At 43.6% G+C, this 144179-nt stretch overlaps 1 protein-coding gene and 1 long non-coding RNA gene across 7 annotated transcripts; both read right to left on the bottom strand.

The window, feature by feature from the left end:
- Nucleotides 1-56661: 56661 nt before the first annotated feature.
- On the bottom strand, nucleotides 56662-110821 carry ctsl.1 (cathepsin L.1). 6 transcript variants are annotated; one of them, XM_059949234.1, is made up of 10 exons: nucleotides 106961-107134; nucleotides 104839-104917; nucleotides 87029-87126; nucleotides 80216-80358; nucleotides 75220-75411; nucleotides 74354-74545; nucleotides 70160-70325; nucleotides 63699-63804; nucleotides 58953-59048; nucleotides 56662-58442 (listed from the first exon to the last, which is right to left on the bottom strand). In XM_059949234.1, exons 1-10 carry the CDS (start codon nucleotides 107058-107060, stop codon nucleotides 58436-58438), a joined length of 1179 nt encoding a protein of 392 aa, XP_059805217.1. In that variant the 5' UTR covers nucleotides 107061-107134; the 3' UTR covers nucleotides 56662-58435. The 6 variants fall into 6 exon arrangements, with proteins under 6 accessions (XP_059805217.1, XP_059805219.1, XP_059805218.1 ...); XM_059949236.1 differs by lacking the exon at nucleotides 106961-107134 and adding an exon at nucleotides 110673-110821 and having other exon boundaries at nucleotides 56664-58442; XM_059949235.1 differs by lacking the exon at nucleotides 106961-107134 and adding an exon at nucleotides 107491-107512 and having other exon boundaries at nucleotides 56664-58442.
- Nucleotides 110822-117925: 7104 nt separating this feature from the next.
- Nucleotides 117926-122862, bottom strand: LOC132380764 (uncharacterized). The gene is made up of 3 exons (XR_009507850.1): nucleotides 122713-122862; nucleotides 121691-121775; nucleotides 117926-119236 (listed from the first exon to the last, which is right to left on the bottom strand). It is a non-coding gene; the product is annotated as an uncharacterized LOC132380764 (long non-coding RNA).
- Nucleotides 122863-144179: the final 21317 nt, after the last annotated feature.

Here is a 144179-nt window from a genome sequence, read left to right as displayed (position 1 = left end):
TGGCATGTCGGATAGCAGACAACCGTGACATTCTGAGAGCAGGTCCCATCCCTGCAAAGAACCAAAGTCAGCGTGTAACTCCAGGTCAGGGTCTTCAAAAGAACCCCTAAAGGGAAAAATAGAGATATTAAAGATGATATCAGAATTGAGTTTAATATCACTGGCATGTGCCATGAAATTTGTTGTTTTGCAGCGTATACAGTGTAATAAAATACCAAATAAATTTCAATACTATATATACAGTATATAGCATTGCAATTTATTGTGTATTTAAATTAAATAATTTTGCAAAAAGAGAACGAAAAATGAAGTAGTGTTCATGGATTCATCATTCATTCTGATGGCTGGTGGGCAGAAACTGCTCCTGAACTGCGGAGTGTATCTCTTCGGGCTTGCGTACCTTCTCCTTTATGGTAGCAATGTGGGGTGGGCATGTGCTGGGTGATGGAGACCTTCGTGATGGATACCAGTTGCAAAAGTGTCTTTGATAATGGGGAGCCTAGTGTCCATGATGGAGCTGGCAGATTTTTCCAGTCTTGTGCAGTGATGCCTCCATACCAGCCAGTGAAGCATCCAGAAAGAATGTTCTCTACAGTACTTCCGTAGAAATATCTGTAGTAAATGAAAAGCTCCTGGGCATATTGCCTTTGTTGCTGCACAGCTGGATTTTCTTTTATATGATGTTAATATACTTTTGAAATTATGTTAATATAAATTTGAAATCTATGTTAAAGAAATTGTGAAATACCCTGTAATTATATGTTAATGAATATAATCTATAAATTTTCTAAATAATAATTGTACCACAACCTTTACTTTGAAACATTTTAGAGCTTGAACATATTTACATTGTCAGTGCTTCAACTTACATCACTGTTACAAATTGTAACAATAAACACAGAATGGAAGTCAGTGGCTCACTGTTAATAAACTATCAGCCTGCTGATCACCAATGCCATCTAGTCAAAACATTTTACTTCTGCCAATGAGCCTGTCAGTTGCCTGACATAATTTACCTGTGTTGTAGGTTGTTGTTTGTGTTTGTTTGAAGTACACATTACAGAAAAAAAGTATTAAAAACGCTGCAGTTTTCAGGCCATGTCAAAATTTCCTGCTCAGAGCAATGGTTGGTCAGCACAGCTGTAAAAAAATGTAGAAGAACATTGCAGAGGAAGTGGTTATGATTGGTACAGCATTTAAGATTGTAAGATTTAGGAGCTGATGTAGGCCATCTGGCTTATCAAGTTTGCTCCACCATTCAATCATGGGCTGATCCAATTCTTCCAGTCATCCCCATTCCCCTGCCTCCTCCCCATACCCTTTGATGCCCTGGACAATCAAGAACCTATCTATCTCTGCCTTACACCCAATGACTTGGCCTCCACAGCCACTCGTGGCAACAAATTCCTCAAATTTACCACCCTCTGACTAAAGTAATTTTTCCATATCTCTACCCTAAATGGAAGTCCTTCAATCCTGAAGTTGTGCCCTCTTGTCCTAGACTCCGCTACTATGGGAAATAACTTCACCATATCTAATCAGTTTAGGCCTTTTAACATTCAGAATGTTTTTATAAGATCCCCCCATCATTCTCCTGAACTCCAGGGAATACAGTCCAAGAGCTGCCAGACCTTCCTAATACAGTAACTGTTCCATTCATGGAATCATTCTTGTGAATCTTCTCTAAACCCTCTCCAATGGCAATATATCCTTTCTAAAATAAGGAGCCCAAAACTGTACATAATACTCCAAGTGTGGTCTCATGAGTGCCTTCTAGAGCCTCAACATTACATCCCTGCTCTTATATTCATTCTATACCTCTAGAAATGAATGCCAACATTGCATTCGCCTTCTTCACCACCAATTCAATCTGAAAGTTAACCTTTAGGGTGACCTGCCCAAGTCCCTTTGCATCTTAAAATGCATTTTGAGTTCTCTGCCTATCTAAATAATAGTCTGCCCAAAAGGACACTTGGGCAACTACGTGGATAGGAAAGGCTTAGAGCAGGAGATTCCAACCTGTTTCATGCCATGGAACCTTATCATTAACTGAAGAGTCCGCAGACCCCAGGTTGGGAACCTCTGGTTTAGAAAGATGTGGACATATGAGGCTTGCTTGGATATGCATCTTGATCAGTATGAGCAGTGAAGCTGGAGGGCTTGTTCCCACGCTGTACAGCTCTATGAATTTGTGCCTCTAATTTGTCACTTCAGTGTTAACAGTGACGCTGGGCAGAGAGATATCTTGGGTTCATAGCTCTTTGAAACTGGCCACATGGGTTGATAAGGTGGTTAAGAAGGCTCATGGAATACTTGCTTTTTTCAGTCAAGGCACCGAGTTCAAAAGTCAAGAGGTTATTGTTGCAACTTTATAAAACTCTGGTTAGGCCACATCTGGAGTATGGCATACAGTTCTTGTCACCCCACTATAGGAGGGATGTTGAGGCTTTGGAGAGGGTGCAGAAGAGGTTTACCAGGATGCTGCCTGGTTTAGAGGGGATGTGCTATCACAAGAGGGTAGACAAACTTGGGTTGTTTTCTCTGGAGCGGCAGAGGCAGAGTTCAGATCTGATAGAGGTTTGTAAGATTATGAGAGACATCGACAGAGTAGACGGGGAGTATGTGTTTCCTAGGGTTGAAATTTCTAATACTGGAGAGCATGCATTGAAGGTGAGAGGTGGTAGGTTCAAAGGGGAGAGCAGAGGTAAGTTTTTTTTTAACTCAGAGTGTGGTCCATGCCTGGTATGATGGCAGAGGTAAATACATTAGAGGTTTTGAAGAGACGTTTAGATAGCTACATGAATGTAAGGAAGATGGATGGATATGGGCATTGTGTAGGTTGGAGGCGTTAGTGGCTGTGTGTTTATGATTTACTTTTAACTGGTTCAGAACACCATCATGGGCCGAAGGGCCTGTTCTCGTGCTGTACTGTTCTATGTTCTATGGTCTAGGTTCTCCGACCGTTCAGTTTTTCCAGCAGGCTGTTTGATGAGAAATGATACAGCCGCAGAGAATAATGTCTCGGATTTCCTCCTTTGCTGCCAACAGACCTTGTGGGATCTTTCAGTAGAGTTTTGTCTCTAATCCAGTAACTGATCCAGCACTCCAACAACCTGCAAGTGATCTGAGGCTCTTCAAACAATCTGATGGATGTGAAATAAGTGGTTTCTGAAGTACAAAGCAAGAAATGTAAGCGACATTTAAAGCACACTCAGAGGGTTTGAAAAGTCAGATGGAATTAAAAGTGTGATAAAAAGCAGAAAGAGAGGAAGTGAAAATGGTCTTTCATAATTTCTTCTGAATAAGTGAAAACCCAAGTGTAAATTCTTATCTCCTGAGAGGGCAGTCAGCAGCAATTAACACATGATATTTTATTAAAACTCACCTGTTCCTAAATGTGTGATCACACACATCTTTAGCTGTCTTTAAGCTCAGAGATGGCTGGTAAATTGCCATGGTAGTGCAGCAGTTAGCGCGATATTAGTACAGCTCAGGGCGCCAGAGTTTGAAGTTTCTATGTTCCTTCTGGTGAGTGTGTGGGTTTCCTCTGGGTGCTCTGATTTCCTCCCACAGTCCAAAGATGTATTGCTTAGGAGGTTAATTGGTTATTGCAAAGCTAACAATCCTGACTGGTTGATGCACCATCAATAACTCTCGGAGACGTGAGTTAAGGTAGGCTTTTATTGGATGGAAGAAAGCACAAGCAGCAAGTGACCACCACACAACATCCTGGAGACTGAGGCCGGGGCTGTGCCTCCAATCGCCTTTATACCAGGGTCTGTGGGAGGAGCCACAGGAGCAGTCAGCCGGAGTGCGGCGGGGCGGGGGGGGGGGGGGCGCGTGTTCAGACAGGTATATGTGGTTCACCACACTGGTAAAGTAGTACTGTTGTGGAAACGGCAATGAAGAATCCTAAAGGGACCTTCATCAGTGCCCAAAACACCAGCAAAAAAGAGAAATAGTCCCATCATTAGACTAGTGTTAATTGGGTGGGTTGCTGGGCAGTCTGGCTCATTGGGCTTGAAGGGTCTGTTCTGTCCTTTATCTCCAGATGAATAAAGGAAATACTTTAATTAATTAATTTAATGAACTTCATTGAGGCAAAGTTATTCCAGTGGTGGGAGAATCATCAAAGACCCCTGCCATCCAGGCCATGCTACCATCACCGGGCAAGAGGTACAGGAGCCTTAGATTCTACACTCCCAGCTTCAAAGTTCAAAGTAAATTTATCACCAAAGTATGTATATGTCACCATACGCTACCTTGAGATTCATTGTCTTTTGGGCGTCCACAGCAAGGCAACAAAATACAATAAAATAACTGAAAACTACACATAAAGACTGATAACAATCTACGTGCAAAAGAAATCAAACTCTGCAAAAACAAAATAATAGTAAACATAATAATTTCTGATAGGACAATCCATGATAACCATCTGGATATAATAATACAGGATGTATAAGCAAGAACAGCTTACTTAATAGACAGAGCCATTCCAAACACCCATAACTTAACAGAAATTGGTAAGTGAAAAGCACCAGAAATATGCTGAATTCAAAGAGGAAATTGAAAGGCTATGGAACATGAATGGGTATACACTGCCTGTAAGATGTATTCACCCCCTTGGAAGTTTTCATGTTTTACAGAATTTAATCACAGTGGATTTAATTTGGCTTTTTTGATACTGATCAACGGAAAAGATTCTTTCATGTCAAAGTGAAAACAAATTTCTACAAATTGGTCTAAATTTATTGCATTTATTAAACACAAAACAATTGATTGCATGATTACTCACACACTTCAAGTCAGTATTCAGTAGATGCACCTTTGGCAGCAATTACAGCCTTGAGTCTGTGTGGATAGGTCTCTGTCACATCTGGAAACTGGAATTTTTCCCCGTTCTTCTTTACAAAACTGCTGAAGCTCTGTGAGATTGCATGGAAATCATGAGTGAACAGCCCTTTTAAGGTCCAGCCACAAATGATCAATTGGATTATGGTCTGACTCTGACTTGGCCACTGCAGGGCATTAAGTTTGTAGTTCTTAAGCCATTCTTGTGTAGCTTTGGCTTTATGCTTGGGTCATTGTCTTGCTGGAAAACAAATTTTCTCCCAAGTTGTAGTTCTCTTGTGGACTGCATCAGGTTTTCCTCTAGGATTTCCCGGTATTTCGCTGTATTTATTTTATCCTCTACCTTCACAAGCCTTCCAGGGCCTGCTGCAGTGAAGCATCCCCACAGCATGATGCAGCCACCACCATGCTTCATGGTAGGGATGGTGTGTTTTTGATGTTCTGCAGTGTTTAGTCTGATGGCCAAAAAGCTCAATTTTTGTTTCATCAGACCATAGAACCTTCTTCCAGCTGACTTCAGAGTCTCCCACACGCCTTCTGGTAAACTCGAGCTGAGATTTCATGTGAGTTTTTTTCAACAGTGGCTTTCTCTTTGCCACTCTCCCGTAAAGCTGCAACTGGTGAAGCACCCGGGCAACAGTTATTGTATGTGCAGTCTCTCCCATCTCAGCCACTGAAGCTTGTAAGTCCTCCAGAGTTGTTATAGGTCTCTTGGGGGCCTCCCTCACTCACCCCCTTCTTGCACGATCACTCAGTTTTTGAGGATGGCCTGCTCTAGACAGATTTACAGCTGTGCCATGTCCTTTTCATTTCTTGATGATTGACTTAACTGTACTCCAATGGCTATTCAGTGACTTGGAAATTTTCTTGTATCCATCTCCTGACTTGTGCTTTTCAATAACCTTTTCGCGGTTGGAGTGTTCTTTTGTCTTCATGATGTAGTTTTTGCCAAAATACTGACTCAACAGCAGTTGGACCTTCCAGATATAGGTGCAATTTACTGCAGTCAATTGAAACACTTTGACTGCATACAGGTTTCCAAAAACAGATCTCCATTTGACTAATTATGTGACTTCTAAAACCAAATAGCTGCATCAGTGATGATTTGGAGTGTCATATTAAACAGAATGAATTCTTATGCAATCAATTATTTTGTGTTTTATATTTGTAATTAATTTAAATCATCTTGTGGAGATCTGTTTGCACTTTGACACAAGAGGTTTTTCTCTATTGATCAGTGTCAAACGAGCCAATTCAAATCCACTGTGATTCAATGTTGTAAAACAGTAAAGCATAAACACTTTTGGGGGGGGGGGGTGGATATTTTTATAGGCACCGTACATTGTCCTGACAATAATAACAGCAACTGATATCACCCAAACGCCAAGACAGAGGAGCATTAAACAATTAGGCATATACGGCAATATCTATACAAATCTTCAGAAAGCTACAACACTAAACACCATTAGAATAGTCCGAAGGTTTCTAGCAATTAGGAAATGAGTGTGATTGGCTATACCATATAACCATATAACAATTACAGCACGGAAACAGGCCATCTCAGCCCTTCTAGTCCGTGCCAAACGCACTCAGCCCATAACCCTCCATTCCTTTCCTGTCCATATACCTATCCGATTTTTTTTATGACACAATTGAACCTGCCTCTGCCACTTCTACTGGAAGCTTGTTCCACACAGCTACTACTCTCTGAGTAAAGAAATTCCCCCTTGTGTTACCGCTATACTTTTGCCCCCTAACTTTCACCTCATGTCCTCTTGTTTGAATCTCCCTTACTCTCAATGGAAAAAGCCTATCCACGTCAACTCTATCTATCCCCCTCATAATTTTAAATACCTCTATCAAGACACCCCTCAACCTTCTACATGTCAAAGAATAAAGACCTAACTTGTTCAATCTTTCTCTGTAACTTAGGTGCTGAAACCCAGGTTACATTCTAGTAAATCTCCTCTGTACTCTCTCTAACTTGTTGACATCTTTCCTATAATTCAGTGACCAGAACTGTACACAATACTCCAAATAGTACAGGCTTTACCTGGATCTCAGCTTGAGCTGAAAAAATAATAAATAAATAGTTATCTAAATGAATAAATAAATAGATAAATAGCAAATACTGAGAGCATGTGCCGCAGAGTCCTTGAAAATGAGACTGTGGGTTAAGGAATCAATTCAGAGTTCAGTTGAGTGAAGTTATCAATGCTGGTTCAGGTTGATAGGTAGCAAAGTTTATTTTTGGAAATAAAATGAAGTAGTGGCTGCATTGACAAGGAAAGCAATCAGCCATCCTCTGGAGAAGTAAGGCATTTCCTTTTACATCCACTGCATCCCTGTGTTTGATGGCACTGCCAAACACCAGACGTGGTTGTCAAGTTTACGCCAGTACTAAGGTTTTGATTGCTGTTCTTACTGGAATAACAGGCTCTCACTGTTGGTGAGCTAGTTAATCCTAGGGGTACAGGAAATACAAATCCCAACAACTCAGTACATTTTTCTTTTTTGTGTGGCATGTAGAAGGAGCTGAGGTTGACAGTAGTTGAGCCAAAATCAATGCCTGGAATTTATGAACGTAATACCCAAGATTTAGGTCATGATGGAAAATGGGTGATAGTGACTTGCCAACATGAACTACACTCGCTCCTAAAGGGAAATAGAGCAGTGTTAGCTCCATTGAAGAGTCACTTACACTGATCAAAACAACACAACTCCGTATGATTTAAGTAATGTTATTTTACCTTTAAGTAACATTCAAAGTAAATTTACTATCAAAGTGCATATATGTCACCATACATAACCTTGAGATTCATTTTCTTGCTGGCATTCACAGGAAAATAAAGAAATACAACAGAGTTTATGAAAAGTGTGCTTAACAAAGACTGACAAACATCCAATGTGCAACTGGGACAAATCGTGGCTATAACATAAAAGAAAGAAAATAAATTATACTCATTAGGAGTTTGAGGAGACGTGGCTTGTCATCAAAGACACTCACAAGTTTCTACAGATGTACCATGGACAGCATTCTAACTGGCTGCATCACCGTCTGGTACGGGGAGGTGTGGGGTGGGGGGGGGGGTGGTTGCTACTGCACAGGATCGAAATAAAGCTGCAGAGAGTTAGTGCCCATGACACCTTCAAGGAGCAGTGCCTTAAAAAAGGTGGCATCCATTACTAAGGACCCCCACCACCCAGGACATGCCCTCTTCTCATTGGAGGTGCAGAAGCCTGAAGGCTCACTCTCAATGATTCAGGAACAGCCTCTTCCCTTTTACCATCCAATTTCTGAATGGACATTGAACCCATAAACACTACTTCACTTCTTTTATTTTCCCACTACTTATTCAATTTAACTATACTAAATACATAAGTAGTAAATCAGTTCTTATTATTATGCATTGCAACGACAAATTTCACGACATAGACAGGTGATAATAAACCTGCTTCAGAACTTGAGTTGCAGAGTCTTTGAAAGTAAGTCGATAGATTGCGGAATCATTTCAGTGTTGAGGTGAGTGAAGTTATCCACGCTGGTTCAGGAGCCTGACGGTTGAAGGGTAATATCTGTTCTTGAACCTGGTGGTGTGGGACGTGAGGCTCCTGAATCTCCTTCCCACTGGCAGCAGTGAGAACCATGGCTTGGATGCTGGAGGTTCTCGGTGGTGAATACTGCTTTCTTTGTAGCCACTCTCCCTGTTGATGTGCTCAGTGAAGCCCAGGTTACCACTCATTCTAATATATTTGTTTATATTCTGAAGCCTTCCACAAGAACACTATCAGATAAAATTTGCCACTGAACCTCAGAAGGAGGTATTAGAGCAGGGGGCTGAAATCTGGGTCAAAATATTTTAAGAACTACAGCCAACATGATCCACTCAGGAGGTTCCTTGCAACTTAATCAAAGGTCGAGAGTCCTGCAGCTGTTATTCTAAATAAAACTCATCAGTCCTCAATGCTGGCCAAGTTCCTCATCAGGATAAATTGCACTTATTCAGTAAAAATTTCAACACTGTGATGTAATTTTTTTTCAATACCGCTCCCCACCCACCACCCATCACCTTCCCGTGTGCACTCCAGATCACTGTGTAGGTCAGTTTTTTCTCATGCCCTTTTTGGCCCTCTTGCAGTTCTACAGTACTGTGCAAAGATCTTATAAGAGGAGTGACTGATAAGTTTGTAGCCTAAGGTAGAAGGAGGTGAGTTATACAGCTCTCGTTACATACGCGTTCAGTTCAACTCTTTGAGTGATTATGCAGAAAGTTTGAAGTTAATAACACATTGAGGTGATTGATAAGTTTGTGGCCTAAGGTAGAAGGAGATGATTATTAACTTCAAACTTTCTGCATTATCAATCACCCATCTGTGGACACTTTCTGGAGGTCCAAGATCCATATGCTCCACGACCACTGGACTAAGTGTGTAAATGTAGGAGGGGACTATGTTGAAAAATAAATGTGCTAGGTTTTCTAAAATTAATTCCTTCTACCTTAGGCCACCAACTTATCAATCACCTCTCATGTAAATAAAGCTCCAGGGAGATATTCTATAATGATCAATAAACCAATTGTTTGGTATCAAGTGACCTTGTCTGGTGTGTCAGGGCTGGGTGTGTTTGTACCCATGCCACCCCCCATCTCTGGCACTCCTCTGCCACCTATCCCACGTCCCACCTGCGGTGCTCCTCAGCATTCCCAGCATCCTTTCCTCCCGCCAGATTTACAAACTCACTCTCCACCCCATGTTGACAAATACAGTACCATGCAAAAACCTTAAGCACCCTCGCTATATCTATGTGCCTAAGACTTCATCACGTTACTGTACTTAAAATGCAATCGGGCTCTGTATTAGACCATGCTGCCATCTAGAGTATAAACTGTTTACACGGCTTCTAATAAATACACAAGTTAACGCAGATGCTGGACATCCAGAGCAACACACAGAAAATGCTGGAGGAACTCAGCAGATCAGGCTGAGTCTAGGGAGAAGAGCAAGCAGTCAACACTTCACGATGAGGCCCTTTATTAGCAACCTGCTTCAAGATGCATGGCTCCTGATGGATCAGGCTTAACAGAAAGCAGTTTCTGGAAACATAAAGTGCACCGACCTGGGCAGGACAGGAAGGTCCTGCGCTAAAGGTACTGTCTCTGTAACTGCCAGATACCAGCCATACACCTAATAATCCAGAAGATAAAACTGCCAGGGACAGGGAGGGAGAGAGCTCTTAGATCTTAGTACAGGAGACCTACCAAGAGCACCTATAGGAATCTATTGCCTGTCATGCTGCTGGCATTTACGGCAGCAGTGAAGGTCCTCGATCTCTGGTTGTCCTCAGGGTTTCCTTCATCATGTCAGCTTCCTCTCAGTTTTCACTACTGTCGTGCAAGTTCTAAGTGGTTCTCCAGGTGTGGGGGTTCCTCTCAGGGCTAACAACCCTGACTGGCAAATCAAAACAGAGACAGCAATGAAGAAAACTTCTACAGATAGGAAGAAAACACACAAAATGCGACAGGAACTCAGGAAATCTGGCAGTATCTTATGGAGGGGAAGGAGTCTTATTCTGGCCTTGCACTCGTTCCCCTCTCAACTTTCCCATTCTGTCTTCTGCCACCTTCCTATCAAGTCCTGATGAATGGTCTCAAGCGCGTCGAGCGCGCACTTTAAAAGGCAGGACTTCTTTTCAGAGCGGGCAGCGTTGAGCGGGCAGCGGAGTCCGTGGAAGCAGAGTCCTGGGCTTTGGCTAAGTGGGCTTCGGCGTAAGGGGACTTCGGTAAGCCTGTGTGATTGCTCGCTGGGTGCTTTTTAGACTTATTCTATTAATCCAGTTCAGGTATGGGGGGGACAGTCAGAGCAGTGGTGTGCTCCGTATGCAGTATGTGGGAGGTCAGGGTCAACACAGTTGTCCCTGATGACCACACCTGCAAAAGGTGCGTCTAGCTGCAGCTCCTATCAGACCGAGTTAGGGAGTTGGAGCAGGAGCTGGATGAACTACAGATCATTCGGGAGGCGGAGGCAGAGATAGGAGTTATCAGGAGGTAGTCACACCAAAAAAACCAAGAAGTAGGCAGATGGGTGACGGTCCAGAGAGGCAGGGGGAGCAGGCAGAGAGAGCAGAGCACCCCTGCGGCCATTCCCATTAACAATAAGTATACCGTACTGGATACTGTTGATGGAGATGACCTACCAGGAATGAGTTGTAGTGGTCCTGCCTCTGGCACAGAGGTTGAACCCTCAACTAGAAAGGGGAGGAGGGAAGAGAAGAGAGCGATAGTTTTAGGGGACTCTATAGTTAGGGGGGCAGATAGGAGATTTTGTGGGGCAGATCGGGAGTCTCGGATGGTATGTTGCCTCCCTGGTGCCAGGGTCCGGGACATCTCAGATCAGGTGCAGGCTATTCTTGAGAGTGAGGGCATGAACCCAGATGTAGTGGTCCATGTAGGGACCAACGATGTAGGTAAGGTGAGTGAGGGGGTCCTGCTTAGAGAGTTCAGGGAGTTAGGAGTGAAGCTGAAAGGCAGGACCTCCAGGGTGACAATCTCGGGATTGCTACCTGTGCCACGTGCGAGTGAGGCGAAGAATAGAATGATTATGCACATTAATACGAGGCTGAGAGCATGGTGCAGGAAAGAAGGGTTCAGGTTTTTGGATAATTGATCTTTGTTCCAGGGACATTGGGATCTGTTTCGAAGGGATGGTCTACATCTGAACCGGAGGGGTACTAACATTCTTGCAGGAGTATTTGCCAGTGCTGCTCGGGGGAGTTTAAACTAGATGTGCAGGAGACAGGGATCCAGATCCAGAGGGTTGGTCAGAAAGTGCATGGGGTTAAATGTGTACAAGGTTTGGGTGATCTTGAGAAGGTCATCAAAATTCAGGGTGCAATTTGCCCGATGGAAGTTCAAGGAGCTGGGTTAGGTACAGTAGACAGTGTTTTAAGCAAAGAGAGGAGGAATGGGCTAAGAATTCTATACTTGAATGCGCGTAGTGTCAGAAATAAGACAGATGAGCTTGAAGCTCAGATGAAAATGGGGAACTACGATATTGTTGGGATAACGGAGACATGGCTGCAAGGGGATCAGGCCTGGGAATTGAGTGTACCAGGGTATACGTGCTATCGTAGAGACAGAAATATGGGAAGAGGGGGTGGGGTGGCCCTGTTGGTGAGGAATGAGATTCAGTCCTTAGCAAGAGGTGACTTGGGAACAGGGGAAGTAGAGTCTGTGTGGATTGAGCTGAGGAACAGTAAGGGTAAAAAGACCCTAATGGGTGTTGTGTACAGGCCCACAAACAGTAGCGTGGATATTGGGTACAAGTTGATTAGGGAGTTAACATTGGCATGTGCTAAAGGTAATGCAGTCGTTATGGGAGATTTCAACATGCAGGTGGACTGGGAGAATCAGGTAGGTGCTGGACCCCAGGATAGGGAGTTTGTGGAGTGTCTAAGGGATGTATTTTTGGAACAGCTTGTGCTTGATCCAACCAGGAACGAGGCTATTTTGGACTTGGTGATGTGTAATGAACAGGAATTGATAAGTGATCTTGAAATAAAGGAGCCATTAGGAAGTAGTGATCATAACATGATAAGTTTTTATCTACAATTTGAGAGGGATAAGGGCAGATCAGAGGTGTCAGTGTTGCAATTAAATAAAGGAGACTACAGAGCCATGAGGGATGAGCTGGCCAAAGTTAAATGGGTGGATGCCCTGGCAGGAAAGACAGTGGATCAGCAGTGGCAGATATTCTTGGGGATAATACAAAAGATGCAAATGCAGTTCATTCCAATGAGAAGGAAGGATTCAAAGAGGGGGAAGGGGCCACAGTGGTTGACAAAGGAAGTCAGAGATTGTATAGCATTAAAGAAAAAGAAGTATGACGGGGCTAAGATGAGTGGGAATACAGATGATTGGGAAAGTTTTAAGGAACAGCAGATCTTAACTAAAAAAGCAATACGGAGAGAAAAAATCAGGTATGAGCTCAGTCTAGCCAGGAATATAAAAGGGGATAGCAAAAGCTTTTTTAGCTATGTGAAGAGAAAGAAGATAGTTAAGAACAATGTTGGCCCCTTGAAGAATGAATTGGGAGAAATTGTTATGGGAAACAGGGAAATGGCAACAGAATTTAATGCATACTTTAGATCTGTCTTCACCAGGGAGGACACAAGCAATCTCCCAGATGTATGGATGGGCCAGGGTCATAAGATATCAGAGGAATTGAGACAGATTGACATTAGGAAAGAAACTGTGATGAGTAGACTGGTAGGACTGAAGGCTAATAAATCCCCGGGTCCAGATGGTCTGCATCCGAGGGTTCTAAAAGAGGTGGCTCAGGAAATTGCGGATGCATTGGTAATCATTTTCCAATGTTCCTTAGATTCAGGATCAGTTCCTGAAGATTGGAGAGTGGCTAATGTTGTCCCACTTTTCAAGAAGGGAGGGAAGGAGAAAACGGAGAACTATCGCCCTGTTAGCCTAACATCAGTCGTGGGGAAGATGCTTGAGTCCATTATTAAGGACGAAATAGTGGCACATCTAGATGGCAGAAATAGGATTAGGCCGAGCCAGCATGGATTTACCAAGGGCAAATCATGCTTGACTAATCTGTTGGAATTTTTTGAGGGTGTAACAAGGATGTTAGACGAGGGTAAGCCAGTAGATGTTGTGTACCTAGATTTTCAGAAGGCATTCGATAAGGTGCCACATAGGAGATTGGTGAGTAAAATCAGAGCTCATGGCATTGGGGGCAGGGTTTCAACATGGATAGAAAACTGGTTGGCAGATAGAAAGCAAAGGGTAGCAGTGAATGGGTGTTTCTCGGACTGGCTGGAGGTGACTGGTGGGGTACCACAGGGCTCTGTATTGGGACCACAGCTCTTTACGATTTATGTCAATGATTTAGATGAGGGCATTGAAAACTATATCAGCAAGTTTGCTGACGATACTAAACTGGGTGGCAGTGTGACATGCCAAGAGGACGTTAGGAGAATACAGGGAGACTTGGATAGGCTGAGTGAGTGGGCAGATACTTGGCAGATGTCATTCAATGTGAATAAATGTGAAGTTATCCACTTTGGAAGCTGGAACAAGAGGGCAGAGTATTGTCTGAACGGTGTCGAGTTAGGTAAGGGAGAAATGCAAAAAGACCTAGGAGTCCTAGTTCACCAGTCAATGAAGGTGAATGAGCAAGTGCAACAGGCAGTGAAGAGGGCAAATGGAATGTTGGCCTTTGTTACAAGGGGAATTGAATACAAGAGCAAGGATGTTCTTTTGCATTTGTACAGGGCCCTGGTGAGACCACACCTGGAATATTGTGTACAGTTTTGGTCTCCAGGTTTAAGGAAGGACATTCTGGCAATTGAGGAAGTGCAGCGTAGATTCACTAGGTTGATTCCTGGGATGGCAGGGCTGTCTTACGCAGAGAGATTGGAGAGATTGGGCTTGTACACGCTGGAATTGAGGAGATTGAGAGGGGATCTGATTGAAACATTTAAGATAATTAAAGGATTTGATAGGATTGAGGCAGGAAATATGTTCCAGATGTTGGGAGAGTCCAGTACCAGAGGGCATGGATTGAGAATAAGAGGTCAGTTATTTAAAACAGAGTTAAGGAAGAGCTTCTTCTCCCAGAGAGTTGTGGAGGTGTGGAATGCACTGCCTCGGAAGATGGTGGAGGCCAGTTCTCTGGATGCTTTCAAGAAGGAGCTGGATAGATATCTGATGGATAGGGGAATCAAGGGATATGGGGACAAGGCAGGGACTGGGTATTGATAGTGAATGATCAGCCATGATCTCAGAATGGTGGTGCAGACTCGAGGGGCCGAATGGTCTACTTCTGCGCCTATTGTCTATTGTCTATTGTCTAAGCCAAGATGCCGACGGTTTATCCTTTTCACGGCTGTTGAGTTCCCAGGTTTTTGTGTGTGTTGCTGAAGTTTTCCACCATTTTTACAGATGTACCATGGGAAGCATTCGAATTGGCTACATCACCGTCCGGTCAGGGGGTTTGGGTGGGGGAGGGGGTGCTACAGCACAGGATTGAAATAAACTGCAGAGATTGATTGGATTAGGACTTTATTCCCTCGAGCATGGGAAAGTGAAGGGAGATTTGATAGAGGTATACGACTCTACCAAAGGAGGTGTAATGTGCCCCTTCCCTCTGCTAGCTTACAGGTCACCCTTGGGCAAAGTGCAGCATCTACTTAGCCTCTTAATTAAGCCACGGGAACAGTTGGTGGACGGTCGTATGAGCAGCCGGTGCACATCACAAGTCCTGATTATGTGACCACTGACGCCAGGCAGACAATCTCTGAAGAGTACTTGTTGTGCATTTAATGCTTCAATAATGTTTGAGTAATCTTGTGTGTATATTCGTTGACTAAGTATGATATCAAGATGGCGCCGGTGTACATCGGGGGCTCAATGTGGGCAGCTGGAGATTGTACCAGTTTTCCTTCTAAGTATAAACACGAGAAAGTTGCAGATGCTGGAAATCCAAACGACACACTCAAAATGCTGGAGGAATCCATCCAGCAATTTGTGTGTGCTGCTTTCTTTTAAATATACCCCTTTGGAACTACTTTTGTGGCAGTCTGCAGCATGTAAATTTACTCTTAGCAACGGACTATGAAACTACGCCAATGATCTTCGGATCTCATGTTCGATGGTTAAATGTGGAGCAGTTACGCACGATGATTTTAAGAGTCAATGTCATGGCTGAAAATACGGCAAGAAAGGCGGAGTTCAGACCAGACTGAAACATAGAGGGTTGAGGCCTACTCTACCTACGTGAATATGCAGGCGCTGGAAAGTAAGATTAATGATCTCAGGGCAAGGCTGCTCTATTTGAGGCAGATCTCAATAGTTTGCTGCACTGAGACTTGGTTAAATGCAGATACTCTGAATGCAGTGATACGACCGGAGGGTTTAATGACTTTTAGGGTGGATCAAACTGTGAGCTCTGGTAAGGAAAAAGATGGTGGTGTATGCTTTTTAGTCAATTCTCATTGGTGCACTGACGTTGAAGTTGTGCCAACTTCTTGTTGCCCTGACTTAGAACAATAACAATTAAATATAGAACCTTCTATTTGGCATGAGAGCTCCAACTGTGATCCTGACCCCAGTTTACATACCACCAGTGGCTGATTATAAGCAAGCACTCGTGTTGCTTGTAAACAAAAACCAGCTCATCCCAACGCATTGCAAATTATATTTTATGACTTTAACCAGGCCTGTTTGAAGAAAACTCTGCCCAATTATCACCAGCATGTAACACGTTGCACCAGAGGTCCCAACACACCAGACCACTGCTACACTATGATAAGGAATGCCTCTCTCTCCTTCCCGAGACCACATTTTGACAAGTCATTTGGCTGTACTCCTGCTACCTGCAGACAGACAGAGCCTGAAGATCAAGGCTCCAGAGATCAAGACAACCAAGAGTTGGTCACGGGAGGCAGAGGAACGGTTACAGGAGTTAGTGGACTGGACTATGTTTGAAGAGCTCATCTGAGGACCTGAATGACTACACCAGGGACCTGAATGACTACACCAGGGTTGTTACAAACTTTATTAAAACAGCTGTGGATGAGAGTGTCCCCACAAAATCATTCAGGGTTTTCTCCAATTGGAAGACCTGAACGAACAACGAAATCTGGAATGTGCTGAGAGCTAGAACAGAGACATTCAAGTGCAGAGATCAAGAATGCTACAAGAGGCACAGGTATGATATACAGAAGTCCATCTCTTCAGCAAAGTGGATATTCTGGACTAGACTGGAATCAATGAGGGATACTCGACAGCTGTGGCAGAGTTTGAATGCCATAACTTCTTACAAAGTTAAATCTTGTGAAATAGGCGAGAGCAGAACTTCACTCCCAGATGAGCTCAATGCATTCTATGCTCGTTTGAATCACCAAAACAGGGAGGAGCTATCGTGCACCCCCATGCCTTCTGATGATCCTTTGATCTCAATATCTGAAGATAACGTGCGGGCTGCCTGCAAGAGAATGAATCCAAGGAAAGATTCTGGCCCAGATGGAGTACCTGGCCAACTACTGAAGTCCTGTGCTGACCAACTAGCTAGAGTATTCACAGATATCTTCAACCTCTCGCTCGGGCGGTGTGTGGTACCCACCTGCTTCAAGCAGGTTTCAATCGTGCCATTGCCCAAGAAGAGCAAGGTAACCAATCTAAATGACTATCGCCCAGTGGCACTTACAGCCACAGTGATGAAGTGTTTTGAGAGGCTGGTGTTAAGAGTTTCTGTCTGAAGGCAACTTGGATCCACTCCCATTCGCCTACCAAAGCAACAGGTCTACAGCAGATACTATCTCGTTGGCTCTTCACATAACTCTGAAACATCCGGACAAGAAAGATGCAAACATCAGGATACTCTAATAATACATTTTACTTTGTACTTTGAGCTTTGATTTAGCATTCACGCTCATTTATATATTATGTAAATATATGTGAATTGCGTGTATCAATACGCTACCATGTGATACATGGGCATCTTGTTTAAAAGTAAAGACAAATACCTGCTTTTGCAGACTCACGTGTTTTCCTTTGAATTAGTTTAAAGTTTTGTAGTTACAAAATATAACAGCATTGATAGTGGCTGGGGTCACATGTCTTATAAAGACACCGTCCAGAAGAAGACAATGGTAAACCACTTTTGTAGAAAATTTGCCAAGAACAATCATAGTCTCATCATACAACATGGCACATAAGGATGGTGATGATGATACAACATTATAAAAGGTAATATAAAGGTATAGCAGGCAAATTCCATTGACTTTCAGACTACAACTAGAGGTCAGAGGTTAAAGGTACAGGGTAAAATTTTTAAGGGCAACCCGAAGGGGATCTTCTTCACTCAAAGAGTGGTGTGAGTGAGGAATGAGCTGACAGAAGAAGTGGTGGAATCAAGCTCGATTGCAACATTTGTGAGAAATTTGGGTAGGTACATGGATGGGAGGGGTATGGAGAGCTATGGTCCAGAAGTGAGTTGATGACACTGGGCAAAATAACAGTTCAGCATAGACTAGATGGGTCAAATGGCCTGTTTCTGTGTCATAATGTCCTATGACTCTGCTGATCCTCAGCGGGAGGGAGGTGGATGTGTGAAATGGTCCGTGGCTCTCAAGCCTGGAGGGTGCACAAGCTGACACAGGATCTCCTTTCCTCAAGGCCGAGTGCCACTTTCACAATTCGGGAACCTTCTTGTAGCAATGCCCATTCGCGGTGGGAGAGAGAAGCCAGGAAAATAGAGAACAGATCTTATTCCTCTGCAGTCAGCCCTCCCTGCAGTGCTAAATCTCATTAAGTGAGCTTCCTTACTGCTGCAGAACAAGATGGATCAAGCCTAAATCAAAGTCAATATTGAGTTTATTGTCAGGTGCATCATTACATATTTCACAGGTGCAAAGAAAAACTGCACATGCAGCAGCATCACAGTCACGCACTGTAGTGGCATTCACATGCACAGTACCGTGCAGAGGTCCCAGGTACATATTTATATGGGGTGCCTAAGGCTTATGCACAGGACTGTATTTGTCTATGTGGAGCAGAGAGCGAGTTTGTAAACCTGGTGGAACAAAGGTGTTGGGAATGGCGAGGGTGGAGTGCCACAGGAGGGGTGTGGGACAGGTGGCAGAGAAGGAGTGCCAGGGGCAAGGGCTGGCGTGGGTGCAGACACACCCAGCCCTGACACGCCAGGAAAGGTCATTTGACTCCAAACATTTGGGTTATTGATCATTACAAAATGTCTCTCTGGTGCTTCCCGCTCCCTCCCCTCTCCCTTCCCCTTTCCCCAACCATGATTCCCCTCTCCCTGCCACGTTCCCACTCTCAGTCCACAATAGAGACCCGTATCAGAATCAGGTTTATCATCACTCACATATGTCATGAAATTTGTTCTTTTTTGCACAGAAGTACAGTGCAATATATAAAATTACTACATTACTGTGCAAAAGTCTTAGGCACCATAGCTGTATGTGCCTAAGACTTTTCCACAAAACTGTAAGCGAAACACACATTCATTCATTCATTCATTTATTTATTTGTTTGTTTATTTAGTGATACAGTACTGAATAAGCCCTTTGTGCCCAACGGGTAGTACCATCCAGCAATCCGGGTATTTAACTCTAGGCTAATCAAAGGAGATGGAGTTTAGGAGAGACAATGGCACCGAACAGCAACTCTTGTGCTTGCATCTTCAGAAACAACTCTACTTCTATCTTCAATATCTATTTCCCTTTCAGGTTTCTTTTGAACACTCTGACCTGGGGTTAGACGCTAACTTCCGTACTTTGCAGGAATGGGACCCACTCTCGGGGTCTCCCGACTGGCTGTTATTCGATATACCAAGGTTGCAGTCCAGATATATTGTATACATTTCTCTGACGTTAAAGGTATCTTGAAACCTTTGAAGGAGCATTTACAATGAACAATTAACCTACTAAGCCATACGCCTTTGGACCATGGGAGGAAACTGGAGCAACTTGGACAAAACCCAAGTGGTCTTGGGAGGGCAACGTACAAAGTCTTTACAGTTGGTGCCAGAGATGAACTCTGATATCTGGAATGCCCCAAGCTGAAATAGCGTCACACTGTCTAGTTAGCTACCGTGGCACCCAAACTTAAGCACAAATTGAACTCAGTTTTTACAAGACAGAACAGCATTGGAACAAAAGAAATCAAAGTGCTCAGAGTGATTTAATGTTCCTATACATTTTCGTGATTAGTGTTTCAAAATTCAATAACTCATGTTCTCAGTACTATTTGCATTTTCACTTGTGAAATTTCTCTTCTTTTGCAGAATAAAGACAAAGATGACAAAGAAGAAGATGGTGCCAGCGAACATCACCACCAAGGGGCGACAATCTCAAACTGGTCACAAAACAATTCCTTTCACTTCTTTTACATCTTTGTTTTTCGGGTGTGACTCTGTTGGAGCCTGTAATTTACATTCTGGCAGCACGATTTCGGGTCAATTGGGCAATCTGTTGCTTTGCTGTCTCTGTGAGAGCTCCACGAGGCTGCAAGCAAAGTGTGTGGCATGGGGGCCAGGAAGCCAGAAGGCAGGGCCCAACCCACGATCGACTCCACCTCTCACTGAACGAAGTAGCGAGGGAGATTGAAATCATCGAGGCGGGTATGGAAGGTGAGCGAGTGTTCAGCGCCGTCTGCCAGTACCTCACTCATGGCTGCTGAGGAAGGTGTTGACATGTGACCCTATCTTTCTCCTCTCACTCAATGTTCCTGAAAGAAGGAACTTGCGTTTGAAAGATCTCTCTCCTTCCCCTTGATGCTGTCAACAGGCGGTGTAGGCGCAAGGTTTAACTGATATGAATTGTAGATTTGGATTCTAATTCAGTTCTTATGATGTGTTCTATTTCTTGTTACTGCTTTTGGGCTGTTTTTGAATTTGGCAGCCTGCAGGTAATGAAAACTGATCTGAGCTGAACCAAAATACATCTTTTGATTTTGTGGTTTATATTCGGTGTTTTTGCTCGTTTTTTTCTGCTGCTATTTTTGCAAGTTTTTTTGCACGTTGGGGGGATGGGGTTGATGTTTGATGTTTCTCTTTGAACAGGTTGGTTTCATGGTTCTTGGTTTTGTGACTGTCTGCGGGAAGATGAATCTCAGAATTGTGTACTGCATTTGATAATAAATGTACTTTGAATCTTAATTATTTGCCAGCCTTTGTTTATATAAATTCATAAATTCTATAGTATTTCTTTCTTTTCCTGTAAATGCCTTCAAGAAAATGAATTTCAAGGTTCTATATGGTAGCATTTACATACTTGGATAATAAATTTACTTTGAACTTTGCGTTTATTGAGTTTATTATCTGTAGTTATTGAATTTATTTATTTAAATCTTACATCCGTTCCACAACGTGAGAGAGTGAAAATCTTTGCGTTATGACTCCATTGCAATGCACGGACATGTGAATTTATAAGGCTAATGGCTTGTAGAAAGAAGCTGATCCATAGCCTGTTGGTCCTGGCTTAAATGCTGTGGTACTATTTGCCGGGTGGAAGCCGCTGAAACAGTTTATGGTTGGGGGTGACTGGTGATCCCAATGATCTCCCAGGCCTTCTTTATGGACTTTCTGTTGTAAATGTCCTCAGTGGAGGGAGGTTCACCTCCACAGATGCGCTGGGCTGTCCATACCACTCTCTGCAGTGCTCAGCTTGGTGCAGTTTCCGTACCGGGTGGTGATACAACCAATCAGATTGCTCACAATGGTGCCCCTGTAGAAATTCTTGAGGATTTGGGGGCTCATGCAGAACTTCTTCAGTCACCTGAAGTGGAAGAGATGCCGTTGTGCTTTTCTTGTCACACAGCCAGTGTGTACAGTCCAAGTAAGATAATCGGTGATGTGCATACTGAGGAACTTGAAACTACTCACCCTCTCAACCACAGACCCATTGATGTTGACCAAGGCAAGTCTGTCTCTGTTCCTCCTGTAATCCATGATCAGCTCTTTTGTTTTTTGGACACTGAGGGAGAGGTTGTTATCCTGGCAGCACTGTGTCAGGGTGTTAACCTCTCCTCCGTAGGCTGTCTTGTCACAGCTAGAAGTATGGCTAATCAATGCCGTGTCCTCTGCAAATCTAACTGGCAAATTGAAGCTGTGTGTGGCAGCACTGTCATAGGTGTAAAGGGAGTAGAGGAGGGGACTCAAGACACAGCCCTGGGGGGGCACCTCTGTTGAGGATCAGCGGGGCAGAGATGAGGCAGTCCATCCCTGCCACCAGTTGGCGATAAGGGTTGGTTCATTAGCTGAGTGGTTGAAGGGAAGTCGCTGCTCTTGAACCTGGTGGTGTTGGACCTCCTGCCTCCTTGAGGAAACACCTCCAGTAGATGCTAACAATGATGGGGAAGAATGCGCCCATGAAGCATTGGCCAGAGTCCTCTAACCTCTGCAGCTTCTGACATTCCTGTGCATTTGAACTGCTCTGTCAGCAATGATCATGCATACAGTTCAGATACCTCAACTGTGCTTCTATAGAAGTTTGCTGAAGTGTTCCATGACTAGCAAGCCTCCTCCACACTAACGATAGACATTTACAAAAGTGAGGCACACTGCGGGGTAAACACCTGCAGCTTGAGAAATCATCTTCTTCATCATTATGTGCCATGTTGAATTGACATGGGCAATTATAGACTATGACCATGATTGCTCTTGGCAAATTTTCTACAGAACTGGTTTGCCGTTGCCTTCTTCTGGGCCGTGTCTTTACAAGACAGGTGACCCCAGCCATATTCAATACACTTCAGAGATTGTCTGCCTGGAGTCAGTGGTTGCATAACCAGGGCTTGTGATGTGCACCAGCTGCTCATACAACCACCCACCACCTGCTCCCATGGCTTCATGTGACCCTGATCGGGGGATTGGCAGGTGCTACACCTTGCCCAATGTGATCTGCAGGCTAGCAGAGGGAAGGAGCACCTTACACCTCCTTTGGTAGAGACGTATCTCCACCCCGACTTCCAAGCTTTAGAAAAGACTATGATTTAATGAGATGATACATTTATTGCATTTCCATGGTGGGTATTCGTGTGGCTTGGTTGTGAGCATCTTAATCTATACAATAAAGATTAGCTATTCCATGTTGAACCATCCTGTTTCTCAAGACAACTTGAAGTAGGGCAATGCCCAATGCACTAACGACAGTGAATAGAAACTGTACGCCTGGATTGATATGGAACATAGAAAACAGCATGGACAAGCCTTTTAATCCACAATGTTGTTCTGACCTTTACAAAGCTCAAAGGTGCTGTACATTTGCTAATAAAGTATGCTTACATTATGAAACCTTGAGACTCCTCTTCTTGCAAGCAGCCACAAATCAAAGAAACCCCAAAAGATCCCATTAAAAATGCATACTCTAATTTTCATCCATAATATAGTAAAAGAAAGCACAGTATATTCTTCTGTTGCTAAATGTCAGAATCATGCTATTTTCACAGAGTAGGAACGATACTTCCAGTCAAGATGGGGCCGGCAAATAATGATTCTAGGGAAGATAGTCAATTATTTCACTTTCTCTACATCCTGTACTTAATCTTAATAGTGTTTCAGAATCTGTTGCAGATTTGGAGTTATCAAGTGACCCATCGCTCTTCTGTCGGCAGGAAAATTCCAGGAGAGGACAACGAGCCTGAGCTGCCTGGAGCAGAAGATCAGAGATGGGGCACGGTGCCATGATCGACTCTATTTCTCACCGATCAAAGTGTCGGGGAAGGTGGAAACATCGAGGCGAATGCGGCGGGGTCTGAGTCGGCGGTCGCTCTCCACGGAGGCCGAGGGTCAGCGATTGTTCTCTAAGGGCTGAGTTCGAGCGGTCGCTGTCCTCGGTGCTGACATTCGGAGATCTCCGTGATTATTGGTCTCCTTCAGTTTTCTGAGCTTTCTTTCTTGTTGGCGATTGACGGGTTAGGAGCTTGGGGGCTCTAATATCCGTATGGGCGATATGTTAGTTTTTGTGCGAGGGAGGGCTTGGAGATTTGGAGTCGGATGTTCTTGCTGATGTTTTTTCCATGTGGGGGACCTGTTAGTTTTTTTTTGCAAGGAAGGGAGTTGGGGGTTTAATGTTCCAGCTGCCTTTTTCCGGAGAGGCAATCAGTTAGTTTTTGTGTGAGGAAGGGGTTGGGGATGGGGGTTGGAGTTGGCGAATTTTTTTCTATTTCCTTTTTATGTATGCGTGGTGGGGGGAGTGGTTTAATGTCTTTTCATTCAACAAATTCCATGGCTTTTCTATACGTCCTGGCTATCTGGAGAAGACATATCTCAGAGTTGTAGTCTGCACATAATGTATACTTTGATAATAAAATGAACCTTTGAACCTTTGGATAAATTGCCTCCAACATGAGCTTTTGCTATTGGAATATTTACAAAGGGGGTAATTACTAAAGAGGATTCAGGCAGATGGCAAATCATCAGAAAAACTCTGATTCAAACCTCAGCTGCCTTGTGGCTATACCCACTCACAGGCAAGGTTTCAGGAATAAACCCCAAGGGAAAAATGCAAAGCTGGAGTCCCTAAGGCAGTCCCTAAGGTAGTGTTCAATTCTGACTGGCAGCTCCTGGTGCCGAACTGCATCGGTATTTGCCGATCCTTTGGATTCACCAGCTGAGCGGAGAGCGCAGCGCCCACTGCATGGCCAACCCCTTGCTCTAGCCTGCACTGGTAGACAGCTCGGACGCAACATCCATGGTCGATCCCGACCAGCGGAGGGCCTCAGCTATTAAGGATGGATACAAAAGAGCCTGCAGACACTGGAATGCGGAGTAACAAGCAATCCACTGGAGGGACTCAGCCCGGCAAGCAGCATCTGTGGAGAAGAAAGGAAAAAAACCCTGTCCTGATATTCAAAAACATGACAATTCCTCCTCTGTTTCCAACAGATGCTGCTCAACCACTGAGACCCTCCAACAGATTATTTAATGCTGAATATTAAAAGCTATTCAGAGAAGTGAGTCATTGCCATTTACATGATTATGTGTTTCATTTTCCATATTCAGGGAAGAACTAATATTACCGATAGATTACTCCTTAATGATTGCCTGTCTGATGTTCAATAAGCAATGAAAAATTATTGGACTAGAATCAGTGGTCCCCAACCACTGGGCGGTGGACTAGGTTACACCAATGACCAGCTGGTGCTTCTGTAGTTTTGTTATTGGTTTATTACTGTTACAGGTACCAAGATACTGTGAACAAATCGCCTTGCATGCTGTTCGCACAGATTAATCCATTACCCAATCCACTGAGGTAGAACAAGGTAAAATAATAACAATGCAGAATAATGCTTAAAAGCATAAGCGCGGGAAAAGTGAAAGATTATTCTCAGTATTAGACCTAGAATCAAGTTTAATATCATCGGCATATGTCATGAATTTTGGTTAATTTTGCAGCAACAGTACAATGCGGTAAACAATAACAGAGAAAAAACTGTGAATTATAGTAAATATATACACACACACACACACACACACACACACACACACACACACACACTCACACACACACACACACACACACACACACACACACACACACACACACACACACACACACACACACACACACACACACACACACACACACACACACACACACACACACCAAAAAAGCAAGGAGAGAGAAGATAATATCCTGGATGGGTGGGATCTTGGATGATGATGACTGTTTTACTGTGACAGCGAGAAGTATAGACAGAGTCGATAGAGGGAAGGCTGGTTTCTGTGATGTGCTGAGCTGTGTGCGTCAATGAAAATTCATATGGGACAATGGGAACGTGTCAGGTTTCTTTCGCCTCCAGAGCGAGTGGAGGCATAGGTGAGCTTTCTTGTTTGAGACATCAACGTGTGGGTGGGCTGCAGTCAGTGCACAGGAAATTCTGCAGATACTGGAAATCCAAAGCAACACAAACACACACACACACACACACACACACAGTGCTGGAGCAGCTCAGCAGGTCAGGCAGCATCTATGGAAATGAATAAACACACGACGTTTCTGGCCGAGACCCCTCTTCAGGACTTAATCGCCTGTCACCATGCCAGTACAGCACAGAGTGACCACACCTCCTGCTCTACCGTTAGACCAAGTTCTGTGCCTAGCAGCAGTTCCTGGTCGTACCAAGCAAAAGGGCCGAATGCGCTTTGCATTTGTGTTCACAAATTACACAAGACTGGAGAAAGCACCCTCTGTTCTCAAGTGCTTCCAAACTGCGGGATCATGCTAGTTCAGCAGAATGACCGAGACGTTAGAGAGAGTAATACCCTGAACACACCCTTCTGCACCGGCAATATTTACAACGTACTTTATGTAAAGGCTAAAGCCATTCTTCCACCGGCTGCTTTACCAAGGGAGTGAGAGGAATCGACAAAGTCCATAGAATAGAGTCTCGATTCCAGGAGGTGGTGAACTCTGTCCGTTGATAAAAATAGGCATGAGTCATCACTATTTCCCCAAATTCAAAAACAGAACAATGTTACTAATATTACCTCCTTATGTGCCATGTAGTATGACATGGGTGATCATGATCTTTCAACTGTCTTTACTCTGACTGTCGCCTGTGGGGAAGATCCCCTTCATGCTGTTCATTTTATTCTTTTCACATTCCATGACCTTGATTGCTCTTGGAAGCATTTCCTACAGAAGTGCTTTGCCATTACCATCTTCTGGGCAGTGTCTTTACAAGCCTGGTGACCCCCTCCCTCCCAACCCTTGCCGATACTCTTCAGAGATTGTCTGCCTGGAGTTAATGGTCGCATAACCAGGACTTGTGATGTGCTCCAGTTGCTCATACAACCATCCACCACCTGCTCCTGTGGTTTCACGTGACCCTGACGCAAATGGCCTAATCCTGCTCCTACGTCCTATGGTCTTATAGATACAGTAGGTGAAGACCAGAGACTCCATACAAATGAGTGGGTTGGTGTTGGATGCACCAGTTATGGTCAATGTAAAACCCAGGGGTATTGATCATTAAGTGGTAATCTATTGATAATTTACAATAAGGTAACTTAGAGAAGATGTTTATTTGGTTGTTACAGGAACATAAAGGCTAATTGGTAAACATCAGTAAGGAAGGGCAGTGGGGTGGAGATGGATCTTTAGTAAAGGTGGACTAAAGTGTTCCTTCCCTCCACTAGCCTGTAAGTCACATTGTGCAAGGTATAACACCTGTTTAGCAACACCCCTCTGATCAGGGTCATATGTACCCTTGGGTGTGGGTGGTGTATGGTCACAGGGAGAACGTACAAACTTCTTGCAAAGAGTGGTGGGAAATAGATTTAGATCTTAGCTGCTTTAAGGCACCATTAGTTAACGTATATTACATGCTTTCTTTTGCAATTGTTTTAGGAAAACATTTTCCAATCATTAGAAGCTATCTAAGAGTCCCAATTGTCTGCTATCCTATTCCATGCTTTGAGTACCTTCATCCTACAAGGCAGAATAAAGCCACCATTACCCTGGAAACCACTCGTTGTTGCCGAGCCAGCTAGCCATTATCTTTCGCACAGTTGGAATCTGAAAACAGAACTAATTATTACCCGCTAATAAGCCCTCCATAAGTGGCCACTGGGAAGAATCACATTTAGCTTTAATAATGTACTGTGTCAGCTGTGCAGGCTAATGACTCCCCCAGCCACACTCACAGCAGTTGTCTCTCATCAACCCTGTCGGCTGTCTTCTTTGATTCAGCCAGCAATTATAGATTAACTGGAGCAGTCGAATGCTGTGTGATTGATTTGACATTCAGTGGGTTTTAATTTCAGCAAACTGATAATCCGGCAGCAAGATGAGAACTGATAATATTTATAATTCGGATCAGATACTTCATAATGGCTTTTGAGCAATAGTACTATTCCTTCCCCTCGCCATGGGCAGAAACTGGCGTGCACCTGTTTAAGTTCTGGGGCAGTGCCAACTTTGCTATGCTTCCTTCAGTGTTAGCTCTTCCCTAAGCACCTGCAAAGTGAGCAGTAAGGTGCATTCACACCTGAACCCCGTCCTGTCCCTAACCCATGTGCAGTTACCATCTGGTATTGGAAGGTGCGCGTGGGTTCAATGTCCGTTCAGAAATCGGACAGCAGAGAGGAAGAAGCTTTTCCTGAATCACTGAGTGTGTGCCTAGCCTCCGTAGTATCTGGAACATCTTCAAGGAGCGGTGCCTCAAAAAGGTGGCTTCAATCAGTAAGGACCCCATCACCCAGCATGTGCCCTCTTCTCATTGATGCCATCAGTGAGGAGAAACAGGAGCCTGAAGGCACACACTCAGTGAATTGGGAACAACTTCTTCCCCTCTGCCATTAGATTTCTGAATGGACATTGAACCCATGATCTCTGCCTCACTACTTTTTTTCTCTCTTTTTGCATTACTAATTTAATTTAGCTATACTTACTGTAATTCACATTTTGCCTCTATTGTTATGTATTGCAATGTACTGCTCCTACAAAGCCAACATATTTCACAACATATGCTGGTAATATTAAAGCTGATTCTGAGGAATTGCTACATTGTAGTTCAGAGAAAATTGTTGTTTCCTGTTACCTAGTCCAGGCCACAGACACCACAACCACAAGCTACTCTTGTCCAAGCTGCACCAGACCATGTGGATCTTGGATCAGCTTCTACAGTCAACTGAGGACCCATCAATAGACAGCCCACTAAGAGGGCATCGTACTTGACTCAAGTGATTGCACTACTGCAACTGCTACAATGCTACTTAGCTCAGGAACATAAATTCGCCTTCAAAGTGAGATTCATCCATTTTTTCACACGTTCATCAAAACATATGGTAAAAATGTGTCACTTGTGTTAATAACCAACACAACCCAAGCATGTGCCCACGAGTGTCACCACACGTTCCAGGACCAACACAGCATGCCCACAGAGCTCAGCAGAACAAGCCAAGCCACAACTGCAAAACAGGCTCCCTCCCGCCCGCCCATCAACCCGCTCACACACGTACAGTCCTCCAACCCGACGACAGACCGCCTCCAAGCCCCTGGCTTCCACTGGTCTCACTGGAAAAAGCCTTCTTGATTCACCTTGTCTTACATTTCACTTTTAGGCATACTGACGTATGAGAATGTAGAAGAAAAAAAAAGAAACATTGGAAAAAGAAAGGAAAAAAAAGGGGCTGTTTATAATATCTCACAAGAATAAATATTCATCAATGCCGTCACTTCCGGTCCTCTCAACATACATAAGCTAATAGCTGGGAAATCAAATGAACTTGGCACAGGGTCATATTACATCATATGAAAATGTTTCTTTTTTCTTTCTTTCTTTTTTTTCTGTTTTTTTATATCATATATTATGAAATATTTAGACTTACCATGTTCATACATATACTGTATGGTTTACGTCTTGGTAAACTCATTTATACTGTAACTATTGTTAATGTCTTTTTTCATCTGTAATGGAATTTGTATGTTTGTAATTTCTTTATTAATATATCATTTGTATTCTGTCCATATTATTAATAATAATAAAAAGATTTAGAAAGAAAGAAAGAAAAGAGAATGTAGAACATAAGAAATAGGAGCAGGAGTAGGCATTCACTCCGTTGAACCTGCTCCACCATTCAATAAGATCATGGCTGATCTGGCCATGGGCTTATCTCCGTCTAATGCAAGCAGGTTTTTCCCACTGAGGTTGGGTAAGATGAGAACTAAGGGTCATGGGTTAAAGGTGCAAGGTGAAATATTTAAGGGGAACCTGAAGGGAATCTTCTTCACTCTGAGTGTGGTGAGATTGTGGAACAGGCTGATGGTGGAAGAGATGGGTGTGGGCTTGTTTGCAACTTTTAGGAGAATTGAATTGAATTGACTTTATTACTTACAATCTTCATATACATGAGGATTAAAAATCTTTACGTTACATCTCCGTCTAAATGTGCAATGTGCAATTTATAGAAATTTATAATAACTATGTGCAACAGGACAGTAACAAGATGGCTAAGTATGAACAGTCAATATAACATAGAAATACAGTTGTGTCAGCATGAATTAATCAGTCTGATGGCCTGGTGGAAGAAGATGTCCCGGAGCCTGTTGGTCAGCTATTATGCTGCGGTACGCTTGCTGTAGCGGCTGGAACAGCTTGGAGTAGGGATGACTCAGGTCCCCAAAGATCCTTTGGGCCCCTTTTACACACCTGTCTTTGTAAATGTCCTAAATAGTGGGAAGTTCACATCTACAGATGCGCTGGGCTGTCCGCACCACTCTCTGCAGAGTCCTGCGATTGAGGGAGGTACAGTTCCCATACCAGGCAGTGATGCAGCCAGTCAGGATGCTCTCAATTGTGCCCCTGGAGAAAGTTCTTAGGAACTGGGGGCCCAGATCTTCCTCAACTGTCTGAGGTGAAAGAGGCGCTGTTGTGCCTTTTTCACCACACAGCTGGTGTGTACAGACCACGTGAAATCCTCAGTGATGTTTATGCCAAGGAACTTAAGGTTTTTCACCCCCTCAACCCCAGATCTACTGAATCGATAGGGGCTAGCCTGTCTTCATTCCTCCTGTAATCCACAACCAGCTCCTTTGTTTTGGTGACATTGAGGGAGAGGTTGTCTTCTTGGCACCACTGTGTCAGGGTGATGATTTCTCTGAAGGCTGCCTCATTATTACTTAAGATTGGGCGAATCAGTGTAGTGTCATCAGCAAATTTAATTAGCATACTGGAGCTATGGGTGACACAGAGAGTAAAAGAGGGGGCTTAGTACACAGCCCTGAGATTTGATAGGTATATAGATGAGGGGTTTTGGACAGTTGTGGGACTAGACAATAGATGGCATCCGAGCTGTGTCTAGGCACGCAGTTGTGAGGGTAAAGATTGTAGAGCAGAAGGCAGTGATTTTATTTCCAATCCACACGGACCATGGTCTCCTGGGGAAGAAGTCAGGGGTCCAATTGCAGAGGTCCAGGTTTTGGAGCTTGTTGATTCGTGCTGAGGATACATTTGGGTAGATGCTGAGCTGTAATCGATAAACGGCCGCGGGATGTAGGTACTACTAAGTTCCAGGCGAGGCAAGGCTGAGCAGAGAGCCAATGAGATTGCACTTCCTGCAGACCTACTGTGGCGCTGGACAGATTGCAGCAGGTCCAGGTCCTTGGTTAGGCAAGAGTTGGTTCTAGCCATGACCAACCTCTCAAAGCACTTTATCACAGTAGATGTGAGTGCCACTGGGCGATAGTCATTGGGGCAGTTCACCCTGCTCTTCTTGGGCACTGGGATGACTGTTGACCTTTTAAAGCAGGTGGGAACCTCTGAATGCAGCAGTATGGGATTGAAAATGTCCTTAAGAACTCCAATCAGGTATTCAGCACAGGCTTCCAATGCCCTACCAGGCACACATCAGTTTCTGACACCTTGCAAGGGCTCACCCGTTTGATAGGTGTGCCGATGTTGGCCTCTGGGGCAGAGATCACTGTCAGCAAATACTGCAGAGATTCTCCCTTTCAAAGCATGCATGAAAGGCATTGAGCTCACCTGGGAGTGAACCATTCGTGATGATAGGTTTCACTTTGTAGAAGGTAATGGCCTGCAAACCCTGCCCGAGCTGACTTGCATCCGATTCTCTCTCTAACCTCAATTGGAATTGTCTATTGCTCTTAAGATAGTCATATGTAGGTTGTATCTGGACTTCTTGTATTTTTCTTCAACACCGGTCTTCAATGCTACATCTAGCCCTCAGCAGACAACGAATCTCCTGGTTCATCGATGGCTTTTGATTTAGGAATGTCCGGTAGGTTCTCAAAAGCTCACAGGTTTTGATGAAGTCGATGATGCATTCAACCAGACCTGAAGATGAATCCTTGGATATTGTCCAGTCCACCGATTCAAAGCAGTCCTATAAGCGCATCTCAGCCTCCCCTGAGCATACCTTCTTGGTCCTCACCACTGACGCTGCGGTCCTTAGTCTCTCCCTATGTGCTGGGAGTAGAAGTACAGCCAGGAGATCAGAACTTCCAAAGTGTGGGTATGGGATGGCATGGTCAGCGATCTCGATGGTGGTAGAACATTGGTCAATTGTGTTGGCTCCTCTGGTTCCTCAGGTGAGATGTTGGCAGTAGTTCTTCAGAGACTCGCTCAGGTTGGCCAGGTTGATATGCCCCCGCAGTGATAAGGAAACCATCAGAGTGCACGGTTCCATGCCTGATGATAACAGACTTTAGCTCCCCTAGTGCCCTGAGGTGAAACGTACACTGTTAGCAGGATGATGAATGGTAAAAAGGATGGCATTGGACTGCAAGGTGTTCCAGGTTGGGTGGACAGGACTGAGACAGAGCTGCCACATCTGTGCACCATGATGACTTAATTATAGAGCGTACTCCACCTCCTCTTTTATTTAAAGACTGCGCTGTCCTATCTTTGGTGAGAATGGTGAAGCCATAAAGCTGCAGCACTACGTCCAAAATGGTGGGGGGGGAGTAGCCATGTTTCTGTGGAGCAAAGGACACAGCAGTCCCTGATGTCCATCTGGTACAGAAGTGTTTTCCTGATGCCTTCTATTTTATTTTCCGAAGATTATACATCCACTGGCAGGATAGTCAGCAATGGAGTTTTAAGGCCTGGCTATTGCCACAACTATTGTTGGCAGAACTTTAGATGGTGACGAGGAGGGGTACAGGAGCGAGATAGATCAGCTGGTTGAGTGGTGTCGCAGCAGTGGCCTAGCGCTGAATCTCAGTAAGGCCAAGGAATTGATTGTGGACTTCAGGAAAGGTAGGTTGAGAGAATACACACTAGTCCTCATCGAGGGATCAGAAGTGAGCAGTTTCAAGTTCCTGGGCGTCAATATCTCTGTGGGTCTATCCTGGGCCAAACATGTCGCTGCAATTAGAAAGAAGGCACGACAGTGGATATATTTCGTTAGGAGTCTGAGGAGAATTGGTATGTCACCAATGACACTCGCAAATTTCAATAGCTGTAGCGTGGAGAAGATTCTAACATCACCGTCTGGTATGGGGGGTGCGAGGTGAGGCATGGCACAGGACTGGATAAAGCTGCATAAAGTTGCAAACTCAGCCAGCTCCATCACGGGCACTAGCCTCCCGGCATCACAGACACCTTCAAAAGACGATGCCTCAAAAAGGCAGCATCTCTGATTCCCACCATCAGGGAGGAGGTACACACACACTCAATGATTTAGGACAGCTTCTTCCCCTCTGCCATCAGATTTCTGATTGGACATGTGTTATTATATATATACTTACTGCAATTTCTAGTTGTTATTATTATGTATAGTAATATACTGCTGCCACAAAACAACAAATTTCATGACACATGCTGGTGATATTAAACTTGAATCTGATTCTGATAATAGTGTGGCATGGACTAGATGGGCTGAAGGGCCTGCTTCTATGCTCTAGTGCTTGATGGTATTGGAACTCCAACATCCCCAGTGGACTCACATCTAATTGTATTCTGAGTTATTTAAAAATTGTACTATTTAAAGTAAACTCATATCATTTCAAGAAAGAGGAAATGGGAAGGTAGCTGTACGGTTAACAACTCAACTACATTATGTATGATGACTGAAGAAGTCCACTGTACGTGAACCCTTGCCTAGTGTAAAGAGAAAGGGGAACTGGACCGCCATCTCAGCTGGCAAAGCTGACTGGAGATATGTGTCATTCAGTTAAGGACAGGAGTGGGAACAGAATCAGATACATGTCGCTGATACATGTGAACTGCGTCCGGTGCTCCCGGTGTGGCCTTTTATATATTGGCGAGACCCGACGCAGACTGGGAGACCGTTTCGTGGAACACCTACGCTCAGTCCGCCAGAAAAAGCAGGATCTCCCAGTGGCCACACATTTTAATTCCACGTCCCATTCCCATTCTGATATGTCTATCCATGGCCTCCTCTGTTGTCAAAATGAATCCAAACTCAGATTGGAGGAACAACACCTTATATACCAGCTGGGTAGCCTCCAACCTAATGGCATGAACATTGAATACTCCTCCTCCCCTTCTTACCCCATCCCTGACATACTTAGTTGTTTGCCTGTTCTCCATCTCCCTCTGATGCCTCCCCCCCCCCTTTCTTTCTCCTGAGGCCTCCCGTCCCATGATCCTTTCCCTTCTCCAGCTCGGTATCACTTTCGCCAATCACCTTTCCAGCTCTCAGCTTCATCCCACCCCCTCCGGTCTTCTCCTATCATTTCTCATTTCCCCCTCCCCCCACTACTTTCAAATCTCTTACTATCTTTCCTTTCGGTTAGTCCTGACGAAGGGTCTCAGCCCGAAACGTCGACATCGCTTCTCCCTATAAATGCTGCTTAGCCTGCTGTGTTCCACCAGCATTTTGTGTGTTGCTACATGTGAAATTTGTTGTCTTTGTAGCAACAGCACATTGCAATACATAATAATAGAGAGAAACAGACTTTGAATTACAGTAAAAGGAGAAATCAATATTCATGCCGTTAGCTTGGAGGCTACCCAGGCAGAACATAAGGTGTTGCTCCTCCACCCTGAAGATGGCCTCGTCTTGGCGCAAAAGGAGGCCAGGGACTGATATGTCAGAACGGGAATGGGAACTGGAATGTAAAAATTGGTCACTGGGAAGTCCTATTTGCGGCGGACCGAGTGGGAACACGCGACAAAGTGGCCAACTGATTTATGATGGGTTTCCCCAAAGCAGAGGAGGCTGCATCGGGAGCACAGGATATAAGATCCCAGCAAATTTGTAGCTGAAGTGTGCCTCACCTGGAAGGACAGTTTGGGGCAAGGTGGGGTATGAGGTGGATAGGTTGGCTGCTTGCAGGGAGAAGTGCCGGGAAGTTTTACTAAACCTGAGCTTAAGATTATTTATTTTGACATGTTAGTTAATTCCCTGTCAGGATAATTGGTCAAGAAGAAAATAGCTTCGAAAGAGATTAGCATTATTCGTCACATATACATCGAAACATAGAATCATACAGTGAAATGCGCTGATGACCAACACAATCCGAGGATGTGTTAGGAACAGTCCACACATGTTGCCATGTTTCTGGCACCAACATAGCATGCCCACAACTTGCTAATCATAACCATACATCTTTGAAAAGTGGGAGGAAACCCACGCGGTCACAGAGAGAACATACAAACTCCTTTACAGACAGGTTTGGGAATTGAACCCCAATCGGAGATCACTGATGCTGTGAAATTAACCACCTCACCACTGCGCCATCCCTCTTCATTTTCCTTTAATGTACCGATTACACTGGACAAGAAAAGATTTTGCTTCCTGAATACCTTTGGAGGTGCCTTATGGATTTTAGGCTGCTGATCATGAAAATTTTCAGATCGCACATCTTTTTTTTTGAAATCACCCATGTTTATTATTTCAATTCATAATTTAAGTCGGAATAGCTGATGCCAAGATTAAGGAAGGCATTCTTGTTTGCCCACAAATCAAACAAGTCATTGTAACAGGCAATTCAAAGAACATCCAGTTGGACCAGAGAAAATCACATGGAAAGCATTCTAGAATGTTGTTGAATATAACGTGTTTAATTGCATAAAAGTGCTGACACTTTGCAATAGTTCAACTGAGCTAAAAATGTTTTGTTGATGATTTTCCTTTGCTCTTAGTGTCTGAGGCTTCTTGTGTAAGTGTCCAACAATAACCAACTAGCATTGATGGCTTCCAATTGCCCTGATACTTTCTTGGTAACCACAGAGTACCAAACTATGTGCAGCTGGTTGACAACATGCTTCAAGCACACAAAACCATGAAGTGCAACATGTCACTAAAGATTCATTTTCTGCATTCCCATTTAGACTTCTTCCCTGCAAATCTTGGTGCTGTCAGTGACGAGCACGGTGAAAGGTTTCACTAAGACATTGCGGTCATGGAGAAAAAGTATCAGGGCAACTGGAATCCATCAATGCTGGCTGATTATTGTTGGATACTTAAACGAGAAGCCTCAGACACTGAGTCCAAATGAAAATCATCAACAGAACATTTTTATCTGAGTTGAACTATAGCAAAACATCAGCACCATGATGCAATTAAACATATATTCAATTAAAGTTAATTTCTTGTTTCTCTAAAGTGCTGCATGACACACGTAGTCTGAAATCATATTTGTGTTCAACTTCAAGTGATCTATCATAAACAAAACAAAATTTTTAAAGAAGCAACACTTACAAAAAAAAAATTGCTGACCGGTGTTTTCTCAAAAGGTGTCTTTATGTTTGAAAACGTCTGCTGACATTGATGCTTAGTAGACCATTTGTTAAATTAATGTGACATTTCTGCTCTTGAAATATCCAGTGACATTGACCCACTGTCTCATTCTTGGCTGTTTCCATGGCCAGATACAAAACCATAAATCCCACTGATTCACCACCAGCAAGTAATCTTCCCAAATTAGTACGCAACAAATGACCAGAAACTTGGCTTACTATTTCATTTTGAGCTTGCAGGTAATAAACGCTACTGTTCAGAGCACAAAGACTCTCTCGGTGTGACTCCCCCGTTGCCATTTTCACTAAGCAAACAAGCTGGAGAGCTTTGTGAATATCCGTGTAGGTGTGAATCCCTTGAGGTGCGTAGAAGGAGCCAGATCCCAGCTTTCACTGCCCGAACAACATCACAACTGAACAGGAAATCAGACATTCTGTTCAGTAGATGAAACAGAGCTTTGCCTTACCTTCATTCCACGGGGGTTTCCAACCTGGAGTCTAAGGACCACTTCTCTAATATCATTAGTCCACGGCATAAAAAAAGATTGGCAACCCCTGGTCTATTGCCTTCATTCAAAGGCATTGCAGTTCATACACCAAACACTGATACCAAGCTGTTGGTATGGATGGGTAAAATAAGTTTTTGATAGATTGGCCTTCATAAACCTGAGTATTGAATCTGTATCACTTTCGCCAATCACCTTTCCAGATCTTAGCTTCATCCCACCCCCTCCGGTCTTCTCCTATCATTTCCCCCTCCCCCCACTACTTTCAAATCTCTTTGTATCTCTCCTTTCAGTTCGTCCTGACGAAGGGTCTCGGCCTGAAATGTCCAAAGTGCTTCTCCTTACAGATGCTGCCTGGCCTGCTGTGTTCCACCAGCATTTTGTGTATTGTTGTTTGAATTTCCAGCATCTGCAGATTCCTCGTGTTTGCTCATTGAATACAAGAGTCGGAATGGTTCTATAGTTCAATTTAATATCGGAGGATGTATAATACAGCGTACAACCTGAAATTCTCATTCTTCACAAGCGTCCACAAAACAGAGAAAAGCCCCCTCAGAATAATCGACAGAAAGCATTGGAACTGCAAAACCCTCACCCCCTCGAATGCACAGGCAGCAGCAAAGCATCAATCCTCCCCCCACTTGCTCCAGCCCCTCACCAGCCTCCATGAAAGCAATAGCAAACCCCCCCCAATGACACCATGATCTAGGATCTGCACCCGCCCCGGCACCACTTCTCCACCACCCCTCCCTTGGCACTCCACCCTCGCCAATCCCAACATCCTTTGCTCCTGCCAGATTTACGTACTCACTCTCTGCTCCAGGTTCATGAGTACCGCACTGAGCAGGCGTCTTAGGCACATTTATATAGCTAGGGTACATCTACCACTTTCTAAGTTCAAAGTAAATTGTATTATCAAAGTACATATATGTCACCATATATAACCTTAAGACTCATTTTCTTGCAGGCATTTACAGGAAAATAAAAAAAGGTTTCAAAGATTTGAAAGGTACATTTAATGTCAGAGAAATGTATACAATACGCATCCTGAAATTCCTTTTATTCACAACCATCCATGAAAAACAGAGGAATGCTCCCAAACAATGAGTGACAGTTGAATGTTAGAACCCCAAAGTCCCCCCCAGCTCCCCTCCTTCCCACACGTATGTGGCAGTGAGCAATGATTCCCCTTCCCCTAGCGGTAATAAAAAAGCAGCGTCGGCACCCGCCACCGAGCACTCGAGTGTGAGCAAGGCAACATAAAGGACACCTACTTGCCGTTATTCCAAAGACGACTTGTCCACCCGATAATTGACGTACCACAAGCTATCTCTCTCCCTAATAAGGAAGAAAGAGGTGCCTCCGTTTCACGGCGAGAGGGGAGACGTAACAAACTACTTGCGGATTTACGATGTTAAACGTCCGTGTGTCACTTTTTCCAAAATCTGTGCCCAGAGATCTTGGGTCTCTGAGCACACAGCCTTAGATCTTCCATATCCCACAACATACCAATCTCCCGCCCGGACACTGACCTCTGAACTCCTGGTCTCCAGAGCCACGGAATCTTGGATCTCCGAAGGCGAGTGGAGTTCCAAAGGCCGTGTCCTTGGCGTTCTGAATAACAGCCATTTGTGAAACCCAAGAGCGGGTCCCATTCCCGCAAAGAACCGTAGTCAGTGTGTAACTGATGCACCATCAATAACTCTCGGAGACGTGAGGCGAGATATAGGCTTTCATTGGCTGGAAGAAAGAAAAAGCAGCAAGTAACCACCACACAACATCCTGGAGACTGAGGCCGGGGCTGTGCCTCCAATCGCCTTTATACCGGGGTCTGTGGGAGGAGCCACGGTCTGTGTGAGGAGCCACAGGAGCAGTCAGCGAGGAGGGGAGGGCGTGTCCAGACAGGTATATGTAGTTCACCACAGTAACTCCAGGTTGGGGTCTTCAAAAGAAAAAACAGAAATATCAAAGATGGAAATAAAGCTGTTTCCGAATTTGCAAGAAAAAGAGTTGTTGTTAGGCGCATTGATTCTCCTAAACTCTGCTTAGGGGTACAATAGAATTCAAGAAAAACTCTACATACCAAAGACTGTCAAACAACCAATGTGATAAAAAAAAGTCAAATTGCGCGAAAAATATAAAAATTAAAGAGATAGTACCGTGATCATAAGATGTAGAATCCTCGAGAGTGAGTCAATAGCTTGTGAAGTCAGTTCAACATTGAGTGAGTGAAGTGATCCACACTGGCTCAGGATCCTGCTGGCTGAAGGGTAATAATTGTTCCTGAACCCGGTCATTTGGGACCTAAGGCTCCTGCACCTCCTGCCCGATAAATTATGATAAGATTATGGAAGATATTGGAACCAAAGCTATGAGGGGGGATTGTACCCAGTTCAAATCACCAAGTCAGACTCAACCAGGTGCTCTGAAATGAAATGTCCAATTTAGAAAATCCTCAGAGTGTGAGACAGTCTTTGAGTTCAGAGAATACAGTTGATGTTTTCAGGTGATCAAACTTTAATTAGAACATAATTTTACTTCGCCTTGATTAAATGTAATCATCAAAAGTCTGACTGTTGCTTTCAGTTTGTAAGAAAGAGACATTTTCCTGAAACCTAGCTCTGTTATCCATGAGGTTTAACAGTGAAATTCTCTGAAACTAATCAAATGTTCTCCTTCAGCAAATGGCTCAACTCATGGTAATGAAATATTAACTTTTTTTTGTGGTTGAGTCAGACAAAGGCTTGCTTTTGATAACTACTAAGTCAAATATTACAAAATTATTTTAGAACTACAGACATTCACAATTAAGCATCTCTTTATTCCGGTATTGGTTACTTTGGTTCCTTCTATGCGTTGTGTGTCGCTCCAGGTTCTAACATCTACAGTCTCTCCAACAACATTTGTTCGCTTGTTAAGGCGCGTAACAGATCATTAGAACTGGAATCGATATTGATTTATTGTTGTGCCTTCTACTTGATGGGAGGGAGCAGAAGAGAGAATGACCGAGGTGGGTGGGGTCTTTATCAAATCAGGAAGAAGCATAGACAGAGTCCACGATCGAAGTTGGTGTCTGTCATGTGCTGAGCTGTGGTCACTACTCTCTGCAGTTTCTTGTAGTCACATGCGGAGAAGTTCCAATACCAAGCTATAAATACTTACTCTTATTGCTTATCTATGTATTAATTATTATTATTATTTATTTATTTATTTTCATTTTCGTACAGTTTGTTGCCTTCTGCACTCTGGTGGAACACCCAAATTGGATGGTATTTCATTGATTCTGTTATGGTTATTATTCTATAGATTTATTGAGCAGACTCACAAGGAAATGAATCTCAGGGTTGTATATGGTGACATATATATACTTTGATAATAAGGTCACTTTGAACTATGATGCATCCAATATAAAGCTTTCTATGGTGCATCGATAAAAATTCATTGAAGTTGACAAGGAGATGCCAAACTTCTTTAGCCTCCCGAAGAAGTAGACCTGCTGGTGAACTTTCTTGGTTATGGTATCAGCAGTCAGATCCAAGAATGACTTTTCCTGAGTGAAATTTCAGTCATTCTTACTCAATTACCAAGGGTTACTTTATGTACAGATACTCCTGCATCTCCTGTACCTAAAGTGTGGCTGCTGAGTGAAGTTTGTGGTCTACTGCTGTAGCCCATCCACTTCAGGGTTAAATGGGTTGTGTGTTCAGAGACGCTCTTCTGCACACCACTGTTGTTACGTGTGGTTATTTGAGTTACTGTCACCTTCCTGTCAGCTTGAACCAGTCAGGCCATTCTCCTCTGACCTCTCTCAATGACACGGCGTTTTCGCCCACAGAACTGCCGCTCACTGGGTGCTTCTTTGATTTTTGAACCATTTGCTGTAAACTCTAGAGACTGCTGAGTGTGAAAATCCCAGGAGATCAGCAGTTTCTGAGATACTCAAACCACCCTGTCTCACGCTAACAACCATTATACAGTCAAAGTCACTTAAGGTCAAAAATTTTTCCCATTCTGATGTTTGCTCTGAACAACAAATGAACCTCTTGACCATGTCTGCATGCTTTTGCTGCCATATGATAGGCTGATTGGATATTTGCATTAATGAGCAGGTGTACAGATCTACCTAATAAAGTGGCCAAAAAGCCACACCGAAACAGTTGTTCATTGTGCTCTGTAGGACTGGCTTTATGTAGTGTTCATTATACTTGTTGTGATTTTTTTATGTTGCATCGGATCTAGAGTAGCGATTATTTTCTTCCACTTTACTTTTGTGTATTGAAAAATGATAAAACACTATCTTGAATCTTTAACCTTTCTGCAAAAACTGCATTCATAACAAAATTAAAATTTCATATTTCCTTAAAAAGGATTTATGCAACCAAGGAAAACAAGCTAGCAATTCCCAACAGCAGCATACAGAGTACCTCATTGTTAACTAATTTGATATATTCATTTATATTATTTAGTTGTTGCAAAAATCCATTTAAAAATTAACCTCATCTCACTTCAGTTTCTGAAGGTTCAGCTGTGCTGACATCAGCTAATGGAAGGCATTAACATTCTATAATGCAGCAAAAAAAACTGACCATGTCTGGCAGATCCAGTGGGAACATTTTCCTTTCAGCTCTTTCGAGCGCACTGGTGTGGTTGTGGAACGCATCTCCTCCTCTTCAACTTTACGAGGCTTGGAATCCATGTATATTCTGCGCATATCTCAACTCAAATACTAGGAAGAAAAAGGCCATTTCAATGATAGGACCTGGCACAGCACAGTATAGGAACATGTTCTTTGGATCACAAAATCTACACCGAACACCATGCAAGTTAATTAGAACTCTTCAAAGTTCAAAAGTCCAAGGCAAGTTTATTATCAAAGTAAATAAAGTTTTGAATAAAGTTGAAAGAGTACATTGAAAATTTACAAGGATGTTGCCAGGGACTGGAGGACCTGAGTTATATGGAATTATATGGGACTCTCAAACAGGAGAAAATCTGCAGATGCTGAAAATCAAAGCAATGCACACAAAATGTTGGAGGAACTCAGCAGACAAGGCAGCATCTATGGAAAAGAGTAAATGGTCAATGTTTCAGCCCGAGACCCTTCACCAGGACTGGAAAGGAAGGTGGAAGATGTCAGAATAAAAAGGAAGGGTCTCGGCCCAAAACGTTGACTGTTTACTCTTTTCTACAGATGCTGCCTGGCCTGCTGAGTTCCTCCAGCGCTTTGCTTGGAGGTTAGGACTCTATTCCTTGGAATGTAGAGGACTGAGAGGAGACTTGATAAAAGTATATAAAATTAAGAGGGGTACAGATAGAGTAAATGCAAGCAGGCTTTTTCCACTGAGGTTGGGTAGGACAACAACTAGAGGCCATGGGCTAAGGGTGAGATGTTTAAAGGGAACATAAGGAGAAATGTCTTCACTCAGAGGGTCATGAGAGTGTGGAACGAACTGCCAGTGTAAGTGGAGCATATGAGCTTGACTTCGACATTTAAGGGAAGTTTGGATAGGTACAGGATTGGAAGGATATGGAGGGCTATGGTTCCGGTACAGGTCAATGGGAGTAGGCAGTTTAAAAGGATCAGCACAGGGCTAAAGGGGCTTTTTTTGTCCTGTGACTCTATGTAAAAAAAATTAAACAAGTCATACAAAAAGAAAACAGAAGTAGTGAAGTAGTGTTCATGGGTTCATTGTCCGTTCAGAATCTGATAGCAGAGGGGAAGAAGCTGTTCCTGAATCGTTGAGTGTGTGCCTTCAGGCTTCTGTACCTCCTCCCTGATGGTAGCAATAAGAAGAGGGAATGTCCTGGATGCTAAGGGTCCTTAATGACGGATGCCACCTTCTTTAGGCATCATCTGTTGAAGATGTCCGCGATGCTGGGGAGGTTAGTGCACATAATGGAGACAGCCTGAGTTTACAACATTATGCAGCTTATTTCAATTCTGTGGAGTGCCCCCCTCCATACCAGGTGGTGTTGCAGCCAGTTAGAATGCTCTCCACTGTACATCTGGTAACATACCAAATCTCCTCAAATTCCTCATGAAGTATGATGGGGGGGGCATGGATTCTTAACAGTTGCATCAAAATGTTTGGCCCTCTACCTCCTACTTGATGGTAGCTATGAGAAGAGAGCAAAGAATGAGAAAAATACACTCAGTGGGCCAAGTTATTGGGCAGACCTGTACAACTGTACTGTACAGTGCAAATATCTAATCAGCCAACCATGTGACAGCAACTCAATGCATAAGAGCATGCAGACAGGGTCAAGAGGTTCAGTTATCATTCAGACCAAACATCAGAATTGAAAAGAAATGTGATATGAGTGACTTTGACTGTGGATGCCAGATGGGGTCGTTTGAGTATCTCAGAAGCTGCCAATCTCCTGGGATTTTCACGCACAACATTCTCGAGAGTTTAGAGAGAATTGTTCGAAAGAAAGCAAACTATGAGCAGCTGTCCTATGGGTGAAAGCACCTTGTTAATGAGAGAGGTTAACAAGTTAACAGGAGGGTGACTGTAACTCAAATAACCTTGCGTTAAAAAAGTATTGTGAAGAAAAACATCTCTGAATCTACAATATGTTAAACCTTGAAGTGGATGGGCTATAGCAGCAAAAGACCACAAACCTGCACTCTATTATTTTTTACCTGTTGCGCCGCTGGTGTTTAGGGCAGCAATGAAGGTCTTCCATCCCTGGCGGTGTTCAGGGCTTCCTTCATTGTGTCAGTAGCCTCCTCTCGGTTCTCACTACTGTCAGTCACGCAAGTCCCGGGTGAAATAATGTCACACTCAGATGTATTCATTGGCTATATTTAAGAGTGAGTTAGATATGGCCCTTGTGGCTAAAGGGATCATGGTGTATGGAGAGAAGGCAGGTACAGGGTTCTAAGTTGGATGATCAGCCATGATCATACTGAATGGCAGTGCTGGCTCGAAGGACCGAATGGCCTACTCCTGCACCTATTTTCTAAGTTTAGAAGGATTCTTTATTGCTGTTTGCGTAAAAATTTCATTTGACCAGTCAAGGTTGTTAGCCCTGGGCTGAGCCCCTGAACCTGGAGGTCTGATGGGACCACTCTTAGTCCGATCTCTACCCTTTGACCTGTTGGCATGGGTGACCCTACCAAAAGCCAAAGCATAAAGCTCTGACTCCAGCCAACATAGCTCTCTGTTAGGGTCACTGAGGCACACAAGCCTCCAAACCCTATGACAGGATTGAGGTCCTCTGGAAGGAAACTTACACACGTTCTTACTCCACAACAGGGTTAGGTCATGATGAATATTAGCAGCAGATGGCAGAATAGAGCAGCAACAGGCTGAGATTTATCAAGTGACAGCAGCTAATGCATTCATAAAGAAACCAAGGCAGCCAACTCTCCCGATCTGACTCAGGAGGACAAGGTCACAAAAGCCTCAGATTTTTTATTATATTGCAAGATTGCTTGCACAAACTGAATGAATTAAACCCTCAATGCACCAATAGACTCATTATTCAAAGCTGTTGACTTGTCAGCGGTACACAGAGATCTAAACTAACTTGCTGACTTTATTGTCAATCTTGGACATGTCACACAATATAATAAAGCTGACACTTTAAGTTGCATTGCTCAGGAACTACCTTTGAAACTGCAGACATCGGTTGATCATGAGGCTCTGGGTTGCACTCTGTAATACCAAGATACTGGAGTAGAATTAGGCCATTTGGTCCATTGAGTTTACTTTGCCATTTCATCATGGCTGATCCATTTTCCCTCTCAGCCCCAGTCTCTTGGCTTCTCCCCACATCCCTTCATGCCCTGAATCTATCAACCTGTGTCTTATATATACATAAAGATTAGGCTTCCACATCCACCTGTGGCAAAGAATTCCACGGATTCACCACTCTTAGGCTAAAGAAATTACTCCTCATCGTCATTCTAAAAGGACAATGTGAGGTTGTGTCCTCTGGCCCCAGACTCTCCCTCCATAGGAAACATCCTCTCCACAAATCCTTCCTCCATTTGATACATTTCAATTAGGTGACCCCTCATTCTTCTGAATTCCAGAAAGTACAGGCCCAAAGCCATCTAACGCTCATCATACGACAAGCCATTCAATACTGGGATCATTTTTGTGCACCTCCTTTGAATCCTCTCTAGTTTCAGCACATTTTTTTCAAAGATAAGGGGCTCAAAACTGCGATTGAAGGAAGTACAGTTCCTATACCAGGCGGTGAAGCAGCCAGTCAGGATGCTCTCAATTGTGCCCCTGTAGAAAGCTCTTAGGGTTTGGGGGCCCATACCAAACTTCCTCAACCGCCTGAGATGAAATAGGTGCTGTTGTGTCTTTTTCACCACACAGCTGGTGTGCACAGACCTTGTGAGGTCCAAGGTGATGTGGATGCCAAGGAAATTGAAGTTGTTTACCCTCTCACCCCAGATCCATTGATGTCAATAGGGGTTAGCCCATTTCCACTCCTCCTGTAATCTCGCAACCAGCTCCTTTGGTTTTGTGACATTGAGGGAGAGGTTGTTTTCTTGACACCACTGTGCCAGAGAGATGACCTCTTCCCTGTAGGCCACCTTGTTATTATTTGAGATATTGCCAATCAATGCAGGGTCGTCGGCAAACTTAATTAGCAGATTGGAGCTGTAGGTGGCGATACAGTCATGCCATTTGGCATGCATTTTTTACCTCTATAACACTGCCCTTTGGCATGCATTTTCTAATCTCACTGGAATTTAGAAGAGTGAGGGGGTGATCTCATTGAAACGTTGAATGGCCTCAATATAGTGGATGTGGCAGGGATGGTTTCCACGGTGAGGCAGTCTGGGACCAGAGGACACAGCCTCAGAATAGAAGGACATCCATGTAGAATGCAGCTGAGGAGAATTTCTTTTGCCAGAAGGTGGCAAATCCATGGAATTCATTGCCACAGGCAGCTGTGGAGCCCAAGTCACTGGATGCATTTAAGGTAAAGGTTGTGATTAGTCAGGGCATGAAAGGTTATGGGATGGGAAGCAGGAGACTGGTGTTGAGAGGGAAATGGATCAGCCATGATGAAATGGTGGAACAGACTTGAGCCGAACAGCCTAATTCTGCTCCTATGTCTTGTGGTCTCAAGCCTGAAAATTGGATCTGTTACTGGCTATTTTTCATGCATGTGTTGAGCGCAAATAACTATTAATTCTCGGGATGGCTGAGACTGTGACGATTTCTGGGTAAAATCACACCATCAGGAAGATAACAGCATCTGTTAGTCATAAGCTGGAACAATTTGATTCATACTGGGAAAAATGGTTTAACTATATAATGCCTCATAGGCCTGATTTTATTCTCGCAAATCAATGAATATGTTTAAAATCAAAAGATCACTCCCTACTTGTACATAGTTTTTTCCTTTTGCTTGTTTTTTCTTTCCACTCTTTTCTATAAGTGTATAACTCAGATAAATACTATGTGGCAATTTGCGACATATATGATTATATGATATATATGTACAATGTCTGAAATATATCTTAAGGAAATGTTTGTTTGATGATGAACTTCAATAAAAAAATAAACCTCAAAAAATTTACAGAAGTCATAGAAAAGTACAGTATAGAAACAGGCCCTTCAGCCCATCTAGTCCATTCCAAGCCATTTAAGCTCCCTGATCTCATCAACCACCACCTGCACCATAGCCGTCCATTCCCCTCCCATCCTTGTACCTTTCCAAGCTTCTCTTATACATCAAAAACTTCCCTTTTAGTTCAATGGATGTTTTCCTAGTGAGAGACTAATATTTAATTAAATCACAGTCACTTCCTTTACATTTCTCGATAGTTGGTGTTAATTACAATATTAAGTTCAAGTTTATTGTCAGCTGACTGTAAATATCTACAACCAAAGAAAACAACGATCTTCTGGACCACGGTGCACCCACACAACACCATATCACACACAGCACATCACACAAAATATTACCATAAACAAGTGAATAAAATGACATTCCAACAGCATGTGAAGTGTGAATCACTGGTAAACAGTTAGGATCATGTTGAATGCTGAAGCATGCTAGAGAGGCCTAATCTGTGTGTTGGCACGGAAGGAAAACAAGCCCCTGAAGGAGCTCAACAGTTCAGGCACCATTGGTGGTGGGAAGCGGGCAGTCGACATTTCAGGTTGAATTGAATTGAATTGACATTTTTTCTAACATCCTTCAGATACATGAGGAGTAGGAATCTTCACATTACATCTCCGACTAAATAGGCAATGTGCAATTTAGTCATTTGCAATAAGTAGTACGTACAACAGGACAGTCAACATAGCATAGAAATACAATTATATCAGTGGGAATTAATCAGTTTGATGGCCTGGTGGAAGAAACTGTCCCGGAGCCTGTTGGTCCTGGCTTTTATGCTGCAGTTCAGTTTCCTGGATGGTAGCAGTTGGAACAGTTTGTGGTTGGGGTGACTCAGGTCCCCAGTGACCCTACGGGCTCTTTTTACACACCTGTCCTTGTAGATATCCTGAATAGTGGGAAGTTCACATCTACAGATGCGCTGGGCTGTCCGCACCACTCTCCGCAGAGTCCTGCGATTTGAGGGAAGTACAGTTCCCATACCAGGCAGTGATGCAGCCAGTCAGGATGCTCTCAATTGTGCCCCTGTAGGAAGTCCTTAGGATTTGGGGGCCCATACCAAGGTTGAGACCTTCAACAAGACCAGTCTCGACCCCAAACGTCAACACTCTGTTTCCCTCCACAGATGCTGCTTGATCCACTGAGTTCCTCCAATAGTTCTAATTTTTGGTTCCAAACCCAAACTGTCTGCTCCCTCTTCTTTCTTGTCTGTTCATATTCTGTGGTGGGGATACCTTGGAATATGAGCTCTGGTCACTGAAGATGTTCAGCACATCAAGAAAGAATAAAATCCAGGTCCTAGGCTTTGGTGTCAATACAGAAATAAAAAGTACAAAGTACCAAACAAATCTATTATCAAAGTATGTACATATATGTATATACTGGGCACCCACAGCAGAACAAAATAATCAATGAAAAATGACACACCAAGACTGATAAATAATCAATGTGCAAAAGAAGACAAACTGTGCAATAGATAGACAGATAAATAACTAAAGAAATAAATTCTAAGAACTTGAGTTGTAAAGACCTTTAAAGTGAGTCCATAGGTTGTAGAAACGGATCAAAGATGCAGTGAGTGAAATTATCCACGCTAGTCCCGAAGCCTGATGGCTGAAGGATAATAAATGTTCCTAAACATGGTGAGAGACATAAGATGCCTGGGGGTGGGTGGGAGGGGGGCTAACGCACAGGATCAAAATAAGCCGCAAAGAGTTGTAAACTCAGTCCGCTCTATCATGGGCTTTAACCTCCGTAGCATCCAAGACATCTTCAAAGAGCGATGCGTCAAAAAGGCAGTGTCCATCATTAAGGACCCGAATCACGCAGGTCACACCTTGTTCTCATTGCTACCATCAGGGAGGGGGTACAGGAGCCCGAAGACCCCTCTTCTCATTGCTACCATCAGGGAGGAGGTACAGGAGTCTGAAGACCCCTCTTCTCATTGCTACCATCAGGGAGGAGGTACAGGAGCCCGAAGACCCCTCTTCTCATTGCTACCATCAGGGAGGAGGTACAGGAGCCTGAAGACCCCGCTTCTCATTATTACCATCAGGGAGGAAGTACAGGAGCCTGAAGACCCCTCTTCTCACAACTACCATCAGGGAGGAGGTACAGGAGCCTGAAGGCACACACTCAATGATTCAGGAACAGCTTCTTCTCCTCTGCCATCTGATTTCTGAATGGACGTTGAACCCATGAACAAGATCTCACTACTTTTATATTTCTGTTTTTTTGTACTATTTTTATATATATATATATATATATATACTTAATGTAATTCACAGCTTTATTCTATTATTATAGGAAGAGGACAGCGAGGCTTGAGAGGAAGTGCGGCGGCGGCCATTTTCAAATTGTCCAATTGCTTCTCAGATCGGAGTTCTGAGAGGCGGGACTGCACAGGCGCGTAAAGGAGGCCCGGGAAGGAGGGAAGATATATAAAGGAGATACTGAGTGAGGTGGTTCTCTTTTGGAAGAGGACAGCGAGGCTTGAGAGGAAGTGCGGCGGCGGCCATTTTCAAATTGTCCAATTGCTTCTCAGATCGGAGTTCTGAGAGGCGGGACTGCGCAGGCGCGTGAAGGAGGCCCGGGAAGGAGGGAAGAAATATAAAGAACGCCGCCTTAAGAAGCGGGCAGCTTCGTTTGCGGCCAGCGGAGTGAGCCGGGCGCAGAGTGTAGGTCTTGGGCTCAGAGGGCTTAGGCGGAAGAGGGCACAGTAGGCTTATCTTTTAGTTCTTGTATTTTCAGTTATTTGGGAGGTATGAGTGTGAGGGCAGCTTGTTGTTCTCGGTGTCAGATGTGGGAGATCCTGGAGTCTCCGAGCCTCCCAGACATCCACATCTGCGCCAGGTGCGCCGAACTGCAGCTCCTGAGGGACCGAGTTAGGGAACTGGAGCTGCAGCTCGATGACCTTCGCCTGGTCAGGGAGAGTGAGGAGGTGATAGAGAGGAGTTACAGGCAGGTGGTCACTCCGGGACCACAGGAGGCAGATAGGTGGGTTACAGTCAGGAAGGGGAAGAGGCAGGTACTAGAGAGTACCCCAGTGGCTGTACCACTTGACAATAAGTACTCATGTTTGAGTACTGTTGGGGGGGACAGCCTACCTGGTGGGAGTGACAGTGGCCGAGCCTCCGGCACAGAGGACGGCCCTGTAGCTCAGAAGGGTAGGGTTAGAAGAAAGAGGTCCATAGTAATAGGGGACTCAATAGTCAGGGGCTCAGACAGGTGTTTCTGTGGAGGTGACCGGGACCGGGATGGTAATTTGCCTCCCTGGTGCCAGGGTTCGGGACGTTTCCGATCGCGTCCAAGATATCCTGAAGTGGGAGGGTGAAGAGCCAGAGGTCGTGGTACATGTAGGTACCAATGACATAGGAAGGAAAGGGGAAGAGGTCCTGAAACGAGAGTATAGGGAGTTAGGAAGGCAGTTAAGAAGAAGGACTGCAAAGGTAGTAACCTCGGGATTACTGCCTGTGCCACGCGACAGTGAGAGTAGGAATAGAATTAGGTGGAGGATGAATGCGTGGCTGTGGGATTGGAGCAGGGGGCAGGGATTCAAGTTTCTGGATCATTGGGACCTCTTCTGGGGCAGGAGTGACCTGTTCAAGAAGAACAGGTTACACTTGAATCGTGGGGGGACCAATATCCTAGCGGGGAGGTTTGCTAGGGCTACAGGGCGGACTTTAAACTAGTAAGATGGGGGGGGCGGGAGACTATTTGAGGAGACTATGGGAGAGGAGGTTAGTTCACCAGTGGAGCAAGTAAATAGACAGTGTGTGAGGCAGGTGATGGAGAAGGGATGCGCTCAGCCTGAAGATGTAGGGGAGAAGAAAGAAAAGGATAATAAATTTGAATGCATTGTTAGGGATGGAAAGAGAGGAGGAGATGGAGAGTATCTTAAATGTATCTATTTTAATGCTAGGAGCATTGTAAGAAAGGTGGATGAGCTTAAAGTGTGGATTGATACCTGGAATTATGATGTTGTAGCTATTAGTGAAACATGGTTGCAGGAAGGGTGTGATTGGCAACTAAATATTCCTGGATTTAGTTGCTTCAGGTGTGATAGAGTAGGAGGGGCCAGAGGAGGAGGTGTTGCATTGCTTGTCCGAGAAAATCTTATGGCGGTGCTTTGGACGGATAGATTAGAGAGCTCCTCTAGGGAGGCCATTTGGGTGGAATTGAAGAATGGGAAAGGTGCAGTAACACTGATAGGAGTGTATTATAGGCCACCTAATGGGGCGCGTGAGTTGGAAGAGCAAATGTGTAAGGAGATAGCAGATATTTGTAGTAAACACAAGGTGGTGATTGTGGGAGATTTTAATTTTCCACACGTAGACTGGGAAGCTCATTCTGTAAAAGGGCTGGATGGTTTAGAGTTTGTGAAATGTGTGCAGGATAGTTTTTTGCAACAATACATAGAAGTACCGACTAGAGATGGGGCAGTGTTGGATCTCCTGTTAGGGAATGCGATAGGTCAGCTGACAGATGTATGTGTTGGGGAGCACTTCGGGTCCAGTGATCACAATAGCATTAGCTTCAATATAATTATGGAGAAGGACAGGACTGGACCTAGAGTTGAGATTTTTGACTGGAGAAAGGCTAACTTTGAGGGGATGCGAAGGGATTTAGAGAGAGTGGATTGGGTCAAGTTGTTTTATGGGAAGGATGTAATAGAGAAATGGAGGTCATTTAAGCGTGAAATTATGAGGGTACAGAATCTTTATGTTCCTGTTAGGGTGAAAGGAAAGGTTAAAGGTTTGAGAGCACCATGGTTTTCAAGGGATATTAGAAATTTGGTTCAGAAGAAGAGGGATGTCTACAATAGATATAGGCAGCATGGAGTAAAGGAATTGCTCGAGGAATATAAAGAATGTAAAAGGAATCTTAAGAAAGAGATTAGAAAAGCTAAAAGAAGATACGAGGTTGGTTTGGCAAATAAGGTGAAAGTAAATCCGAAAGGTTTCTACAGTTATATTAAAAGCAAGAGGATAGTGAGGGATAAAATTGGCCCCTTAGAGAATCAGAGTGGTCAGCTATGTGTGGAACCGAAGGAGATGGGAGAGATTTTGAATGATTTCTTCTCTTCGGTATTCACTAAGGAGAAGGATATTGAATTGTCTAAGGTGTGGGAAACAAGTAAGGAAGTTATGGAACCTATGACAATTAAAGAGGTGGAAGTACTGGCGCTTTTAAGAAATTTAAAAGTGGATAAATCTCCAGATCCTGACGGGATATTCCCCAGGACCTTGAGGGGAGTTTGTGTAGAAATAGCAGGAGCTTTGACAGAGATCTTTAATATGTCATTAGAAACGGGGATTGTGCCGGAGGATTGGCGTATTGCTCATGTGGTTCCATTGTTTAAAAAGGGTTCTAGAAGGAAGCCTAGCAATTATAGACCTGTCAGTTTGACATCAATGGTGGGTAAATTAATGGGAAGTATTCTTAGAGATAGTATTTATAATTATCTGGATAGACGGGATCTGATTAGAAGTAGCCAGCATGGATTTGTGCGTGGAAGGTCATGTTTGACAAACCTTATTGAATTTTTTGAAGAAGTTACGAGGAATGTTGACGAGGGTAAGGCAGTGGATGTAGTCTATATGGACTTCAGCAAAGCCTTTGACAAAGTTCCACATGGAAGGTTAGTTAAGAAGGTTCAGTCATTAGGTATTAATGCTGGAGTAATAAAATGGATTCAACAGTGGCTAGATGGGAGATGCCAGAGAGTAGTGGTGGATAATTGTTTGTCGGGATGGAGGCCGGTGACTAGCGGGGTGCCTCAGGGATCTGTTTTGGGCCCAATGTTGTTTGTAATATACATAAATGATCTGGATGATGGGGTGGTAAATTGGATTAGTAAGTATGCCGATGATACTAAGGTAGGAGGTGTTGTGGATAATGAGGTGGATTTTCAAAGCTTGCAGGGAGATTTATGCCGGTTAGAAGAATGGGCTGAACGTTGGCAGATGGAGTTTAATGCTGAGAAGTGTGAGGTTCTACATTTTGGCAGGAATAATCCAAATTGAACATACAGAGTAAATGGTAGGGCATTGAGGAATGCAGAGGAACAGAGAGATCTAGGAATAACTGTGCATAGTTCCCTGAAAGTGGAGTCTCATGTTGATAGGGTGGTGAAGAGGGCTTTTGGAACGCTGGCCTTTATAAATCAAAGCATTGAGTACAGAAGTTGGGATGTAATGCTAAAGTTGTACAAGGCATTGGTAAGGCCAAATTTGGAATATTGTGTGCAGTTCTGGTCACCGAATTATAGGAAAGATATCAATAAATTAGAGAGAGTGCAGAGACGATTTACTAGGATGTTACCTGGGTTTCAGCAATTAAGTTACAGAGAAAGGTTGAACAAGTTAGGTCTCTATTCATTGGAGCGTAGAAGGTTGAGGGGGGATTTGATCGAGGTATTTAAAATTTTGAGAGGGATAGATAGAGTTGACGTGAACAGGCTGTTTCCATTGAGAGTAGGGGAGATTCAAACTAGAGGACATGATTTGAGAGTTAGGGGGCAGAAGTTTAAGGGAAACACGAGGGGGTATTTCTTTACTCAAAGAGTGATAGCTGTGTGGAATGAGCTTCCTGTAGAAGTAGTAGAGGCCAGTTCAGTTGTGTCATTTAAGGTAAAATTGGATAGGTATATGGACAGGAAAGGAGTGGAGGGTTATGGGTTGAGTGCGGGTAGGTGGGACTAGGTGAGATTAAGGGTTCGGCACGGACTAGGAGGGCCAAGATGGCCTGTTTCCGTGCTGTGATTGTTATATGGTTATATGGTTACATTATGTATTGCATTGAAAAGGACAATACGTTTCACAATAATGTTGACATTAAACCTGTTTCTGATTCTGTATCTCCTTTCTGATGGCAAAAGTGTGAAGAGAACAGGGCCTGGAAGGTGGGGTCCTTGATGATGGATGCTGCTTTCTTGTGGCAGTGCTCCTTGTAGATGTTCTCAATGGTGGGGCGGGCTTTGCCCGTGATGGACAGGGCTGTGTCTATCACAGTTTGAAGGCTTTTCCATTCAAGGGCGTTGCTGTTTCTATACAAGGCCATAATGCAACTAGTCAAGGTTCTCTGTTTGACAAATATAACGTGATAACAAAATAGGGTAACATGAGTCCAAATACTTCAAAGACAACTTTGGAAATTTTACTTCTACTCCCAATAGTTAATCGAAGGTCAGCAAGTTAAAATTTACTATAATCTAACTGTCTTCCCTGAGTCCCTGAAATAATTTAGAGAGGACAATTCAGGAAGCTTAAATTTCCTTCCACAATAATGAGTAGTTCCCATCAAAATCTTAAAATGAAGATTAGAAAGTTTTCTAGTTTCCTGTTTATAAATATTTGCCGATGTATACTTCTTTCAGAACACTCTATTCAGCCAAAAGAAAAGCTCTTCAGAGCTGCAGCGCCTTGACATAGTCAAGGAAATGGTGCATCAGCAAGATCTCTCAACCAGAGATAAAATGATTAGGTAATCAGTTTTATGGTTGAAGGTTAGATATTGGGAAGGCAACCAGTGATGAATCTACCTCGATAATACCCACATTATCAGGCCAACAGAGACTTGGTTTATGTGAAACCCTGACCAGTGCAGAATATAACAACATCCACAACTTTGTGTTCAATGCTCGAGCCCACAAATGTCTCACTCGGGCAGGAACAGCGTGAAAACTGATTAAACCCACATTAACTGATAAAGGGTTGGCATTACTCAAAGCCTGAAGTTTTTTGCTTTATATTCTGTGGTTTCGCCCGTTCGTTCTTGTTATTTGCGTGATTTGTTTGCCATTTTGCTGCACAGGGGATTTGAGGTTTGGGGTTTGTTGTTATTCTTGCCACTTGCCTGATTTGCTTTCTTTTTTTTGCACACGGGAGGGAGACAGGGTCTGAGGTTTGGGGTCTGATGTCCTCGTTGCCGCTTGCATGATTTATTTGTGCTTTGTGCGTGTGTGGTGGGGGGGTGCAGTTGGGGTTTGGGATTTGATGTTCCTGGTGTCTTATGCATGATTTGACTCTTTTATTAACACGAGGGGGCAGTTTGGGGTTTGGGGTCTGATGTTCTTGTTGCTGTTTGCATGATTTGGGGGGGTTTGCTGATGCTACTCGGGAGAGTTTTTTTCAATTAATTTTTTTAATTAATTTTTTTACAACAGAAAAAAGACCCCGCCAACAAAATGGAGATTTATACAGTGCGAAAACAGACGAGTCTAATATACAAGTCATAACAATACAGAAAAACCACCCAAAATGAAATCATATAAAATTAGAATCCTCCCCACGCTCCCACTACAAAACTCCAAGCCAACCATTACAATGTAAAGAAAAGTTAATCAGAGCTTTCGTCACCACAGAGCTGTAAATACAAAAAAAGTATACTTACTACCTAAACTATAATGTATTTCATAACAAAAAAAAAGAAAAAAAAGCTGAAAGTAAGGGATTGTAGTACAAAAAAAACGGATAAACCATTAATTTAAAGAGGAATTATGAAAATACTCAAGAAAAGGTCCTCACACCTTATGAAACTTTCTGTCCAAATTAAGAAGTGAATAATGAATCTTTTCAAGGTCTAAACAGGATATAAAATCCCTAAGCCATTGAGCATGAGTGGGTGGGGCAACATCTCTCCACCTGAGAAGAACTGACCATCTAGCCAAAAGAGATGCAAAAGATACTGTTCGATGTTTAGTCAGACTCAAATGCATGTTAACTTCACTCAAGGTGCCAAAAAGAGCAATCAGAGGGTTCGGTTCTAAATGGCGATTAAGAATATGGGATAAAGTTTAAAAAAACATCTCAGGAATTTCTCCAAACTAGGACAGGCCCAATAAATATGAATAAGAGAAGACTCGCCCCCTTTACACTTATCACAAAAGGGACTAATATCAGGATAGAACCGTGATAATTTAATTTTAGACATTGGGAGAGTTTAAACTAGTTTTGCAAGGGGTTGGGAACCATATCTCCATGTCAGTAAGGGAAGGACCATGGGCGATTAACGTAACAAGTTTTCGAAGTTTTAGAAAAGACAGAGAAGGAAGTAAAAGTGAATGGAGTTGTACAACTAATCAGGGACAATATCACAGCTACACTCAGGAGAGACGTAATGGAAGGGTCAGGTATGGAGTCCATTTGGGTAGAACTCAGGGTGCAATCACTCTGAGGAGAATATTCTACAGACCCCTAATAACAACTGGGACATTGGGGAAGAAATAAGTTATCAGCTTGAGGAAATATATAAAAATAACAGGGTTCTTTTCATGTGGGATTTCAACCTCCCTAATATAAACTGGGCCCTTCTTAGGGCAAAGGGTTTAAATGGAGCATAATTCATTAAGTGTATCCAGGAAGGTTTCTTAAATCAATATGTGGATGGTCCAACAAGAGGAGGGGCCTTACTGAACCTGGTGTTGGGTAATGACCCTGGCCCAGTGACTGACCTTTCAGTGTGTGAACAATTAGGGAGCAATGATCACAGCTCCTCAACTTTCAGGAGAGCTATAAATAAATAATGGTACAGTCCTTGTGGGAGAGTTTTAAATAGGGGTTGGGCAACTTACGAGGGCATGAGGCAGGAACTAAGAAGCGCTAATTGGGAACACCTTTTTTTCTGGCATGTCCACAGTGTTTAAAGATCAATTGCACAGAGTACAGGAAAGGTATTGCTCCTGTTAGAAGGAAGGTCAGGGGCAAGGTGGAAAGATCAGAGAACTTTCAGATAAGAGAGGTGATGAATTTAGTCAAGAAGAAAAAGGAAAAGTATGTAAAGCTCCAGAAGTCAGAATCAAACAGAGCATATGAGGAGCATAAAGAAGGCAGAAAAGAACCAAAGAGGGAATTAGGAAAGCTGGGGGGGGGGGGGGGGCATGAAAAGTCCTTGGTAAGTAGGATTAAGATGAATCCCAATGCCTTCTATGCATACATAAAGAGCAAGAAGGTAACTAAGGAGAGGGTGGGACCCCTCAAAGATAAAGTGGGGAGCATTGGCTTGCATGAAGAATGTGAGTGAGGTACTTAATTAGTATTTTGCTTCAGTATCTACCAAGAAAAAGGATATGGAGGACCAGGAGATAAGTGCTGAATGTATAAATACGTTAGGGCATTTAGAGGTCAAGGAGGAGGAAGTGTTGGGCCTCTGAAGGAGTATTAAGCTGGATAGGTCCTGAGGGCCTGATGAGATTTACCCCAGATTATTGAAGGAGGCAAGAGATGAGATTGATGGGCCGTTGACCAGTATCTTCATGTCCTTTCTAGCCACAGGCAAGTTTCTAGAGGACTGGTGACTGCCTAATATTGTGCCTCTATTTAAGATGGAAACAAGGGAAAAATCTTGGGAACTATAGAACAGTCAGCCTCAACTGCCATTTGCCCATTTTTTTTGTGCAGGTGGGGGGTGTGGGTTGAGGTTTGGTGTTCTTGTTGCCGTTTGTACAATTTGTTTTATTTTCTTGCATGGGGGGGAGGTAGTTGATGATTTTCTTTGAGTGCCCGCCATGGTTTTCTGGAGAAGATGAATCTCTGAGTTGTATACCACAGACATGCAGACATACTTTGAGGAACAACACCTTATATTCTGTTTGGGTAGCCTCCAACCTGATGGCATGAACGTTGATTTCTCTAACTTCCGTTAATGCCCCTCCTCACCTTCTTACCCCATCCCTGATTTATTTATTTCCCCCTCCCCCTTTTTTTCTCTCTCTGCCCATCTCTCTTTGCCCATTCTCCATCTCCCTCTGGTGCTCCCCTTCCCCTTTCTTTCTCCCTAGGCCTCCCGTCCCATGATCCTTTCCCTTCTCCAGCTCTGTATCCCTTTTGCCAATCACCTTTCCAGCTCTTAGCTTCACCCCACCCCCTCCTGTGTCCTCCTATCATTTTGGATTTCCCCTTCCTCCTCCTACTTTCAAATCTCTTACAATTTCTTTCTTTCAGTTAGTCCTGACAAAGGGTCTCGGCCCGAAATGTCGACAGCGCTTCTTCCTATAGATGCTGCCTGGCCTGCGGCGTTCCACCAGCATTTTGTGTGTGTTGCTCGACAATAAATGAACTTTGAATCTTTGCATCTTGAATTTATTATTAAAGTGCATATGTGATATCACATACCGTATGTTAAAATTGATCAACTTTCTGCCAAGCAATTACAGAAAGAAAGAAATCCCCCAGAATTTTACAAAAACCTATACATAACCAGACAAGCTCTGACAAACAACCAGTGCAGTGATGTCAACAAGTTCCACTGATCTCAGCTGCAAATAAATCGTTTATAAGGTAAAGTTTAGATGTTTAGAACATTATGAAAGGAGTAAATAAGGTGGACAATCAGTAACTTTTACCCAGGATCAAAATAAGTAATACTAGAGTACATTTACAGTACTGTGCAAAATTTTTTGGAACACATGTATAGCAAGGGTACCTAAAACATTGGCACAGTACTGTAGTAATTTTATGTATTACACTGTACTGATGCTACAAAAACAGACAAATTTTATGATGTATGTGAGTGATGATAAGCTTGATTCTGATATGGGTCTCTATTGTGGAGTGAGAGTGGGAAGGGGGCAGGAATCATGGTTGGGAAAAGAGCAAGGGAGTGGGCAGCGCCAGACAAACTTTCTATAATTGTTTGGAATTGAATAACCTTGCCTGGTGTCTCAGGGTGTCTGCACTCACCCTTGACACCTCTTCTCTGCCACCTGTCCCACAACTCTCCCGCCAGGTAACCTTCGCTCCCTCCAGATTTGCAAACTCGCTCTCCGCTCCACCATGACAAATACAGTACTGTGCAAAAGTCTTAAGTACCCTAGCAATATACATGTGCCTAAGACTCTTGCACAGTTCTGTATTTAAGGTGATAGAGGGGGAAATGCTTAATACCTTTAAGGTGAGAGGAGATGTTCGAGGTAAGGGGGGATAAGTTCAAATTGTTTGGGGCAATTTATTTTTACGGAGTGGTGGATACCAGGAATGTGCTGACAGAGGCAAATATGATAAAAGGCTTTTAAGGTATTCTTAAATGTTCATACAAATGTGCGTGGAATTGAAGAATATGGACTGTTTGTAAGCAGAAGAGATGACTTACATGTTTAATTTTGGTTCAGCACGACATTGTGGGACAAAGGCTCTGTTCTATTCTATTGCTCTGTACTACGTTCTATGGAAAAATTTTGAGATTTTTAACATTGTCAACAATATCTGGACAAGCAGCACAAATAAAATACTGGAGGAGCTCAGCAGGCCAGGCACCATCTATGGAAAAGAAGTGCAGTCAACAGTTCAGGTTGAAACTCTTCGGCGGGTCATTATCATTTATGGGAAGGGTTTCAGCCTGAAACGTTGACTGTACTTATTTCCATAGATGCTGCCTGGCCTGCTGAGTTCCTCCAGCATTTTGTGTGTGTTGCTCGGATTTCCAGCATCTGCAGATTTTCTCTTGTCAGGACAAGCAAATTCCAAATGCCTACACAGAAAATGTCAGATTGTGAGGAGCATCTTAAACATCACAGAAAATTCAATTATATGTCAACATAGAAAAACATTCCGGAAAAAAGTACATATAGTTCAAAATTCAACTGGTCAGGATCACAATCACATATTACAATCCAGCATAAAAGTGTGCAACAAATTAAGCTTGCAAAATCTATTCATAAAATGACTATATATCGTCCCATTATGTTATAAATTGTTTTAATAGTGCACCAAGATATGTGACTTCTTTAGAAGATCTCAGGCCAATTACTTCAAGTTGTTCAGAATTTCAATATCTGAAAAAAAAACAAAGCACTTTAGAAATGGTGGAACTAATGCGTTGAAAATGACAAGAAGAAATAGAAATTCCTGGTTCAATCTGGAATAGAAATATAATTTATGTATATAAGCTATCTTATGTATTTATATTTATGGTTGCAATGACTCCTTAATTTCATTAGACAGAATTCACCCAATCTGTCAAGGGTTAAGTTCACTGTGTATGGTACCTGGTATGTTGTACGTTATTATGTTTTGGGCCGGGGCTTTTTTTATATAAAGTGACAGTAACTCAAATAACTACACGTTACAACAGTGGTGTTCAGAAGAGCATCTCTGAATGCAGAACATGTCGAACCTTGAAGTGGATGGGCTACAACAGCAGGAGACCATGAGCATACACGCAGTGGCCGCTTTATTAGATACCTCCTTTTCCTAATAATATTTCACTTAATTGCTACAAAAATGTTTTCTCAAAGTGCACGTAAAAGGATTTTGAAGATGTAAGTAAAGACATTTCAACATACACTGTAGGGTAGCTGGCATCTGTCGCAATTCCACACTGATTATGCTTGTTTCTTGACATATAGATGTATCCGCCATCACCCCAAGTTGTGCCCCAGCTAGGAAAAACAAAACATTCGTTAAAGAAGAGTTAAAATCCAATTTTCGGTTAATCATACTTGTCAGAGTTTAACTTTATTTATCTCATATCTATTTATCTCATTTATTTATCTTTATTTATCTCATTTGCAATTGTTACGATACAGCAACAATTGAATATAGAATTGAGACAGGTTTTTTATAAACAAATTAAACATTTATTTAAACTCAGCTCAACAACAAATGAAAAGTAAACAAACAACTAACTTAACCGTAAGTTAACTGCTATACAGCAACTCAAACAGATCTTAAAGCAATAAATGCAAACACAATTCTTAAAGCGATAAATTTAAAAGTCCAAGTGATTTAGACAGTCAGTTTGGAGAGACTTTCACAGCAAGGTTTTCCCGTTTTATACCTTTTTAACGTTTTTCTAACAGGTCATCATATGACCTCTCACCGTCAGGAAAATTACATCATGTGACCTCACACTGGTGGGAAATTACATCACCATCACAAGACCATTACATCATGCTCACCAGATACTCAATTACATCATGGTCATAAGTCAGTCACAAGATACCCACAGGGTATGGAACACAGTACTGTACAAAAGTTCAGGCACGTATAAATTCGGACTATTTTCTAAATGGGGAGAAAGTCCTGGAATGTGAGATGCAGAGGGACTTAGAGGTTAACTTTCAGGTTGAGACAGTGGTGAGGAAGGCAAATGCAATGTTCGCATTCATTCCAAGAGGCCTAGAATGCAAGAGCAAGGATGTGATGCTGAGGCTTTGTAAGGAGTTTATAGGGGTGTACTACAGGAGGAGAAGCAGGAGAGGAAAAGGTATTGTTCAAAAATTCAGGACTGGAATGACCCAATGAATTTGAAATATTATATTATTATATGGGCATCCAGAGGCATTTTATAACGTTCCTTGCAAAAGGCAATTGGTTAGAGTTGAAGTCGTGGAATCAAAAGGGAGTTTTTGAACTGAAAGAGTAATTGGTTGATCACAGGAAGCAAAGGACAGGGAGAAAACATGTATTTAAAATTGTCAGGGTGCGGACCCACAAGGATCAGTGTTGGCCACAACCAACGACTGCTTTTTTTTAAACAATGTAGATAATGGAATACTTGCTGGTGTCATGCCAACCATTCTATCAGTAACTGAGACAGAAGAATTGAAGAGACATTATAAGGGGAAGGAAGAAGGCCAAACGGTGTCAAGTGTGTGCAAATGCAAAGCCATCTACTTGAAAATGAATACATGTTCGAAGTACATTTATTATCAAACTACGTACACTTTATACAACCCTGAGACTCGACTCCTTGCCGGCAACCACGAAACAAAAAAATCCAAAAGAGCCCATTAAAAACAAAAGAAGACTGTCTCAGAGACAGAGAGAGAGAGAGAGAGAGAGAGACAGAGAGAGAGAGAGAGAGGGGGAGAGGGAGAGGGAGAGAGAGAGAGAGAGAGAGAGAGAGAGAGGGGGAGAGGGAGAGGGAGAGAGAGAGAGAGAGAGAGAGGGGGAGAGGGAGAGAGAGAGAGGGAGAGAGAGAGAGACAGAGAGAGAGAGAGGGAGAGGGAGAGGGAGAGAGAGAGAGAGGGAGGGAGAGGGAGAGGGAGAGGGAGAGAGAGAGAGGGAGAGGGAGAGGGAGAGGGAGAGGGAGAGAGAGAGAGAGAGAGAGAGAGAGAGAGAGCCAATTGAGCGAACAAAAAAACAAACAGCATTCAGAACTGAAGTTCACAAAGCCAACTATCGCTGCTGCCAATCTAGACGTCCACTAGCTGCAGGCCAGCCTGGCACAGATTCAAGCAAACCCTGCCGTGCAGGTGGTTAGCTAGAAACAATAGAAATCCCAAGAGCCCTGGGAGTCCATGGATGCAAAAGTGTCACAGGCAAGTAAAATAATAAGGACGTTTGCAAAATAAACTCATGCTAATTTCCCTGGATACAGAGGAGAGGAATATATGAGGGCAGATGTTATGCAACACACACAAAATGCTACAGGAACTCAGCAGGCCAGGCAGCATCTGTGGAAAACAGTACAGTCAATGTTTCTGGCTGAGACCCTTTGGCAGGACTGGAGGAGAAAGCTGAGGGGTGGATTTAAAAGGTGTGGGGGGGAGAGAAACACCAGGTGATAGGTGAAACTTGGAGGAGGAGGGGAGATGTAAAGAGATGGGAAGTTGATTGGTGGAAGAGATATGAGGCTGGAGAAGGGGGAATCTGATAGAAGAGGACAGAAGGCAGTGGAAGAAAGAAAAGAGGGGAGGAGCACCAGAGGGAAGAGATGGGCAGGCAAGGAGACAAGGTGAGAGGGAAAAGGGGTTGGGGAATGGTGAAGGGAGGGAAGGGAGGGAATTACCAGCAGTTCGGGAAATTGATGTTCATGCTATAAGGTTGGAGGCTACCCAGACAGAATATAAGGTGTTGTTCCTCCAGCCTAAGCATAACCTCATCATGACAGAGGAAGAGACCATAGATGGACATATCAGAATGGGAATGGGGAGTGGAATTAAAATGGGTGGCACTGAGAAATCCTGTTTTTTTTCTGGCAGATAGGGTAGGTGCTCAATGAGGTGGTCTCCCAACTTATATCGGGACTCATCGATACACAGGAAGCCAGACCGCGTCCACCAGACCGAATATATGACCCCAATAGACTCACAGATGGTTGCTTCACCTGGAAGGATTGTTTGGGGCCCTGAATGGTAGTGAGGGAGGAGCTGTAGGGGCAGGTGCTGCACTTGTTCCACTTGCAAGGGTACGTGCCAGGAGGGAGACCAGTGGACAAGGGAGTTGCATAGGGAGTGATCTCTGTGGGGTGGGGGGTGGAGAGAAAGATTTGCTTGGTGGTGGTGGGATCTCATTGGAAATGGCAGAAGTGCAGAGAATTATATGCTGGACACGAAGGCTGGTGGGGTGGTAGGTGAGGACAACAGAAGCCCTGGTTGGGTGGTAGGAGGATAGGGTGAGATGAGACGTGCATGAAATAGAAGAGAAGCAGTTGAAGGCAGCATTGATTGGTGGAGGAAGGGAAGCCCCTTTTGTTGAAGAAGGGGGACAGCTCCTTCGTCCTGATATGAAAAGCTTCATTCTGAGAGCAGATGCGGTGGAGATGGAGGAAATGAGAGATGATGTTTTTATGAGTAACAGGGTGGGAAGAGGTATAATCCAGGGTAGATTTGGTGTTGGATCTATACAAAGCTAAATTCTGCATTCCATGCTTCAGGATGGATATGTTCACTTTGAATGAAGTGCTGAACATAGCTGCAGAAATCTGATCTCAACTCCAAGAGTTGAAGATTTTTAGAACACTGGTGAGGCCTCACTTGGAGTATTGTAAACAGCTTCGGGTCCCTTATCTAAGAAAGGATGTGCTGACATTGGAGAGGGTTCAAAGGGGGTTCACAAAAATGATTCTGCATTGAAAGTCTCATCATACGAGGAGCGTTTGATGGCTCTAGGCCTGTACTCACTTAATTCAGAAGAATGAGGTGTGACCTTGTTGAAACCTATCGAATGGTAAAAGGATGCGGAGAGGATGTTTCCTATGATGGGAGAGTCTAAGATCAGAGGGCGTGCCTCAGTATAGAGGGGAGTCCTTTCAAAACGGAGATGAGGAGGAATTTCTTTAGCCAGGGAGAGGTGAATCTGTGGAATTCATTGCCACAGCAGGCTGTAGAGGCCAAGCCATTGGGTACATTTAACGCAGAGGTTGATAGATTCTTGATTAGTCGGGCATGAAGGGATATAGAGAGAAGGCAGGAGATTGGGGCAGAGGGGGAAAATGGACCTGCCATGATGAAATGGTGGAGAAGACTCAATGGGCTGAATGGCCTAATTCTGTTCCAGTGTCTTCTGGTCTCATGATCTAAAAAATGGAGGGTTATGAGCTGTGCAGGAAGAAAGTGTTAGTTTGTTTGTGGAGTGTGTTTGTGTATGTGGGTCAGCACGATATTGTGGGCCGAAGACGCTGCACTGTGCTGAACTGTTCTAGTTCTGTGTTGTTCTACATTTATCTATAATGCTAGGGCCAACGTGTCTGTTGCTGAACTTTTGGAAATGTTTCAGACAAATGCAGTTTAAATATCTCTTTGTGGTTTCTTAGATCCTTATCACCTAGTGCATTCAAGATGGAAAGTCTTACCTTAATTTCCGCAACTGAAGTTCTGAAGTTTAAAAGAAAATTTTATGTAGTTAGGTCATTTTTAATAGGATGGAAATTGGTGTGTTGATGATTAATCACAAGAGTTCACGACCATGATTGATCCTGGCAAATTTTTCTACAGAAGTGGCTTGCCATTGCCTCCTTCTAGGCAGAGTATTTGCAAGACAGTGACCCCAGCCTTTACCAATACTCTTCAGAGATTGTCTGCCTGGTGTCAGTGGTCACATAACCAGGACTTGTGATGTGCATCGGCTGTTCATACGGCCATCCACCACCACTCCCAGGGCTCCATGTAACCCTGATTGGTGGGGTTTAAATAGGTGCTACACCTTGCCCAAGGAGACCTTCAGGCAAGTGGAGGGAAAGAACACCTTACATTTCCTTTGCCACCCCATGCATCAGAGATATTCACAATAAAATAACAGTGAACATCCTGACATCAACAGGATTCAATAGATTTTAAGGATTGTATACAATGTTTACATGATACCTGTTCTTAACCAGCCAGTAGTCTGTTCCTTCTAATGTCCCATATCCGACAGCGAGAACACCATGGTCGAGAAAATAACTACTGCACATTTGTTCGTCGTAAATTCCTGAAAGCAATGGGGCAGAAAGGCAAATATTATTCCTTAAGGAAAGAGATTAAACATAGGAGTTAAAACACAGCAGTTTAGTTGGAGACACAAGAGATTCTGCAGATGCTGAAAACCTGGAGCAACAACCACAAAACACTGGAAGAACTCAGCAGGTCATGTAGAGGCTATGGAGGGAAGCAATGGCTAGTTTGAGTTCAAGTCAAGTCAAGTCACTTTTTATTGTCATTTTGACCATAACTGCTGGTACAGTACGCAATAAAAACGAGACATTTTTCTGGACCATGGTGCTACATGAAACAGTACAAAAACTACACTGAACTACATAAAAACAACACAGAAAAAACTACACTAGACTGCAGACCTACCCAGGACTGCATAAAGTGCACAAAACAGTGCAGGCATTACAATAAATAATAAACAAGACAATAGGCACAGTAGAGGGCAGTAAGTTGGTATCAGTCCAGGCTCTGGGTATTGAGGAGTCTGATGGCTTTGGGGAAGAAACTGTTGTTACGTACCCGTGACACGTGACAGTGGTGTACTTGTCACGTGACAGGGGTTGAAGCTATACTGGACTTGAGGTAATGGTCTTGTGATGGTGGAGTGATGTCGTTTTCCCACCAGTAGAGGTCATGTGACAGTTTTTTTTTTACAGGGTATAAAAGGAGGACCCCTCCCTGTGAGGAGGGGCAGTTCGTGGCTGGATTTGCCATGTTGACTTCATGCGACTGCGTGATTTAACGTTATGACACAGTTTAGTTGAAAGATGAAGTTTTATTTAATGCCTAAAGTTTAAAAGGTCATTGCCAGCAGTTTCTTTATAACCCGGCTAGCTGAGAATCAGTGGAGAGTGAAGATCAGAGTTCAGGAGTTAAAAGATCGAGGGAAGTCAATTTCGACGGTGAAACAGATTCGACCTTGTTTGATCCTCATTCGGAAGGAATTCGTTAATTGTTCTCGTGTTAATCCCTGTGAAATAGCAGTAAGGATTGGGAACAGTTTTGTAAAGGAAAGGTCAGTGCCTTTAAGCCGTTTCCTTTGTCCATCTATGTAAATTCTTCATGGGAAAAGTTCGATTTTTGGGAACCGAAACAACACGACGTGAAAGAGAATTTAAATCATCTTGAAAAGCCTCTCCCTTAAATGGACTGTGGGCATTTTGAAAAGTTACTTTGAAGAACTGTTTGTGCAACATCGCTTTAAGAACTGTTTAAGCTTCCTTGCTTTAAGAACTGTTTAAGCTGTTGCACAGCAGCTGATTTCCGGTTACGTGAGTGGTTTGTTTACTTTTGGGGGGTTTGTTTTCAGTGTTTAATAAACGTGTTATTTGTTATAAAAACCCCTGCCTAACTCATATATTTATTGTTGCTTGAATCCGTAACACTGTTACGTAGTCCAGTTGTGAGAGCCTGAATACTTCGGTGTCTTTTCCCAGATGGCAGGAGGGAGAAGAGTTTGTATGAGGGGTGCGTGGGGTCCTTCATAATGCTGTTTGCTTTGCGGATGCAGCATGTGGTGTAAATGTCCGTGATGGCGGGAAGAGAGACCCGGATGATCTTCTCAGCTGACCTCACTATCCGCTGCAGGGTCTTGCGATCCGAGATGGTGCAATTTCCAAACCAGGCAGTGATGCAGCTGCTCAGGATGCTCTCAATACAACCCCTGTAGAATGTGATGAGGATGGGGGGTGGGAGATGGACTTTCCTCAGTTGTTTATACATCAGCGATAATGAGCTTGTACTTCGTGACAGTTATTTCAATTTTTGCTTTAATTTCCTCATGGAATTTAGATTTCACTGACAAAGTCAGCATATGTTGTTCATTCAAGGTCAAGATACATTTATTATCAAAATATGTATGTGGTAAACAGCTTTAAGATATGTCTTCCCCAGTCAGCCATGAAACAAAGAAAACTATGGAAGCCATTCAAAGAAAAACATTAAACCCCTCCCCCAAAGCATTGAAAAAAACACAAGTCGTGCCTCCTCTCTATGTTTCTGGGCCTCGAGGTCACTTGTCTCCTGGAATCTTCACGGAGACAGCCAAGTGCCAGATTGCTCAATCGATCACGGTAGATAAACTAAAGATCACAGGCTCTAACAGTACTAGAAACACATTTAGAATAAGAAGAAGACATTAAAGAAGTGAAGCTAACAGTTTTGTGGTCTATCTGGAAGATGTCACCCGAGGTAGCACTGTTCGCTGGTTCCATCTTGACCAGAAGAGGTTAAGGTCAAGATTCCTAATCACCTCTGGATGGGCGGTTTGCCGAGATATTTTAAAGATGTTAAAATTAAGCAGCATTTGCTTCAGCAACATTTGAATCTGAATTCTCAAGCAGCCAGCCAAAGTAAGGACCACATATCTTAACCTCCAATGGACATTTGTGAATCAAGTGGGTTGTTATAACACCTGGTATGTTATGGTTCTCATCACTGACCCCTCTTTTAATTCTAATGATTCCAAATTTCCCAGGTACCATGGCAAAATATCCCTTAGTTCAAAATCCAGGTCTCTGGATAATGTGCTATAACACCAGGCTAAACAAACCTGGATTGTTTTCTACGGAGCAGTGGTGGCTGAGGGACGGTCTGGAAGAGGTTTTGTTAGATTATGAGAGGCATTGTTTACTTCGGTCATTCGAGACACACTGCCCAGCATTTCCTCCGATTTAATCCTAGCCTAATCATGGGACAATGTACAATGACCAATTAACCTACCAAATGGTAAGTCTTTGGCATGCGGTAGGAAACCGGAACACCCGGAGCAAACCCATGTGGTCACGGGGAGAGCATAAAAACTTCTTAAAGGAGTCATGTGTTGAATTTTGTGTTGCGCCTTATGGTCATTTGTCATGGGATTGGGTTGTGGTAGAATGAATATAGTCACATATTTACTCTTTGTGTCATTGGTTTTAGTTACAGAGAGGCTTAGTAGGGAATATGGGTGTTTTTGTTGACCATTAACCTTGCTTGTTTCACTATTGCTTTGTTAGTTTTGTTAGCTTTTTTAGTGCTATAGAAGATCGTTTGTCTTTGCTGGTTTCATTATAAAGGGTTGATCATACTTTTTGCAACTTGGAACTCAGGTATTTGGAAGAGTGCCACACGGTGTCAATTCCCTCACTCAGTCTCTCAGCGGCTTTGACTTGTTCTTCAAGTAACCATGACAGAGAGCATGGTCTGGATGGTGGGGGTCCTTGCTGTTGGATGCTGGTTTCTTGGGGCAGTGCTCCTTGTAGATGTGCTTAATGTTGCGGAGGGATTTTCCTGTGATGGACTGGGCTGTACCTAGTTGGTACCAATCGGCTTACAGCAGACATTGCCGAATGATCTAGAGATTGATATCTGATCTTGTTCTCATCCATACACACCATGTGTCAGAACACCTACTAGATTTCCTACATCAGTACATCAGGTTGGACGCAGTAAAGCGCATCATAATGAGTCGAGTCTCTCACTCAGTCTCTCAGTGGTTTCGGTTTGTTTCTCAAGTAACCACTGCAGGCAGAGATAGAGTAGACATGTGAATGTAGGAATGTGAAGGGTAAGCTTTTGTTACTCAGGTGGATGCCTGATTCTGCTGCCTAGGATGACGAGACAGCAGATCCATTGGGCACTTTCAAGAGGTGTTTAGTTAGGCAACTGAATGTGGGGAAGATGGAGGGATATGGACGTTGTGTAGGCAGAAGAGATTAGTTGGCCATTAATTGTCTTGGCACAACATTGTGAGCTGAATGGCCTGCTGTACTGTTTTATGTTCTATATTCTATAATAAATGATTTGAACTGTTCCTACAACCAACTTTCAAGGACTCTTTATTTCATTTTCTCATGTTCTCGTTATTTGTTGCTATTTGTTAATGCTTACATTTGCACAAGTTTGTTGTCTTCTGCACTCTGGTTGATCTTTCATTGATCCTGTTACAGCTACTATTCTATGGATTTGCTGAGTCTGCCCGCAGGAAAATGAATTCCAGGATTGTATATGGTGACATATATGTACTCTGATAGTAAAATTGACTTGGAATGTTGAACGTGAGGGAAGCGGCTGGATATGGTCATTGTATAGGTAGAAGAGATTAGTTCTCTTTTTGATTACTAATTTATTTAGGTTAGCAGAATATTGTGGACCAAAGAGCTTGTTCCTGTGCTGTACTAGATTATGTTCTATGTTCTATAATGACTTCATGACCTTAATAACTGTGTTTCAGTACAATACACAAATCTATGATATTTGATCTGTAATATACAAATCAATCCATTTCAAAAGAAGGTGAATAAGAGTTAAAATTAGCACCTCTTTGAGAGATGAGAGAGGAAGAATTTATGTGTTAGTGAGGGTGTTTAGGAAATCCCTTTGGAAGCACCACAACAGACCAAGTCATAGAAACTGTTTCAAAGTTCAAAGTACATTTTAGTATCAAAGTTCATGTACTTTATACAACGGTGAGATTCAAATAGCAGAGATGGAAAGCCACAGGAGGGGTGTGGGACAGGTGGCAGAGAAGCAGTGTCAAGGGTGAGGGGGGTGTGTGGCTTGGGGGCAGACAACATCCACTGCCTTGCCTACGTTCACTTTCCTGGTAACCTGCTCAAAAACCCTGTGTGATTGATTACACATGAGATACCACACATGAAGCCAAGCTGACTGTCCTTATCAGCCCTATCTAAATATATCTGATTTCTTAGAACAACTTCCAATACCATTCCTACAACTGATGTCAACCACACAGCCTATAATTTCCTGGTTTCTGCTTAGGGCCTTTTTTTAAATAGCGGAATAACATTGGCTATCCTCCAATCCTATGGTACATCTCCTGTCGCTGAGGATGTTTTAATATTTCTGCTAGGGCCTCAGCAATTTCTGCACTTGCCTCCTGTAGGCTCCAAGGGAACACATAGTCAGGCCCTGGGAATTTATCGACCCTAATTTGCCTCAGGGTGGCAAACACTTCCTACTCTATAGTCTGTTCAGGATCCACGAAGTTGATGTCCCTTTGTCACACTTCTATGGTCTTTCTATCCATCTCCCGAGTAAATACAGATGTAAAGAATGTATTTAAGATCTCCCCCATTTGACTTTGCTCCATACATGGATTACCATTCTGGTCCTCCAGAGGACCAATTTTGCCCCTTGCTCTTAACATACCTGTAGAATCCCTTGGGATTCTCCTTCACTTGGTCTGCAGGAGTAACCTCATGCCTTCTTTTAGCCTTCCTGATTTCTTTCTTAGGTGTTTTCTTGCATTTTGTATACTCCATAAGCACCTCATTCATTCCTTTCTGCTTTCTTTCTCTTAACCAGGGCCTCAATATCTTCTGAAAACCAAGCTTATCTTTACCTTTTATTCTGACAGGCACAAACAAGCTTTGTACTCTCAAAATTTTGTTTTTGAAGGCCTACCGCTTTTCAAGTGCACCTTTGCCAGAAAACAGCCGGCCCCAATCCACACTTGCCAGATCATTTCTAATACCATCAAAATCGGCCTTTCTCTGAGTTAGAATCTCAGCCCGTGGACCAGACCTACCTTTTTGCATAGTTACTTTGAAGCTAATGGCATTGTGGTCACTGGGTGTAAAATGTTCCCCCACACAAACTCCTGTCACCTGCCCAGTCTCATTCCCTAATATCTGATCCAGTATCACCCACTCTCTCGTTGGGATTTCTTTGTACTGATGAAGGAAACTTGGTGATGATGACTGTGCAAAACCCCTGGGTGCCTTAGCTATATATATGTGCCGAAGACTTTTACATAGTTTTGTACAAACTCCTTACAGACAACAGCAGTAATGAACCATTCTGCTGGTGTCATATTAGCATTGTGCTATCTGCTACACTAACATGGTGCAATTTTTGGCACTGTATATCATAAAATTTACCACATGAATGACTAGAATTAGATTTAGACTCAGGTTCCTTTAATATCAGAGAATGTATACAGTATAAAGCCTGAAATTCTTACTCCCCACAGACATCCTCGAAATAAGAACCCCCATATTACGAATAATAGAACACCAGAGCCCCCCAACCCCCCAACTCTGCACACTTCACAGAAGCAGAAGGAAAGGAATTAACAGCCCTCCCTCCCTCCCACTCAAATCAGCAAAAGCACCAACCCTCCCCACCCACCCTTGTATAAGAAGCTACAAAAGCCCCCAAAGAGACCTTCATTCAGATTCCATCAAAACAACAGTCCATCACCCAGCTCTTCGGTGTTTCAGTCAAGCTCTCTCTCACTTGTGAGGGAGAGAGAGATTGCTCTTGCAAAAATGAGAGTGGAGACCAGTAACTCCCTGTTCCAGTGTTCTGATATGAGAATATAACGCACACAATTCTAACCAGCCACCTACCTGAGGAATAGAGCATGAACGACGGTAGACTTGCATCAATAGCAACAGACACTGGTCCATTCATAGCCACGGCGTACTTCAGTGATCGCTCACTTCCTTTTTTGATCTGAACAAATCCATTGCAAGTAGCACCAACGTATCTTGGATTGTATCTACAAGGTCCATCCTAAACAAATGAAACAAGAGGAACTGTATATCTATAGATATAGATAAATAGTTAGGGTGCCTGTGAATTTTGCACAGTACTGTATTTGTCAAGCCAGAGCGGAGAGCGAGTTTGTAAATCCGGCGGGAGTAGAAGATGTTGGGAATGGTGAGGGTGGAGCGCTTTTGGAGGGGTGTGGAACAGGTGGCAGACATGGAGTGCTGAGTAGGGGTGATGCCACTGTGGTGTAGGTACAGACACGCAAAAACTTGCAATTAAAGTTGTTGTTCAAGTTCAAGTCTGTTGCGAGTGGCACATTTAGACAGAGCTGTAACGTAAAGATTTTTACTCCTCATGTATATGAAGGTTACAAGAAATAAAGTCAATTCAATTCAATTCGACTCAGTCCAATTATACATATATATCACCGAACGAAATAACGCTCTGCCAGACTACGCTGCATCCACAAAACATATTACACGCAGCTCTCTAACCAAAATAGTGAAGTTCAATGTTCGAAGTAAACTTGTTATCATCAAAGTACATACAAGTCACCATGTATGGTGATTGGGCACGATAGAGACAGGAAACATATTCCCGTTGCTGAGGAAGTCCAGAACCAGAGGCCACAGTTTAAGAATAAGGGGTAGGCCATTCAGAACAGAGTTGCGGAAAAACTTTTTCACCCAGAGAGTTGTGGATCTATGGAATGCTCTGCCTCAGAAGGCAGTGGAAGCCAATTCTCTGGATGCTTTCAAGAAAGAGTTAGATAGAGCTCTTAAAGATAGTGGAGTCAAGGGATATGGGGAGAAGGCAGGAATGGGGTACTGATTGTGGATGATCAGCCATGATCACATTGAATGGCGGTGCTGGCTCAAAGGGCCAAATGGCCTACTCCTGCACCTATTGTCCATACAACCCTGAGATTCATCTTCTTGTGGGTATACACAGCAAATCTATAGAATAATAACAGGATCAATGAAAGGTCAACCAGAGTGCAGAAGACAACAAACTGAGCAAATGCAAATACAAATAAACAACGAGAACTTGAGATAAAGAGTCCTTAAAGTGAGATCATTGGTTGTAGGAACATCTCAATGATGGGGCAAGTGAATGTGGTTATCTCCTTTTGTCCAAGAGCCTGATTGTTGCGGGGCAGTTACTGTTCTTGAACCTGGTTGTGCACGTCCTGAGGCTCTTGTACCTTCAAGTTGATGGCAGCAGCGAGAAAAGAGCATGACCTGGGTGGTGGGGATCTCTGATGATGGACGCTGCTTTCTTATGACAGCCTTTCATGTAGATGTGCTCAATGGTCGGGAGGGCTTTACACATGATGCACTGGGCCGAACCCACTATCCTTTCTTGAATCTTCTATTCAAAGGCATGGTTGTTTCCATACCAGACCAAGATGCAGCCAGTCAATACATTCTCCACCACGCAGCTATAGAAGTTAATAAAATACAATTCAAATGAGTTAACAAAATATAATTCAAAATTGATGTCGTGGAGTGTAGTGCAGGCAACCAGCTCGCTGTCCTAGTGATGAGACCTTGGGGGTGGCAGGGTATTCATTGGTCTCACAGCCTGAGGGAAGAAGCTGTTACCCAGTCTGGCAGTCCGAGTCCTGATGCTCCTGTACTTCCTTCCTGATGGTGGAGGGTCAAAGGGCGGAGTGCAGGGATTCTCAACAATGCTTCACGCCCTTCGTCTAACCACTCCTAGTAAATGTCTCAAATGGCGGGGGGAGACCCAGATGATCATCTCAGCACTTTTTACTGTCCTCTGTGGGGTGTTTTGGCGCGATGCCTTGCAGCTTCCATACCACACAGTGATTCAGCCTGACAGGACACTCTCAGTGATGCTCCTATAGGACGTGATCAGGGGCCCACACACGCCTCAGAGAATGTAGACACTGCTGTGCCTTCTTGACTAAGGAGGAGCTCTTATGGGTCCAGGTTAGGTCGTCTCTTTTGTGCACACCAAGGAACTTCACGTTCCTCACTTTCTCCACAGCAGAACCACTGATAGTCAATGGAGATTGGCCGGCCTGGGCCTTCCGGAAGTCCATAATCCTCCCTGTTGTCTTCTCCATGTTGGGACTCGGGCTGTTGTTCTCAGACCATTTCACAGGCCTCTCTATCTCCTTTCTGAATGCCAACTCATCTTGGTTGCTGATGAGGCCAACCACTGTTGTATCATCAGAGAACTTAATGATGGGGTTTGAGCTGGATCTGGCAGTACAGTCATGAGTCAGCAGCGTGAACAACAGCTCCCTGAGCATGCTTTAGTATTTTCTCTTTCAAGACTTAATGCAATGTTAATAATTCATGCATTTATATAGGTTTATAGATTCTAGTTAAGCACAATACACACTTACACTCTGCATTGACCTTACATGTTATGTAGGCAGCAGCAATGTCAGAGAGTAGTATGTGACATTGAAACAACCAACTACCTGGCATAACATAGAACGTAGACAGTACAGCACAATACAGACCTTTTGGCCCACAAAGTTCTGCAGGCCTATTAACTTACATAACATCAATATAATCCTTTCATCCTACTTAGCTCTCCATTTCTTTATTTTCCGTGCACCCATTTAAGATTTTCTTAAATGCCTCTAAAATATATGCTCCTACCTGTACCTCTGGCAGGGTGTTCCAAGCACTCTCTGTGTTAAACAAAAAACTATTTCTGACATCTCCCCTATACTTTCTTCCAATCACCTTAAAATGATGTCCCCTAGTCTTAGCCATGTATGGTTGAGGGGTAGTAACTGTTTTTGAACCTGGTGGTGTGAGTCCTGAGGCTCTTGAGCCTTAGAACCATAGAACCATAGAACACTACAGCACAGTACAGGCCCTTCAGCCCTCCATGTTGTGCTGTCCCATATGATCATTTAAAAAAAAGTACTAAACCCACACTACCCCATAACCCTCTATTTTTCATTCATCCATGTGCCTGTCCAAGAGGCTCTTAAATACCCCTAATGTTTTAGCCTCCACCACCATCCCTGGCAATTCATTCCAGGCACTCACAACCCTCTGTGTAAAAAAACTTACCCCTGATGTCTCCCCTAAACTTCCCTCCCCTAATTTTGTACATATGCCCTGTGCCCTGGGAAACAGGTACTGACTATCCACTCTATCTATGCCTTTCATAATCTTGTAGACCTCTATCAAGTCCCCTCTCATTCTTCTATGCTCCAAAGAGAGAAGTCCCAGCTCTGCTAACCTTGCTTCATATGACTTGTTCTCCAAACCAGGCAACATCCTGGTAAATCTCCTCTGCACCCTCTCCATAGCTTCCACATCCTTCCTATAATGAGGTGACCAGAATTGAACACAATACTCTAAGTGAGGTCTCATCAGAGATTTGTAGAGTTGCAACATGACCTCTCTACTCTTGAACTCAATCCCTCTGTTAATGAAGCCTAGCATCCCATAGGCCTTCTTAACTACCCTATCAACCTGAGCAGTGACCTTGAGGGATGTATGAATATGAACCCCCCCCCTTGTTCATCCACACTCTTAAGTAACTGACCATTAACCCTGTACTCATTCTTCTGGTTTGTCCCTCCAAAATGCATCACCTCACACTTATCCAGATTGAACTCCATCTGCCATTTTTCTGCCCAACTCTGCAGCCTGTCTTCTACCTAATGGCAGCAACGAGGAAAGAGCATGGCTTGAGTGGTGAGCATCTCTGATGATGGATGCTGCTTTCCTGCAACAGCGTTTCAAGTAGCTACGCTCAAAGGTCAGGAGGGCGCCCACCTTGGTACCAGGCTGAATCCACTACCACTATCATGCATGGAGTCTAGGGAGAATTGGTCATGTCACTTTACAACCAGTGGCAAAATGTCCACAAGAAAATTGCCAAGATCGGAGAACAAGTCAACCCAACCATCAACCGCCTGAGCTACACAATTTCTGAACACTTTCCATCCTCAGAGATGTTGACACCCAGGGTGTACATTAATGTCTCGTTAATTCACATTGAGTTATTATCTTACTATGGGAAACACGAGCAAGATTATTTTGGCCTACCTCTGCCTCATAGGGGTATGACCACTCTGTGTTGATTCCTCCGTTGTCTATTATATATCGAAATGCATTATTCATAAGCCCTCCGTTACAGCCATAATTTCCATATTCAGAGGAACAATCCACCAGCTGCTGCTCACTCAGAGAAATTAATTGTCCGGTTTTTCTGTAGTGCTGTCCTTCCAAAGCCCCTGTCTGTAGAAACATGTACAGGTCACACACAGTTAAGTTAAAACTCCAAAAATAATAGTTATTTATTCATTTAGAGATAAAGCATGGAACCGACTCTTCCAATGAGCCACAGCACCCATAGTAAATTTTCTCTGTACTCTTTCAACCTTATTTACATCTGTCCTCTAGGTAGGTGACCAAAACTGCCCAGCATGCTTCTAACTAGACCTCACCAAAGTCTTACACAACTTCAACATAACATCCCATCTCCTGTACTCAATAGCTTTGATTTGTGAAGGCCAATGTGCCAAAATCTCTCTTTACAACCCTATGTACCTGTGGATGACTTCCAGTTTTAGCCTCACCAAACACCAATGGAAAAAGGGTGCTTAAATTATATTTACAGCATGGAAAAGGCTCTCCTGGCGCTTTGAGCCAAGCTATCCAGCAATCTCCTGCTAATCACAGGACAACTTACAATGACCAGTTAACCTTCCAACCAGTACATCATTGTCTCTGGGAGGAAACCAGAGTACCTGGATGAGGTCATGGGAAGAACAGACAAACTCCTGACAGGCAGCCTCGGGATTTGAACCCGGGTCACCAGCACTGTGTGCCATTGCACTAACCACTACACTACCGGGCCACCTCGTATGGAATAGGGTTGACATTTATCTTTGGTGAATGAGTACACATACCGCACTGAATGCCCAACAGGAACCACACATTCTCTGGTCTTTGACAGGAGTCACGTAGCCTTTCTTTCTCCAGTCGACTGTATCAGGCAGACTAACATTCTTGTAGGTCAGAGAGGCAAAGCCAGTGAATTTTGTGCCATTAACAGTTTTCAGGCACTTACCAAGTACCATTTTTTTATATTCTTCTTCAGCCTGCAGAAGAAGCAATCAATTATTAACATTGAACCTTTTTAATATTAATAGACGAGGGATAAGGTAACATTTTGTAGTAATTCTTCACCATTTTGACAAGGATAAGAGAGTTATGGCCTTCTTTGTGTAAATGTACAGTACTGTGCAAAAGACTTAGGCTACAGCTAGGGTGCCTAAGATTTTTGCAATGTCCTGTAGTAATTTTATGTATTGCACTGTACTGCTGCCACGAAAGAAAATAAATTTTATGACATATGTGAGTGATGACAAACCTGATTCTGATATGGGTCTCTATTGTGGACTGAGAGTGGATAAGGGCCTGAGAGAGGGGAATCATGGTTGGGAAAAGGGGAAGGGAGAGGGGAGGGAGTGGGAAGCGCTAGAGAGACATTCTGTAATGATCAATAAACCAATCGTATGGAATCAAATGATCTTGCCTGGAGTCTCAAGGGTGGGGGTGTCTACATCCGCATGACCCTCCCTACCTGCAGCCCACTTTCTCCATCATTTGTCTCACACACGCCATTCTCAACATGCTTTGTTCCCAACAGATTACAAACTTGCTCTCCGCTCCACATTGACAAATAGAGTACTGTGCAAAAGTTTTGGGCTTTCCAGCTGCATACATGTGTCTAAGACTTTGGAATATTTAATGTGAACTTCAGCTTCCTACTGCCAATGACAAAGAATTATGAAACCCCTCTAGGGATGCAGCCCTTAACCTCTCGTTAACAGCCACTAGACACAGCTGTGAGAAAAGCACCTCTCTCAGACTCCACATGTCTAGGGTAGATGTGACTTGGGTCCTGCCGAACCTACGAGGTTAGGATGAATCACCTGCCCAGACCTTGTGAATGATGTTTAAGTTACTGCTCCCAATTAATCGCCCATCGGCAAGAAATAACAGGTTGCACACTGCATGCAATTATAAAGAAAGCATATTTAAGAATGTTAACTTAACCAAGCAGTTATTAAAGAAAATAAAGGGAAAGGGCCTGTCAGAATTAAACAGTTAAAGGTGCACATAAGTTGGAGTTCATCTTGAAGTTGTCTTTAACTCGCGCGCTGGACCCTCGCCCTGTGTGAAAACATGCACCACCTTCCGAATCTTGCTCAAAATCCATCTCAAACAAACGGGCTCCCTCACGGGAGTATTTGTCCTCCCTCCCTGAAGCCATTCACCTGCACAAAGCACCTTGTGCAACAGGGATGGCATCCTCAGCCATCTTCCCTCCTGCCTTCTCCCAGCTCCCGCCAAAAAGACCTCGAGCCACAACAGTGTCCTCTCCACCCACCATCCTGATTAGCTGACACCACGTTCCTAAGTTGAACAACAAAGCTCCTTATCTCAGCTCAAACCCAAACAGGCTGGAAGTAGAACTGCTAAAATGAAATGCCAACAGCATACCAGTAAAAATCTTAACCAGATCATTACAATTAAAACGGTGGGAAGTCCTGCAGTTTGCCTTTTGTTCCTGACACCAGCATCTGCCGTCTCTCATCTCTACAGCCCATGGTGTTCTTTAAAATGTTAAGCACCATTGTAATGCAGAATATACAACAGTACAACAGCAATTTCACCAAGAAACAATATACTCCTGATGAGATAAGGATCACCTTAGAAAACATCCAATCTGGACAATTAATTAAGTAGTGAAAAGTAGAAATTAAAAAGTAGTGAGGTAGTGTTCATGGGTTCAATGTCCATTCAGAGATCTGATGGCAGAGGGGAAGAAGCTGTTCCTGAATCACTGAGTGTGTGCCTTCAGGCTCCTGAACCTCCTTCCTGATGGCAGAGGGGAAGAAGCTGTTCCTGAATCGTTGAGTGTGTGCCTTCAGGCTCCTGTACCTCCTCCCTGATGGCAGAGGGAAAGAAGCTTTTCCTGAATCGTTGAGTGTGTGTCTTCAGGCTCCTGTACCTCCTCCCTGATGGCAGAGGGGAAGAAGCTGTTCCTGAATCGTTGAGTGTGTGCCTTCAGGCTCCTGTACTTCCTTCCTGATGGCAGAGGGGAAGAAGCTGTTCCTGAATCGTTGAGTGTGTGTCTTCAGGCTCCTGTACCTCCTTCCTGATGGCAGAGGGGAAGAAACTGTTCCTGAATCATTGAGTGTGTGTCCTCAGGCTCCTGTACCTCCTCCCTGATGGCAGAGGGGAAGAAGCTGCTCCTGAATCATTGAGTGTGTGTCTTCAGGCTCCTGTACCTCCTTCCTGATGGCAGCAAAGAGAACAAGGCATGACCTCTGTGATGGGGGTCCTTAGTGATGGAAGCTGACTTTTTGAGGCATTGCTCCTTAAGATGTCCTGGATACCATGGAAGCTGGTGCCTACGATGGAGCTGACTAAGTTTACAACTCTCTACGGCTTACTTTGATCCTGTGCAGCAGCTGTGCCCCCCAAGATCAGACAGTGATGCAGCCAGTTAGAATGTTCTCCAAGGTACATCTGTAGAAATTTGTAAGTGTCTTTGGTGACACATCAAATCTCCTCACCCTCCAAATGAGATATAGCCACTGACATGCCTCCTTTGTGGCTGCATCGATATGTTTGGACCAGGTTAGGTCCTCAGAGATATTGACACCCAGGAACTGGAAACTGCTCACCCTTTCCACTTCTGTTCCCTTATGAGGACTGGTGTGTGTTCCCTCATCTTACCCTTCCTGAAGTCCACAATGCAGCCCAAGCACACAAATAAATGCAAGGGCCACAACAAGGCTGAGAGGTCAAGAGATCAAAGGTTCAAAGATTCATTTTGATATCAGACGTCCATTCTGATACTATTAAGGTGGGAGGTGGGAGGAACTAAGAATGGTGGCGCCAATGGTTTTAGCAGACCCAGGCGACTGCTTCCAGTTCAACCATGAAACGGTTTATTCTTCTTCTCTTATATCTTTCTTTTCAGTCAAGGTGGTTGGGGTTCTGACGAACTCTGGGATCTACAGTTCAAACTATGGTTCTTCACATGCAGTGGGATTTTGTACCGGCTGTGTGGCCTGTGTCTATCTCCAGGAACTGGCTGGAAGACGACGCAATTCCTCACGAATTTCACCCGCTGAAGGACTGTGGGAGACTGAAACAAGATGGAAGGCAGTGTGGGCGGTGTCAAAAGAAGGCCCCTGTACTCAAGCGATCCCTCGCTCTCTCCCTCTCTTTTGATGGTGACTGGGAGCCTGTCGGTCCTCGGGTCTGGGGGGCTTGGAGAAGCGGTGTGTAAGATTGTAACATTGGAACAGCGAGTTGATGGTCTCCAGTCTCATTGTTGCAGGAGTGACTTTTCTCTTCCTCCATGGAGAGAGAGAGAGAGAGCCTTTCTGAGATACCAGAGTGCTGGGTTATGGACTCTAGTTTTTGATACACTCTAGATTAGGGCTTCTTTGAGGGGAGGGAGGGGGGCTTTTGCTATTTGCTTGCATGGCGGAGTGTTGGAGTTGTTGCATCTGCTGCTGCAAGTGGGTGGTGGGGTAGGAGGAGGGCCAATGCTTCTGCTGCTGATTGTGTGTAGACGGGTGGGGGGGTGGGCTTTGGAGTTCTGATGTTTCTATCATTCATTCTATGGGGTTTCTTGATTTGCTGATGTCCGTGAAGTGTAAGAATTTCATGTTGTATACTGTATACATTCTCTGATATTAAATCAAGCCATTTGAACCATTTGAACCATTCAGGAGTCTTTTAATGGTGAGATAGATGCTGTCCTTAAGCCTGGTGAAATGTTCTCCAGCTATTGCATCTTCCGCTTGATTGCCAAGGGGAGAAGAGAGATTGACAGGGTGAGGGGAATCCTTGATTACCTAGGCTGCTTTCCCAAGGCAGCTGGAAGAGTATACAATGGATGGATCCAGGTGAGGAACTGAGAATGAGGAAAAAAGAGTAGAAATGGTTTCTGAGGCTGGGAAGTAATAGGTGGAGGCAACAAAGATAGCCCACTGGTGTTAAAAGAAAATGTAGTCAGAGCATAAATCTTGGAATTCCATCACTCTCTCTTTTGAAGCAATGAAATAACACAATCCAACACACAAACCACTAGCAACCATGTTAATCATCATCATCTTCATCATCTTCATCACTATCATCATCATCATTGTCATTATCATAATCTTCATCAGCATCATCATCATTATCATTATCATTTTCATTGCCATCATCATCTTCATCATCAACATTATCACCATCATTATCATCATCATCATCACAATCGTTATCATGATCCTCATTATTGTCAGCATCACCATCATGATCATCACCATCAACATTATTATCATCAACATCATTATCATTATAATCATCATCAGTAATAATATCATCATCACAAGCGATGTTGTATGACATGGGCAATCATGGTCTTCCATTTATCTTTAATCTGTGCCTATGGGGAAGATCTCCTTCATGCTGTTGTTCTTATTCTTTTCGCTATCCATGCCCATGATTGTTCTTGGCAAAATTTTCTACAGAACTGGTTTGCCATTGCCTTCTTCTGGGCAGTGCCTTTAAAAGACAGGTGACTGCAGCCATATTCAATACACTTCAAAGATTCTGCCTGGTGTCAGTGGTCGCATAGCCAGGACTTGGGATGGTCACCAGCTGTCCGTACGACCATCCGCCACCTATTCCTGTGGCTTCTCATGACCCTGATTGGTGATGGAGTGGGAGGGAGGCTCAGCAGGTGCTACCTTTTGCCCAAGGATGAGCTGCAGGCAGGCGGAGGGAAGGAGCACTTTTCACCTCCTCTGGTAGAGACGTATCTCCACCCCATCACCTGCTTAAGCTGTACTATAAAGGCACCGTTCAGGAAAATAATAGATGTTGAATTACCAGGTCAGAAAAGGAATTCATTGCCATTCGGTAGGTGGACAAGCCCTTGTCTGCCTTCATATTGTGCAGCATAACCACCTTCCGGTTTTTCAGCCAGATGTCTTTACGATGGGCTACCTCTTCAGCTGAAGAGTAGGTTTTACCTTGAATGAAAGGAACAGGGTTACAAAACATGCCCAGCCACTCTGTATCCTCAGAAGTGGAGTGAACGTTAATGGAGCTAATGAAACTAGAGGAGATTGGAAGTACTGAGCAGGTCAAGCAGCCTCTGTGGAGAGAGAAGTAAAATTAGTGCATCAGATCACTGACCATATATCAGATTTAAGAGGTTATTATGACTTGATTTAGTGAACTGATCTATGGTGAGAATACACCAGAACAAACCAAAAGCCATGGATGAACTAAAAGATTTGCAATCTGCTAAGGGCTAGATCTCTGGCATTCAAGACAAATAATCCAAATTATACAAGAAGGCCTGTTTGATCTATGGAAGGGTATTTTTAAGGCAAAAGAAGTAGTCCAATTGATAGATTTTCTCTCTCTCTCTCTCGCTCTCTCTCTCTCTCCCCCCACTCTCTCTCTCTCACTTTCTTTCTTTCCCTCTCCCTCTCTCCCTTTCTCCAATCCTCATCGAAACAGCAAGCTGCTTTGACTCCACTCTCACTGTAGTAGGAGCGATCTCACTCTCTCCCTCATTAGTGACAGAGAGCCTGTCAGAGATGTAGTTTTTGACGGTCCCCCTGTGGTGATTTGCTATTGCTTGCATGGTGGGTGGTGGTGGCAGGGGTGGGGTTGATGATTTTTCTGCTGCATGTATCTGGGGCACTTTGGGGTTCTGATATTTCCTGTCCATTTTTTTCGGGTTTTCTTCTGCTTCATGGATGTCTGCAAAGAATAAGAATTTCAGGTTGTATATTGTATACATTTTCTTATATTAAATTGAGCCATTGATTGAATGGGGTTAAAAAGGATAATAAATCAGCTATAATGGAATGGTGGAGCAGACTCGATAGGCTAAATGGCCTGTCTGCTCCTATGTCTTATATTCTTCTGATGTCCAAGTGCTCGAGATAAACATTACAGATGGAATGCAGGCCTAGTCTGTGTGGATAGGCCTCCATTAGTCTCGATAGACCATGGATTTGCACCTTGGAAAGTTTCCAGGGCACAAGCCTGGGCAAGGTTTTTTTATTAAGGAAGACCGGCAGCTGCCCAAGCTGCAAGTCCATGCCACGCCACTAATGTTGTCCAAGGGAAGGGTATTAGAGTCTGTGCAAGCCCTGCACAATCAACAAGTGTACCAAAGCAAGAATCAACCTAGGGACCGACCTCCATTTGCCTTAACCTTCATCTGCTTTGGAAAATATCTTGCTATTAGAAAATATATATAATATTTATAGAGTATTATGAACAATTAAATCTCTTTCAACACATGCAAAATGCTGGAGGAACTCAGCGGGTCAGGCAGCATCTGTGGAAATGAATAAACAGTTGACAATTCAGGCCAACACCCTTCTTTAAGACGGAAAAGGACTGGGAAAATGCCAGAAAAAAAAGATGGGAGAGAGAGGAAGGAGGCTAGCTAGGAGGTGATAGGTGAAACCAGGTGGGTGGGAAAAGGTAAAGGGCTGGAGAGGAAGGAATCTGATAGGAGAGGAGAGTGAACCATAGGAGAAAGGGAAGGAGGAGGGGACCCAGGGGGATGTCTCTTTAAATCTCTTTACGTAGCTCTGTACCAGAAGTTAATTGATAAAACTCCAAATGAAGGATGTCAGGATGATTTATTATAGAATTGTACTGAGATACGGCATGAAACCTGACCCTTCAGCCCATCTAGTCTGTCCCAGCACTCAACCAAAAGTTTACACCAATCCCAGCTTGAATCCTCCACACTTTTTCACCAACTCCTCAGTCATTCTGGTACATCACCTACCCCCCCCCCCCCACTAGGAGCCATTTACAGTGGCAAATAAACCTGAAAACCCACACGTCTTTGAGATGTGGGGTGAAACTGGAGCACGCAAAGACAACCAGAGGGAGGATGTGCAAACACTCCACAGACGGTGCCTGAGGTCAGGACTGAAACCAGGTCACTCGCATTCTGAGGCGATGACTCTACCAGCTGGGCCACTGTGACACTGTGCTCAGTTCAAACTACCATACAGCAATGTTTAGTCATAGAATCACAGAACTGTACAGCTCAGAAAGGAGACCGTTCACCCATCACATCCATACTAAACCTTCAGCCCATTTATTCTGGATCCACTTGTCCATATTAGGAGAGAAAGGGGAAATTTGATGGACGTATACAACATTATAAGACTATAAGATATAGGAGCAGAATTAGGCTATTTGGCCCATCAAGTCAGTTCTGCTATTTCATCATGGCTGATCCATTTTTCCTTCTGAGCCCCTATCTCTTGCCTTCTCCCCGTATCCCTTCACACTCTGACCAATCAAGAATCTATCAACCTCTGCCTTAAACATACATAAAGTCTTGGCCTCCACAACTGCCTGTGGCAAAGAATCCCACAGATTCACCACTCTCTGCCTCAAGAAATTCCTTCTCATCTCCATTCTATTAGGACACCCCTCTATTCTGAGTCTGTGTCCTCTGCTCTTTGACTCTCCTCTATGCCTTTGACCATACGGAACATCCTGTCCACATCCACTCTATCAAGGCCTTTCACCATTCGTTAGATTTCAATTAGGTCATCCCTTATTCTTTTAAATTCCAGTGAATACAGGCCCAGAGCCATCAAACACTCTTCATATGACAGGCTGTTAATCTTGGAAACTACTGACATGATGAGGGAAGCCCTGAACACTGCCAAAGATGGAGGACCTTCATTGCTGCTCAAAACACCATCGGCATAACAGGCAGTAAGTAAGCGTGCTGAGTTTGAGTGAGACTAGAACCAGTGTTTATAAATTAAGGGTGAATGGCGAAATATTTCAGGGGAACCTGAGGGGGAGCTTCTTCACAAAGAAGATGTTGTGAGAGTGGTATATTGAAGGTTACCAATTGTGTGAGACTAGAACCAGAGGTCATGGGGTTAAGGATGAAAGGTGAAATGTTTAAGCAGAACATGAGAGTGTAGAACAAGCTGCCAACAGAAATAGCAGGTGAGGGATCGATTTCAACATTTAAAAAATGATTGGAGGTGTTTGGAGGGCTAATTCTAGGGGCAGATCGATGGGCAGACTAGCAGTTCGGCACAGACTAGATGGGCCAAGAGGTTTGTTCCTGGGCTTTTTTTTGATACACATACCATGGGAACAAGATTCTGTCTATCTTGCCTATGCCTCTTGTAATTTCCAGAATGAGAATTGAGTTTCTTATCACTGAAATACATTATGTGCAGAACTCTTGGACCCTGTATGTTTTAAACGTTGTTTCCGATGGCATGGCTTCCACAGGTCTGTGATCTCTACATCATCGGGGCCCTCTGGGATTACCTGGAGAAGCAGAAGCCAGCGAGACAGCCAAAGTCCGCAGAGGAACTGTGGCAACATCCCCCAGATACCTGGAACAACCTACCGACAGATTTGCTTATAAAACTGCAAGACAGTGTACCTAAGAAAACTGATGCAGTTTTAAAGGCAAATATTGATTTGAAGCATAAAAAACCTACAGCACAACACAGGCCCTTCGGCCCACAAAGTTGTGCTGAACACTACCTTAGAAATTACTCGGCTTCCCCATAGCCCTCTATTTTTCTAAGCTCCATGTACCTATCCAAAAGACTCTTAAAAGACCCCATCGTATCTGCCTCCACCACCGGCAGCCCATTCCACGCACTCCCATGCACTTTGATTTAGTTTTGTACTGTTTACTGCTCTTTATAATAATTTCTTTGATATTTAGCAACTTTAGCAAATTTCATGACTTTGAAAGCATCTTTGCTGTACAGAACTTACTTTACAGGCGCCTTGGACTTTTGTACAGTACTGTATGTCATGAAAAATGTTGTTTTATGGCAATAGTACACTGCAAGACATAAAAGTTATTATAAGGTACGTACCTTTGTAGACTTTTATCAGCTCGTCCCTTAACCTCCTTCACTCCAGGGAAAACAAGCTCACCTATCCCATCTTTCTGTATATCTAAAACCCTGCAGACCAGATAACATCCTGCTGAATCTCCTCTGCACTCTCTCCAGTACATTCACATCCTTAATATACTGTGGTGAACAGAACTGCACACAATACTCACAGTGTAGCCAAACTATGCTGTTGTATAATGCTACAACTTAACATTCTGATCAAGTCAAGTTTATTGTCATTTAACTATACATATATATATATATGTACCACCAAATGAGACCATGTTTCTTTGGCCCGGGGTGTAAAGCACTCCAGTACACTCAACACAAATATAAGACACGATAACTTGGAAAGTACGAATTAAACCTACAGATGAATTAAGCAGAGATAAACAAAGTAAAGTGCATAAATTAAACATGGTAGGGTACAGTACACTATACAGGTGACACTTCGAACGTGATGTGGCATGGGAGTTCAGATGCAACATCAGAATGACATCAATCGCAGGTTGAGTTAAGATGAGAATAAAATCGAGCCAATTTATCCTTAGACATATGAGCTCTGTGTACAACCTTAAATTGTATTAGGGCATGTTTAGCACAAATGGAGAACGAATTTACCAATAATAAAATTTTTTCCCATTGCTCAGTAGATATAGGACAATGTAACTCTTCTTGCCATTCCTTCTTAATTTTTTCTGATACATCTAACTGTAAATTCATGATCATCTTATAAATGATGGCTACTAAACCCTTTTGATAAGGATTAAGGGCTAAAATTCTATCTGTAATGTCCAATGGACATTCTTTCGAAAAAGACTGTAACTCATTATACAAAAAATTTCTAACTTGCAAATATCTAAAAAAATGGGTTTTAGGTAAATTATATTTATTAGATAGCTGTTCAAAGGACATAATGTTATCATCCAGAAACAGATCACACAGAAGTGTGGTTTTTGAACCTTCAGTTAAATTTGAAGAAACTTGGAGACCTTTTATTCAACATTTTCACATGAGTTGAATTGTCTTTTCCTGAACCTTATTTATATTATCCTTAATCAATTGGATGGAGGTTCGGAGTTATTGGCACAACTGTATATGTACTTAATATTATTCAATGGCCCATGTTGGTTAGTGTTTTTTTTTTGCTTTTTTTTTCTCTTTTTTTGGGGGGGGTTTTCTTTTTTTTTCTTTTTACTTCTTTGTTTATCAATGTTCTGGGTTTGAGAGGTTATATATTTTATTATTACATATCTAAGTGTCTATTTAAACTATTAATTATGTACTCTCAAACATTTTGTATTCATGTTTCATTTATGTTTGTTTAAAACTAATAAAAAGATTTAAAAAGAAAAAGGGAGTTCAGAAGCCTAATGCCTTGAGGGAAGAAACGGTTACCTATCCTGACTATTCTTACTTTAATGCATTGGAGTCTCCTGCCTGTTGGAAAAAGTCAAAGAGGATGCTGGATGGATGGGTGGGATTCTTAACACTAAGGACCCTGCGTGTGCAGTTCTCCTGATAAGGGTCCCAAATGGATGGTAGGGAGACACCAATGCTTCCCTCAACCATTCTCAGAGACTTTTGTAGGGACTTCCAGTCCAATGCTCTGCTACTCCCATACCAGACAGAGATGCAGCATGTCAGGAAGCTCTCAATGGTGCTCCTGTAAAATTCAGGGAAGATTGGTGGGGTGCGGGGGGAGCCTCACTTGTCTCAATCTCCTTAGGAAGTGGAGGTGCTGCTGTGAATTTTTATTCAGGTTATATTATAATGATACAGTACATAAATCTGAATGAGGTCCACTGCCCTATCTAGCTGTGTTGTCACATTCAGGAAACTATGAACTTGTATCATGGGGTCCCTCTGTTCATCAACATAGAGCATAGAACATTACAGCAAAGAACAGGCCCATCAGCCCACAATGTTGTGCCAACCCTTTAACCTAGTCTCTGGTCAATCTAACCCTTCCCACCAACATAGCCCTCCATTTTACTTTCATCCATGTGTCTATCCAAGAGTTTTGTAGATGCTCCTAATGTACCTGCCAGCATATTCCACATTCTCATCAATCTCCATGTAAAAAAACTTACTTTTAACATCTCCCCTATAGTTTCCTCTAGTCACCTTAACATTATGCCTCTTGTTTCAGCCATTTCAGCCCTGACAAAAAAGTCTCTGAGTACCCTTTTGATCGATTCCTCTTATCATCTTGTACATTTCTCTCAAGTTGCCTCTCATCTTCCTTCGTTCAAAAGAGAAAAGCCCTAGGTCACTCAACCTATTAGCGTAAGACCTGCTCTCTAGTCCAGGCAGCATGCAAGTAAATCTCCTCCGCACCCATTCGTAAGCCTCCACATCCTTCCTATAATAAAGGGACCAGAACTGATCACAGTACTCTAGTGTGATCTAAGCAGGGCTTTGTAGAACTGCAACATTACCTCACAGCTGTTGAATTCAGTCCTACAAATACTGAAGGTCAACATATCAGGCACCTTCTCAACAAGCCTATTGACCTGCACGACAAATTTGAAGGATCTATGGATGTTAAACTCAAGATCCCTCCGTTCCTCCACACTACTAGAAATCTTGTCATTAACCTAGTATTCTGCCGTCTTGTTGTCATTGTTCAAAGAATCCATGACTTGGTGTACAGCATCCACTCACAGAAGTGGGTAGTTCAAAACACACAAGACACGGACAGGTTAGTGCAGCGATCATTTCACAGCTAAATGTGCACAAGATAAAGCAAAATAATTATAATTACCAAACTTTTCTTTCCAGGCAAGCCATTCCATTTCTTCAACCAAGGAGCTAGCGGCACTTGGCAATGTCAAAGCCATCGTCAGTAGTAAAAGCTTCATTCTAGATTAAAGAATTGAAATCAAATTATTTGGTTCAAAGTTTTAAAAAGTGTGAGTTGGAACATTTGTAGAGGAGCAGCAATGGTCATTCTCACCCAAGGTTTTCTGTGAGCCAAACTGCTGTTCAGATTAGTCTGCGGTGAAATAACACCCCAAGTGCAGGAATCGAAAGAAATCTAGTATTTATACACATGAACTTGCCATCTGTCATGTTTGCTTGCTGAGTTAAAAAAAAGAGGAAATGGGTGGTTCCTTTTAATGTGGTACAAATCACATGACTATGGTAGGAAATGCATGAATCAACGGGCAATTTCCCAGATAAATGCCGATGAATAGCTGGGAAATGTGACAGTATTCTCATTTGAAAAAATAACATTTGATTTTTTTTCTTGTTTCGTACAAGTCACAAAAGTTTTCTCTTTAGAAGTGCACTTCCTTATTCCAAGCATTAATTTGAACCCAGCTCTGTGTGTATGCAAGTAACTACTGTCCTTATCTGGCCGTGTTCAGAGCATTCCTTCACACTGTGCTCTGCAGACTGGGAAAGGCATTCCTCAGTCTATCCCTGATCTACTTCTGTCGCCGTAGCTTACAAGCCACTGGCTGAGAGAAGCCGCTCACAAAGTTTTACTGATGTGCTGTGGAGAGCATTCTAACTGATGCTCCACCATCTTGTTTGGGTGGAGGCAGCTACTGCACAGGATCGAAATAAGCTGCAGCGAGTTGTAAACTCATTTTCAAGGAGCGATGCCTCAAAAAGTTGGCATCCATCATTAAGGACCCCACCACCCAGGATATCAGAACATGGCCTCTTCTCATTGTTACCATCAGGGAGGAGGTACAGAGGCCTAAGGAACACACTCAGTGATTCAGGAACAGCTTCTGCCATCAATTTTCTGAATGGATGTTGAACCCATGAATAACACCTCACTACATTTTTTCTCTTTTTGCACTACTTATAGTTATACAGTTCTCATTACAGGCACTTGCAGTTCAACTCTTTGAGTGATGGTGCAGAAAGTTTGAAGTTAATAACTCCTCTCCTTCTACCTTGGGCCACGAACTTATCAATCACCCTGTGCTGTGGACCACTTTCTGGAGGTCCAAGATGCCAACTTCTACAAAGATGGGATCTGTATGCTCCACAACCACTGGACTAAGTGTGTAAATGTAGGAGGGGACTATGTTGAAAAATAAATGTGCCAGATTTTCTAAAATTGACTCCTTCTACCTTAGGCCATGAATTTATCAATCACCCCTCATATATATTTCAGAATCAGACTTTAATCGCCAAGTACCTGTACATTACAAGGAATTTACTTCCAGCAGATGTTGTCTCTCTGCTCATAACAGATGATAAATATAAATGAAAATATAGATTATACATACAAGTAGTGCAATCCAAGTAATAGTTAGCCGACAGTTAACCGGCAGTTAACTGTTCAGCAAAGTGACTGCAGTAGGGAAAAAACTTCTCCAGTGCCTATTAGTCTTAGTCGGGAGGGATCTGAAGCGCCTACCAGACGGAAGCAGTTCAAACAGTCCGTGCGCAGGATGGAAGGAATCCTTTATGACGTTACTGACCTTCTGACCCTCACTCCAAGTCCACTCCATCCGGCAGTCTACAAGCTCACTCCACTCGTATCTACTCTCCTCATCTGTCGCCGACAAAAGACCGCAAAATCCCTTTTCTCAGGTACATAAGAAAGAACACCATGCCTCTCATTGGCCAGCGTACATTCCAAAGCCCCCATTATCTCTAGTCATAACCCAAACACTGCTGCTACAGAGAAACCATTACATTGGACTGTGGGAGGAAACCAGAGCACCTGGAGGAGACCCATGTGGTAATGGGGAGAACGTATTAAGTCCTTGCAGACAGCAGGATGGGAGGAGTCCTTTATGATGTTCCCATAAATTTCTTACCATAGTTACCGTAAATTAGTTTTTATTATGTATTGCAATGTGCTGCTGCTCATAACAACAATTTTTACGATATATGCAGGTGACATGAGACCTGCTTCTGTTTTTGATTCTGATGAATAGTGAACCCCAGTGTGCTGTTGATGGGAGCTAATGCCATAGGAACTTTTGTGAACCAAATAAGTACATGTATTTACTCCTGTTGGGTGGGACTGCAACTAGAGGTCATAGGTTAGGGCAGCGTTGATTTTGGAGAAAGGAAAGTCCCTTTCTTTGAAGAAGGAGGACATCTCATAAGTTCTGGAATAAAAGGCCTCAATAGACAACAGACAATAGACAATCAGGAAGAAGGTACAGGAGCATCAGGACTAGATCTGCCAGACTGGGTAACAGCTTCTTCCCTCAGGCTGTGAGACTAATGAATACCCTGCCACCACCGAGGCCTCATCACTAGGACAGCGAGCTGGTTACCTGCACTGCACTCCATGACATTCATTTTGAATTATATTTTGTTAACTCATTTGAATTGTATTTTAATAACTTCTATAGCTGTGTGATGGAGAATGTATTGACTGGCTGCATCTTGGCCTGGTATGGAAACAACCATGCCTTTGAATAGAAAATTCGAGAAAAGATAGTGGGTTCGGCCCAGTGCATCATATGTAAAGCCCTCCCGACCATTGAGCACATCTATGTGAAAGACTGTCATAGGAAAGTGGCATCCATCATCAGAGATCCCCACCACCCAGGTTGTGCTCTTTTCTCACTGCTGCCATCGGATTGAAGGTACAAGAGCCTCAGGACTCACACCACCAGGTTCAAGAACAGTTACTACCCCTCAACCATCAGGCTCTTGAACAAAAGGAGATAACCACACTCACTTGCCCCATCATTGAGATGTTCCTACAACCAATGATCTCACTTTAAGGACTCTTTATCTCAAGTTCTCGTTGTTTATTTGTATTTGCATTTGCCCAGTTTGTTGTCTTCTGCACTCTGGTTGACCTTTCATTGATCCTGTTATTATTCTATAGATTTGCTGTGTATGCCCACAAGAAGATGAATCTCAGGGTTGTATGGACAATAGGTGCAGGAGTAGGCTATTTGGTCCTTTGAGCCAGCACCGCCATTCAATGTGATCATGGCTGATCATCCACAATCAGTATCCTGTTCCTGCCTTCTCCCCATATCCCTTGACCCCGCTATCTTTAAGACCTCTGCCTAACTCTTTCTTGAAAGCATCCAGAGAATTGGCCTCCACTGCATTCTGAAGCAGAGCATTCCATAGATCCACAACTCTCTGGGTGAAAAAGTTTTTCCTCAACTCCGTTCTAAATGGCCTACCCCCTATTCTTAAACTGTGGCCTCTGGTTCTGGACTTCCCCAGCATCCCTTAATAATCTTACATGTTTCAATCAGATCCCCTCTTATCATTTTAAATTCCAATGTATACAAGTCCAGTCGCTCAAATCTTTCAACATATGACTGTCCCGCCATCCCGGGAATTAATCTCGTGAACCTAAGCTACACTCCCTCAATAGCAAGAATACCCTTTCTCAAATTTGAAGACCAAAACTGAACACAATACTCCAGGCGTGGTCTCACCAGGGCCCTGTACAACTGCAGAAGGACCTCTTTGCTCCTATACTCAACTCCCCTTGTTATGAAGGCCAACATGCCATTAGCTTTCTTCACTGTGTGCTGTACCTACATGCTTACTTTCAGTGACTGATGAACAAGGACAACTAGATCTCATTGTACTTCCCCTTTTCCTAACTCGACACCATTCAAATAGTAATCTGCCTTCCTGTTCTTGCCACCAAAATGGATAACCTCACATGTATCCACATTAAACTGCATCTGCCATGCATTTGCCCACTCACCCAACCTGTCCAAGTCACCCTGCATTCTCCTAACATCCTCCTCATATTTCACACTGGCACCCAGCTTTGTGTCATCTGCAAATTTGCTAATGTTACTTTTAATCCCTTCTTCTAAATCATTAATGTATATTGTAAATAGCTGCGGTCCCAGCACAGAGTCTTGTGGTACCCCACTAGCCACTGCCTACCATTCTGAAAAGGCCCCGTTAATCCCTAATCTTTGTTTCCTGTCTGCCATGTTCTATCCATGTTAGTACCCTACCCCCAATACCATGTACTCTAATTTTGCCCACTAATCTCCTATGTGGGACCTAATCAAAGACTTTCTGAAAGTCCAGGTACACTACATCCACGGCTCTCCCTTGTCCATTTTCATAGTTAAATCCTCAAAAAATTCCAGAGAATGAGTCAAGCATGATTTCCCCTTCACCTCATCCTGACAGTCGATGTGGTGGACAGGGGAACTGAGAGAAGGGGGTGGAATTTTTATCAAGTGACAGAGTGGGAAGAGTTGTAGTTGTAGCTGTGAGAATCCATGGGTTTACTAAAGATATCAGTAGGTAGACAATCCTAAGGGATAGAAAGATGGAGAAGGGGGAGGGAGGTGTCGGAAATGGACAGAGCGAATTGAGGGCAGGGTGGAAGGTGCAGGCAAAGATAATGATGTTGATGAGCTTGGCATGGCTGCAGGAAGCAACACCAATGCTGTCGTTGGTGTAGCGTAGGAAGAGCTGGGGAGTGATACCAGTGTCAGCTTGGAACATAGACTGTTCCACATAGCTGACAAAAATGTAGGCAAAGCTGCAACTCATGCGAGTGCCCATGGCTTCACTCTTTGTTTGAAGGAAGTGGAAGAAGCAGAGGGAGAAATTACTGAGGGTGAGGAAAAGTTCTGCCAGACGGAGAGAGTGGTAGTGGAGAGGAACTGGTTCAGTGTGTTGTTCAGAAAGAAGCAGAGAAATTTAAGGCCCCCCTGATGAGGGATGGAGGTGTATAGGGACTAGACATCAATAGTGAAAATATATGATTGGGGCCAAGGAATATTGAGATCAATAGACTGTGAAGTGTCACAGATGTAGGTGGGAAGGAACTGAACCAGGGGATATAAAACAGAGTCAAGATATGCAGATATAGTTCAGTGGGGCAGGAACAAGCAGAAACAATGGGTCTACAGCTTTATGGATCTTAGGTAGGAGGTAGGAACAAGAGGTGTGGGGTAAAGGAACTATGAGATTGGTTGGCAGTGGATTCGAGATCCCCAAATTGCAGGAGACAATTGTCTGCTGCTCCTTAGTGAGGTCCTACTCGAAGCATAATTAGGAATAGGTGTCTGAGAGTTGTCACCTGGCTAAACTGAATCATCTGTGTGCTGAACCGAGGCTGTGGACTGCAACTGATGGGCTCCTGGACTGGCTACGTCACTGTGGACTCACTTTCATGAACTTTATTTCTGTGTGTTATTTGGCTATGGGAGGATTATGGTCCAGATTATGGGCTGATGGCAGAATAACAGTGAGGCACAGACTAGATGGGCCAAAGGTCCTGCTTCTATGCTGTAGTGCTTTATGACTCTATGGGAAAGGCTACTAGGAGTGAGTTTGAAACATCACACCTAGAGGTAACAACAATAGATGTTCTTCTCTAAAAGAAAGCTTGGATCAAGAAAAAAACAGGAGGAAATCTGCAGATGCTGGAAATTCAAACAACACACACAAAATGCTGGTGGAACACAGCAGGCCAGGCAGCATCTATAGGGAGAAGCACAGTCGACGTTTCAGGACGAAGGGTCTTGGCCGGAAACGTCGACAGTGCTTCTCCTCATAGATGCTGCCTGGCCTGCTGTGTTCCACCAGCATTTTGTGTGTGTTGCTTGGATCAAGAATAGATGGGTCCCGGGCCACTCCAGGAGTGGACTTTGGGGCCAAAACTAAGAAGCAGGGCCCAGGCCCCTAAGCGGGGAGGAAACCATGTTTGGCTAATTTAAGCACTGCGCCAGATTGAAAAGGTGGGTTTTGGGCTGAGTGGAGGTAGTGGTGCCTGGGCCTGAGACTGAGGAATAAGACAATGCTTGGCCATTACAGGAATGGACTCGGGGTCAAGCTGAAGAGGCAGGGCCCAGGACTGAGGGCAAGCAACAAGCCAACGTTTGGCTGATTTAAGCATATCGCCAGATTAAAAAGGTTAGGTTGTCAGGGTCAGCGTTCAGCTCACTGAACCACAAGCTTAACTCATCTCTGCACTGAACTGAGGCTGTGACCTGCAATAACAGGCTCCTGAACTGAATGCAGTGATAAACTGGCCTTTTGGACTCACTTTTGTGAACTTTAATTATGAGTGTTATTTATCTACTTTTTATTGTCTGCACGATTTGTTCTTTTTTTACGTATTGGGTGTTTGATGGTCTTTTTCAATGGCTCTATTGGGTTTCTTTGTTATTGTGACTGTCTGTAAGTAGACCAGTTTTAAGCTTATACATAGTGGGCATGCTTTGATAATAAATGTACTTTAAACTTTGAACTTTGTAACTCATTGTCCAAACATCCATTTTTCAAAAATTCACTACCCGAAGAGTGTTGAAATGTCCTTTCATCTTAGTTCTGAATGGACCATGCTGAGTTTGAGACTGTGATTCCTGGATATTGATGCTGCAGTCAGGGGAAACAAGCGCTACATCTAAGCTGTCAAAACCTATAAGCATCTTGTAACTTCTACTGTTCTAACTTTCAGATATTATAGTCCCATTCTCCTTAATCTCTCCTCAAGGGGCAAACTCAGAATTGTCAAATAACTTTCTTTAAAGAGAGATTTAACTTAGCGGTTTGCTTCAATGACTAACACGGTCCGTGGATGAGCTGGGGGCAGACCGTAAGTGTCACCACGCTTCCAGCGGCAACATAGCACGCACACAATGTACTAACCCTAAGCCGTACGTCTTTGGAGGAAACCGGAACATCCAGACAAAACCCATGAGCTCATGGGGAGTACGTACAAACTCGCTACAGGCAGCGGCAGGAATTGAACCTAGGTCTCCGACACTGTAAATTGATGCATTTACCGCTCAGCTACTGTGCCGACCCTGCATTTAAAACACTGATACATCTCATTTATCCTGCTGCTGCACGCAGGCACAGACTCTTTCACTGGCTGAAGGGTCTCAAATGTAATTAAGCATTTTGCAATCATCGTACCATGTAGCAGAACAGTGTGGTTAACGAAACGCGATTATAGCACCAGCAAACCGGGTTCAGATTGTCCGCTGTCTCTAAGGAGTCTGTACGTTCCCCCATGACCACATGTGTTTCCTCTGGGCGCTCTGGTTTCCTCCCACATTCCAAAAGCATACCAGTGAGTAGGTTAACTCATCACACGGGTGTATCTGGGCAGTGGTGGCTCATTGGGCTGAAAGACCCTGCTGTAACTCTAAACAAAGTAACTAAATACCAGTGAACATGCCCACTTCTGACTTTATAATGGAAGGCTGGTCAGTGCTGGACAGAGTTCACCCTGGGATATTCTCCTGCAGTGTTTGAGATGATTGACCAATTGAATTCCTATAGTCACGAATATTTACCTGCATGTGAGATATAACTTCAACCATTGGACCATTTCCCATTAAATGTCCAATAACTTCAACCATTGCACCATTTCCTATTAAATGTCCAATAACTTCACCCATTGGGGCCATATTCCTTTTATGTCCATCACTGCAACCACTGGCCCATTTCCACTTTGATGTCCAATAACTTCACCCACTGGACCATTTCCTTTTGATATCCACCACTTCAACCATTGGCCCATCACCCCTTTGATATCCAAAGACTTCATCCACTGAAGATTGAGGAAAGAAAGGCTCCCCCTCCATCTTAACTGAATTCTACAGGAGCACCATTAAGAGCATCCTGACAAACTGCATCTCTGTCTGCTATGGGAACAGCCAAGCATTGAACTGGAAGTCCCTACAAGGGACTCATAGAAGGCTGAGAGGATCATAGGAGGCCCCATAACCCTTAATTCACTTACTGTACAAAAATCTATCCAACCTTGTCTTAAAAATACAAACATTTGTATTTACCGAGGTAGCCTCCACTGCTTCATTGCGCAGAGAATTTCAAAGATGCACCACTCTCTGGGAAAAGCAGCTCCTCCTCATCTCCATCTTAAATCTATTCCCCGAAATCTTGAGGCTATGTTCCTTAATTCCAGTCACACTTAACAGTGGAAACAACTTTCCTTCCTCTACCTTATCTATGTCTTTCATAATTTTATGTTTCTATAAGCTTTCCTCTCATTCTTCTGAATTCTAGCGAGTACAGTCCCAAGCAACTCAACTTCTCCTCATAGTCTAACCTCCCCCACCCCACCATCTCTGGAATCAAGCTGGTGAACCTCCACTGCACTGCCTCCAAAGCCAGTATATCCTTACTCAAGTAAAGAGACTAGAACTGTACACAGTACTCCAGGTATGGGCTCATCAGTACCCTGTACAGTTGCAGCATATCCTCCCTGCTCTTAAACCCAATCCCTCTGGCAATGAAGGCCAACATTCCATTTGCCTTCTGGATAGCCTGATGCACCTACAAACCAATGTTGAAATGTCCATCCAGGTTTATTGCTGTTGTGCTTTTTTTTTTGATGCAAAGGGAAAGGTCATGAGACACAGGAGTAGAATGAGGCCATTCAGCCCATCAAGTCAGCTTCACCGTTCCATCATGACTGATTCATGCTGCCAAGCCCACTCTCCTCCCTACTCCATGTAACCTTTGACGCCCTGACTTAAGCCCTCATGAGAAACTCCTCATTCCCGAGCATCAATATTTTCGTGGTGAACACACATTTTCAAAAAGAGGATTTTACAAATTACCTTTAGCCAAGCAAAGTCATTTATTCATTATGTTTCATATTGTATGACATGTCCAATCATGATCTTTCTATGACCATGATAGTTCTTGGCAATTTTTTTCTATAGAAATGGCCTTCTGCTGAGCTCTTGGAATAAAAGAGAATAACTACATTCACTTGCCCCATCATCAAAATCTTCCCACAACCAATTATCTAATTTTAAGGACTCTTTATCTCATTATCTCATGTTCTCATTATTTATTTATTTTTATTTATATTTGCATTTTGTATTGTTGTCTTCTGCAATCTGGTTGATCTTTCATTGGTGCTGTTATAGTTACTTTACTTTACATTCTTTACTTTACTTTATTGTCACCAAACAATTGATACTAGAGCGTACAATCATCACAGTGATATTTGTTTCTGCACTTCGCGCTCCATTCTGTTGATTTGTTGAGCATACCCACAAGAAAAATAATTGCATGGCTGCTTCTGGTGACAAATATATCTTTTTATAATAAATTTACTTCGAACTTTGAACATAACAGGTGACATCAGCCACTATCTTCAGAGATTGTCTGGCTGGCATCATCCAAGATGAGAACTTGTGATATGCACCGATAAAACATATATATATACAGTATATATATTTTTTTTAAAGTTAAATTAAATAAATTGTGCAAAAAGAGGAAGTAAAGTAGTGAGGTAGAGTTCATGAGTTCAATGTCTTCAGAAAACGGATGGCAGGAAGAAGAAGCTGTTCCTGAATCGTTGAGTTTATGCTTTCAGGCTGTACTTCCTCCCTGATGGTAGCAATGAGAGGATGGAGTGTCCTGGGTGATGGGGATCCTTAATGAGGGATGCTGCCTTTTTGATGTGTCGCTCCTTGAAGATATCCTCGAAACTGTGAGGCTAGTGTCCCTGATGGAGCTGTCTGAGTTCACAGCTTTCTGCGGCTTATTTTGATCCTGTGCAGTGCCCGTTCCCGTTCCCCAAGTCGGACGTGATGCAGCCAGGGAGAATGCTGTCCACAGTAAATCTGTAGGAATTTGCGAGTGTCTTTGGTGACATACCAAATCTTCTCGAAGTCCTGACGAAGTATAGCCACGATTGTGCCTACTTTGTAGCTGCATTGATATGTTGGGCCCAAGAAAGAAAAGAGACTGCAGGTACTGTAAACCTTGAGTAACACACACAAAATGCTGCAGATCAGTTAGCATCTATGGAGGGAAATGGACAGTCAACTTTTCAGGTCAAGACCTTCATCAAGACTGAGTAGCTCCAGAGACAATTTACAACTGATTTTCAATCCTTTACTGCTATGCAGGATTCGGACTTACGCTCTAGTCCGTTAATCAAAATGTGGTGTTTAATTGGTCTGCAAAGTTATATCAGAAATATATACATACATTTTAATATAATTCCAATATATGTCTTCATTACAGGAGATTGGATGTCATAGAAGGTGTTGGCGAGGCCTAATTGCAAGTATTGTGTGCAGTTTTGATCGCCTACCTATAGAAAAGATAGAAATAAGGTTGAAAGAGTACAAAGAAAATTTGCAAGCATGTTGCAGGTTAAATGGTTCAGCATGACCTAGATGGGCTGAAGAGCCTGTTTCTGTGCTGTACTTTTCTATGACTCTATCAGTGTTCAGGCATAATGAAGAGAGGGCCAAATGGTCTTGTAGAAGCCACATATCTATTTTCTTTCAGTATTGTATTTTGTGTTGTATGTTAATAATGGGTTACAGTCATTTGTCATGTGAGTTGGGGACCTAGTTGAAATGTGTGAGTATCATCACATATTCACTCTCCGTGCTGTTTGTTTAGTGAGGGACAGACTGAGCAGGGTTTGGATATTTTTTGTGGACCACGAACTTTGCTTATTTCACCAGTTTTGCTAAAAGTCACTAATTTTGATCACACGTCTGTGCTGGTTTCGTATTAACGGATGGAACATCCTTTTTTCAACTTGGAACTCAGTTAGTTGGAAGCCCGTGATATGGTGTAAATTCCCAAACTCAGTCCCTCCATGATTTGTCTGTTTTTTCAAGTAACCGCTACAAGTCTGTTCTGCTCTATTGTTTTTCTACATTGCTCTCCACATGCATTAAAATGTAGGGAGCATGTTGTAATATTGAAAGTAAAACTACTTATGGTTGAAAAGTTTCAACAATAAAACTGGGGAAAAGAAAGTCAGACAGAGCATTACAGGAACTCACCATTTTGCTGACATAAGGAGATTCATTTGAGAGATGTTATGATGAAGGAGCTGCTGAATTTCACACTTGGCTGTCTGATGTATCCCTTCCACTGCAACGGTTTATCATAAACCTGATGCTGTTTCAGAATGGGAAGTCCATGACGAAACACGTCAAAGTCAGAGCAGGTGGTGGACACGTGACCCTCACCACACCTGCTTCACAATCAATGAAGTCGTGGGTGATCTGATCTTTACAGCTCCAAGCCTCTAACTAGAAACACGAGGGATTCCACAGAGGCCAGAAATCCTGGGCAAGACCACGGAAATGCTGGAGGAACACGGCAGGTCAGGCAGCATCAATGGAGGGGGAGAAAGCAGTCAATATTTCAGGCTGAGACCCTTCATCAGGACTGGGAAGGAAGGGAGGAAGAAGCCAGAATAAGAAGATGGGTGGAGGGGAAAGAGTACAAGCTGGTTATAGGTGAAGCCAGGTCAATATATTTTTTTAAACTTAGTGCAATACAGCGCAGAATAGGCCTTTCCAGCCCTCCGAGCCATGCTGTCCAACAACTCCTAATTTAACCCTAGCCTAATCATGGTGTAAGTTCTTCTCCATGGATTGTCACCTTGTCACGGTGGAGAAGCTTGTGTGATCCTGAGATCCCGAGAGCAATGCCATGTGGAGCTATGCTCCTGGTAGGGTCACCCATGGCGGTAAGGTTGAGGGTGACAAAGAACAATCCAACCAAGACCTCAATGGTGGAACAGGTGGACGAGGTCCCTTCGAACTCAACGGCTCTGAAAGCGGATGAAGGCTGCAACAGGTCCATCAGCTCCAATCATCATTTGGTTGATTTGTGAAGTATCATGCGCTTCTTGAAGTGCAACATCAAGTACGCGTTAAACAAATACACGCACAGGCGTCTTCGCTCTGTGATAGATCAATGGAACAAAGACCTCGAGGGACATGGTGTTGGTTAGAGGGGCATAGGTTTGTGGGACACTGGGGTGTTTTTGGGGCAGATAGAACCTGTACTGCCAGGACAAGTTGTATTTGAAACAGAAGGGCAATAATCTACTGAGTAAGTGTATGCTTCAGGTAGTTGAGGACTGCTTAAACTAAGGAATGAGGGGGGAAGAGACCCTAGAACAGTTCAGGCTCATCTGTCCAAACTCCTTGGTGGAGAATAACACATTATTACATAAACTGATTATACACGTCAAAAATGCAAATGCTTCAGAATAGGATGAAAATCATCAGTAATAGACTAAGAAAGTCCTGTATAAATGCAAGAAGTATTCAGAATAAAATAAATGAGCTAAAATTATATGCAAATGTGTAAAAATATGATCAAAATTGGACAATCCGCAGCGGGGGGGGGGGGGATGAAATGAGCTACTTTTAATCAGGGTGGTTATTGGCAGAGTTTTGAGGCAGTTTTTCTGATTTGAGGAGCGACCAATCAGCAAGAGGGATTCATTAGGAAAAGCCGATAAGAATATTTCAACTTCAAGCGGGAGCAGCCATTCACTTGGAGTGTGGCAGTCTTGAGAGTGGCTTTGGCCAATCAGCTGAAGCAAGATCAAGCGTGGGTGAGGAAGGATCGTCTTGTAAGTTATTCGCTCTGTGTTCTTACTTGTTCATTCCTTGACTATTACATAGAAACATAGAAAACCTAAAGCACAATACAGGCCCTTTGGCCCACAAAGCTGGGCCGAACGTGCCCTTACCTCAGAGTGTGGTGAGAATGGCTCCAGGGGCAGTGTTTTGCACTGCATGTGGGACGTGGGAAGTCTAACAGACCTCCACTCTCCCAAATAAACATATTTGCACCAAGTGTAGCAAGCTACAGGTCCTGAAAGAGCGTATCAAGGATTTGGAGCTGCACTTTGATGGGTTTTGACTCATACCGGTGAATGATGAGGTGATTGACAGGAGCTACAGGGAGGTAGTCACATCTAGGTTGCAGGAGATAAGTAACAGGGTGACTGTCAGGAGAAGGAAGGGAAATGCACAGCCAGTGTCGACTACACCTGTGGCCGTCCCCCCTCAATAATAAGTATATAACTTTAGATACTCAGCAGGTCGGGCAGCATCCGTGGAAACAAGCAGTCAATGTTTGGGGCTGAGACCCTTCGTCAGGACTGAAGAGGGAGGGGGCAGGGGCCCAATAAAGAAGGTGGGGGGAGGGAGGGAAGGAGAAGGCTGGTAGGTGCCAGGTGAAAAACCAGTAAGAGGAAAGATTGCCACCCACTTCAACTCTCCTTCACATTCCCATTCGGATATGTCCATACATGGCCTCCTCTACTGCCATGATGAGATCAAACTCAGGTTGGAGGAGCAACACCTCATATACTGTCTGGGTCGTCTCCAGCCCCTTCGTATGAACATTGAATTCTCCAACTTCTGATCATTACCTCCTTCTCCCTTCACCCATACCAGTTTCACTCTGCCTCCTCCTCCAGCTGCCTATCACCTCTCTCATGATTCCGCCTTCTTCTACTACACATAGTGCTTTCCCCTTGCATTCCTCCTTCACCTTTCCTGCCTATACCCTCCCTGCTTCCCCTCCCCCACCCCTTGATCTTTCCTCTGATTAGTTTTTCACCTGGCACCTACCAGCCTTCTCCTTCGCACCCTCCCCCCACCTTCTTTATAGGGCCCCTGCCCCCCACCTTCAGTCCTGACGAAGGGTCTCGGCCCGAAACGTTGACAGCTCATTTCCACTGATACTGCCTGACCTGCTGAGTTCTGTGCTGTACGTGTTGCTTTGACCCCAGCATCTGCAGTGCACTTTGTGTTAACTTTAGACACTATTGAGGGGGATGACTAGGGAGAAGGTTCTTGGGAAACTGAAAGGTCTGAAGGTAGGTAAGTCACCTGGAGCACGGATAGCCTGCTCTGGTCAGAAACTTTCTAATATTCTAATGTTCTAATCCTGGGACAATTTTCAATGACCAACAAACCTACCAACTAGTACGTCTTTGGACTGTGGGGGGGAAACTGAAGCACCCGGAGGTAACCCACGCGGTTACGGGGAGAACGTACAAACTCCTTATTGAAAGTGGTGGGAATTGAACCTGGGTCACTGGTTCTGTAAAGGGTTGTGATAACAGTTATGCTACCCTGCCGCCTAACTTCTGATTGCCTTATAATCCAAAAATCTATCTATCGCAGCATTGAGAGTAAAAGATCAGTATCCATAACTCCCTGAAGTGAAGAATTCTAAATATTTACAACCTCACAAGAGAGGAAATTATCTATTTTTCACTTTCAAATGGGTTTCCTTTCATCTATAGCTCTATTTTCCTGAACTGTGGGGAAACCCTCTCAGAATCTACACCATAAAATCCCCTCAGATTTGTAAACCTTTTAGTAAGTAGACCTTTCACACACATAGCACATAGCATAGTGTAGTGGTTAGCACAACTCGTTACCGTTCAGACGACTGAGGTTCAATTTCTGCTGCTATCTGTCAGAAGTCTGTACATTCTCTCTGTGACTGCATGGGTTTCCTCCAGGTGCTCTGGTTTTCTCCCAAAGTCCAAAGATACACCAGTTAATAGGTTAATTAGTCATTGTATATTGTCCCTAAATAGGTTAGGATTAATAGGAAGGTTGTTGGGCAGTGCAACTTGTTAGGCCAAAGGGCCTGCTCCATGCTGTATCTCTAAATAAATAAACACAAATAAAAGTACTTTTAATGCTTGAATGGCCAATTCACTGTCTGTAAGGAGTCTGTACATTCTACCCGTGAGAGCATGGATTTCCTCCGGGTGCTCCCATTTTTTCCCGCAGTCCAAAGATGTGCCAGTTGGTAGGTTAATTGATCATTGAAAATTTTTCCGTGATTAGGCTAGGAGCAAATTCAGTATTGCTGGATGGTGTGGCTCTCAATCAATAAATGGATACGTTTTAAAAGAAATTCATCTCATTTACTATCAACACAAGCTCTTTGATTGTCCCCTCCTTCCTGACAAGCGGTACAAATCATAAACGCAGAGATGCTGCAGAAACTGTAAGTCTCGTGTAACCCACGCGAATGCACCCAGCCACCTCGATGAACTTCCCACTCCCGGTGTGAAATGTCTGTCCGTGGCAGAGGCCACTTTCAGGCTGGAGGAGCCACATTTCTAATTCCATCTGGGTAGCTTCATCCTTCGTGGCATGAATGCTGACTTCTCTAACTTCTGGTATTTTCTCTCCCCCCACCACCCCTCACCCTCTCCAGGTGTGGTCATCTGCTGCTGTGGCTCATCCACTTCAAGGTTCGAGGTCTTGTGCATCCAGAGATGCTCTTCTTCACTCCACACTTGTAAGGTGGGCTTATATGAGTTACTGTTGCCTGAACATTGAACCCATGAGCACTATTACACCACTTTCTTATTTCTATTTTTGCATTATTTATTTATTGAGCTATATATGTGCAAACGTTTGTATATATCATTTTTTTCCTCAGCCCTTGTGTGTGCGTGTGTGTGTATTTTTCCCTCAATCTCCCATCCTCTACCAGAGGCCTGGGAGCTTGAGGGTTCAGTCCAGTATCCTTGCTGTTCCTAGTGGTGTGCTCTTCTGGAACGACATCTCAGAAGTTGTTCCCAGGATTTGCTGGAGCCACTCTCCCGGTCCAGGTGTCACAGCTCCAAGTGCTCCCATCACCACGGGGATTACTCTGGTTTTAACCCTTCCACATCTTTTCCATCTGCTCTTTCAAGCCCTGGCCTTTCTCCAGCTTCTCACATTCTTTCTTCCTGATGTTACTGTCATTCGGGATTGCCACATCCATGACTATTGCTTTCTACTGTTCCTCGTCCAGTATTACAGTGTCTGGTTGGTTGGCCAGTACCTGCTTATCAGTCTGTATTTGGAAGTCCCACAAGATCTTAGCTCTGACGTTAGCTCCACTACCTTCTCTGGAGTTTCCCATTTGGACTTGGGAGTGTCTAATCCATACTCAGCACAGATGTTCCTCACAATTCCTGCAGCTTAGTTGTGCTGTTCAGTGTATGCTGTCCCTGCCTGCATCCTGCACTCTGCTACGATGTGCTGGATGGTTTCAGTGGATTCTTTGCATAGTTTGCATCTTGGGTCTTGTCCGGTGTGATAGACCCCTTGATTCTATTGCTCTCGTGCTCAATGCCTGTTCTTGTGCAGCCATGAATGCTCTGTGCTCTGTGCTGTCCCTCAGCCCTGCCATTTCCAGCCATTGGTAGGGCTTTCTTATGTCAGCCACCTCTGATATCTCAGACTTCCCAAAATGGCTGCTTTGATGCATCTGGTGTGGTAGTGTAGTGGGTATTGCTCACCACTCTCGCTTTCAGCTTCCACCACCATCTAGCAGTCTCCCAAAAAAGGAGAGCTGAATGTGAAAGCCTCTCCCTGTCTCTCCAGTAGCAAGCCTCATGTGGTGCCTCCTTGTTGGTGACACATGGAAACTGAACTCCTTTCGGACTCAGGCTGAACTACAGAGGATGGGGAGGGGGTCTGTCCCCTGCACATGTAGCACACAGGCCCACTGTGGGTGTGGACATGCCCTGGTGCTCATAAACCAGATCCCCAGCAATGAGTGAATACCTCCACTGCCTTGTGGGCACCCTTGGGAGACGAAGGCTACGGGAGTAAACTTAGACAGCAAGTGTGGTGTGGAGCCCCAAGGGGACTGGACATCATTGAACATCCTTCCGGCAGCTCCTGCAGCCAAGCTGGTGCCAAATGTATTGCTTCATAAGCTTTCCTTTGGTGAGGCCGAGAGGGGATCTTGACGACTGGGCATCTCAGGATCTCTATACAGTCCACCCAGGTTTGTGATGATAATCATCGCCCATTGTCCTTCAAGACAGATGGATGCCACACCCCATCCCTGGTCTTCTGACTCTTCCATTTCCATACCCCCACCTGCTGTTTGAGGTATAATATATACATAAGTCACAGTTTTTTCTATATTATCATATATTGCACTGTACTGCTACTGCAGTGTTAACACATTTCACGAGGTAAGTCGGTGAAGTTAAATCTGATTCTGTTCGATGAATGTGGCAGGTGTATACTATTGTACTCTTTATGATTAACCATAAAATCCAGATGTTTTCAGCTTGGCAAAATAGGATTTACAGTTTAACATTTTTTCTTGCTGACAAGAAGTTATTGAAAGGGCCCATTGCAAACACTTGCTGAGGTGACCTAGATTTGAATGTGTTTGGTGGTTATGGGACCGTAGAGTGGTTAAGCCTCTATTGGATAAAAGTTTACCTCCCTGAAATATTGCCCCTTTCTCTCCCTATCGGCAGATACTACTGAGCATTTCTGGCAGTGCTCTATTTTAATCTCAGATTTCCTACCTCTGCATTATTTTGCTTTTGGTCTGTTTAATCTGCAGCCCACACATATTATTCTGCAAAGCCAGCTCATTTTCCGTTTATACCTCTGCACGGCTTGGCTGCTGATGATTTAGCAGAATCTTAGAGCAGTGTGATCCAATCTGACCTTCCAGTGCTGTGCTGATGGAAAGTTTTACTGTCTGAAGTGCCATCTTTCAGATGTTCAAGGTAAATGTACTGGTTCAATTTAATATCAGAGAACGTACGCAGAATGCAACCTGAAATCCTTACTCTTCATAGACATCCATGAAACAGAGAAAAACCCCTAAAGAATGAATGACAGAAAATGTTGGAACCCCAAAGTCCCACATCAGCCCTCCCACACACACGCGGCAGCAAAACATCAACCTTCAACCCCCCCCCTTGCTTCAGCAAAAGCATCTCACACCACCCCCTCACACCACCAGCCACCATGCAATCAATAGCAAGGCCCCCAGACACCATGATCAAAAACTACCGTCCATCCCAAAACTTTGATGACTCACACTCCGTTTTGTTTTGCTGATTGAGGAACAACCCCAGCATTCCTCTGCTGGAATGATCTCTCAGATTCTGTATGCCCACCTGAAAAAGGAGACAGCGTTTAAAAGATGGTTTAAAAACTTATCACAGGTACCTGTTCACTATGGGAAAGCCCTTCCCAACACTGATCACATCTCCTTACAGCCTGGTATGGGAACTAAGGAGAGGGTGGGACCACTCAACGATATAGGTGGGAAGAACTGAAAAAAACTTAAGTGTCACTGCATGCCCATGTGCACCCATGTTTTTATTTTCTGTGCTGTAACTGTCTCCATCCAGCTCTCCTTGTTTTAAGTGTGCTGAGCCGCTTTCAATGGAGAGGGAGAGGGAGAGAGAATCATTGCTTGCCATTGATTTAGGTGATGCAATTGATGGGTTTGTGGCAAAGTTAGACAGGTGGAGGGGCAGGTAATTCTGAGGAAGCAATGTGATTGCAGCAGGACTTAGACAAATTGGAAGGATGGGCAAAAAAGTGACAGATGGAATACAGTGTTAAGAAATGTATAATAATGCATTTTGGTAAAAGGAACAATAGTGTGGACTATCATCTAAATGGGGAGAAGATTCAAACATCAGAGGTGCAGAGAGACTTAGGAGTCCTCGTGCAAGTCTCCCAGAAGGTTAATTCACAGGTTGAGTCTGTGGTAAAGAAGGCAAATGCGATGTTGGAATTTATTTCAAGAGGAATAGAATATAAAAGCAAGGGGATAATACTGAGCCTTTACAAGTCAGGCCACTCTTGGAGTATGGTCCACAGTCTTGGGCCCCATATCTCAGAAAGGATGTGCTGTCATTGGGGAGAGTCCAGAGGAGGTTCACAAGGATGATTCAGGGAACGAAGGGGTTAATATACATGGAGAGCTTGGCAGCTTTGGGCCTGTACTCATTGGAATTTAGAAAATTGCGGAGGGGGTTGGAGGAATTGGATTGAAACCTACCGAATGTTGAATGGACTAGATAAGGAATTGATGTTTCCTAAGGTGGGGGTATCCAGAAATAGAGAACACAGCCTCAGAATTGAGGGGGCGACCCTTTAGAACAGGATTTTTTTTAGCAATAGTAGTGATCTGTGGAATGCTCTGCCAGAGACTGCGGTGGACGCCAAGCCCGTGGGTATATTTAAAGTGGAAGTTGATCGTTTCCTGATTGGTCAGGGCATCAAAGGATATGGCGAGAAGGCAGGTGTATGGGGTTGAGTGGGATCCGGGATCAGCCATGATGGAATGGCGGAGCAGACTCGACGAGCTGAATGGCCGAATTCTGCCCCTATGTCTTATGATCTAGTGGACTGTGGGGAATTCGGATTCTAATCGGCCAAAACAAGAAAGCGCCGAAGCTGCCGCTTCGTATCGGGCACAGGGAAGGAATGTTCTGCCTCGTCCTTCGCATCAGCTGGACGCACTCGACCCCGGCCAACGACTTTGGCCAAACAGGTGACCGACTTTCCGAAGTCACACTCGGGCAAATCAAGGGTCAACGGGGCCGCACCTAAACGCGTAATTACGCGCTGGCGAGTCTCCGTGTGTGGAATGGACCAGCGGGTCAACTAAATAAGCCTCACGAGTCAGAGGTCTTTGGATGTTGCAGGTGCGATACTCACTCCAAATGCCATGATGGATTGCTGGCAGAAATGGTCCGGTGTAACAGAGGCAGAGGTTTCAGCGGCACGATAAATTAGCGGGCCCTGCCAATCTCCTTTTAACAGGTCAATCTTACCGACAAATTTAGCTAAATCTACTCTGTACCATGCAATCCGGCAGTGGACGTGGGTCTGGCACCGTAGCACCACATACTTTCAGATCATCTGTGCAGAAACGGGCAGTTTCATCGCTTTTGAGCATCAGGATGCGGGGGGGGAACTCCACGGACCGGAGCTAGGACGGGCTAGCCCATGCGTGAGCAGGTAGGTTACCTCCCGCTGCAGCAATACTTTTGGTGTGGTTCACCCGGTGAACATGCTGTTTAAAAGCTTTAACACCACCCCAGCAATGTCATACTCGTTCCAACAAGCACATCAGTAAACAATGCCGGATAATCCTGGGTTAACATATCTAACTTGCAGTGGAGCTGGGTGTGACCACCGACCGGGAAGTTCCTGTAGCGTGGAAGAATCCCACGGTCTGGCACACTGCTCGGGGACGTTCCGCAGCATCAGGCCATCTTCATCCGTGCTGCCAGCTAGCATAGAAACGGCGGTTGCAACGGAACCGGCGGCCCCTACTTGCGAAGGGGGAATTTCCCACTCTCTGCTCGCGATCGTAACACGGCCTTAATTTCAGAAAGTTTCCCAGTGGTCGCGTAAGGACCTGAAACGCTGGGAGCGCTGATCCAGATAAGGGAGGAAATGCCAGAACCGAATCCCCAGTCCCCAGCGGGATTCCTAGGGACTCCGTACGGTTTATAACAGCAGACATAATACCAAAGGAATGCCAGTGTCCTAGTCTCTGCCACGTACCCAACAAAAGGCACGCAGCATTAACTTTAGGGTTTGATGGTTCGCTCTAGCTCGCCCCGTGACTCGGGGTGATCGGCATCCCAGACCAAGCCATCGGGCACATCTGGCACCCACTTACGCATAAGCAAGCCACTTTCCTCAGGGTAATCACTCTTTTTACCTGACGGTATGACCATCCCTCGCAGCAGACCAACACAAAGGGAGGGAGGGATCTGCCCGTCCAGCTGCTGTTGGCTGCTCGCGGGGGGCCGGCAACTCAAGCATCGCACTGGAATTTCCTTCGGGCGCTTCACAACAGAGTCCGGCGCGACCGGAGCCAGGGTGAGGTGATACAAAGACGGAGTCAAGTGAATTTTTCTGTTTACACATACATAGCCATATAACGTGTATAGAAACGAGACAACGTCTTCGAACCAGGCGTAAAGCACAGAACACACGATAACTTATGTAGGTATGAACTTATGAAGTCCACTCCTCCTACAAATGACCAGGTGCTGTGTCTCTCCATGGCCGACGTGAGAAGAACCCTGTGCAGGGTCAACCCACGGAAGGCTGCTGGACCAGACAACATCCCTGGCAGAGTGCTCAGAGGATGTGCAGACCAGCTAGCAGATGTTCTCACTGGCATCTTCAACACCTCCCTGAGGAGCACCACCATTCCAACATGCTTCAAGGATGCCACCATCGTTCCCATGCCGAAGAAGTCTTCAGTGTCCTGCCTAAATAACTACCATCCTATTGCACTTACATCCATCATCATGAAGTGTTTTGAGAGGCTCGTCATGAGGCATATCAAGACCCTGCTGCCCCCCTCACTGGACACCCTGCAGTTTGCAACCGCTCAATAGATGATGCCATTGCCACCACCCTACACCTGGCCCTAACACACCTGGACAAAAAAGACACATACGTTCAGATGCTGTTCATAGACTTTAGTTCAGCATTCACCACAATCATCCCTCAGAAACTGATTGGAAAGCTGATCCTATTGGGCCTGAACGCTTCCCTCTGCAACTGGATCCTAGACTTCCTGACTGGGAGACCTCAGTCAGTCTGGATCGGGAGCAGCATCTCCAACAACATCACACTGAGCACGGGGGCCCCCCACGGCTGTGTGCTCAGTCCACTGCTGTTCACTCTGCTGACCCATGACTGTGCTGCAATACACAGCTCGAACCATATCATCAAGTTCGCCGATGACACGACCATGGTCAGCTTACAGAGAGGAGGTGCAGCGGCTAACGGACTGGTGCAGAGCCAACAACCTGCCTCTTAATGTGAACAAAATAAAAGAGATGGTTGTTGACTTCAGGAGGGCACGGAGTGACCACTCCCTGCTGAACATCGATGGCTCGGTAGAGATCGTAAAGAGCACCAAATTTCTTGGTGTTCACCTGATGGAGAATCTCACCTGGTCCCTCAATACCAGCTCCATAGCAAAGAAAGCCCAGCAGCGTCTCCACTTTCTGCGAAGGCTGAAGGAAGTCCATCTCCCACACTCCATCCTCATCACATTCTACAGGGGTTGTATTAAGAGCATCCTGAGCAGCTGCATCACTGCCTGGTTTGGAAATTGCACCATCTCGGATTGCAAGACCCTGCAGCGGATAGTGAGGTCAGCTGAGAAGATCATCAGGGTCTCTCTTCCTGCCATCATGGACATTTACACTATCTGCTGCATCCGCATGAAGTATGAAGGACCCCATGCACCCCTCATACAATCTCTTCTCCCTCCTGCTGTCTGGGAAAAGGCACCGAGGCATTCGGGCTCTCGCGGCCAGACTATGTAACAGTTTCTTCCCCCAAGCTATCAGACTCCTCAATACCCGAAGCCGGGACTGACACCTTGCCCTACTGTCCTGTTTATTATTTATTGTAATGCCTGAACTGTTTTTGTGACTTTATGCAGTCCAGTCTAGGTCTGTAGTCTAGTGTAGCTTTCTCTGTGTTGTTTTTTTTTATTATGTAGTTCAGTCTAGTTTTTTGTACTGTGTCATGTAACATGTCCTGAAAAACGTTGTCTCATTTTTATTATGTACTGTACCAGCAGTTATGGTTGAAATGACAATAAAAGTTGACTTGACTTGAGGTAAAGATAAAATTAACAAATGAATCACACATAAATCACAAACTAAAGTGCATTTCTATTAAATATTGTAAGGTATGGAACAGATTAACCAGTGACACTTGAAATATGATGCGGACGGGAGTTCAGAAGCCTAATGTCCTGAGGCAAGAAACCGTTTCTCATCTCAACCATCAGGCGGGAGACTATCAAGTATAAAATCATGAATGGTCATGATGAGAAATTGTTTCTTCCCTCAGGACATTAGGCTTCTGAACCCCGTCCACATCATATTTCAAGTGTCACTGGTTAATCTGTTCCATCCACTGTACACTGGACCGATTCTACTGAACCAATCCTCCAGGCCCCCACCTTCCTGTGGGTGCTCAACACTCTTTCAGCATCCACTGGTGTGTCTGTGGGTGTCTCCGCAGACCCATCTTCTATCCCCACTGACGGGGTATCAGCCATCCATCAACTCAATATGTCCATGTCCATCAAACTAGGTCACTCCCTGCTGTCTCAGCAAGAATGTTAATGAGCAAAGAAGTGTCCTTGTAGCAAAAGATTGTTTACCTTTCCATCAGTGAAGAAGCCATAATACTTAAATCATTCATCTCTCTCTCTCTCTCTTATCTGTAGCAGATGCCTCTACTTCTGTTAATCTCTCTCTCTCATTAGCAGCATAGTTCCAAGGGGGGGGGGAGGGTTAGCTCTGGACCCCATTTCCATTTGGTTCATTCAGCACACATAACACCCTCACCCTACAAAGAATTTTCACCGGGTGAAAATTAACTAGTAAGGCACATTACAGAGTCTAATATAATACAGACATGTTCATTAACTACAAGAATAACACATATATACTTTCAAATTAACACCTGGATAAACAATCAGCAATTACATTGTCAGTCCCCTTTACATGTTGTATTTTAATATCAAATTCTTGTAACAACAGACTCCAACTTAATAACTGCCTATTTTTATTCTTCATGTTAGTCAAAAATACCAATGGGTTGTGATCAGTATAAACTATCAAAGTTTTCTGTGCCGGACAAAAGTAAACCTCAAAATGCTGTAATGCCAGGATAAGTGCCAGTAATTCTTTTTCTACAGTCGAATTAATTCTTAGCTTAGGTGTATATTACAAAGTGTGAACCAATATATGTGTGATTATAATGTAGTACATTACAGAAGTTTGTGCAAATACTAATCTCTATTTTACTTTTAAACTTAACATTCAGTCGATCTACTATGACCTTGTCCTTATTACTCACATGCTTTGTTCCAAAAAAAATCAAATTCCTGCAGAACCAGATCTTGTTATTCAAAGTGGCATTTGGTCAACCCTTGCCTCTTTTCCACTTAACTCTCATGTGATCAGCTGGCTCACCAGCCCAGATTAAGCCTTCACAGACTCCCTGCGCAGGAGCTGGTTTATCACTAATGTTTTCCAAACTAAGCCCACTTGCTGAACTTCCACACCACTCATTAATTTTAAGCAGGTCATTAATTTTATCTTCAGGATCTTTAATTCTATTAGTTTCCAGTTTAACACCTGCAGGTGATCCCTCTTGGTCAAAACAACACTTCGAGTTTTGTCTCTCCAAATCACATACTTGAACAACATCAAGTTGTTTATCCTTAAATTTCAAAACAAACTGTAATTGATTCGCAGGCACCTTCTGATCAAACCACTGTCCCTTCAGCAAGGTCACTATTTCTAAAACCAATCCAGACTTTAAATTTACTTTATTCAAAATTCCAGTAACACTTTTTCCCTCAATATCTTCAATAACATCCATCTCACCAGCTTTCATCTCATCACTAACTTTTAGAACACTGTCTAACACAAGTGACTGAGAATTCTCACTTCCCACTGGTGTCAAGGTTAACCCCTCACTCACTGAACCAAGTCCATCTGACCCAAAAGGATTGCATTCCTTTTTAACCAAGTCAGACACTTCAGACCTTTCCTGAGCTTCAACACTAGGTTCAGTACCCTGTGAATCCACAAGTACTTCCTCAACTTGCACACAGGCCAACGGGACATCTGCCTCTCCTAGGCTTTCAATAGCAGTCCCCCTTTCAAATTCCAAGTTCCCTTGATCCTCCCAGTTACTCTCTGGGCAACTCCCATCTGGAGTAAGCTCAACCTTGCGGGTTAAAACAACCTTGTCTGCTAACCCAGAAGAATCCCTCAAGGTATCGGCATTCTTTTCATCTAGGACTGCCCTCACATCATTTGGAAAACACTTAAATTCTTCAACTACAACCAGCTCTTTCAAGCTACATGAATCACCAGTGTCCAACCCTGGACCTTCTAGCTGCCACATCTGTTTCTCATCTTGGCTCTGTGCCTCCATAAATTCCTTCCTCGCTCCAAAATGTTCACCTAGGGGTATCTTATGGACCAAGTTCAAAATTCCGTTCCTTGAAATCACTAAATCTGCTTCGTCTCCCTTACTTTTCTTAGCTCCACTATTCTCCGCTTTACCATCCTCTAACCTTTCCTGGTACAGGGCTGGTAAAAACATCTCAGCTAAGTCAATGCTGGACTCATTTAAACTGGTTCCTGTCTCAGCCGCCTTTCTGGACATGCTGCAAGTTACTGCACAGGCGGGATAAATCTTGGAATCTATCGGCAGGTCCCCAGCACTTACAGGCTTGCTTGTCAACTTCACTGCTGAATACAGATCCCCACATGCAAGATCGTTACCCGGTAGGACGTCCACATCGTGCATCAGTAGTTCTGACTGCACCCCTATTTCAACTGGTCCAGATACCAGGTCACACTTCAGAAATATCTTGTGCAGAGGTATGGCCTCAGTCCCTTTTCCAATACCTTTTATCACATTTACCTCCCCAGTCTCGATCTCAGCATCGAATTCTAACACCTTCCTCAGGATCAATGACTGACCAGCCCCAGTATCTCTCCAGATCTGCAGGGAACTGGGGTCTCTCCCTCCTTCCAAAATAAACTTCTCGCACCCCTCCTGGGCTCTATCTAACTTCGTCTTCCTCATCGGTCTGTTGTCCAGCTCAATGCAACCAGTCGGAGATGTCGTCTTTCCTTTTCCTGTCTCCTTCTTCGGAGCAAAGCACTTAAATGCCTTGTGACCAGCTTTCCCACAATTATAACACGTGAAGCTGGGAAACTTCCTGCCAGCCTGCTTTTCCTCCTCCTTGCCTTTTCCAGTAGTCCCCAGCTTATTCTCTGCCTTAGCCGGTGGGCTTTCTCTACTGTCCCTACTGCCTCTCTGGTAGCTCTTATTTGGGTGAAATTTCATCATTTCTCATCTGCTAACATGGCAGTCACGGACAGAGTCTCTATCTCCTTCTCGTCCAGATACGTCCTCATACCTTCAGGGACACAACCTTTGAACTGCTCAATCAGCATTAGCTGTAGCAGTTTGACATAATCCCCAGTGACCCCTTTCGAGGTGCACCAACACTCACAATACATTTGCATCTCATGGGCGAACTCCAAATACGTGCGGACCCACGGCTTTCTCAAATTCCAGAACCTCTGCCGGTATGCCTCCGGATCCAACTTGTAACTCCTCAGTATAGCCCTTTTCACTTCATCATAATCTTTAGCCTCATCCATAGACAATGCAGAATAGGCTTGCTGAGCCTTCCCCTTAAGTACACTCTGTAACAGAACAGCCCACTTCCTCTTAGGCCAATCCTGACTCATAACAACTTTCTCAAAATGGAGGAAGTACATTTCAACATCCATCTCCTCGAACGGCGTTACCAACTTAACATCCTGACCAATCTTGAACCCCTTGTCTGGGTCTGCTGCCTGGTCCCCTCCCTTCGATGCCTTTAACCTTTCTTTTTCCAGCTCAAACTGCTTCTCTCTTTCCCTTTCCCCCTCTGCCTTTCAGCTTCTTCTCTCTGCCTTTCTGCTTCTGCCCTTTGCCTTTCAGCATCCTCTCTTTCCCTCTCTGCCTCCAGCTTCCTTATCCGGAACTCAAGCTCCCTTTGACTTTCCTCCTCCCTTTCCTCTTTCTGTCTCTCTACATCCAACTGTTTAATTCAGTACTCAGGTTCGTACTTTATTTTATCTGCCTGAAGCTGAACCTCAGCCTCAGTAAGTAGTTTACCCTTAAAAAAATAACTCCAACACCTCATCTTCAAATTTCCCCTTGACTACGTAATGATGTGCTATTAACAGCTGGACATGAGCCTTCTTCATGCGAGTGGTCACCTTAATCTTCAACTTCCAAGCAATTCCCAGCAGTACATCCCTTTTAACCTCGTCCAGCCTCTCAGGGGTTAGATCCGCCACAAACTTATTAAACTCAAACTCCATTTCTGCTGACCACCTCTTTGGTTTCCCACACAACCAAAGCAGATAAGGGAATGCACCCCAATCAATTCACCGGCCCCCAATTTGGTAGTCAAATCCCGGACGAGCCCCCAATTTGTTGTGTACCCTGTAATTGAGTTAACAGACCAGCAGAAATGGAATGATACATTGGAGTCTGGTGGTACTGTAACTAAAGGCATTTATTAGTAAACTAAGCAATACAATATCAAAAATGCAAATATACATATAAAACAGGTTAGCAATAATAAAAACAGAAGTGTAGGAATAAGAATCAGCAGTACAAAACAAGCTCTATCGAAGTCTAGGGGTAAATGAATTGTCATAAGAGAAGATAGAGTTCAGTTCAGTCCGTGTTGAGGTAGTTGTTGTTGTGTTGCAATGTTGGAGAGAGAGAGAGAGCAAGCAAGAGATGAGCAGCTGCAGCAGGCAAACCTTCCATCGTCTTCTTGTTCGGTTGTACTGTTGGGGTCATTGGTTATGACCCTTCCATTCCAGGCTAGACCATCCTTCAGCAGTGGACTCGTCACCCAGGCAAGGATGGACACACACACAAGTCCCCACCTTCATCCACTGTACACCGGACCAATTCTCCTGAACCAATCCTCTAGGCCCCCACCTTCCTGTGGGTGCACAACATTCTATCAGTGTCCACTGGTGTGTCTGTGGGTGTCTCCGCAGACCCGTCTTTTATCCTCACTGATGGGGTATCAGCCATCCATCAACTCAATATGTTCATGTCCATCAAACTAGGTCACTCCCTGCTGTCTCAGCAAGAATGTTAACAAGCAAAGAAGTGTCCTTGTAGCTAGAAGATTGTTTACCTTTCCATCAGTGAAGAAGCCATAATATTTAAATCATTTGTCTCTCTCTCTCTTTCTCTTATCTGTAGCCAGTGTCTCTACCTCTGTTCTTCATCTCTCTCTCTCATTAGTAGCATAGTTCCAAAGGGGGGGGGGGGTTAGCTCTGGACCCCATTGCCATCTGGTTCATTCAGCACACATAACACATGCCTTACAATATTTAATAGAAAAGCACTTTAGTTTGATATTTATGTATGATTTATCTGTTAATGGTCTGTTAAAAGGATGCTGTATTGATGGGTGGGAACTTTCATAATACTAAGGCCCCTGTGCACACACTCTTGACGTACAGGGTAGATTTGTAGTCTATGATCTATAATTCCCTGCTACATGCGCCCTCGTGTCAATGGTATCACAGAAGTGATGGTACATTCTTTGAGAATGCACCGATTTCACCTTCCTGATAGAGCAGGAAAGCACAGCTCTTGCTTCCCCGAGAGCTGACACATCTCCCAGTCTAGAAACCGCATCACCATCCCTCTGCCTGGCACAGACCTCAACAGTCAGCCATGGCTTCTGATTTGCCCTCACCCGGATGTGTTTCGTGGTGTTAATGTCCTCCATTCACTTCTCCATGTGGTTGGTCACAGAATCCACATATTCCTCATTCTCATAGGTAGCAGCCTGCCTCAACATGCTCCAGTCCGTGGAGATTCGGAGAGACGCAGCGATTCACTGCCTCTTCAACTCTGTGGGATTGAGCATGAATCGTCACACAGGCAGGAAACAGCTTCCTCCTGGGTTGTTCCAGGGGTGTAGCTGTCGCCTCCGACCAAGGCAGCACTTTCAACGCCAGCTAGGTCATTGCCCAGGATTAGGGTGACCCTCTGCCTGGTAGCGAAGGCCTTTACCCTGGCTGTGACGGACCCACAGACTAGGTCTGACTGTAAGTGGATCGTGTGTAGAGGAACTTTGAAACACGTCATCTCAATTCCCTGACCCACAAAAAAAAAAGTGCCCTCAGAAAAACCTCATGCGTCAGAGTGGATCAAGGACTGTATCACACAACATGGTCACCGAGACTCGTTCGCCTGGCCTACCAGGCTGAGAAACTAGCCCAGGAAATAAGAATGGCTCATAGCTGAGATCAGACTCCCAAATCAGCAGGCGCCCAAGGAGCACCACGGACAGTTTTAATCAGACCCACACTCTCAGACTGGCCCGACTTTTGCGTACATCTCAGGCAATCAGCAATTAAATGACCTGACCTGGGACACTTAAAAAAAAACACTTACGCTCTTCCTTAGTACGAGGTGAAGTCGGAGTAGGCTATTTCTCATCTTGAGCCTGAGCGACATTGAGCCCCTTCTCACTGCTCTGAGGATGCTCACTGCTTTTACAGTCTCGATATTGAGACTATCGTACAGATTTCCCTCTCCCCTTCTCACTCTCTCCGTCCCCTCTTTCTCTCTCTGTCCCCTTCCCTCTTTCGATCCCTCTCTCACTCTCTCCGTCCCCTCTTTCTCTCTCTGTCCCCTTCCCTCTTTCGATCCCTCTCTCACCCTGTCCATCCCCTCTTTCTCTCTTTCCATACCCCTTCCCTCTTTCCATCCCTCTCTCTCTCTTCCTGTCTCTCTCTTTCTCGCTCTCTCTCTGTCTCCTCCTCTCTCTCACCCTCTCCATCCCCTCTCACTCTCCCCTTGCCTCTCCCCCTCTTCCTCTCTCTCCCCCCTCTCCCCCTCTCTCCCCCTTTCTCCCCCTCTCTCTCCCCCTCTCTCCCTCTCTCCCCCTCTCTCCCTCTCTCTCCCCCTCTCCCCCTCTCTCCCTCTCTCTCCCCCTCTCTCCCCCTCTCCCTCTCTCTCCCTCTCTCTCCCCTCTCTCCCCCTCTCTCCCCTCTCTCCCCTTCTCTCTCCCTCTCTCTCCCTCTCTCCCTCTCTCTCCCCCTCTCTCCCCCTTTCTGTCCAGTTTTCCTTGGCTGTGCCGTTTCGTTGTCATTCGCCATGTAGAGCGCTGCTGGACCCGGCTCCTTGTCAGGACTATTCTAGTTGGGGTTTAGAGAGCGCAATTTAGAGAAGCCTGCATCCGGGAAGAGAGGGGGCCACTGGGGGAGAATCGGTAGTTAACGATTGTTTCTAGCTAGTTTCTCTATTGACAGATAATAGTTTTCGTTCTCTAACATGGGTTTCCATATTGTGGATTTTGGCTTTTGGATTAGGTTGCTCTGCATCACTTCGGTAAATACTGTAAATATACTGCAAGAGTTGTTTTCATGTCACAAACAACACTAACACCAGGAGCGGACTTGTTTTTATGTTCCTTCCCCGACAGCCCCAGACCTGAGTGAACAGGGGATCCTAACAGTGAAGGAGATACTTAAAGAGTTGTTTGTTTCAGTATTTATCAAGGAAAAGGATGTGGAGGACCAGGAGATCAGTGCGGAGTGTATACTACCACAGGGCGTTTAGAGGTCAAGGAAGAAGAAGTGTTGGGCTTCCTAAGGTGGATATGTCCCCAGGACCTGATGAGATTTACCCTAGTTATTGAAAGAGGCAAGAGACAAGATTGCCGGACCGTTGACCAGTATCTTCATGTCCTCTCTAGCCACAGGTGAGGTCCTGCAGGACTGGTGAGTGGTTAACGTTGTACCTCTGTTTAAGAAGAGAACAAGGGCAAATCCTGGGAACAATGGACCAGTGAGCCTCACATCAGTTGTAGGGAAAGTGCTGGAAAAACTCTTAGGGATAGGATATATGAACATTTGGATCCCCATGACCTAATTAGCAAGAGTCTAGGTAGGAAGGATTAATGTTTGGGTGTTTTTGATTTAGTTTTTAACTGATTCAGCCCACATTGAGGACCATAAGTCCTGTTCCTGTGCTGTACTGTTTTATATTCTATGATTTTTTTTCTGCACAAGATGGGGTGTAGGGGTTTGGGGCTTGATGTCCTTGTTGCCGTTTGCACTATTTGTTATTTCTTTTGTATGAGGGGGACGGGTTTGGAGTTTGATGTGCTTATCGCTGTCTGCACATTTTTTTTTGGCCGGAGGGGTTGGTTTGGGGTTTAATGTTCCTGTTGCCATTTGCGCAATTTCTTTGTGTGTGAGTGTGTGAGTGTGTGGATGGTTTTCTTTGTTCCATGATTTTCTGGAGAAGACAAGTCTCTGAATTGTATACCATAGATATACTTCGACAATAAATGAACTTGGAATCTTTGCATCTTGAATCTTGAATTTATTATCAAAGTACATATATGATAACACACCATATGTTAAACTCGATCAGTTTTCTTCCAAACAATTATAGGCAGAAAGAAATTCAACAGAATTTTTCAAAAACCTATACATAAGCAGACAAGCTCTGACAAACAACCAGTACAGTGATGTCAGCAAATTGCACTGATGTCAGCTGCAAATAAATGAAGTAAAGTTTAGATGTTTAGAACACTATGAGAGGTGTAAATAAGGTAGTTTTTACTGAGGGTCTGAATAACTAATACCAGAGGACATGTACAGTACTGTACAAAATTTTTAGGCACATAATGAGGGTGTCTAAGACATTTGTACAGTACTGTAGTAATTTTATGTATTGCACTGTACAAAAAAACAACAAATTTCATGACATATGTGGGTCGTGATAAACCTATTCCAATAGGAGTCTCTATTATGGACTGAGAGTGGGAAAGGGGCAGAGAGAGGGGAATCACGGTTGGGAAAAGGGGAAGGGAGAGGGAATGGAGCTGGAAGTACCAGAGAAACATTCTGTAATGATTGATAAGCAAATTGACCTTTGCTGGTGTCTCAGGGCTGGGTGTGTCTGCACCTACATAACCCCCACCCACCCCAGAACTCCTTCCCTGCAACCTGTACCACACCCTTCCCGTGATGCTTTGCCCACACTCTTCCCAACATCAGTTGCTCCCGCCGGATTTACAAACTGGCTTTCCACTTCACAAAGGCAAATACAGTACTGAGCAAAAGTCTTGGGCACCCTAGCTATATATATGTGCCTGAGATTTTTAGCTGTATTTAAGCTGAAGTTCTGTATTTAAGATGATAGAGGGGGAAATGTCTAATACCTTTAAGGTGAGAGGAGATAAGTTCAAGGCGAGAGGGGATAAGTTCAAAGGAGATGTACGTGGCAATTTACTTTTACAGAGTGGTGGATACCTGCAATGTGCTGACAGAGGTGGAGGCAAATATGATGAAGGCATTTAAGATGTTCTTAGATGTTCATACAAAAGTGCAGTAAATTGAGGAATACGGACCTTTAATACGCAGAAGAGATGAGTTAGACATTTAATTCCTATTTTTATTGGTTCAGCACAATATTGTGGGCCATAGGACCTGTCCCTGTAATGCACTATTCTATGTTTTATGAAAAAATAAGAGATTTTCAGCATTTCCAACAATATCTGGACAAGCAGATTCCAAAAGACTGTTCAGATAATGTGAGGAGCATCTTAACATCAGATGACAACACAGAAATACATTCCAAAAATATATTTAGTCCAAAATTCAATGAATTAGGATCACAACCCAACATAAAAACATGCAAAAAATTAAGCTTGCAAAATCTATTCATAAATGGACTATATATATCATTCCATTGTTTTATAAGTTGTATTAATAATGGATCAAAGATACGTGACTTCTTTAGAAGATCTCAGGTCAATTGCTTCAATTTGTTGAGAATTTTAACGTCTGAAAAGGAAAACAAAGAATTTTAGGATTGGTGGAACTAATGTGCTCAAGTTGACAATCAGGAATAGAAATTCCTGATTCAATCCAGAATAGAAATATAATTTATGTACATATATTTATCTTGTGTATATATTTACACAGGCCATCTTCTCGACCTCTTGTCCTCCACCCCTTCTGCGAGGCTCCACCCTCACTATTCCCAACATCATTTCCTCCTGCCAGATTTACAAATTCGCTCGCTGCTACACATACTGTCCAAAAGTCTTAGGCACTTTAGGGAGGTACTGTATTTGTGCCTAAGACTTTTGAACAGTACTGAATATTTCCAAAGAAAACAATGTTCCTTCAGACCAAGGTGGACAACACAGTACGCGTAACTCACACACAACACCTTATGCAATATTACCACATATAAATTAACAAATAATAAGGTGCGTTTATAACCCAAGCCAAAAAGTAAACAGTATAATGTTACAGGCGCTTCATACATGTTGAAACCAGGGTGGTGGCAGGGAGTTCAGTACTCTCATAGTCTGGAAGAAGAAGTTGTTTCCCATCCTTGTCCAAACACCTTTGTACTTTCTGCCTGATGGTAGGGAGTCAAAGAGATTGTTGGATGAATGGGAGCTATTCTTGAGAATGTTAGTGTGAGGGTCACTAGCGAACTCAAGTGGAGGAATCACAGAGAGACTTCGGCAATTCAAATCAAACTAACTATTTATTGCAGAAATTAACAAGAAAAACTAACACGAGCTCAGGCAAACTATACGGGAAAAAAAATCACTGACGATGCACAGAAGAACTCAGTCTGAGTTTCACCCGACAAGGAACCACAACAACCCGACAGAGAGGGGTTGGCATGCCCCCCACCAAAATACACCCTGGAATTCTGGACATAGACAATACGGTGCTAATTAAATTATCGCAAATTGAATAAAAGTGATAAATACAAAGAGAGATCCCACTTGCAAATCAAAGTGAAAATCCAGAGTTAGTGAAAAGACAAACAATTGCACATAAAAGGTAAACAATCCAGGGACAACGCATACAAACAAGGTGACACCAAGAAATTCCAGTCCACATACAAACTTCTAAAAATCTCTCCTGTTTCTTTAAAAACAATCCCTGCTTCTGACATCTCAGTTGACTGGAAGAGCCTGTTTCCATGCTCTGTAACTATGTATTCATTATTGTACTTCATAGGTTTATTTTGTCTTTGCATTGTACTGCTGCCATTTAAATATCAAATTTTGCATCAAACAAATCAGTGCTAAAAATCTGAACATGGCATTCCTTTTAGACTAGTGAGATTAGCATCAGATATTTTATGGGATTATAAATAATCGGACCTCAGCAAACTGAATAATTTGTGAAGATGGAGGTGACTGATACAAGTGTCTAATTAGCTACACTACATCCAAGGTAAACTTGAATTAAACTTTCACCTCATCTCTGCACTTTTAAGGCTGTCAATGCTATTTGAACCAGGTTTTCCTGTATGGTTTGATCTCAGTAGCCACTTTTTTGGGTACACATGTACACCTATTCGTTAATGCAAATTTCTCATGAGCCAATCATGTGGCAGCAACTCAATGCGTAAAGGCATGCAGACATGGTCAAGAGGTTCAGTTGTTTTTCACACCAAATATCAGAATGGGGAAGAAATCTGATCTAAGTAACTTTAACCGCGGAATGTTTGTTGGCGCCTGACAGGGTGGTTTGAGTATCTCAGAAATCCTGGGTTTTTACAAACAGAAGTCTCTAGAGTTTACAGAGGATGGTGTGAAAACCAAAAAAATAAACATCCGGTAAGTGGCAGTTCTCTGGGCAAAAATGCCATATTAATGAGAGAGATCAGAGGCGAATGGCCAGACTATTTTAAGCTGAAAGGAAAGCAATAGTAACTCAAATAATCAAGTGTTAAGAGCAGTTTTCAGAAGAGCATCAGATTGGTCAATAAATGAGATCTGAGTGACATTGACCGTGGAATTACTGTTGGTGCCAGACAGGGTGGTTTGAGTATCTTGGAAAATGCTGATCTCTTGATGTTTTCACAACAGCTGTCTCCAGACTTTACAGGAATGGTGTGAAAAACAAAAACAAAAAATCCAGTGAGTAGCAATTCTATGGGTGAAAACGCCTTGTTAAGGAGAGAGATCGGGGAAAATCGTGAGACTGGTTCAAGCTGAGAGGAAGGTGACAGTAACTCAAATAACCACGTGTTACAACAGTGGTGTGCAGAAGAGCATCTCTGAATGAACGACACATCAAATCTTGAAGTGGATGGGCTACGGCAAGAGAAGGCCATGAACATACACTCAGTGGCCACTTTATTGGTACCTTCTTTACCAAATACAGTGGCCACAGAATATTTCTCTTAGTTGCTACAAAAACGTCTTCATAAAATGCAACTAAAAGTCTATTTAAAAAGTAAGGAAAGGCATTCCAACGTACTCTGTAGGGAAGCTGGCAGCTGATGCAATTCCACACTGATTATTCTTGTTTCTTGACATATAAATGTATCCGCCATTTGCCCCAGCTAAGAAAAACAAAACATCGTTAAAGAAGAGTTAAAATCCAATTTTGGTAATCATACTTAGAAGAAGTTAACTTTATTTATCACATATGTAATACCGTGCAAAAGTTTAGATGCATACATAAAGCTAGGATGCTAAGACTTTTGCACCGTACTGTATTTGCCAACGTGGAACAGGGAGTGAATTTGTAAATTTGGCGAGGCCGGAGCAGTGCAGTGGTAGTGCAGTACAGCACAGTCACAATTACTCTCAGCAGATTTACAAACTCATTTTCCGCTCCACTTTGACAAATACAGTAACTCAGTACTTTGCAATTCGTACCTGACTCTTTCACAGTACTATATATACTGTATATATAAAATTGTATATCCTATTATAATTTGATTTATTACTATTGAACCTTCAATACATTCAGCACATTATGGAAGCAGAACAGCTGAAGTCATTCCCTCAAAATGCTGGAGGAACTCAGCAGGTCAGGCAGCATGTATGGAAATTAATAATCAGTCAACATTTCGGGCCAAGACTCTTCTTCAGGGCAAGTTATTGTTTAAAAATTCAGGACTGGAATGGCCCGGTGAATTTGAAATAATATATGTGCATTCAAAGGCATTTTATAAAGTTCCTTGCAAAAGGTGGTTAGTTAGAGTTGCAGGTCATGGAATCGAAAGCAAGTTTTTGAACTGAGAGAGTAATTGGTTGAGCCTCAGGAGGCTTGGGGAAGGAGAAAAACATGTATTTACACTGTTCAGGTGTGATTGGTGAGGTCCCACAAGGATCAGTGTTGGCCATAACCAATGACTGTATTGTTTAAACAATGTAGATGATGGAGTGTATGGGGTGTCTAGGGAGGGGTAGTGTCCCTGGTGGGGGTACTGCCGTGCCCTTTTTTAGGGAAGCTCATCCACCTTTGGTCTGCACCTGGTGCTCGGATCTCACCTGTGGCTCCAAGTAGCTGTAACACGCGCAGCGGCCACACCCTGGTAAACCGTCTCGGCAGACAGGCCAAACCAGGTGAGGCTAGCCGACGGGCCTTCGACCCTCAGTGAGGTAGAGGGTCTGCCTATCCCAGCGTGTGAAGTCTGGCCCTGGCGGATTGAGCGGAGGAGACCGATTAATGGTCCAACGGTCAAGGAGGCAGGTCCAGCAGGCGTTGTGGAGCGCGAAGAGCACGACAGGACACTTAGACGTCCTGGTCATCCACTGCAGCAGGAGAGGTCCCCAGCCGTAACGGTTGTCCATGCCAGTGGACCAAAGTCTCTTCGGCCGAGAGAGTGGGACTGCCCCGTGCAATGGCTGTTCTACTTAAAACTCCATCACGCACAGGTTTCAGATGAGGGAATACTTGCTGGTGTCAGGCCAACCATTCTATCAGCTGTTGGGACAGAAGAATTAGACCATAAGACTGTAAAACTATGTGTTCAAACTTAAAAGTGCATTGTATTATCAAAGTATGTATACTTCATACAAGCCTGGGAGTCAGCCCCTTACAAGCAGAGAAACCCGAAAGAACCCATTCAAGGCAAACACCCAGAGCGGCGAGAGAGAGAGAAAAATGTGGAACAATACAAGCAAGCAAACAGCATTCAGAACCGAGGTTCACTGCAGCCGATCTAGACGCCTACTAGCTGCAGGCCACAGCCTCAGTCCTGCACAGATTTGAGCAAACGCCATGGAACAGGTGGGATGCTGGCAGCTCTGGAAATCCCAGGGGCTTTGGAATCCAAGGACATTACAATATCATGAGCAAGTAAAACCATCCTCCAGGAGGACCACAACCTTGCCGTAGCGTTTGGAGGCTTGCGTGTCTCAGTGACCCAGAGAGCTGTGCTGGCTGGAGTCAGGGCTTTGTGGCTCTCGGTGGGGTCACCCAACCCAAACAGGTCAGAGGGCGGAGGCCAGACTGAGAGCGGTCCGCTGGTCCTCTAAGTTTGGGGTTTCAGCTCAGGGCTAACGATCCTGACTGGTAAAACAAAACTGTGACAGGAACAGCAATGAAGAATCCTTCTACACCCGACTGTGACGGTACTCCGGAGTCTCCACCCGGGACTTGCATGGCTGACGGTAGTGAAGACCGAGAGAAAGCTACCAACACAAAGAAGGAAGCCAAAAATGCCGCCAGAGATGGAGGACCTTCATTGCTGCCCTAAATGCCAGTGGCGTAATGGGAAAGCCATCATCACTGTCAGGTAAAATAATATGAAAGGATACAAATCAAATGACCTGGTTCTAAAGGACATGACGATATGAGGGCAGAAGTTATGTTAAATCCATATAAAGCTAAATTTTACATCCCACTCTTTTTCCTATTTTAAATGGGTTTCTGGTACTGTAAGAGCCTGTGATCTGCAGTTTATCATATTTGACTTTCTGCCCCATTGCTTCCAGGAATCTGCAATGAACCACAATGCAGTAGGATATTGTCTCACCCTCGCTGCTCTTGTCGTTGGATATGGGTTGTCATGAGGATGTGACCACTGGCTGGTTAAGAACAGGTATCATGTAAACCCATAAATTGTGAACGTTGTATACAATCCTTAAAATTTATTGAATCCTGTCCGTGTCCGGAAATATATCGTTCTTTTAATTCTGAGTATCTCTGATATCCGGGCTGGCGGGGTAGAGATTTGTCTCCACGAAAGGTGGTGGCTTTTCCTTTCCTCTGCCAGCCTGTAAGTGGGCAAGGTGTAGCACTGCATAACGGCACCCCCTCCCCACCAATCAGGGTCCGGTGAAGCCAAGGGAGCAGGTGGTGGATGGTCGTATGAGCAGCCGGTGCACATCCCAAGTCCTGGCTATGCGACCGCTGAGCAGCTCTGGGCTCCTTATCTATGAAAGAATGCGTTGACATTGGAGAGAGTTCAAAGGAGGTTCACGGAAAAATGGTTCCAGGTCTTGAAAGGCTTAACATATCGGGAGCTTTTGACGGCTCTGGGCCTGTACTCACTGGAATTCAGAAGCCGGAGGGGTGATCTCATTGAAACCAATAGAAAATGCCTCAATAGAGTGAATGTGGAGAGGATGTTTCCTATGGTGGGGAGTCCAAGACCACAGGACACAAACTAAGAATGGAGAGATGTCCTTTTAGAATGGAGATGACGAGGACATTTTTTAGCCAGAAAGCGGTGAATCTGTGGAATTCGTTGTCACAGGTGGGTGTGGAGGCCAATTCTCTGGGTATATTTATGGCAGAGGATGGTAGATTCTTGATTAGTCAGGGTGTGAAGGGATACCAGGAGAAGGTAGGAGACTGGGGCTGAGAGGGAAATGGATAAAACATGATGAAGTGGCAGAGACGACCTGATAGGCCAAGCCCTGCCTCAGTTGTCGAGCATCCCTCATTGATTCCAGTAGCTCCACCTCACTCATGAGACGCCTTTCTGGAGATCATACCTCCACCTCTTGGATCATTCTCGATCTCCCCACTTGACTACCTCTGATCTGGGTCTGAGCAGCTTCAAGATTTCCTTGTTCATCCAGGGCTTCTTACAGGGGAAAACCCTGAGTGATTTGGCAGTGACACACTTAACCACATCTGTTTTAATAAAATCAGTAACAAACCTGGTGTCGTCATTCAGGTCCTCACATGTGTTCTTGAACAAGGCCCAGTCCTCTGATTCAAGGTGATTCTGTGACTGTTCCTCTGCCTCCCGTGACCAACTGTTCGTCATCTTGATCTCTGGAGCCTTGCTCTTTAGGCTTTGTCTTTAGGCAGGTAGTTGGAGTGCAGCCAAATGATCTAACTTGTCAAAATGCGGTCTCGGGATGAAGCGATAGGCAATCCTCATCATAGAGGTCTCACTTGTTGGGACCTCTGGTGCAATAGATTACGTGCTGGTGATAATTGGGCTGGGATTCCTTCAAACAGGCCTGGTTAAAGTCACCAACTATAATTTGGAATGCATCAGGAGAGGCCGTTTCTTGTTTGCAGACAACACTGTGCAATTTTGTGAGTGCCTGCTTGCAATCAGCCGCCGGTAGTATGTAAACTGCAGTCAAGATCATGGATGGGAACTCACGAGGCAAATAGAATGGTCTATGTTTAACCGTTAGTTGTTCTAAGTCAGGGGACCAAGAAGTTGACATAACCCCAACGTTCATGCACCATCAAGAATTGACTAAAACACTTACACTGCCACCTCTTTTCTTACCAGAATTTGAGGTCCAGTCCCTTCTGAAAATCATAAAACATTCTGGTTGGATAACTGCGTCTGGCGTGTTTGCTGTTAACCAAGTTTCAATGCAACAAACAATTGAGATCTGCCTCATCTGCCTCTGAAGCAGCAGCCTTGCCTTGCGATTGTCAACCTTATTTTTAAGCAACTGCACATTCGCCAACGGGATGCTTGGTAGAGGAGCTTATAAATACGGCCTGGTATTTTGCTGAGCATTGATACCTTTTCTAATTCTAAATTTCCCAAATACCCTCTTTCAAAATCCAGGTCTCTGGATAATTTGCTGTAACACAAGGCTGGACAAACTTGGGTTGTTTTCTCTGGAGCGGCAGAGGCTGAGAAATTGGATGTCAGAGGGGAAGAAGCTGTTCCTGAATCACTGAGTGTGTAACTTTAGGCTTCTAGATCTCCTTCCTGATGATAACAGGAATTTAAGAAATTTAAAAGTGGATAAATCTCCGGGTCCTGACAGGATATTCCCCAGGACCTTGAGAGAAGTTTGTGTAGAGATAGCAGGAGCTCTGACGGAGATCTTCCAGATGTCATTAGAAACGGGGATTGTGCCGGAGGATTGGCGTATTGCTCATGTGGTTCCATTATTTAAAAAGGGTTCTAGAAGGAAGCCTAGCAATTATAGACCTGTCAGTTTGACATCAGTGGTGGGTAAATTAATGGAAAGTATTCTTAGAGATAGTATTTATAATTATCTGGATAGACAGAATCTGATTAGGAGTAGCCAGCATGGATTTGTGCGTGGAAGGTCATGTTTGACTAACCTTATTGAATTTTTTGAAGAAATTACAAGGAATGTTGATGAGGGTAAGGCAGTGGATGTAGTCTATATGGACTTCAGCAAAGCCTTTGACAAAGTTCCACATGGAAGGTTAGTTAAGAAGGTTCAGTCGTTAGGTATTAATGCTGGAGTAATAAAATGGATTCAACAGTGGCTAGATGGGAGATGCCAGAGAGTAGTGGTGGATAATTGTTCATTGGGATGGAGGCCAGTGACTAGTGGGGTGCCTCAGGGATCTGTTTTGGGCCCAATGTTGTTTGTAATAAACATAAATGATCTGGATGATGGGGTGGTAAATTGGATTAGTAAGTATGCCGATGATACTAAGGTAGAAGGTGTTGTGGATAATGAGGTGGGTTTTCAAAGCTTGCAGGGAGATTTATGCCAGTTAGAAGAATGGTCTGAACGTTGGCAGATGGAGTTTAATGCTGAGAAGTGTGAGGTTCTACATTTTGGCAGGAATAATCCAAATAGAACATACAGGGTAAATGGTAGGGCATTGAGGAATGCAGTGGAACAGAGAGATCTAGGAATAGTGCATAGTTCCCTGAAGGTGGAGTCTCATGTAGATAGGGTGGTGAAGAAGGCTTTTGGAATGCTGGCCTTTATAAATCAGAGCATTGAGTACAGAAGTTGGGATGTAATGTTGAAATTGTACAAGGCATTGGTAAGGCCAAATTTAGAATGTTGTGTACAGTTCTGGTCACCGAATTATAGGAAAGATATCAATAAATTAGAGAGAGTGCAGAGACGATTTACTAGGATGTTACCTGGGTTTCAGCGCTTAAGTTACAGAGAAAGGTTGAACAAGTTAGGTCTCTATTCACTGGAGCGTAGAAGGTTGAGGGGGGATTTGATCGAGGTATTTAAAATTTTGAGAGGGATAGATAGAGTTGATGTGAATAGGCTGTTTCCATTGAGAGTAGGGGAGAGTATATGGACAGGAAAGGAGTGTAGGGTTATGGGCTGAGTGCGGGCAGGTGGGACTAGGTGAGATTAAGAGTTCGGCATGGACTAGGAGGGCCGAGATGGCCTGTTTCCATGCTGTGATTGTTATATGGTTATATGATAACAATGAGAAAAGGGCATGCCCTGGGTGGTGGGTGCCCTTAATAATGGACCGCCTTTCTGAGGCACCGCTCCTTGATGTCTTGGCTACTACGGAGGCTAGAACCCAAGATGGAGCTAACTAATTTTACAACTTTCTGTAGTGTCTTTTGATCCTGTGGAATAGTGACCTCCCCCTTCCCCATACCAGATGATGCTGCAGTCTTTCAAAATGGTCTCCATAGTACATCTATAGAAGTTTTTGAGTGTTTCAGTTGACAGACAAAATCTCTTGAAGCTCCTAATGAAATATGGCTGCTGTCTTGCCTTCTTTATAGCTGCAACAATATTTTGTGACCAGGTTAGATCCTCAAAGATCCTGACAACCAATAACTTGTAATTTCTCACTGTCTCCACATCTGATCCCCTTATGGGGAATGGTTTGTGTTCCCTTCCCTTACTCTTCCAAGAAGTTCATAATCAGCTCTTTCATCTTAATGGCATTGAATGCAAGGTTGTTGCTGTGATACCACTCAACTAGCTGGTATATCTTGCTCTTGTATGCCCTCTCATATTTATCTGAGATTCTACCAACAATGGTTGTATCATCAGCAAATTTATAGATGGCATTTGAGCTATGCCTAGCCACACAGTCATGTGTATATAGAGAGTAGAGCAGTGGGCTAAGCACACACCCCTGAGGTGCACCAGTGTTGATTGGCAGCAAGGTGGAGATATTATCACCAATCCATACAGATTGTGATCTTCTAGTTAGGAAGTCGAGGATCCAATTGCAGACAGAGGTACAGAGGCCCAGGTACTGAAAGTTATCAATCCGGATTGTGGGAATGATGGTGATAAATGCTGAGCTATAGTCAACGAACAGCATCCTGACATGGGTGTTTGTATTGTCCAGGTGATCTAAGGCCACGTGAAGAGACATTGAGATTGCCGTAGACCTATTGTGGTGATAGGCAAGTTGTAGTGGGTCCATGTGTTCGCTGAGGCAGGAGTTCATTCAAGCCATGACCAATCTTTCAAAGCATTTCATTGCCATAGATGAGAATGCTACTGGATGATAGTCATTAAGGCAGCTCTAACTACTCTTCTTAGGCACTGATATATTTATTGCCTTTTTGAAGCAGGTGGGAACTTTCAGCTGTAGCAGTGAGAAGATGAAAATGTCCTTGAATAGTCCCACCAGTTGGTTGGCACAAGTTTTTGGAGCTTTACCAAGTACTCCATCGGGGCCTGCTGCCTTGCGAGGGATCACCCTCCTTAAAGACAGTTTGACATCAACTTCTGTATGATTTGCCAAGAAGAATTGTTAACGTTCTTATATCATAAAACTTTCCCAAATGAATGACTAGATTTGGATTTAGATTTGTTTAAGATCAGAGAATGTATATAGCATACAATCTGAAATTCTTACTCTTTAATGACGTCCATGAAAGAAGAAACCCCATCAAATGAATGATAGAACATCGAAGCCCCACTCTCCCCACAGAAGTAACAGCAAAACCATCAAACACCTTCAACTACTGGACCATTTCACCTTTCATTTCCAATAAGTTTAACCATAGGACTATTTCCATTTAACCATAGGACCTATTACATGTCCAACATCTTCAAACATTGGACCACTTACTCTTTGACATCCAATAAATTCAACCATTGGACCAATTCCCCCTTGATGTCCAATAACATCAAACATTGGACCATTTTGCCTTCATTTCCAAAACTTTAACCATTAGACCACTTCCCATTACATGTCTAATGTCTTCAAACATTGGACCATTTCCTCTTTGATGTACAATGATTTCCACAATTGCACAATTTCACATTTTGATGTCCATTAACTTCAGCCATTATTCCATTTCACATTGAACATCCAATTATTTCAAGATGGGACCATTTCCTATTTGTTGTCCAATAACATAAACCATTGGACTATTCCCCAGTAAATGTTGAATAACTTCAACCATTGGACCATTTCCTATTAAATGCCCAATAACTTCAGCAATTCGACTATTTCACTTTTGATGCCCCATATCTTCAAATCTTGGACCATTTTGCCTTTGATGTCTAATCACATTAACCATTGGACCATTTCCCCTTTGATATCCAGTATCTTCAACCACTGGACTATTTCCCTGTAAATATCCACTTACTCCAGCCATTCAACAATTTTCCAGTAAATGCCCAATCATTTCAACCATTGGACTATTTTGTCTTTGATGTCCAGTAACTTTAACCATAGGACCATTTCTTATTTGATGTCAAATAATGTCAACCTTTGGATCCTTTTCCATACTAATATCCAGAACCTACAAACATTGACCATTTACCCTTTGATGTCCACTAAATTCAACCATTGCATCATTTCCCAAAAAATTTCCAATAACCACCTGTTGGACCATTTCCCCTTTGATGTCCAATCGGTTCAAACATTGGACTAATTTCCCTTGATATCAAATAACTTCAACCATTGGACTGTTGCCTTTGATTTCCAGTATCTTCAACCACTGGACCATCGCCCATTACATATCTAATGCCTTCAACAATTGGACCATTTCCTCTTTGATGTCCAATAAATTCCACCATTGCACCATTTCCTTCTTGATGTCCAATAACTTCAAACATTGGACCATGTCCCATTTGATATCCAATAACTTCAACCAGTGAACCGCTTTCTGTTAAGTGTCCAATATCTTCAACCATTGGAACATTTTACATTAAAATGTCCTATAGGTTCAAGCATTAAATCATTTCCTGTTAAATGCCCATAACTTCAGCCTTTGGACCATTTCCCCTTTGATGTCCAGTAAGTTCAAACATTGGACCATTTCTCACTAAGTCTGCAATAACTTCAATCACTGGACCATTTCCCCTTTGATGACCAATAACTTTAAACATTGTGCCACTTCCTATTAAATGTCTTATAACTTTGCCCATTGGACCATTTCCCCTTTGATGTCCAGTAAGTTCAAACATTGGACCATTTCTCATTAAGTCTGCAATAACTTCGCCCATTGGACCATTTCCCCTTTGATTTCCAATAAGTTCAACCATTTGACCATTTCCCAATAAATGTCCAATAACTTCAATAATCGGTCCACTTCCCCTTCGATATCCAGTAACTTCAAACATTGGACCATTTCTCATTTGATGCCCAATAACTTTAGCTGTTGGACAATTTCCCATTAAATGTTCAAAATTTCAGCCATTAGACCATGTTCCTTTTGATGTCTGATAAGTTCAACCATTGGCTTTGATCTCCAGTAACTTCAGTTTTACTTGAGATTCTTCATACCACTTGAATCGCCTTGATGTGAAAGGCAGTCATTCTTAACTCCTATGTGAAATTCAGCTCCATGTTCTATGTTTGGACCAGTGCTGTGATGTAAAGAAAGTTTTTGGTACATTGGCTTTCACAAGTCATAGTATGAGACTAGAAGATGGGATGTTATTTGAAGTTATATAAGACTTTGGTGATGCCAGATTTGGAATATTGTGTGTAGTTTTGGTCACCTGCCTACAGGAGGGATATAAATAAGTTTGAAAGAGTACAGAGAAAACATACAAAGACGTTGCCAGGTCTGGAGGACCTGAGTTTAGAGGGTGTGTGCAGTCTCAAGAGGCTGGATAAACTTGGTTTGCTTTCTCTAGAGCACTGAGGGGAATTTCTGACACAGATTTACAAGATACTGAGAGGCACAGATAAAGTGGACAGAGAGTATCTTTGTCCCAGGGTTGCAGTGAAAATGTACAAAGATGTTGCCGGGTCTGGCGAAACTGAGTTATAAGGAAAGATATAATGGTTCAGAATGGACCCGATGGGCCAAAGGGCCTTTTTATGTGCCTTATTTTTTGGGTAGATGGAGCTCGTCGGCCTGGGAAGGCAGTCCATCTAAGAGAGAGAAAGCTCTGATTTCAAACCTCCGCTGTCTTGCGGCCATACCCACTCATGGGAAAGGCTTCGGGAGTAAACCCTGAGGACAAATCCGGAGCTGGAGTCCCTAAGGCAGTCCGATGTTGTCTTCAACCTCACTCTGGCAACTCCTGTGACGACACCGGTGCCAAGCTGTATCGGCCCTTGCCCTTCCCTTGGACAACATCAGTGGCGTGGAAAGGGGAGACTCGCTGCATGGGCAACCGCCAGTCTTCCATACAAACCTGCCCAGGTCTGCGCCCTGGAGAGGGTGCAGATCCACAGTCTCACAAGACTAATGGATGCCACACATTTTTCTATGACTCTCTCAGTGTTCAGTCAAAATGATGAGAGCCTAAATAGTCTTGCAGGAGCCATGTATCTATTTTCTCTGTCTGTATTGTACTTTGTGTTGTGCATTTATAATCAGTAACGGTATTTGTCATGTGAGTTGGGGCCTAGTAGAAATAAGTGCGTATCATCACGTATTCAGACAATTGCGCCATTAGTTTAGCTAGAGGTAGACTGAGCAGGGTATGGTTATTTTTTGTTTAGACCGCTAACTTTGCTTCTTTCACTGGTTTTGCTAATGTCACTAATATTGGTCGCTCAACTTTGCTGGCTTCGTATTAAAGGATGGAACGTACTTCTTTCAACTTGGAACTCAATTATTTGAAGTGCATCATGTGGTGTAAATTCCCAAACTCAGTCCCTCTATGGTTTTGTCTGGTTTATCAAGTAACTGTCTCTTATGTGCTACCGTATTTTTACATTGCTTTCCATGGACATCAAAATGTAGGGAACATGTTGTAATATTGAAAGCCAAACTATTCAGTTAAAAAGTTTCAAGAATAAACTGGTGAAAATAAGATCAAACAAGGTATTACAGGAACTCATTGTCCAGGAAATGCTTTTTTGCTAACATAAGGAGATTCATTTGAGAGGTGTTATGATGTGGGAGCTGCTGAATTTCACACTGGGCTATCTGATGTCACCCTTCCACTGCAAGTGTTTACCAGAAAAGTGACGCTGGTACAGAATGTGAACACCATGATTTTTCATTGATGAAAGGCATCAAAATCGGAGCAGATGATAGACACATGACCATCGCCGTGTCTGCTTCACAACTGATGAATTTGTGGATCTGTTCTTTATAGTTCCAAGCCCCTGCCTGATCCTCCTAACTAGAAGCACAAGAGGTCCCACAGACACCAGAAATCCTCAGCAGGAACGCACAGAATGCTGGAGGAATCCAGCCGGTCAGGCAAAATTGAAGGAGGGGAATCATTCAGGCTGAGACCCTTCATCAGGATGGTGAAGGAAGAGTGGAGAAGCCACAATAAGAAGATGGGAGAGGGGAGAGTGCACAAGTTGGCAAGTGATAGATAAAGCCAGGTGAGGGGGGAGGTAGGCCCGTACTTTTTTTCTACTCCCACCCCTTTAAACCATGCCACCGAGCTCATGATTTAATCATGAAACAGTTTACAATGACCAATTGGCCTACCAACTGGTAAGTCATTGAACTGTGGAAGGAAACCACAGCAGCCGGAGGAAACCCCACAGTCACAGGGAGAACATACAAACTCCTTACAGGTGAAACCTCAGTTTCCTTGAGCTGGGTAAGTCTAGGGAGCACACACTCCAGCCCCGCCAAATCCATGAGAATGGGACAGCTCTCCCACCCCAAACCCCAGGTTTTGTGAATGCCGTGTAACTTGCCACCTGTTAGAACTCGGAGCCAAGAAATAACAGACAGCACACCACATACGATTAAAGGAGTTATATTTATGAGAGTTAACTTATATAAAGGGTAAGAAAAGAAAGAAAGAAAAAAAATAATAAGGGCCCATAATAATTAAACAGTCAAATTTGCACGAGTTGCTCAACTCTTCCAGAAATTATATTCACTGATGCCCAGTAGACCCCTGCATCTTGCTCCATCGAATCACGGCCCCCAACTGGGTCGAATCCCATGATCAGCTCTCTCTTCATTTCCCGCCGAGCAAAACCCTCGCTCACACCGGTGTCAGGCAAACAAAAAAAACCCTGCTCCCCCAATTGGATAGCTCACATTCCAAAGCACCCATTATCTCTAACCATGACCCAAACACCCTTCTACAGAAAGACTATTATGTTAGCTGTGAAACCCTACCTTAATTGAATGGTTTTCTCAAGTAATGTTATGTCTCAGTTTGGAAAAAATTAGTAGAACTTTTGATCCCCGAGTTGATTTTGAGAGAAGATGGGGTTCCTTTGCTAAATATTACCATTTAATTTGAATAATTCTATATGGTTTCCTTCTAATTTTATTTTTTTTAATATGAATTGGTGGTTGATGACTCTTTTTCTTTATATATTTAGATTATGGTTAAACGTATTGCTCCGGGGGGTTGATTCCTAATGGGTTTTTTTTGTAGTTAGTGGTTTTTTCCCTAGTTAGGCGAGGCTCTTTTTTTTCTTTCTTTTTTCTATATATATATAATTTTTTTCCATTTATTACTATCAACTTTTTTTTCTTCAGCTTTATTAATTGTATACATATTAATCTGTTGAAGTTTTGTGTCATTCTATAGCTGTAGAAGATTATGTATCAATAAGAAGATTCTAAAAATGAAAACTTTGCAGCAACGGTACAATGCAATACATGATAAATACGGGATGGGGGAGAGCTGATTACAGTAAGTTTGTATACGTACATTAAATAAGTAACTAAGTAGTGCAAAAGGAAAAATAAAATAAAAGTAGTGAGGTAGTGTTCATGGGTTCAATGTCCATTTAGAAATCTGATGGCAGAGGGGAAGAAGAGGTTTTTGAATCGTTAAGTGTGTGCTTCAGGCTCCCGTACCTCCTCCCTGATGGTAGCAATGAGAAGAGGGCATGTCCTGGGTGATGGAGGTCCTTAATGTTTGATGTCACCTTTTTGAGGCATCGCTCCTTGAAGATATCCTGGATGCTGTGGAGGCTGGTGCCCATGATGGAGCTGACTGAGTTTACAGCTCCCCGCAGCTTATTTTGGTCCTCTGCAGTAGCAGCCCCACCCATTTCCCACCAACCCCTTTTACCAGATTCTGACTGTCTTCAGCTTTTGGAAGATGTTACATTTGGTGCAAAACACCTCACACAAGAAGACACACAGCTCCTCATTGATGTGGGCAGACATTTCATCAACAATTCTGAGAACTGGTGCTTTGGTGACATCTATTTGCAGTGTAACCTGCTGAGATAACCAACATGTTGGTGAAAAATAAAGTATTATCTACAAGTTAATCTGTGACATTTACTGAACAGCCTGTCAGGCACAACCTGTTTCAGTCTGCACAAGTTCAAAGTCACCACGTAATTTTTATTTTCTTCTCGGTATGGTCTCTTTTATAAAAATTGTGTATAGTTTAATTTTAATTTAGAATTTTCTTATGAATGCTGGCTGATGCTCTGTGCCTGTGATGCTGACAAAAGCATGTTTTTCATTGTGCACACAAGAACTTATGCACATCAATGGTTCATAGAAACATAACATAAAGAATCTACAGCACAATATAGGCCCTTCAGCCCACAAAGTTGTGCCAAACATGTCCCTACTTTAGAAATTACTAGGCTTACCTATAGCCCTCTATTTTATTAAGCTCCATGTACCTATCTAAAACCCTCATAAAAGACTCTATTGTATCCACCTCCACCACTGTTGCCAGCAGCCCATTCCACGCACTCACCACTCTGAGTAAAAAACTTACCCCTGACATCTTCTCTACTCCCTTGTGGTAACCATTTCAGCCCTGGGGAAAAAGCCTCTGACTGTCCACATGATCAATGCCTCTCATCATCTTGTACACCTCTATCAGGTCACCTCTCATCCTCCGTCGCTCCAAGGAAAAAAGACAGCGTTCGCTCAACCTATTCTCACAAGGCATGCTCCCCAATCCAGGCAACATCCTTGTAAATCTCCTCTGCACCCTTTCTATGGCTTCCACATCCTTCCTGTAGTGAGGCAACCAGAACTGAGTACAGTACTCCAAGTGGGGTTTGACCAGGGTCCTAAATAGCTGCAACATTACCTCTCAGCTCCTAAAATCAATTCCACAATTGATGAAGGCCAATACACTGTACACCTTCTTAACCACAGAGTCAACCTGCACAGCTGCTTTGAGTGTCCTATGGACTCGGACCCCAAGATCCCTCTGATCTTCCACACTGCCAAGAGACTTACCATTAATACTATATTCTGCAATCACATGTAACCTACCAAAATGAACCACCTCACACTTATCTGGGTTGAACTCCATCTGCCACTTCTCAGCCCAGTTTTGCATCCTATCAATGTCCCGCTGTAACCTCTGACAGCCCTGCACAGTATCCACAGCACCTCCAACCTCTGTGTCATCAGCAAACTTACTAACCCATCCCTCCACTTCCTCATCTAGGTCATTTACAAAAATCACAAAGAGTAACGGTCCCAAAACAGATCCCTGAAGCACTCCACTGGTGACCGACCTCCATGCAGAATATGACCTATCTACAACCACTCTGCCTTCTGTGGGCAAGCTATTTCTGGAACCACAAAGCAATGTTCCCTTGGATCCCATGCCTCCTTACTTTCTCAATAAGGCTTGCATGGGGTACCTTATCAAATGCCTTGCTGAAATCCATATACACTACACCTACTGCTCTTCCTTCATCAATCTGTTTAGTCACATCCTCAACAAATTCAATCAGGCTCGTAAGGTATGACCAATCCTTGACAAAGCCATACTGACTACTCCTAATCATATTATGCCTCTCGAAATGTTCATAAATCCTACCTCTCAAGATCTTTCCCTTCAATTTACCAACCACTGAGGTAAGACTCACTGGTCTATAATTTCCTGGGCTATCTCTACTTCCTTTCTTGAATAAAGGAACAACATCCACAACCTTCAATCCTCCGGAACCTCTCCCGTCCCCACTGATGATGCAAAGATCATTGCCAGAGGCTCAGCAATCTCCTCCCTCACATCCCACAGTAGCTTGGGGTACACCTCATCCGGTCCCAGCTACTTATCCAACTTGATGCCTTCCAAAAGCTCCAGCACATCCTCTTTCTGAATATCTACATGCTCAAGCTTTTCAGTCTGCTGCAAGTCATCACTACAATCACCAAGATCCTTTTCCATAGTGAATACTTAAGTATTCATTAAGTACCTCTGCTATTTCCTCCGGTTCCATACACACTTTCCCACTGTCACACTTCATAGGTCCTGTTCTTTTACATCTTATTGCCTTGCTCTTCACATACTTGTAGAATGCCTTGAGGTTTTCCTTATTTCTGCCCACCAAGTCCTTCTCATGGCCCCTTCTGGTTCTCCTAATTTCCTTCTTAGGCTCCTTCCTATTAGCCTTATCATCTTCTAGATCTCTAACATTACCTAGCTCTCTGAATCTTTTGTTCAATGTAATATCAGAGAATGTATACAGAATATACCCTGAAATTCTTACTCTTCATGGACATTCACAAAACAGAAAAGACCCCAAAGAATGAATGACAGTACCACAAATGCATCAACTCTCCCCCTCCCCCTCCCCACTCATACCAGCAAAAGCACCAACCCCACCACCATGCAAGCAATTGCAAACCCTGCCCCCCCCCTCCCCCAGAGACCATGATCTAGGGAGTGAGGGTTAATCCTGCAGCAATGAGAGCGGGAAACCAGCAACTCACCGTTTCGATGTTACAATCTTCCGCGCCACTTCTCTGAGCTCCCCCCTACCCAGCTCCAGGACCGACAGGCTGCCACTCACTATCAAAAAGGGAGGGAGAGCTATGACAATAAACTTGACTTTGATTATTCAATAATATTTTTATTTTCAAAATTAAAAACTAAACGTCTTCTTACAAACTTTAAACTGAGTGAGGTCATGCACCTGGATTCAAAGGCTCGCATGCAACACACTCAAAACCCTGGAGGGACACAGCAGGTCAGGCAGCATTTGTGGGGAAGAGTGAATAGTGTGAACAGTGGACATTTCGGGCCGAGACCCTTCAGGTCTGAGAAGGAAGGGAGAAGATGCCACAATAAAAAGGTAGGACCGCCCTTTCATCTAAACATCAGGTTTTACAATCCAGCATGTGAAGGAGATGGAGTGAACTCAACACCCTCCTGGTCGCGTTTCTATTAAGTCAGAGCAGCAACTTTAAGAAATCTCATTTTCACTACTTTAAATAGTTCATGTTGTTTGTCACTGCACATATCTAGTTTCAATCATTTTCTTTCTTGTAAAAAATATGCATAACTTGTGTTTTATTTTTCTTCTCAACGCTGCTTATCTGATGTTCTGTGCCTGTGATGCTGTTGTAATTAAGCTTTTTATCTGTTCATCCACATGACAACAAACTTCGACTGATTTTGTCTTTAAACTTTCAATAACTTAAATGTTTTAAAATTTAAAATCTGGTGTCTTCAGATTTGGTTCTCAAAATCCAACCTTAATCTATCTCAGTAGACTGTATAAAGCCCTAATTAGCAATAGAAAGGAAGCCAAGCTAGGACAGGGCAGAGGAACACACACCATTCCTCATAAGGAGATTAGTAGTGAAAAGCATGAGCAATTTCAAGTTCCTGGGTGTCAATATATCTTAGAGGAGCTGACCTGGACCCAACATATCGATGTAGCCATAAAGAAGGCAAGACAGCAGCAATACATCATTAGGTTGTACGAAAAAGATGGATGAACTCAGCAGGTTGGGCAGCATCTGAATGCAACATCAGAAGCTGCCCGACCTGTTGAGTTCATCCAGCTTTTTTGTACGTCTTGATTTGACCACAGCATCTGCAGTGTACTTTGTGTTTACTATACATCATTAGGAGTTTGAGGAGACTTGGTATGTCACCAAAAAACACTTGCAAATTTCTACAGATATACCGTGGAGAGCATTCTAACTGGCTGAACTACCATCTAGTATGGGGTGGGTGGGGCTACTCTATAGGATCAAAGTCAGCTGCAAAGAGTTGTGAACTTAGTCAGTTCCATCATGGGCACTAGCCTCTGTAGTATCCAGAGCATCTTCAAGGAGTGATGTCTCAAAAGGGTGGCATCATCATTGAGGCCCCCTCTCACAGAGGGCACGTCCTCTTCTCGTTGCTACCAGCAGGGAAAAGGTTCGGAAGCCTGAAGACACACACTCAACAATTCAGGAACAGCTCCTTCCCCTCGGCCATCAGATTTCTGAGTGGACATTGAACCCATGAACACTGCCTCAGTACAATAAATTCAACAACATATGCCAGTAATATTAAACCTAATTCTGATTCTGAAATCCAAGCACATTAGAAGAAGTTTCAAGATTTAAGATTCAAGTTTACTTACCATGTATACATCATGGTAAGTAAACATGATATAACCATGTATACATCAAGGGGAAGTAGCTAATTATTATTATCATTTGCTTTTTTGTACTTACATAGTTCATCTTTTTCACGCTGGTTGTTTGTCAGTCTTTGCTTGTTTCGCTGATTCTGTTTTATTTCTTTGTTTTACTGTGCATGCCTACAAGAAGAGGAATCTTGGGGTTGTATATGTTGGCATTGATCTACTTTCATTCAACTTTGAAGACTGAGACTGATGGGTATTTGGTCACAAATGGAATTGGCGTCAGTGGGGCTCAGCTGTAGAACCAGGCGTGATCCTCTGGAACTGCAGAACCACCCGAGGGACATTATGATCTACACCCACCCCTATTTCATTCCTCCGTTCTTACAAACAGCCACTCGGCTGCTCTCCAGGGAATGATGCATAGCTTGTGGATGAACAAAGGAGAAGGAGAAAGATTACAACACTCCATGGAAACAAAGTCCTCATTTAAAGTGTCCTCCAAAACAGAAATGTGAAGCAGTCTTGTCTGTTGGGGCATTATGAGGTACTAAAGATTTTCAAAGTTTGAAGTAAATGTTATTATCAAAATACATATACAACCCTGAGATTTATTTTCTTGTGGGCATTCACAATAAATCTATAGAATAATAACCGTAAGAGAATCAACCAGGTCAATCTTACCATTCAACCAGAGTGCAGAAGACAACAAATAGTGCAAATACATACATAAATAAACAAACAAGCAATAAATATTGAGAACATGAGATGAAGAGTCCATAAAGTATTGAAAGGCCTAGACAGAGTGGATGTTGAGAGGATGTTTCCTACAGTGGGGGAGTCTAAGGCCAGAAGACACAGCCTCATAATTTACACCAGTGATGAGAAGCAATTTCTGTAGCCAAAGGAAGGTGAATCTGTGGGATGCATTGGTATGGATGTGGTCATTGGGTACGTACAGTTAATGCAGAAGTTGATAGGTTCTTAATTAGTAAGGGGGGGGTCAAAGATTATGGGAAGAAGGCAGGAGAATGGGATTGAGAGGGATGATGGAGTGGCGGAGCAGACTCGATGGGTTAGAAGGCCCATGTCTTATGGTCTAACGCAGATGTTCCCAACCTGGTGTCCACGGACCCCTTGCTGAATAGTATTGGTCCATGGCATAAAGAAAGGTTGGAAACCCTTGGTCCAGTGGAATTTGTAGTCAAAAAAAATGAAACTGAGTGTACTTAAATGTACCAAGATGCTTTTAAACCCAAACTAATTTAGTTTTCTCTTCCTAATTGTTGTCTCGATAATTGCCCTTCCTCCTATTCTCTCACTATACCCTCTCAGTTCAAAGTAAATTTATTATCAAAATATGTATATATAAATCTATGTCACCATATACTACCTTCAGATTCGTTTTCTTCCAGGCATTCATAGTAGAACAAAGAAATACAATAGAATCAATGAAAAACTAGAAAAAAGATTGTCCATCGAAGTGCAAAAGAAGACAAACTGATCAAATACAAAAATAAATAATGAGAACATGAGTTGTAGGGTCCCTGAAAGTGAGTCCATAGGTCGTGGAATCACCTCAGTGTTGAGGCGAGTGAAGTTATCCACGCTGTTTCAGGAGCCTGATGGTTGAACTGTGATGGCTGTTCCTGAACCTGGTGGTGAGGGACCCCAGGTTTTCGTACCTCCTGCCCGATAGCAGCAGTGAGCAGAGGGCATGAACTGGGTGGCAGGGGTCCTTGATGATGGACGCTACTTCTTTGAGGTACGGCTTCAAAAGGATGCTGTCCGCGGTGGGGAAGGCTGTGCCTGTGATGGATGAGGCTGTGTCCGCCTCTCCCTGCAGCCCTGTGCGTTGCAGTTGCTGTACCAGGCTTTGCAATCAGTCAGGGTGCTTTCTGCCGGGATTTCCCGACCTTTTCTCCTGCCATGGACCCGTACCAGTAACCGCGGGGACAGCGGACCTCAGGCTGGGAACCCCTGCTTCTGAGGTACGCCTGTAGACAGAGTAACTGGTGACAAGCTGCTCCATTGTGTGGTACAAAAACTGGACAGGAAAGCCCTACCACCGGTGGTCAAACATATCACCGGCACTAGCCTACCTGCCACCAACATCATGAAGGACCTCACCCACCCTGCTCATGGACTGTTTGTCCCACTCCCATCAGGGAGGGGGCTACATAGTATCCACACCAGGACCACCAGGCTCAAAAGCGGTTACTTTCCCCAAGCAGTGAAGCTGATCAGCACCTCCACCCACTAACCCACCGCTCCACACCCCCAATCACCCACTGACCCACCCCTCCACACCTACAACCACCACTTCTTTATCATTTTTTTGTCAATCACCTGAAGTACAGACACTCCTCTTCCTAGCATCACTTCAAGGACATACAATCAATCTATGTATATAAGCTATCTTACATACAGGACAGTATAGCACAGCAAAAGGCCCTTTGGCACAATGCTGTGCCAAACCAGCACATCAAAAACACCCAAATACTAATCCTCCTACCGACACCATGTCCATATCCCTCTGTTAACAGTGATCAACCTGATGTAATGAAACAAGTACCACTGTGATTTTTTTCCACCTTTATCAGTAGCAGGCTACAAGAGTGAACCCTCCTTCTGCACTGTCACAGATTTGGCCACAGAGGTCGAAGCACAGAGATACAGAGTTTTTATACCATCTTTGTCACGTATGCAGAAAACAATTTTTAGCTAACCCCCCACAGTCACATGTCCAGCAACAGTGATAGTCCGAGGCAGAGACCACTTAATCACCTCAAACAAAATAGATATTCCAGCCAAGTAAGTGGACTATTGATACAAAAGGACAATCAGTTTGATAGGCACTCCAGCCACTTTATTTAAGAAAGAAATGCCCTCCCTGGTTTGTTGGAGCCAAAACTTAATTACAAAGACAAGAACATCCACCAACTTTTATGCATTCATTAAGAAAGGAATGTCCTGTCTAATCTCCATCAGCAACCACCTTTTGTCGAAACCAGAAGGTGTGAAAAGTCAAGAGATATCCTTTCCTGGGTTTTGTGAGCTTTTTAACCCGAAACCAAAAGGTGTGAAAAATCCGGAGACATTATCTCACTGTGAAGAGCAGCTGCTGAAACACGCTACAGCCATTCTCAAACCAGAATACATAGACTCAACCTTAACCATTAGTTAGAGGAATCTGAGAATCCCTTTAAGACTTTATCACCTCCATCTTCCTCACATCCATGTGCTTTCTTTCAAATCTCTTACTATCTTTTCTTTCAGTTAGTCCTGACGATGGGTCTCGGCCCGAAACATCGACAGCGCTTCTCCCTGTAGATGCTGCCTGGCCTGCTGCGTTCCACCAGCATTTTGTGTGTGTTGCTTGAATTTCCAGCATCTGCAGATCTCCTCGTGTTCATGTGCCTATCTAAACGTCTCCTAAAAGCCTCTAATGGATTTGCCTCTATCACCATACCAGGCAGTGCATTCCAGGCTGAGTAAAAAACTTACCCCTCACATCCCCTTTGAACCTACCCCCTCTCACCTTCAGTGCATGCCCTCTGGTATTAGACATTCCAACCCTGGGAAACAGATTCTCTCTGTCCACTCTATCTATGCCTCTCCTAATCTTGTAAACCTCCGTCAGATCTCCCCACACCAAAGAAAACAACCCAAGTTTGTCCAGACTCTAATTGTTGCAATTTTTGTGATTATTGTGTTCCTTACCTCATTGTGCTTTCTTTTCTGCTGCACTGGGTCCGGAGTAACAACTATTTCAGAAATGACGTCAAACAATCTTGAATTGGATGCCAAATCCCCTAAGAAAGTAAAATTGCTGATGTACCTTTCTCAGATAGGTGTTGTAGGAAGGTAGGTGTTCCTGAACCTGGTGGTGTAGAACTTCAGGTTTTCAGCTCCTCCCTCCTGCCAGACAGTTGTAGTGAGACGAGGGCATGACCAGCCTCCATGTCCTGTGCTTAGAACAAGTCAGCATATCAGCACAACTGAAAATTGACGTGCCATCTCCGATTTTTTCTCTCCCCTTTCTCAAGTCAATGCTGTTGGTTATGTTGACATTGAGTGTGAGGTCATTACTGTGGCACTTATCTTCCTCCCATATACAGAATTATCACCACAGTGGTGTCATTACTGAATTTGAGGTTATGATAGGAGTTGTCTTTGGTCATGGGTGTAAAGAAAGCAGAGCAGAATTGTTTTGAAAGATATATTTCAACAAACTCCCTGCAATGCTGAACCATAGCCCTCAATACGCATCCTATCCATGTACTTATCCAAACTTCTCTTAATTTTTACTTAACTATATCTGTTGTGTTCTCACTCGGGTGTAACAGAACGCTGAACTAAACACCGAGATTAACCGTAGTCAATGAAAACAGGGTTGCAGTAAGATTAACCATTTACTGTTCACCCTTCCTCATTAACGTATGGTGAAAACTGTTGATAAAACAATACAAGATTTGTACAGCATTTGTTTCCTTCTTGATATCACATGTGCATCATAAATACTTGCAAAAGTAAACTACAACTACATGACATTAAAGTGCAGCATACAGTCAGAATCTACTTATGCCATTGACTGCTTTAAATACACTTCAACACAAACTATCCACAACTCGTTAACTAACGAAAACATAAACCTTATCGACCGTTGTTACTTTTAACAGAATTGGCGTTAACAGTTTAACTCAACATATCGATTATCTCTTATTACGGCGTTGCTCCCACTATGTTTCTAGTGCATAGAAGGACAACTTTTCTTGCGCTGGACTCGCACATGTGAGCCCCCCACCTTCCCATTTCTCCAAACCGGTATTTTCCCACAAGACGCGGTGAAACCGGATGTGATGTCATCGCATGCCGTGATGTATCACAGACAATGAATTTACTTTAAACAATCCTAACTTTAACTAAAATGCTAACAAATGAATTACTAAGTGAAAATATTATAAACTAAATAACTGCCATAAAGGCAACACACCATTGCTTGGCAGCTATATTTTCCACTTTCATACTGTTCAGATTATGAACAGCTGCCAGGAATGAAACTCTGTTGTAGTCCGGGAAGGATATGCACTTCACTCACAGTCACTTGGTCGTATAA

Source organism: Hypanus sabinus, chromosome 24 (assembly GCF_030144855.1).
Source record: "Hypanus sabinus isolate sHypSab1 chromosome 24, sHypSab1.hap1, whole genome shotgun sequence".
NCBI classification, from domain to species: Eukaryota; Metazoa; Chordata; class Chondrichthyes; order Myliobatiformes; family Dasyatidae; genus Hypanus; species Hypanus sabinus.
The sequence above is the reverse complement of the archived record's forward strand: the minus strand, read 5'-3'. Positions and strand labels throughout refer to the sequence as shown.

Excerpts from the sequence above, each read along its gene's own strand:
- ctsl.1 (XM_059949234.1), bottom strand. The coding sequence starts at position 107,060 with ATGCTAGCTGGCAGCACGGATGAAGATGGCCTGATGCTGCGGAACGTC. Across the intron at positions 87,127-104,838 it reads TCAGCAAAACAAAACGGAGT|AATGAAGCTTTTACTACTGA; the intron begins GTGAGTCATCAA and ends TCTTTAATCTAG. Across the intron at positions 80,359-87,028 it reads TGCCTGGAAAGAAAAGTTTG|GTAAAACCTACTCTTCAGCT; the intron begins GTAATTATAATT and ends CTTTCATTCAAG.